The sequence below is a fragment of the Siniperca chuatsi genome, linkage group LG4 (genome assembly GCF_020085105.1).
Source record: "Siniperca chuatsi isolate FFG_IHB_CAS linkage group LG4, ASM2008510v1, whole genome shotgun sequence".
NCBI lineage: Eukaryota > Metazoa > Chordata > Actinopteri > Centrarchiformes > Sinipercidae > Siniperca > Siniperca chuatsi.
Window position 1 is genome coordinate 16,691,071 of NC_058045.1, and position 144,179 is coordinate 16,835,249.

Genomic DNA, 144,179 nt, shown 5'->3' on the forward strand with positions numbered 1-144,179 from the left:
AGAGCAAGATATCTAGCTACAGGAAAAACAAACAAACATAAAGTGCCTTAGTAAGGTGTTGGACCACCACAAGCTGCTAGAACAACTCCAGTGTTCCTTGGCAAACACTCGACCATGATTGGTGCCTCCATCAGGCCAAACTGTGTACCTTTACACATGAAATGCTGTGGATATTCACAGTCCCCAGAGGATGAATGTTTTGGTGACCTACTGCCCTTTCCACTGCCGCCACAACCAGGCCAAAGTTAGGCCTGAATATGTCAGTACCAATGGGCAATGAATATGACTGAGCACATTCGTGCTCCCTAAAAGATGATCCTCTTATTTTGAGCACTCGATGAGATTTTCACTTGCTCCGACCTTACGTCATACTGTCAGTTGTGCTCACAAAATATCTCATGATTTAGTAGGCAGAAATTTTGGGATCTTTGCTCAGCAGTTTTAAGCTCCCAAGGAGATAAACCCCTTTGATTCTAATGACCATGTGGTCTTTCCTCTATGGTCACCATCAGGACAAATTAACATTTTATCCCCACTCCCTTAAGGCTCTGAGAATAGCAAAATCATCAGTGTGGTGTTCATTCTGTCAAACTATTTGAAATTGTTGAGTGGTGGTAATGAACACTGCAGGCTTTAGGGGCTGCTATGGTGCTTTGGACATTCAGTCTTGTTAATGGATTTTTGAAAAACAATGGGAGCCTATATCTTCTGCAAGGTAAGGGAAACCTGCAGTAGAGCAGACTGTTCCAGTGACTGTGGCTAAGTGTGTTTAGCGCCTCATTGGCATTAAAAGGTGACAGAAAAAAACACACACAGTATTTTCACAATACATTCCAATTAAGTGGATTATTTTGTAGATGACAGTGTCTAACAGCTTAAGTCTGTTCACCTCCTGACACCACTGTACTGGTAATATAGATGACACATAATAACAGTTGAAAACAACAAAAAAAGAGCACATGACAGCACAGACACTCCAGTCATACTAGGAAACTGTTTAGGGATATGATGACATGTTACTGTCAAAGTACAGTATATCTTAATTTGATCTTAGCCCACAGACATACTGTACAATAGGACTAAAAACATAGCCTTTAGATACCTTTGAGAAACAGGGCCAAGGTTTGTCACAGCTGCTTAAGCTTGGATCATGTTAAACTTCTCACAGAAAAAAATACAGTGGTGTGAAAAAGTGTTTGCCCCCTTCCTGATTTCTTTTTTTTTTTGCATGTTTGTCACACTTAAATGTTTCAGATCAAACAAATTTAAATATTAGTCAAAGATAACACAAGTAACCCTGTGTGAAAAAGTGATTGCCCCCTAAACCTTAATAACTGGTTGGGCCACCCTTAGCAACAACAACTGCAATCAAGCGTTTGCAATAACTTGCAATAAGTCTTTTACAGCGCTGTGGAGGAATTTTGGCGCACTCATCTTTGCAGAGTTGTTGTAATTCAGCCACATTGGAGGGTTTTCGAGCATGAACTGCCTTTTTAAAGGTCATGCCACAGCATCTCAATAGGATTCAGCTCAGGACTTTGACTAGGCCACTCCAAAGTCTTCATTTTGTTCTTCTTCAGCCATTCAGAGGTGGACTTGCTGGTGTGTTTTGGATCATTGTCCTGCTGCAGAACCCAAGTTCGCTTCAGCTTGAGGTCACGAACAGATGGACATTCTCCTTCAGGAGTTTTTGGTAGACAGCAGAATTCATGGTTCCATTTATCACAGCAAGTCTTCCAGGTCCTGAAGCAGCAAAATAGCCCCAGACCATCGCACTACCACCACCATATTTTACTGTTGGTATGATGTTCTTTTTCTGAAATGCGGTGTTACTTTTACGCCAGATGTAATGGGACACACACCTTCCAAAATGTTCAACTTTTGTCTTGTCAGTCCACAGAGTATTTTCCCAAAAGTCTTGGGGATCATCAAGATGTTTTCTGGCAAAAATGAGACGAGCCTTAATGTTCTTTTTGCTCAGCAGGGGTTTTCGTCTCGGGACTCTGCCATCCGGCCATTTTTTCCCCCAGTCTCTTTCTTATGGTGAAGTCATGAACCTTAACTGAGGCAAGTGAGGCCTGCAGTTCTTTGGATGTTGTTGCGGGGTCTTTCATGACCTCTTGGATGAGTCGTCGCTGCGCCCTTGGGGTAATTTTGGTCGGCCGGCCACTCCTGGGAAGGTTCACCACTGTTCCGTGTTTTCGCCATTTGTGGATAGTGGCTCTCACTGTGGTTCGCTGGAATCCCAAAGCTTTAGAAAAGGGTTTATAACCTTTTCCAGTCTGATAGATCTCATTTACTTTCTTTCTCATTTGTTCCTGAATTTCTTCAATTTCAATTTAGCTTTTGAAGATCTTTTGGTCTACTTCACTTTGTCAGGCAGGTCCTATTTAAGTGATTTCTTGATTGAGAACAGGTGTGGCAGTAATCAGGCCTGGGTGTGGCTAGAGAAATTTAACTCAGGTGTGATAAATCACAGTTATGTTTTAATAGGAGGGGCAATCACTTTTTCATACAGGGTCATGTAGGTTTGGATTTTATTTTCCCTTAATAATAACAACAACCTTCCTTTAAAAACTGCATTTTGTGTTTACTTGTGTTATCTTTGACTAGTATTTAAATTTGTTTGATGATCTGAAACATTTAAGTGTGACAAACATGCAAAAAAATAAGAAATCAAGAAGGGGGTAAACACTTTTTCACACCACTGTATCTTGCAGTACTGACTTTCCACAGTGAATATGGGACCTGTCAAATAACTGGCCATTTCTCGAGGACTTGGAAAATAAAACCTACTAATTCTAATTGAAAGAATGCCTATTGGCAGTGGGAAATTTCTAATGTAACAAGGTCACTGGTTTGCAGGTAAGCTGTTGTTTATTGCCTTAAGTTCTCCCTAAAATCCAGTGTCCAAAACAGGGAAACATTTCAAAACTTTTTACCCAGAAAGAGGATGACCTCACCCTTCATTCACCCAAACAATGATCCCCTGCTTCTGGGGAGTTACACATATCCAAACCATTCGAAGAGGAGAACCTCACTGAATACATCTGTGGCTTCACAGATACATTTAGGAGTGGGTGTGATTTGAGCGCAGCAGGAGACGTGGTGGAAACATGACCAGGGGCTGTCACTCTTCCTGTGGAGCAATTCTTCTGAGCTCATTAGATGCTATGCCAGAGTCACAAAAACAGGAGCAGGGGGTCTGCTGTCACTGAGAGGGCTGAGAAAGGGAGGAATAGATGGAGAGAGAAAAAGAGAGGGGGTTATACCTCCCTCATACAGCATTGCGGAAAATAACGAGCACATAATAACACAACGCCCAAAACACCTTCTCTCAAAACACAGCCTGGAGAGGAGTTAACAAGAGGCTGCTTACTCTTACTATATACATCAAAGGCCTAAAACTGAGATGAAACTTCAACCTTCAAACCATGGGAGAAGTTAAGACTTTAGAATCTAAACTACAATGAAAATAGAAAATCAGTTGCATAACCTCTTTCAAGATTAGCACCACACTCGAGCAAGTGAGCCAGTGGAAATGCAAGTGTACCTGTACCTGTGGTATGCTAAAATAACACAACAGCCTTTAATTATTAATTCAGTACCTGCTGTTTCAAGCTATTGACAGACCTCCAAATATAGTTCAGTATTTCATGGTGATAAGGATGGTGAGAAATCTTGATCAAAGATTCCTGTTTTTCAAGAACCACTTTCTCACTTATGGAACACAACAGCAGCAGCGACAACAGGTTGTCCCTATCAAAACACTTTGCTTGGACGTTCTGTATAGAAAATTCATAAGGAGCAATCCTCTCCTCAGCCTCAGGAGCGACAGCTGAGGTGCCCTTGAGGCGCACACTTCACCCCAAACACTAGCTTTTAAGATCTGTTATAACTGATTACGCAAAGAAGATCTAGCAAGATCTGGAGGGGAATTCTGATACAAATTAATATCAATATGGTAATATTAATAATGTATCAGTATGTTGTCTTTTGCTGATCTTACAAGCTGTGTTATAGCTTTCCGATACAATAATCAATAATGTCACCACATTATCAATAGCATGGTACTGAGACAAACACATTATAATATTTTATAAGTATAGCCCAGCTCTAGCTCTACCTCTTATAAAGTACTGGTAGTAAAGAGTTGGAGTTGAGAGAACTGGGCTTGAGACCAGGAAGTTACCAATTAGATTTTCCAACCCATCTGGAAAATGTGTATGACCTGTAAAACACTTGACCCACAGCTGTACCAGCAACAGCAGCAGAAGCCTACAGTTACATGAATGTGTCCAATGGTGCAAATGTGATGTTTCTGACAAACAGCATATGCATTTAGTTAACTTTAGTATCACTCTGGAGAGATGTAATAAACATAATGTGACAGAATAACAAATCTAGTCTTGATGGGGATGAACAGGCAATTTCCAGTGGTAATGACAAGCACACAAAGCTGTGACAGACCATATGAAGCACTCCAGCTCTATTTCAGGCTGACCAGCAGCCAAATCGACACCCACCATGTGCTCTGGGCTGCCCTTGCATTAAAAAACAAGGCACAGGAGAGAACTGCACCATTTGTGAAGTACCACTGACAGCCAAGCATCCTCTCCTGAGAGGGAAAATTGCTCCAAGTTAGAGTTGGATTGGAAAACCAGAGACTTTGCACAGGCATGTTGTGCTCTGTCAGGACAGGGGTACACAGCTGGAAGTGAGCTGTGTGGCGATCATCTGAGACACACTGTGAAGTGAACGAGAATGCCGTGACTGAGTACCACTAAAGCCTGATCCATCTTAACTCCCACTGTCTACGAGCTACAGAGATGGAAAAGCCTGATAAAACGTTGTCTAGGGCAGCAGTAATGTGTCCTGGAGAAAGAATCAATTCTACAAGTAATGTCCCACAGAGAGATCCAACCCAATTTTTAAGAGCCATCTGAATCTTGGCATTGTTCCCTGTGTCAAACTTCCTCTCATCCACAACACTCTCTGCCCTAGTTTATAGATGACTTATATTGTTGACAAGTTTGTCTCCCTGCATCTTTCTCCTCCACTGCATTCCTGTTTTATGCCTCTTATAAAATGTGTGAACTGTCAACTAAAGAATTACCAGTATTGTTAAACACAGCACTGGTGACTAAGCGACAGAGCTGGAAAGGTGGTGTCTAGGGCAAAGTGTTTATGTGAGCCACTCAGTCCCACTTCCTCTGGCAACATAAACATAAGGCATGACCAACCCTTTTAATAGCTTTGATCTCTTAACTGGCCTGGGCAAAAGATTAGTTTCATAGGGTAATCTTTAATGTGGTGAGATAGTGTAATCCGATTGAGGATTACCTCAATAGCTGGTGACCTTGACTTTCTCCCTTGCTGAGATCCCAGTGGGAGTTGCGCTAGAAGTATAAAATAACAACAGTAACCAGAGGACAAGACAGGATGAGTTGGATCACTTAATGTTTAGTTTTTCAGCTTGTTGGTTCAAACTGAGCACACTTTGCTTTTCGTAAAATAGGCACATATATCTGATGCCAGTGTGAAGAGGAATAGTGCGTAGCTAGGTCTAAACAATTACTGCCTTGCTTGAGAAGCTGAACTAACGGAAATGTATTACAGCAATTCCCACCTTACACAGATAAAAGTGCTTGATGAGTGGTTTAGCCTATTAGGGCTTCAGGGTGAATAAGTAAGAGAAAAAGAAAATGTAAGAGTGTGGGCGCAAGAGAGACAGAGGGGAGGGAGGAAAGCAGAGCATAAAACTGATTTAAATGAGACATGCTGTAGAAAACAACACTGTAAATACAACAGTTACAACAAACATGCTGTTATCTTACCAAAAATAAACCTCAGAGAGGAAGCGACCCAAAGCTGGTGAATTATCGGGCTATGTCATGTCTCCATAAAAAAAGGTCCACCTATATTGGATTTAAAAAGCCTGTTATCGTTACTGGGGAAGGATTCACCTGACTGGAAAGACTGGTGAGTGCTGTCGGCAGCGCTTGCAGAGACTTTATGCTAAAATAGCCGTCATGCTTTCCGCAAATATTCCTGTTGTTCCCACCCAATCTACCACAGTTCACCTCACTGCTTTAAACACATCTAACTTAACTCGTGCGTGGCTTTTACAAAAACTAAGATGCCAACAAGAACCGATACGTCATGCCTCCTCATCCTCTTCTTCTCCCTCCCGGTGGAGACTCCCCTTTCTCCTGCGGGTTGACTTTCAACTTTACATCTAACCTGACGATGTAGTCTACGTCCTCTACTTGATCCAAGAGCTGAATAATAATACTATCCGCACACACCCATCCTCCTCCAAAAGCGCTAAATTCAGCTATCCCGTCTTGCTTGTCATCCGCCACCAACTTGCCACAACCACCATGGTTATATTTTGCCAGTTAACTTCAACCGTCGCACCCAGGTTTCTTCTGACGGTTTCAGTTATTTCCCATGGCTTGCTAGCTGGCTAGAGTATGCTGGCGTTAATTCACAAACGCAAAGTAAATACACGGAAAGAAAAATAGGGAGAAAAAGGGGCTACGTGCCAATACAATATATCTTAACGGTTCACTACTGGATAAAGATGACAACAAACTGCCACAAACCCTTTTCTCCAGGAAATACGTCACGTTTAGAGTCGACTGGACTACAGCGTATGCTTGATTCTGATCACCGTGGTCGTTGAAAGGGGCGGGTTAGTGTTTTTATATAGCCAGAAGCAGGAATTAATTAACCTAACGTCACGTTTATCCACTTTTTACTCGAAGTTAACAGTTCACCTTCTTGAGCAGGTTAAATAAATTTATGTGTGGCATAATAGAAAATTATAAATTAATTATGTATAACAGCAAAAAGTATACATTTAAAAAAGGAAATTATCTTTAATGACAAAACCTCGATTTATGCGCTTCTAATGGTAAGACAAACCGATATTTTTGTTTATTTTTGATGGCTGTTTGCGTTGTTTTCAACCGCTGTCATGGTTATTTTACCGTTACAAAGGATTTCCGGGCCACGCCTGTATTCAAAACAGGCATCATAATTTTCCTGATGGCTGATTTGTACAGCTGTGTGTGACCGCCATCTTCTGGATATCTATTGACCTTACACACGTATAAAACAGCACATCGTACGGTAGAGGGGGCCGTAACACAAAGCTCTTAGTCTGACTCTGACTTGCATGGTTGTGTCTAGTATAAGTGAAATCCAGCCCGCTTTCAGCAGCGCCAGCTCCCCCGTTAACACGGACCAAAGTTATCCCGGAATAAGGACAGCACGCATGTGCCGTCAACCCGGATGTAGATATGTTTGTGCGTCCCATTTCACCAAGTTATGACAAATTTGCTGTTAAGAATGAATTAAATATCTTAGCACCGGGTGGACAAAGCGTTGCCATTCCAAACCAGTCCAAACCGGGTTAACCAGTTGTGACATGATTTACGTGGACGGCACATCTGAATGACAGCTCCACAGCAATCTGTCTCCGAAGAGCTGCACTTTTGATTTACGGTGAGCGAACACAAGTGGGTAAAATAACGTACATATATTTACCGTTGACATAAACTATGGACAAAACAAAATAGGCTACATGTGCCCACTTTAAGCCCCGTCGTTTATTTGTGATTCTTAAGTTGTGGTCACAGGTAGGCTGCTATTTTTTTCTTCATACAATCCCCTCCTGTGCTGCAGAATACATCCTGCAACTTAAAGGATGGACTTCCGCGGCAGGAGGCATGAGCGAGGCAGCAACTGGACCGACCCGGAGATAGTGGAGCTGCTCCAGCTGTGGTCCGACGAGTCGGTCCAGATTGAATTGGAGAGTTCATTGCGCAACCAGCGTGTATTTGACCGCATAGCCCACATCTTGCGTGAAAAGGGCATCTACCGCACAGGTGACCAGTGCAGGGAGAAGATCAAAAAGATGAAGTTGGAGTACCGCCGCATTAAGGACAACCACAAGATGAGGTCTTGGAAGTTCTATGATGTGATGGACAGGGTGCTGGCTAACCGACCCGCTATTACCTACTCCTCCCTGGGCGGAGCTGTCATAGCTCAACAAGTGTTTCAGAGCCCGGGTGGGCCTGACGCGTACTTGCAAGGACTTCCAGCAGGCTCCTTTGGTCCTACTTCCTCAGGTGGGTTTCTGTTTGGTCAGCCTCCAAAAACTGGAGATCCACTGGATATTAAATGTGAAGATGTTGAGGAAAGCATGCTGAACTCAGGTGTTGCACCCCCCGAGATGTACTATGGATCTGGAGATGACCAGGAAACTGATGGGCAGTCCCTACTGGGGCCAGAGGACACTCTGGGTCGAGGAGAGAGCTCAACAAATGCAAGAATCTCACCTTCAGGTTGTCAGTCCAAATGCTATTATTACTATTACTGGGTCAAAGACGAGACGTATCAAATTCAATTTACAAAAAGTGATTTTATATACACAGAACATATTAAATAAAACGGCAGTATCTGCTTTAATGTTTCAAATAACTTTTTGGAAAATAAAATTTCTAAATGTGGGTGAAATAACGTCCCAAACAAGCGGTAACTTCCGGGTCTGAAAAGTGAAGCCAATAAACCTTAAACCTGCATTCTTTCTAAAGGCCAGCAGGGGGCGACACTGGTTGCCAAAAGAAGTCTGATTGGAAGTCTGAGAATATGACCCAACTTCTCACTTGATTTGTTACCTCAGTAAACACTTTCCTAAAAAGTTTATGGTCTCGTGTTAATTTTGTACGGTCACATTAAGAGTAGAACAGACAATAACATTAGGGTATGCTTTAGAGCGTGGCTACCTTGTCGCTACCACGGCGACCTGTCAAACAGGATAGTGTTCATTTAATTAGCCGTGAACTTGTTTTTGGTTGCTGTCTGTTTTTGTCGAAGAACTTTGACCATTTTCATAGTGTGTTTTCAGTTCATGAAATGTAATTGTAACATTTGGTCGCCTAAAAATGTCTCGTTCAGCGTTCGGTTGTACTAAAAGACACTTTAAGGAGTCGGAGATACATTTTATTTTAAGCCCGTTTTAGGTTAGCCAAATTTAGCATCCCAATTAATATCACAGTTAACGTGAATTACGGATGCACCTTCGTGGTCACAACTGGCTCCAAAAAACCAAGATGGCGACGGTCAACATGCCAAACTCGAGGCTTCGAAACGCTAGTCCGCAAACCAATGGGTGACGTCACGGTGGCTACGTCCACTTCAAACTGCAAAATCGTCATTCAGTGTAATGGTCCGCACTTCGATTTTACCATTACATCTTTAAATAAACATATACAATCCCAAGTAAAAGTATATATTCGTTTACTTGGCATGTTCAAATGAGTGTTAAAAGGACAATGTCTTGTCGTTTTTCTTAAGTACTGAAATAACCAGGGGACTTTTGTCCCAAATACGCAATTCATTCGAGGCCATTCAGTGTAACAAGATTAAGAAACCATTTTGAAATCATATCAAAAACTGAGAGTCATGTGACAGTCTGTGACATCATCAAAAGGAGCCCTGAAGACCCTCTGTAGCAAGGTGAGTTTCTCTCAAATATTTGATGATTATTAATAAGAATTTTCAATAAGTTTTTTTCAGATAATTTCACCTTTTCATGTTTTGGTAACCTAAGTTATAAACCCGCATGTCATTCAGTGAAATGCCAAAAAACACTTCTATTGTTAGATTTTTAGAAAAATAAGTATATGTTGTGAATAATTGTAATGAACTTTATTGGTCAAGGTCATTGTTTGATACAGGTGGCCAGTTGATTGCCTGCAGTAAATGTGAAGTTTCGTCATTCAGTGTAATGTTTTTGTCATTTGGTGTAATGCAACTTCTCTGCTACGCCAGTGTGATCCATTACACCAAATGACAGTATCACTGTATAGATAACAATTTTAGCATCTTATTTATATTTCAGATAAATTAGGGACGTTTAGTATTAACAAATATGTTTTAAGCTTAATATTAATTAATTAATTAAGTAAGTATAAATTAATTATTTGTGCATCTAGAAAAATCAATAACACAGAGTTTATATCCATATCAATAATTTTATGTTCATGTCAGTAATTACATCAAATCTGCATTTCAGCTATCAGAGAAGAAGGCAAGCTGCCTTGGGTGCAAATCCTGATCACCCAAGCAATCAGGAATTTATCAGAAGCTACAGCTGAAAAGAAGTGAAAGCCATTGCAGGAAAATCATTGAAAACACAGGGCAGAAGCAAAATGTATTAGGGCAGTTCCACTGCCTCAGTCTCCACCAGCAGAACCCACTCCACTGCCGCAGAATAAAATGCTTATTCTTTTTCAACATGTGCTTCTGCTGTCATTTACTTAGGAATCTTATTAAAACCAATTTAATGATTCAGACTAATATTAAAAACATTGCAGTAAGGGCAACAGTTCCAATACACACTATCCCTTTTTGACAAAATGTCATTCAAGTAGTAGAGTAACAAACCCATGGTCATTTGGTGTTGCAGATATATTTATTTAAAAATGAAACAATATACTTATACTGACCTGTTCTTATTACAAAATATAAAAATAATATGCGATCAAACTAAATTTAATTATATTTTAAATGAATTTCATTCCTTACAAAAACTTCTTGCTGACAAACGGGGAAAAAGCTAGTGGTTGGAAGGATATTGATAAAGTATAAAGATTTAAAATGATGATTAATTAGTATTTGGGGCCTGCGTTGTGATCCTTAAATAGAGTCTTTTATATATGTCATCTAATTAGTGTTGCTCGTAATATGCCTCACAAGATTTTTTTTTTTTTTGTATATAAACTGTTGTTCCACTGAATGACATTTTAGTGGGTGTCTTCTGTAAAGCGTGGTAAAAACATATGATAGCCATTATATTTTGCTCAGAAAATATAAAAATTAAACCGGATCCATTCTAATGTACAGAAAAAAGACAAAATTGTTAGTTGTATTACACTTGTATTTTTTTAATGCCTGAAAACCCCTTTTTGTCTTTGACCCTACTATCATTAACACAAAGTTATAAAGTGATATGTAGTTGAAAAGTTGTTTCTCTTTTACATATCCCAAGGTTTTAGTGACCTGAACATTGCTAGCTCTGCCACAGCTGCCACCCAGGCTGCTGGTGGTCCTGTGCCACGGGACACATCTGAGCAGCCCAGTAAGGAGGGTTCTCACCCCCCAACCTCTTTGAGACAGAGGAAGCGTCGCCGTGGTGGCAAAACATCATGGGAGCATGGGGGTGCTAGATGTGGTAGTCAGGGGCGCCTGGATAAAGCCCTGGCCAGCTTCCTGAGCTGGCAGCAGTCAGCAGAGGATCGCCTCCTCTCCCTTGAGGAGGCTCAGCTGGAGAGAGAGCTGCAGGCCGAGGAGCGCAGGGAACGGCGGGAAGACAGGAGGGCGGAACAGGAGCGCCAGCATGAGCTTCACCTGTTCAGCATGCTCACGGGGGCATTGGTTGCTGTCAGACAGGGTGCTTCGACCGCTGCGACAACATCGACTGACCCGTCCTTCTCACCCCTAGCTCATCTGTCAGCTTCACTGATGACCACAGCCGCCTCCTCTGTCTCGTCATCTTTATCTCAGCCACCTTCAGAAGCTCCCACAGCACAGGCCGTTTCCACTCAGGACACAATAAAGTCAACACCGCCTACATCTGTCAAGGCCTGCAAAATGTCTCAGAATGTTTTTGCAACACTGAGAGCTGCAGAAACTCCCGGCACTAGCGTGTACCTGTCCAACCGGGGTAACAGCATCCGACAGCATCAAGGCATTCTCCAGGAGGGCTATGCCCAATATGAAATGGACAAACACCACGACACACATAACCCTGATGTGAGTCTGTGTCATATAGTTAATACCCGTTACAGCTGTGAGACGGCTCAGATGTGTCAAAAATGACACCATAACGATTATTTATAAGGTCCTCCTCTTTTTCTTACTCCCAGGGTATAATCAACATGGGTACCAGTGAGAACAAACTATGCTATGATCTTCTTCATAAACGGGTAAGATTAACAGTGCAGTCATATGCTGGTAATAATGATGTAATGCTGTAGAGTGTAATGCACTATAATAACTGTTTGCCACGTAACATTATTTTAAATTATTCTGCCTGCATTCACAAATTAATTTCATTTTCCTTTCTGCTACAGCTGACCAAGCCTGACATGCTACATATTGACCCATCCTTGTTGCAGTATTCAGACTTGAGGGGACACCCATTGTACGATATTAAAGTGGACCTTTGTTTTCATTTTAAATGAGAAGCACATTTGTCATGTGGCTCCTAGTAAAGTTACATTTTAACAAGACCGTTCAAAGTAAACATTAACCCTCTTACAACCTTTCCATGTTGCTCTCTTTCAGCCTGAGAGAGGAGGTTGCAAAGTTCCTGACTCACTACTGCTGTTCTCCAAACCCACTGAAAGCCGACAATGTGAGTGAAGATTAGAGAGGTTGTGGAAAGCATATAAATAGCAGAGGTGGAAAATGTAACAACATACAGTTACTCATACACTGTAGGTGCAGTAAGCACAGTTCTCAGGTTCTTGCACTTTCTCGTATTTACATTTTGTAAGACTACAATATTGACCTTTTCTCCACAGTATGACAGAGAGAAATATTTCACTTTTTACATTTTTATTTATATTATGACTGTGGATAGTGGGTGCTTTGTGCGCACACACACACACACAACATACTGTACAAAAGGTTAAAAATATAACTACTCTAGTGCCACCTGAACCACCTATAGCAGTACAAGTTTACTTATACATTAATTCATTAATGATTTAAATATTCTAAAAGGAATCATTCTTCAGACTGACTAGTTGCACTTTTGACTAAATTACATGTTACTTCTAATAATTATTTGCTTTTAAGTAAAAATTAATCGCAATCAATCTGTGGCTGTCGCAGGCCTGTAAAAAGCTCATCCAATCATTTCATTTGGCCTGAATTTCATTCTGGCCTACCTGCCTACCTGCCATACTCTGCCCGTGCACTCATTATGCATGAAAATGCGTTTTGGGGGAGTGGCTTTGGAGGGAGACCTGAAGGGAAGGGGTAACATTTTTTCGGTTGGATACTTTCAAAATCTAGCTGTCTTATGCTAGTTTCTCCGTTACCTATCCTAGCTTTAAGGAAACTATTTAAACACATTTTCTACCACAATACATTCCTTTTTCTATGTTGTGTTATTGTGTAACTAGTCGATCTGGATTGCTGTGATTTTTGTAAAGAAGGTTCCCTTCTCATGACTGATACATATGTCCAGCAAATTATGTAATTACTGACAAATATGCCTTTTTTTAAATGTGTCATACTGCTGCTGCAGAAGACACTGTGGATTATAGCCATTCATTCTCAAAAATGAAGGCAGTGGATTCAATTAATTTCTTTGATTAACTCCGTAATGATGATAAAGATGCCAAATGCTACAATTGAACTAACATAGCTTTTTTAGGGCTAACAACTTAATTTGCAGATGTAATGAATGGCTGTTTTAGTAGGTGGATGAATTTGTAGCGTATTTATCAGACCTCCTTCTCTGCCTTAATTGGGTCTTTCATAACACAGTGGATGTGTGTGTTTGTTCAGGTTGTGGTGATGAATGGCTGTGGTTCCTTTTTCTCATGTATTGCTGCAGTAATTTGTGACCCTAAAGGTAGGTTCAGAATACAATGACATGCACACACAATACATCCATATCAATACTGTATGAATACAAATATGGGTACAATAGCAACAGGAAAGTTTCTTTTTTGGCCTGTTTTTTAAAATGATCATCGTGTAAAGTATAGCAGAGAATGGGGAAGCTGTAGCATAACCATTTAAACATAACACTTCGACCTTCAAAATTATGTAGGCAGCTACACAATCATAAGCCTGAAAAGCAGCCCTTGTTCATCTATTTACTACTAACTTGGATCACTTTGATAGTTAGCAATTCATTTGTGCACATATGCCAATCAAATTTCACTCATTGGCAAATTTGTGTCCAAATTAGCAATAAAAATGACCTCTAATGACCTAAATAGTCGCTAATATGTGTCATTAAAGATTGGTCATTAATACATCTATTAAATATGCATGGTAGGTTTGTATGCGTTTATGCACATTCATAGTGATAATTAAAAAGGACATGATGTATGTCTTTGGATTTTTTCATGTTTTGTTTTTCACGTTGTAGATGCCATGCTCATCCCTACTCCTTTCTACGGTGTTATCACTGAGGATCTACTTTTGTATAGTGACGTAAAACTCTTTCATGTTCCTCTTGACTGTGAGGTAGGAATACAGAGCCTGATTTACTTGCACTGCTTACTATGTGTTTCTGTTTAAAATGTTTGTTCGATATGTACTTATTGTGCCTTACTGATTGTATACATTGAATATAACATGTTTTTTACATTAAAGTGACCTTTAAGTGCATCATGTGATCACATGCACTAAAGTGTCAGTTGTCCAATTTGGATGTGGATGTATTTTTCCTTTTCCACTTGTTATTTTTTATTTATAGGCCGATGGCAAAGACAGCCGACCCTTCCACCTCACTGTAGGCAAACTAGAAGAAGGACTGAAAAAGGCTAAACAAGAGGTGATTTTTGAATGGATTTCTTTCTTAAGCACTTGCCCTTAATGAATATTTAAAGAAAGGCCGAACCCCTCCAGAAATGCTCGGGCAAAGGTCTTGTTTTAGATAAACGCCTCGGATGCTCTGTTTTTCTAAGTGATTTGTTTTGCAGCTTTATCTTTAAAGACTGAAGATTCAGTACATCAGTTTATAATTACTTAGAAATTGCCCGTTTCTTTTAGGGGTTGATCATCCGAGCTGTTATACTGATGAACCCCCACAACCCTTTGGCTGAGATCTACACCCCGAAGGAGATGATTGCCTTCTTGGAGTTTGCCAAAAGGTAAGTTTGACCCACTGTTATCTCACGCTGTGGCCTAACACTGTTGTCCTCCCACCTCCTGGCTCCTTTAAGCACATTATCAAGGCACTGCATACAGTTCTTAGTGTGAACTCTTTTATTTTACAGCCGAGAGCTCTGTCCCATGTGTGGAATATCAAGCATTCTTGATGGAGTTTTATCACCTCTCTTAACCATCAGCACGTCAAGTGCAGCCATGTGCCAAGGAGTCTCCTGCACCATCTATTGTTTTCTAAATGATCTTGCCAGAGTAATTCCCTCCACAGACCCTTGCAGGCACTGAGCGGTTGTAACCATAAACCACAGTGCTTTTACACTTACATAGGACATTGAAGGAACCCTTTTACATTTACGTTGCATTTTCTTTGTTATAAACACTCATTAACAATATAAAGCCAAGGTTTATCAATGGTGCACTATATATAATTATATTATCTTTCTCTCCCCCATTTCCTGCTTTAGAAATGAGCTCCATGCCATCGTAGATGAAGTGTACATGCTGACGGTCTTCGATGAAGCTGTCACCTTTCACAGTGTCCTCAGCATAGACAGGTACTGCATGAACCTAACCTCTGCGTGATTACTCTATTAGACCCTTAATCATAACAACTGTGGCTGAAGACAGCCTCTTAACTGCTAATGATGTGCCCTTATTTCAGTTTGCCTGACCCACAGAGGACGCATGTAATATGGGGGATGAGCAAGGTACGTATTGTGCTGAGCTCTGAGAGTGTGAGACTGTTATATCCCTGCCGACAGTACAGTGAAATCTGTTTTTTTTAGTGGCCGTTTGCTTTCACAGTTCCTTTTTATTTACTTCATCTTGTCGTTTCTAGGACTTTGCAATGGCAGGAATCAGAATAGGCACTCTGTATACTGAGAACAGAGACCTCGTGGAGGCTTTGGCCCAGCTGGGCTCATTCCACAGTATCTCTGGAACCACCCAGCACCAGGTAGCACAGCTGCTTCAGGACAGAGGTATGGATCCATGCTTCATGTGTGCTTTTGCAAACACAAGGTATTGGAAAAATAATCCTCACATTAACCTTCTTTTGGTAAAGACCAGTCAAAAGCCACACTAATACAATCAGCTCCCCTTGTACAAAACAAGCAGTTTGCTTGGTTGAGTTTAAATTCATAAATGCAAATTATTTTGGATGTGAGCTTTTCAATAATTCAAATCATCCCCATTGTCGGCTTCCTCTGAAATGGCAAGAGAACAGCATGGGGTTCTGCTGCACATCATGCAGCACAAAGACTTGAAAAAATAAATTTACACACATCTAACGTCACTTCACACTCATGTTCTAGAGTGGATCAGCGAGGACTTTTTGCCTGAGAACAGGTGCAGACTGAAAGCTGCTCACAGTTACCTAACAGGAGAGCTACAGAGTATTGGTATCCCCTACCTGGACAGGCCTGCTGCACTGTATGTCTGGGCTGACCTCAGAAAGGTACCAAGATTAGTCACGTTAAGATGTGGGGGCTGATATTTTGGTTCTTACTTGTACACAGCTAATTGCAATGCAAATAATTCCACATGGTTATTTCTTGAAATCATCGTGTGTACACTTCCCCATAGACTTGATGTGTCACCTCTGTCTCTCCTTTTTCTTAGTACCTCAGAGAGTCGTCATTTGAGGAAGAGTTGTCTCTGTGGAAGTGTTTCCTCAGACACAAGGTGGTGTTGAGCTGTGGTCAGGCCTTCTTCTGCTCCACACCCGGCTGGTTCCGCATTGTCTTCGCAGACCAACAGCACCACATTAAGCTTGGTCAGTTTGTAGTGTAATATACACACACTACATACTGTTTCCTTCATTTTTTAAAAACTTTTTATGCACACTCACTTGTTCAGGTACTCTCTGTCCTTATGTGTTGAAAAGTTGATATCTTTTTTTCAAGTTTTCAAATAGTGTCATGTTATTCCCTCCAATTCCTGCATTGTGTCTTAAACTAGGTATTGATTGAATAATAGCTCCTGACTTCTTCTGTTACTGTTTTGTGTTATGTCAGGCCTGAAGCGAATTAAGGAGGCTTTGAAAGGACTTGAAGAAAAAAGCAGAAGCCCTGATTCACACTCTATCAAAGAAGCCAGTAAGCAGAGCAAAAAATCAGTGAAAGAGGACAGTGCAGATTCAGACAATGCTGCGATTGTCAAGTCAACATCATCACCCCAGAGCAAGTCATCCGACCAGCTGAAGGAGAAGGGTCGCCCTGTTCCTGACACAGGCTCGCTGGCCACTGAGGAGTTTGTGTTGGTAGGCTGCCAAGCATCGAAGACCACAGAGGGGCTGGACTCTCTGATTGGTACTCTCAGGCACCAGATCCGCTCCTCTGATTGGCTGGAAAAAAACACTCCAGAGCTGTCTGCCGGGGAGGACCCAGAGATTCTCGATGTATTCAAGGCCCTGCTGCAAAGAGCCAGAAAGTAAGCTTAGGATAAACAGGCACAAATATAGCTGCCAAATTTCAAGAGGCAGTACTTCAGCATCCTTCTTACTCCCTGCATTTATGGTGAAAAGCTTGACGCAAACGCCTGACACAAGGTCAAATCTGAAGCATATTTCTGAGTGAAGAGGAAACATTAGCTGAGAGCAGGCTAAAGACGTGAGAAGAAGAAACATAATGCAGTCCAGGCCAGGATGGAAGAACAGGACAGAATACTTATCTATCTGCATCTTGAGGCCTTATTTTTAAGCTGCTAAGAGAGACGGCCTTGATTTTTTATAATCCAGACTAAGAAGATTTATGTTTATTTACTACAAAATTCTAAATGAATGCCAAATGTAAATCAACCAAAATCAGTCACTTTCTATTCTTAAACATTTAAAGTCTTTTTATCTGAAGTGTACATCTTCATTATTTGGTCATATGCACTTTATTTTATCAGAATGTGTTGTACTTTCTGTAAAGTTAAGGATCTGTGAATAAAGGAATTATTATGTCTTTATTTGACTATAATCTTTCATTTAGAGTAAATCTTAATTGGCTGGTGATAGATATCTTGACTTTTCTTCTACATAAATAGTCATTTTACACGTTCATATGTTTTCAAGATATCTGCTACCTTGTATTGTACGAAGCATGCTCTGAAGGCATTTCAGTATGACTTTTTTTTTTTAAAGCTTGCTTTTGGGTGGGCTGTGGGCACCGTTCCGTTGCAACACAGGAAAGTGAAGGGGGAGGTAATGTGACGAAGAGGAGAGACAACTGAGGTTGAAGACGCCATCAACCACAACACATATTGCCCCACTGTGATAAAGTGAGAGTGGGATTTCCTTAAATGTGTTGTAATGTGTAATGGCCTTTTGACGCCCTCTCATACAGTTTCTGCATTTAAATGTCTGAGTGATATATTGCTGTTAGACAGTATCTCTCGAGTATCAAGGGATTTTAGACTTTTTAACTTACTTTTAATGTCAAGTTATTCCTTGTTGCTTAATGTTAGCCACACAAATTGGTCCCTCAAATATTGAGTGGCCATTGTTGGTGCTTTCACTTTCTCTACAGTGTGAGTTGGTGGGTCACAGTGGAGAATTCAGGGGGAAATTTATCCGCTGGCTGGGGGAGTTTCCATTTCAGCAGAGGTGGAGTAACACTCAAGGGTTTGAGCTGCGAGTGAGGGCTTGCGGTCATGAACAGTACAAGTAATAATCTGTCAGGGTGTTCAAAGTGTTTTGTACAGTAGTATTTGTACAGCAGTAGACATACGTCCCTGTAGTCTAAACTTTGTTCTACTTGTACACAGAACTTCACAATTTTGTTCCTGACACTTTTCTGTTCTCAACAACAACAAAGGTAAGACAGTACTTTTATTACAATTCTACATTCTTAAAGCTGTTTTATATGATATATGTTTTATAAATGATAAGGTTAGTTGTTGAGACAGATTTTCCTTATGTTACTTAACTTCAATATACTCTAATCTCTTCTGTTTTCCCTGTCTCTCTCAGTCGTGTAGAAATATGAAGTTCCTGGAGCTGGGGGACTCCATCAGTCGCTTCAGGTTTTCTCAGTCCTGTGTGGGGTTGGCAGGTTGCCTGTGTGTGTGCTACGCAATCTGGACACCGTTCTGGCTGAAGGAGAGGGGACTCTGGACAGAGTGGAATAACACTAAAAGTGACCAGACAAATCGTAAAGATGGCACTGTCTTCAGTGGTGAGCAACAAGCCACATTCACCTCTTTGACATTTTTCTGCAGTCAATAAATCAAATTTGTCATCTGTCAGCTGTCACTCAGGGTTAGGTTAAAGGTTTGACTGACATACTGTATAATATGTTGAATAAAATGTATGAGGCAGGGCAGCATATTTAATGGGGCATGAGCATGTCTTTGCTGTGCTGTGTTAAGGCACTGGTTCTGCTAGCAATCACCCTTAGGGAGACTTTTTTTTTACACCTCTGAATCTCTAGTGGGGAGCAACATCAGGAGGAACATTTGGAAATACACTGGATTGCAGAGGTTCTCAGCAGCAGTAAGCAAGTTTGAGCTTGCTCCTGTAGCAGAGAAGTGCATTCTTTGTATCTGCTGAAGCTCTCACACATGGCTGAAGGCAAATGTTGATGCTGCAGTGTTGGTCTGCTGAAACCAAGTCTTTGTCAGCTACATCTTGTTTGCTGTCATAATTAACTATTAGTTTGACAGTTGTTGTATTCCACTGACATTTTTACATGCAAACACACTTTCAGAATGAATCTAATGTAGTGTTAAGTTAAGTTTTTTTTTTGGAAGCTATTGTGAAACTAAAAACAGTATTTGACAACAAATTCAATGATAGTGATTATAAATTAGAAAAATAAAATACCATAAAAACAAGTTACACCAAAGGTATTGTGAAATGAATTGGTACAGTAACAAGTAATTAAACTGGAATCAGAAAGTATAGACTATGCTAGCTGTCAAATTAGTTAACCTACATTGTCCCTCATGCCAGGAAGACCAGTGAAAAATCAACATTAAGTCCTCATAGGACGTACAACACAGTGCTTAACCTAGTATGTAAACAAACACATAGTCTACAAAAGTAAAAGTAAAATGAGTAAAATATAATAAAGTTAGCCCAACAGTAATTAGTTCAACCGTTAGCTTGTTGTATGTTACTTTAGCAACCCATTAGCCTCAGACAGTTTGCTTAATGGCCAGCTTGGCATATCTATGCTCCCAGGGTCCCATGTTCGCCAGATCAATATCCTCTTAATATGACACATTAAAGAGACCTTTCAAAGGATTTTATGTTTTCAGCAATGTTTTTCCCTAGATCAAAAGTTCATTGTATGTTTCCCTGGGTCAATATGTTCAAATCACCCACCTACAGCTTATAGCCTACTGATGTTATACTCCCTCAAATTTGCAGGCAGGGCAGTTTTTTTATTTTACTTTAGACGATGATATCTCCACAGTGGCTGAACAGATTTTTACCATTCAAACTGCATTTGAAATGTCCATCTCACCTTTGTTCTTTTGCAATTTACTGCACTTTAACTGCACTATACTTATAGGCCTTTGACACAGGACCCTGGGAACATAGCGGTGAGCCTGCAGTAAACACAGAAAAACTAAATTAACAAATCACAAATTAACAGTCACAAAACAGCTGTAATAGTATGTGTACCTACAGATAATGCTTCAGCAAGGGCATTTGGGATTGTAGATAAAATATTCTTGTCAATATTTGCTTGGTCACAGATAACTGACAAAATGGTGGGTTTAACAATGTCAGTTAAAACTGCTATGGAACTGTGCCAGTAGGAGTTGCAGCTAACAACAGAACGCCCAACTGAAACCAACTGCTGGTAATTGTTAACAAAAATTATTTGTCCCCTGTCTGTTTGTTGTATCCAATGCATTTCACTTTCAGAATGAATCTAATAGTGTGAGATTAGCTCCATGTGCATGAAAACTACCTAAAAGTACATGAACTCTTGATTTTACTCTTCTGGTTTCAGTTTTAGGCAGGGACGTGTTTGTGAGGGCATCCATAGGAGTGTGTAATCACGTCAACATGTTTCACTTCATCATGCTGACTATTTATAGTAGAAACGTAATGTTGCTGTGGCAATCTCAACTGAATACCAATCAGTGTAGTTTACCTTTCTCATTTTGGCCTGTGTATGTTGCTTTGTGTCTTCCAGCCCTGGAGGCAGAGAGAGTATTAGGAGTTATTTCCTTCTTAATGGCTGTGTGCACTGGTGCTCTGTGTCTGGTGTTTGCCCTCTGCTGGACATCTGAGACGGTGCGCTCCTACTCCAACACTCGCTCTCTCCTCATGGCAGGACAGGCCCTCTACCCCACCACACTGCTGCTACTTACCATGGCCTCTACAGGTAGACTCCACTGCACTGCTCAAAATATGTGAAACGCTTGTTTGCCTGAGCCACGCACCATGTTTTTGTGTTTCACTTTATTAATAATTACACTGTTATTGTTTTGGAAGTTTTAAAATAATATATACATTCAAAATCAGCACCATTTCCAATTAACCTCCAAATAGCCTTTTGGTTTGTAGTTCATGTCAAACGCACACCTCCAGAAATTCTTTTATGTACTACTCATTTACATACCCTACAGGGCAACAGTTTTTAAAGAGACTTTTTACTTTCCTTGGAATTGCAGTTCATTATCATACAAAGCTCCAGGCATGTGATAATTGACCTTAATGACTTTTTTTCTTTTCCTCAAAATGATACTTGATTTGATTCGTTTTTCTCTTCTGTCTACAGGTTTCTTCTTCCTCTTCAGCTGGTCTCTTTTCACCTATGAGCACTGGGAAGAAATCCGTCAACACTTCTCCACCCTCGGCTCCTCCTATTGGCTCGGGGCATTAGGATGGGTCCTGCTATTGGTCGTGGAGATGATAGTCTTTCTAGCTGAACAAGCTCTTGTGCCAGACATTCTACCAGACTTAGAGAAGGCTGTGGAGTCATGGCGATTTCCTCTCAACTTAAGGCCGCTAAATGCTCTTTCAGGGATGGTTATCACACTGGTTACAGCAAAAGCATGATAGCTCCAAAGAGGTATATGTCAACACCTTGAGTGGAGAGCAGAAATAAGGACATGACAGACAAAATAAATGTGAATGTGTAAGTTACACATTAACGCACACAGACTCAATGAGAAACCAGCAATTCCTTGCTGCTTTATAGATCTGTACAACCAGACTGAATATTGATTAACTGTGTTTGGAGTTAAGTGTTGGCTAGAGGAATTAAGATCCTGAATCCTGAAAGTCAGTAGGACTGAAGGCTCCAGTATGGACTGAAATAAAATAAAAACACACTAATGACCAGCAATACTGGTCTAAATACTTTAGAAACTGGGCACCAAATGTAAGATGAGGACTGTGTAGACATGTGTTTGCAAAATTTTAAAGTTCATAAAGTTTTGTCCAGGTTTGGTCCTGGGCTAGGGACAGATCCAGTTGTGGAGGGTTGTCAGTTTCCAGTAGAATTTATGTAAACAAAACACTGACACAAAACATTCAACTACTACCTTTAACTGAAAGTTTCACTCGGTGCTGCAATGTAGTTGTTGGATGTTAAAATATTGCCATCTTGCGACTCAACAAAAGAAAAATAAGTTATTTTTAAATGTTTTATTTGTTGAAAGGTGAGCTACAGGCTTTACTATATGATGAATAGGGACATCACAATTATTGTCAAATACTAATGGCAAATACAGATTGTGTTCCTTTGTTGTTTTCATATAAAAGAAGAAAGATGTCCTGTTTGCTGCTAATAAATAACACAAAAATCTGTGGTCATACCCTTTTTCATTTATCCCTTATTTTATTACCAATTAGCAGTCATATGGATACCAAAATGTACTGCATGTACAGTATGTTCAACTAAGCGTAGTTTGACTATGTTGATCATGTGCTGTCTAGTCCCTATCAAGGCTAAATAAAAGTTTTAAAAGGAATGAGAGGAGAGCTCATATTTTGTGGCTGAGCATGATGGTTCACTGTTTGGACAGTTGTCCTACATCAGATCACCAGGAGTTGCATGTGTAGTGAAGCAGAGTTTTTGCCATCCAGTCCCACATCTGTCTACTTTTTGAAATACTTACTATTACTCCCCTCGAGTTGAAGCAAAGGCTCAGGTCGTTCTTGATTTTTAACAGACATTTATTCGGACACGAGTCTTCAACATGTCTTGTACATGTTAGTCTTACAGCCCTTTTATGTCCCAACAATGCCGTCAGAACTATGAAAGGAAATAAGTAAAACTTAAATTAACCCTCTAAATGTGGTGTTTTACACATAATAATAAACGAAAAATACATACAAAATGAATAAATAAAATGCACATTCAACACATAAGAAAATACACTTAATTGACTAATTATACATTAACACACGGTCACATACGGCAAAGCAATTAACACAATAAAATACATACCTCATTGACCTCTCTAACTCAAGAGGAATAAACTTGGAGGGTTACAGTTTCTTCTTCTTTAAACAAAAAGACAATATAACTTCTTAGCACTTCTTATAGGCATAACTCTTGCAGACATGTCATGCGTACAGTACCTCGTGTGCTCTTCTACATGTAGTGCACCGGAACAAAATATCCTGATAGCAGCAATTAAATAATTCCCTAGCGGAACAAAAGGAAATAGGTTCCCCCTTTTTCTATAGTTTTAGCTGAATAATATGAAATGAATTGACATGTATTAACAAAAAATATATTACTTACTTATTCTTATGATTATTTTGAAGATTTTAACTATTTATTGTCCTTTTAACTATAAAGTGCATATTATGAACTACAACATATGAGTGTTGCCTCTGACGGCAGCTACACTTACCTTGTGCATTTCCAGCGTACAGTTCTCAGCTCTGCAGAGCATTTGGACCATCAGACAACAGACTGCCTCCAAAGCCGTTATTTACTTTTCTCTCACACATTCCCAGGAGGAGAGGAAGCACTCAGATGCTGGACTGCTTATGTTTATGTTCTCAACCTGCCAAAGTGGGGGAGAATTAAGTGGCTCTGGCTCTGTTAATTGGGTGTTAATCAGGTGTTGCTCTAATTAAAAGGCAGTTCCGCCCTGTTGGGCCCTGGTAATGAGTTTGTTATTAAATCCACAGAGGATTTTTGTCTCTTTTTCAATTTACCAACAGGGTAGTGCTTAATTGCTGTGTAAATGAGGGGAATGTCCTTGAAGGTCGTCTTGCATCAGCATGCGATCCATGAACAGAATTGTTCTAAAGAGCTTCTCCATCCAAACTTCAAATCCACTCAATTCACCGTGTGTTGACCTCTTGTGTGCCTCTCAGCAGTGACTGATATTTTAGTTCAATTCTCATTTTCAAAAGAAACCCCTTCAAGCCTCATTTGCTAAATCGAGAGAGCAGGTGACCCATGTTCTTTTGTAAATAAAAGTACTTTTAAAATTGATTTCCTTTTCATCTCAAGTTGCTTTTATTTCGCCATCTGGGCCATTGAAAGCAGTCTTTTATGGCTGCCAGTGTCTCATGAACAAACCCTCCACTTTTCACCTTCCACCACCACAAAAATGCCGCTCTTTCACCTCCCTGAGAGAAACAGACCAAAGGTTGAGAATGCCTTCAGAGAAAGACAGGCCAAATCAATGTGGAGATAGAAAGAAAGAGATAGGGAGATGTTTAGGGCACAAAGGAAGAAATGACAGATGAATGGTAGAAGATGTTATACACAGATAGACTGGTGACCTGATAGACACAGAGAGATTGTGAGTCCTGATTGTTGAAGGGCATTTGCTGCAGAGACATCAATCAGAAGATCGCACCAAGATTGAGCCGGCCGCCAGCGTTTCCTGCCTGCAGCCGGCAGCATGTGTAGAACACAACCTGGGCTAAACCACTGCTCTTCATATCAATTAGAGATCAATTATACAGCCATGTCCTACTAATTATGCTGCACTGCCACTATCCATTCCCCCAGTATAAAGTGTGTGTTTCTCCTCTCTCCTGTGAGTCTGTGGTTGTGTTCATTGAGATAAATAAATAAACTTGCTGTCTGCCAAGGCAAAGCATATGTAATCTGATTTTCAGCACTGTGAGTTTTTTTTAGAGGGGAAGAAAAAGAGAGAAAGAAGAGCAAAATATTGTTGTTTTCTGCTTAACCTTTTGGTGGTGCTGGTGTAACATCTATTGCTTTGCCTCTTGCAATGAAATCTGTTGAAATGTGGGAGACAGTGCTCTAGAGTAATGAAATCACAAATAAAATCTGTGCATGTATGCATATATGTTTGTGTGTGTGTGTTTGATTTTTATTTGTGAGGGAGACAAAGTGTGATTAATATTATCAAGCATATTTCAGAGGATTTTGAGCCAGGATGTGCCGGACAAGTCAAGTTTTATTTGGCACGATCTGGGAGCATGATGAATTATGAAATAAAGCTAGAACTCCATGCTTTTTGCAGTTTTATTTCTCTGTGGTTTACATAATTCACTCAGAACATTTGTAACTTTCCTGACAGGTTAATGCTGTTGGGTTCAAAGAGAAGACACTGAGGAAATGCGCAGAAAGACAAGACAGCAGGGGAGAAACAGACAAAAGATGAGAGGAGGAGAGAACAAAGAACAAAGGGGGAGAAAGGATTTGAGATGTCACAAAATATTTTCACACTGTCCCTGAATTCTGTACAGTGATGTGTGGTGTCAGATTTTGATGAACTTTGTGCCTTTCTCTTTCTCCCCATCGCTCACTGCCAGCTCTCTATAGCCCTGAATGTTCTGATTTAGTCAAAATCAAAGTTTGACCACTGTAGTTTTGTGGCCTCCACTGCATTGTCATCAGTGTAAGTGGAAACTCTTTGAAAAAGGAAAAGTCAGGAAATGTGATGTCTGCAGTCCTACAATCTCAGAAAGAGCAGACAGAGGGAAGGAAACAGAGAGAGGATGTGGGGAGAGTACACCGTATGTCCTTCAGTCGTCTTTCTTGCAGGGACCCAGTTCATCTCGCCTGTAGAATCTGCAATGAGCCATTGCTCTTTGTGACTGACATTCCACCCAGACCACCCTTCTGATTACTTTTGTTCAGCAGAAGTGAATGTGAAGGAGACAGACAGAAAGGAGAGAGACAGAGCTTGCATCAGAGTTTCTTGATTATACTGCACTTACATTCCATTCGATTTGAAAGTGCAGGTGTTTTTTGCATAGCAAAACTCTCTCTGCTGTCTCTGGTACTAACATTGTTTTTGTGTCTTTGAGTTTAGACTTGTGAAACCCTGCGTATGTACCATATCTGCCCACTGGTACCCTTGTTCGTAAGTGTTGTCGTCTTGGACATCTCAGTCCTGACAATAGAGCTATAGTCCCATTCTCGTCACTCAATTCATCCCTGGCCAACTGTAGCCGCTCCCTTCTCTTATCTCTGTGTGACCAAGGAAATTAAATTACAAATATAATCACTTGGCGCCAGTGTGCCTCTGCTTTGCATATAGAGTGTGCTTGCTTTGGAGACACGTTGTGTGAAGTTACTTATTGGCCTATTTACGATAATGGGCTCTGCTCTACTAGTGGAGTCACACACACCTTTTCACAATGACAGTGAATGGCACGAGGAAGTGAACTGAGAGGATGCTGAGGAAAGAAGAGTATAAAAGAGAGACATGGAGACACGGTTGTAACCATCTTGGGAAAATAATTTTGCATGGGTGAATAATCTGGTGAATAATCTAAAAAGCGATGAGGAGATCTATGAATGTGAGTAGACAAAAAGGCAAACGCTCACTCACACTGTGTCTGAAATCACTCTTTCTTGGCTACCCACTGAACTATATTTACTTTAATTTTAATTCTAAGTTCAAAATGTATGTACTATATAGAGTCCTCACATTGAGCAAAAAAAAAAAAAAAATGTTTTTATGGCATGTACACTACTTTTTAACTACACTAATGGTGTGACTCTGGCAATGTTGGTCTGTCAGTTGGTCGGTCCACCACTTTGGTCCAGACAGAAATATCTCAACAACTATTGAATGGATTGGCATGGAATTTTGTACAGATCTTCATGGTCCACAGACCATCCTAATGACTTTAGTGATCCTCTGACTTTTTATATAGTGCCATCAGGTCAAAGTTCAGTCCTGTAAAATATCTCAACATCTACTTGTTAGATTGATACCAAATTTTGAACAACTTTGACCAGACAACCATGGTTCCATCCCACTGTTGGATGAATTGCTGTGAATTTGGTAGTTTCAACTGTTTCGCCTTGTCTGTAGATGTTTAACAGATCATTAATAGAGTATATGTAACAATTCATGAACATAACCAAGATGTTTTTTGTGCCTAAACCTAACCAAACCTTAACCAATTCAATTTTATTCATATAGCACTAACCCTAATTCATAGCAGAAGTTATCTCATTGCACTTTTCCTATAGAGCAGGTCTAGACCGTACTCTTTATCATATTATTTACAGATACCCAACAATTCCTACCATGAGCAAGCATTTGGCGACAGTGGCAAGGAAAAACTTTCTTTTAAGAGGCAGAAACCTCAAGCAGAACCAGACTCAATGGTGGGCGGAGAGAGCAGGAGGTAAGAGAGAATACAGTAGCAAATTCCACATAGAATTTTTAAATGATAATAATTTAATGGTAGTGGTAATATTAATATAAATATAATAATGGTAGTGGTAACATTAATATTAGTAATAATGATAATAATAGTAATAAGACTAATAATAATAATTGAAGTAGCAGTTGTCGAGCAGGAACATGGGGTAGTAGGAGGCCTGCAATCACAGATCCAGTGCTCTGCAGCTCCGGAGGCAGAAATAGCTGCTGAAAGTGACAGAAGGAGAGAGGAGAGAAACGAGAAAGCACAAAACTACGGGAGAGAGAAGATGTTGAGTTAGTAACATGCATTAATGGGATAAGAATGCATTCAGATTGAGAAGGAGAGGAGGAGAGAGGTGCATCATGGGAAGTCTCCTGGCAGTCTAGGCCTATAGCAGCATAACTAAGGGATGGTTCAGGACTCACCTGAGCCAGCCCTAACTATAAGCTTTTTCAAAGAGGAAAACCACAGTGGTGTAATATCAGAAAACAGTTAATTTTGTGAAACAGTTGAATTGTTAAATCTCAACTAATAAACTGTTGAAATGTTACAAATACTCTATGAACTATCTGTGGGCAGACTATCCAAATAAAATTTAACCAAAAAAGGATATCATCATCATCAGTATGTTAGCATTGTCATTATAAGCATGTTAGCATACTGACGTTAGCATTTAGCTCAAAGCACCACTGTCCGTAAATACAGCCTCACAGAGCCACTAGCATGGCAGACTCTTATTCTTGTTGCTATGTTTTACCTTAACAGATGTGTTGTTGCCATTATGCAACACTACAACTGTCAGTGATGATGATGTGTCCAAAATCTCAATTTACTGCTGCTCTACTGAGTAAAGTGAATAAGTGAACGAGGGAGTGATTTCGGACACAGCATCATTCACTCACTCACTGATGCCGACTGCCATTCTGTAGACAGCTTCCTCTTCAGCTCAGATCTATTCCACACATGTTAGACCATCTGACTGAATAAACAGTCCCCATCTCTCTCCCTCTGCCTGTCTCTGTCTCTCATGCAGGTCTCGCAAAAAGGGAAGGGATGAAAACCTGTGTATATTAGAATGATGTGCCTCCCAGGGGAGCCAAAATGGAAAGTTGGTAAAGAAAGAGTGAGGGGAGTATGAATAGAAGAATAGCATTTTTATCATTGTTATTATGAGAAGGCCATCACGGGCCTACCTTGCCTCTTTCCCTTATTCCCTATTCATTTAGGAATTCATTTGCTTATGCAGAGACTGTTATACTTGTTTGTACAGGCAGACTGGGCAAATGCAAAACTGTATCAATGCCTTCGGATCTACCCAGCCCCAAAGCACTTGCCGAGCAGGTGGATGGTGTATTTATTTGTGATCTTTATGTATTCAGTGATAGTTACTCTCCCCTCCAACTACAGGGACCACATGTTTGTCGGCCCCTTCCTGAGGCATATCTGTGTTCTGCTGCAGTGAACAAACACCATATGCCCTTGAGTTAGGCTCAACTGCTCGATTCTTTTTCAGTATGATCCAATTCACAGACTACATATGACTCTTGAAAGTCCCATCTCTTTTCCGAATTCATAAACTATTGTTCTCAAACAATTACTGTATATGTCTGCTCCTGTGCTCATAAAGTCCATAGCTATCATCATCTTCACCACCACCAGGTTGCCGTGAGAGACCGGGGTGGTAAAATAATGGCTCCCTGCTGGATTGTGTGAATCATTGTGATGAAAAATGCTCCACCACCTAGGCTCTGGCTCCAGTTGTAATTTCTCTCTCCAACTGGACTGGCTGCCAAATGACAACAACTTCCCTCACCAAGCCCCCACCTATCCACAGCACCCCCAACAGCCCCTCCCTCACCTCCTATAATTACTGTACACTATAAGTCGGGTTTAAGACCAGTCACTCTAAATCAGCCTTGAATCGGCGTGTGTTACTGTGTCCATTGTTCCCTTGTCTGAACTCTGGCAGAGCTAGTGCAGAAAAGGGCACGGCTGTCCTGGCATTTCCTATAATGGACTTTGTAGTTAAAAGACAGGGAAATAATAAGCAGATGTACGTGTGGGAAAAGAGCTCTTTGTGTTTGGTGGGAAGTTAAGACCAGGGACAGTTGGGGGTTAGAGTTGACAGACAACAACGCTGCTCTTTTCACACCCCTTGACACATAATGGGACCAATTTTTCTCTCTACATCTCTCCCTAGTGGCCATGATTTGCTCATTACATGGATGGAAGGGGACTGAGGGAGGGAGTGAGGAAGGGAAACAGGGAGAATGACCAGTCAAGAGACAAATAGTGTGAAATTTAGTGCTTGGAATTCACTATTACTCTCATTTCATTTGAGAACTGTACGGATGTAACCCATTTATTAATGTGTTTAACAACTTGCCAAGAAATCCTCCCTTCAAGGATGCTGAACATTTGAAATCTTGAGGAGTTGTTTGCAAGCTACTATCCCTCAGCTGACAGACCTTCTGTGTAAACCAGCACCAGACAGTTTGGGAAAAGACGACTAATACATGGTTAAACACAAGACAAATCCAGTGAGTGGATGTTTATGTGACTGGAGGTCCCCTGGCATCAAGGGGACTGCTCCTCAATCAGGAAAATCTACATTTAATTAACACAGAATTAAAGAGCATTGTTATTTTGATTAAAGACACTGGTCTTGATTCCCCACTCTACTCTAGTGCTCCTGAATCCGGCTTAGGATATAATTTCATTTGGTTTACTGCGAGTGGATCAACATCCATCTGGATTGTCTGCTCAGATGCAGGTCTCGCTTTTCGGAGGGCTATACTTTAAACTCCAGCACAATCATACTATGTATTCCCTGCAATCTCTGCATGTTATTGACCTCTATGTGGCCTATCATACTATGGTAATAGGATTGGTTTAAAAGGTTCTTAAAATGGACACTCGCTGTAGCTGTAGCTTAAGTTGTTCTTCATATTGTCTAACTCACCAGAACAGAAGAGATGAATGGAACCGGTCCAAAACCAAAATAACTCTGCAGTGCCTCAGGGAGAGTTATAATGCAAGACTTGGAACGAATTAATGCGGTCCCAGGACTAGACTATCCAATAAAATGAATATTTGGATAGCTGGACATGGAAGATATTGTGGTGTCAGGCTGTCAGTAGCTTGTGGGGGATGTTATTTGTAGAAGCTGTGATGTTGTGGTGTGTCTCTGCTCTCTGTTAAAGCTCCATCAGTCAGGATGAGCCGACAACAAACGCAGCCGAGTCATACAGGGTCACACGAGGCCCCAAGACGGCATCACTCAACTCAGCTTTCCCCTGGCTGTCTCTGTGTGATTATAAGCACGCTAACCTGTGGTACAGAGGGAGGGAGAGCCAGTAATTAATCAACCCTAACCCTCATTGGAATAATCACATAATTGATTATTAACAAAACCTGAGGTGAGGGTGAGAGGAGAGGGGCGCGATGAGGGAAACGAGACTTTGAGAGGGAGAGACAGGGGGAGATGAATTGGGGGGGCTGAGTAGTGAGGTAAGGGGTTTGTTCAGGCAGGTAGCTTTGACAAATAGCTCTGCATTGAAGTCTACCTCTTTGAGTATTAATCTACCAAATTATGTCTCCAGATGAGGGATGGAAGAGGTGGACAGTGGGAACGTGATTCACTGAGAATTGGCTGGGCGAGGCTAAAGAAGTTGTTGAACATGCTATGAAAATGCAATTAAAAATTAGCATACCGAATGCTCAATATATTGCATAACACTCAGTGGAAATATGAGAATGAAATGGCCTCTTTACCCTGAGTACAATCATAAAGATGCCTACATTCTTCATGACATTTAGAAATATCATGCAGCAATTTTGGTCGGTCTATTCAAATGTGGATGATGCTGACATTTTATTCCCTGTGAGCAAGATACCGACGCTGCTGTGAAATTCATTCATTGCCCATTTCTGCTATTGACACTTTCCCTTAAGCTGCTATGTGACTTAAGCTGTCAGAGGGGCTTTTTTGGACCTTTGGCTTACATAGTTCTGCCTGGAAGGCTTGATCTCTTCTCCCCTTTCCTTGTCACATCCTGCAATCAGCCTTAAGCCCTTTTGTGTTCTCCACTCTGAGCTAAGCCTGTTATCCTGTGCAACTCCTTTACACAAGATCACTACTACATCCCCCTTCTCTGTCTTTCACCTTTTACACCTTCCCTTTCGTTCCCTTTCTGTCTGTCTGTCTCTTTGTTTTACACTCAGAGACCCAAAAGTAATGATTATGAAGTTTCTCAAGGATGGATTAGTAGGACTACTTCCTATTTATTTAGCCTTGTTCCTGGGCGTCACCTTCACACCAGCACGTACTCAGAAACACAGACACACAGCCCCTCCCAACCCCCTTTTTCTCTCCAACCCCCCTTTCCCCAAACACATATACTGCCCCTGCCATATTCCCACTCATCCCTCCCACTGCACACACATGCACCACGCTCATATACACACACATTGCTCACTGATGTTGTTTGGATTTGTCATATTAGAAAAAACACCCCCTCCTTGTGCAAGTTGTCAGCTCACTGGTGCATTGCAAACTCCTGTATGTCCTCCTAAACTTCAGCCTCTAGTCCCCCAGGGTCTGCTCCTCACATTCATAACACTCTGCTCCATGCCAGGTGGCTGTCTCCACAAGTCGTCTTTCCCATAAATCAGACTGTCTTTGAGTTGATCAATAACAAGTCAATTAGCAAGCGCTGAGAGATGAGGGTCTCAGGGGGTCACCGCTTGTTTGTCAGGCAGACATCTGCAACTCCGTCCCTGTCTGCCATGGTGCTAGGTGTGCCGTTTGCCTTGGAAACCTGTGGCTATCATAAATCTAAATATCAACTATAAATAGTCTTGGAACATCTTGCTAGAATCCATCATTTGCTTGTTCTTGGATAAGTAATGTATCAAGTATTGTGTACTTCAAATCTCCCAGCTGTGTCTGATGGATTTGAATAGGCCTAGAAAACAACTCTTCATCAGCAACTTTTCTGTGTATTTGCTCTTGAGCATTTCTTGTAAATAAGAATGCTTGTAACAAAGAAACAAAAAAACCCTACTATTGCTGTCTAAGGTCACACTTTACCATATCCACCAAATATAAGCTACAAAGCCTGCCAGTATTCATCCTGCTCCCCTGTTAAGCTGACAAGAGTGGGAGAGACCCAACGGTTGTTTGGTGCCCACTGTGTATCTAATGACTTGGCTGGCAAATCCAACGCAACAGCAACAGGCTCCTGTGGCGAATACACCAGATTAATCCCCTGGATAATTACAAACAAGAAGGATCTTGGGCAAATACTCCCCATACCTACTGAGACATTACATCAAATGATGCTATCTAATTAAAACTCATTTTGAATGGTGACAGAGAGAGAGAGAAGAACTGCAGATAAAAACCGCAAGGGACAAGATGACAGTCACACAGTACATACAACACAATGCAGTTGCCTTGGAATAAAAAAAGAATGGTTTGGTAAACCTAACATATATTTTGTAGTTTGTTTGACCCATACATCAACAATTGCACCTCTGTAAGTTGCCTTATGTTGCCTTGAAGACTCAAAATGGTGATTGCCAGATGAACACTGAGATTCTAACAGCTAACATACACTGCTAATTGGTATTCACCCTAATATGACTGACCTGTGTTGCTGCCTTTTTCATTTTGATTCACATCAGTCATTACCTGAATTGCTGGTGCATCAGTCACAAACAATGAAAGATGATGTGAAGTGGCAAGGGGAAAAGCCTCAATAATACAGTCATAAAAATTACAATAATAACAATAACAGTCATTATTATTACTACTATTACTATTATTTTCTATAGAAAAAGGGGAAGCCTCTGGGCTTACTTCAGGCACACTCGCACCGAGCCATGGATGTAGTTAAAATGCCTTTATTAGTTAGGGCATATCAAAGTAAAAAAGTGAGTACTATTAGTTTTTGTTCATTGATTTCTGCCCATTTTAAATCATTATTCAGTTTCCTTCTGTCTTTCTCGTATATCATGTATTGCCCTCATCACAACCTTACACATACTAACACACGTCTCTTTATCCCTGCTGCCTCCATGTACACACTTACTAACACACACAAAACATATAATTAGTTCTCCTGTCAACAACTCAATTTATCTGATCAATTCATAACCTTCTCTCTCTTTGAATCACTGTAATTGTTTTGTTTTGATGTCTGCATCACCTGTAGACATCATGTCTGTTTAAGGCATTAACATGATGTCACCTTTCATGTTTTGGCAGATCACACTAATGTAAGAAATAAAAAAAAGACTAAAGACACTTACAGTAACAGGATATTTGCTTAACACTGCTCCTAAATATGGCTTCATTAGTGATCTTTGGGTTGAAAACATCAACACTCCTGACAGTCACACATACAAACAAATAAACAAAGATTGTCATCAGCTTTAACAAGTTGCTGTTGCACTGACTTGTAATCAGCTCCTGTATTCATCAATGTTTTTTTTTAAATTATGTCTGTGTTTAAAAGTTTGGTCTTAGGCAAATTCTAAATTTGTAATGTCACTATTGTAAAAATCTTTATAATACAATGTAAGGCAGACTTTTTATTTGTCTGTAGGACAGAAAAAAATTGTTCTATGAGCTGTTGTGTCTCTGCACTAGTAGCCTTTTCATACGTTCAACAGTATCTCTCTTTCTGTCAGAGAGAGGCCACCTGGATGAGGTGAGCCTGCAGATGGATATGAGAAATGGGAGATAAAAGTGACACAGAAGTGTTTCCAGCTGAGGATCAGTGTGGTGTGGTAGAAAGTTGCTTGTTTGGGGTATGGTGTTGGATTCTGTACATACACATTTGCAACTGTGCTTTGGGTTTGACCTTGTTTTTTTTTTCAAATCAGCTGCATGTATCAGGTGTCAGAAGTTGACTGTTGGGATCCCGTCAAAGGAAAGGTATAAATACAAGACACAAGGAGTCAGATGGGAACAATCCCACTGTATGGAGCAACAACTCCTGGTAACAGATGTGACAGACTCAAATATATAGTATATGTAGTGTGTAGGGCCTGGCTCCAGGGCTTCCCTTGTGCTCCCATGCGGAGAGAACCCCCAGGGGAGCTGACAACAGCTGAGACTGAAAAACAAGGTAAGAGCCCAGCTGACACACATGTACACAGGCTCAGCTGTTTGTCTCAAAGGAGAGTTCAGCATATGAAGCACACTGAGAGCCTGGAAATGAAGGAGACTGTCGGATTCAAGCCACCCAGGGAGAAAATGTAGTGAGAATACTGAAAGATGGATAGACGGAAGATTCTAGAGAGTGTGCACTATTATAGGCTTGCAATGGTAAGATTGTTTGACTGCTTTATTGTCTGATGTGGTAATGGAGCCTAGATAGTATGGGAGGAGATGAAATAAGGTCTGTCGGTGCAGCAGTATCATTGATCTTACCTGTGCCATATCATAAGAGCTCTTGGCTGTTGAAATATGACTCCTAAATTGAACAATGTTGTGTTTGGAATAATTCTCTATGATCTTTATTCAATATGATGGTTTCTTGTTTTCTTTTCCCTCCTGTTTGGTCAATATCTATGTATGATGAAATAAGTTTCCTGCGTCTACGATTTTTTCCCTTGCATTTAAAATGCCAGTCAGAAGCTCCCGGGACTCCAATTCTCTGTCCAGCCAAGAAAATGAGTAATATAAATGATTGACAGCCTTGCAGTGATAAGGTTGCCCATTTAGAAAACTCGCTGTGTCAAAGGAAAAAAGTCACAATGGCTCCCTGAGCGATGGGATTGGAGATGAGAGAAATGAAGATTTTGGTGCTGTATCGATCCCCCAATGCTTGTCTCATGCATTTTACACAAGATCTAAATGCCACTTATGGCACTCTAGGTCAGGGCTCACTACTCTCTGTTCAGTGGGATTTCAGGGTACTTGGTGTATAAATTCAGCAGGAATCAAGTAAAGCTGTTAGATTGTGTCATGGTCTTAATGCTGAGAAGGCTCATGGGATCTCTGAGCATTTGAACCTTCAAATCTTTTCTCTGTATCCATTAATGGGCTTCTCATGAACAGCTAAAATTATTTTCATACTTTTGTGATACATCAAACTAAGTTCTCCTCTCCTCTAATCTTCTCTCCAGGGTATAAGGTTTAAGTTGCATCATGGTGCAGGAGAGCCAGGAGACAGATGGTCCCAGATCCTACATGCCGGCTGAGCTCCACCATCCCCACTCAAAGTACTCTCAGTGGAAGTTTAAACTGTTCAGGGTGAGGTCCATGGAGAAGGCCCCTCTGCCCAGTGAGACACAGCCTGAGAAAGGAGCCCCGTTAGGGATCTCACCTCCTGCAGCTCCAAATATAGAATTAGATAATGGTGTGGCTCCAGGGAGTGTTATGAAATTGTGCCTAGGGGGAAAAAGCAAGGAAAATGTGGAGGGCCCGGGCCAGAGGATAGATATGAAGCTACAGGAAATGGACACCCACATGAAGCACCTCAGGTGATCAAATGTCACTATACTATATAAACAACACCATATTATATGCCTTTCATTCTAAGAATTTGACAACATTGTTTTTCCTCTATGAAGGTGCTTGTGCCGTCTCTGTGGAATGGTCCTGAGAAAAGTAAAAGGACCAGTGCACGATGTTCATGGGGATCTGGATGAGGCAAGCAAAGGCGCTCTGCGTAAAATGGGCTGCAAGTTTACAAGCTGGCCAGAGGTCATCCTCAAAGTCTTCAAAGTGGACGTGACAGAGGACACAGAATCTGCCCAGCCTCTTTCCTTCTGCCATCGCTGCTGGATGGCTGCCATACGAGGAGGGGGTGTCTGCAGCTTCTCCAGAACACGAGTCCCTGACTGGAAACCCCACTCTTCCCTTTGCCATCTTTGCTCCCCCAGGAAACCTTCATTCCAGCGGACTGGGAGGAAGAGGCGGAAAGCCATTCCCAGAGCCCAGAGCCTGGCAAAAAGGACCAGGTGGGACCACAGTGATAGCATTGCCGTTGGTGAGAGGAGGGCTCTGAGACCATTCGGAGACCGTCATCATACTCCGGTGCTCAGGGCCTGGAGGAAACCCAGCACCCAGAGAGAGCAATGGGTGAGGAATATCACCCACTGCCAGAAAGACCACCTGAGTACCAAGTTGATCTCTGAGAAGCTACCTGTAGACTTCCTCTCTTCTTTCACCTGCCTTGTGTGTGACCACCTGCTCTCTGATCCAGTCCAGTCCCCCTGTGGGCACCTCTTCTGCCGCAGCTGTATTATAAAATATACCCACGTTCTGGGACCTCACTGCCCGGCCTGCAACTTGCCCTGTGCCCCTGATGATCTCACCCCGCCTGCCAACGCCTTCTTATCAGCCCTATTTTCCCTGCCCCTGCTCTGCCCCAGAAGCGGCTGTGGCAAGCAGGTAAGGCTAGACTCATTTAAAGCTCATTGTCTGGGCCATGAGCTGGATGAACAGGATGCAAACCAGCAGTCATCAGAACTTGACATTTACCTGCTAACCAATAAAGGGGGAAGACCCCGTCAGCACTTGCTATCACTAACCCGCCGTGCCCAGAAGCATCGGCTGAGGGATCTGAAGAACCAGGTGAAGGTGTTTGCAGACAAAGAGGAAGGTGGCGACCTGAAGTCTGTGTGTCTGACTCTATTTCTACTTGCATTGAGATCTGGGAATGAACACCGGCAGGCAGATGAGCTAGAGGCCTTGATGCAAGGTAAGAGGCTATTATAAGGCTTTTGTTCAATCAACAAGAAAGAAGGACACAAACAAATGAAAATGATGATAGTGTTTGCTCATTAATATTTCCGCATATCTCTGAGGAAAACAGTCATCTCATAAATAACAATGAATCGAAAAGTTCACTGTTGAGGAGAGAGAGGAAAGTTTTCTGTGATTTTGATTGAAAAGCATTTCATTATTGTCCATCTCTGTTTACTGAACCACTGCTGTTACGCGCTGAACCCCTCTTTGATTCTCTCCCACTCTCACTCTCTTCTTGTCTGTCAGTCTCTGAGTCTCACACTCCCTTTAATGCACAATAACAACTCTTGTGAAGGGGCTGTTAGAATCAAAACAACATCAGCAGCTCTTGTATCTGCAAATTACACAGACAGCACCATCCCCCTCTCTGGGGAATAGAAGCCAGCTGGTGTCTGTTTTCATCTGCAGCCAATACATCACTTTTGCCAGCTTCACTGATTCACCCTCTGTCCCCTTATAACATTTGGAAATTAGGAAATATTGGATTTTGTAATCATGGGCTTGTGGGCTTTTGACAATGATACATTCACATTTGGGTGTTAAATTCGCGATTCTCTCTGTCTCATAGTATAAATGACTCTAAATGCGGGATATCAAATGAGGAAATGTTAGATACTGCAGTTCTTTTCAAAGCACTAGAAATGGGCTCCCACAGTTTGGTGTTGAATAATTCTCTTCATGCCTCAATTCTTTCTTCTCACTTTACTTTTTAAAATGTTGCCTCTTTCTGTCAATTAAATCCAATTAATTTCAATTCAATGGCTTTATTGGCAATAAAGTTTTGAAAATAATTTTGCCAAAGCATCCAAGTAAAACTGAATCAAATATTTGGACAATACACAAAAACAGTAATATTAAAAAAACATCAACAAATACACAAAAACGGTAATGTTAAAAAACAATAACACAACATAAATAAAATACAGTATATAACATCAAAACCGTATATACGACCAAAATGTGTGTATATGTAACTTTGTGTGTGTGTGTGTATGTGTGTGTGCATGCTGATGAAGGGCTGATGTTTAGGGGAGGATGATAGGGTATGGTACAGTCTTTTTTTGGCACAAAACCAACCTCTCAATTTAATTTCAACATCACCCATTATGTTTGAGTAGGTGAGTGTGAGTGTGTGTGTGTGTGTGTGTGTGTGTGTGTGCGAGCACTTGTGTGTGATAGGCTATGTCAAGATAATTATTTGTCCTATTCAGTGATGTTGTGTTAATTATGTGTCCCTCAGTTATTTGACATGAAATCACATACTGTGCAGCTAAGTATGCTGCATGTCCTTCTCCTAATAGAATCTGTTGATTTTCACTGTCATCTAGTTCTGCGAAGTTTGGGATTAACAAATGTTAATCTCTGAAACTTTCTCACTTTTCATTTTCTCTCTCTCTGCAGGCAGAGGCTTTGGGTTGCATCCTGCTGTTTGCTTGGCCATACGGGTCAACACTTTCTTGAGCTGCAGCCAGTATCACAAGATGTACCGGACTGTCAAAGCCACCAGTGGCCGCCAGATCTTTCAGCCCCTGCACACCCTGCGAGCTGCAGAGAAGGAGCTTCTCCCTGGCTTTCACCAGTTTGAATGGCAGCCAGCTCTCAAGAATGTGTCTACATCTTGCAATGTTGGCATTATTAATGGGCTCTCTGGATGGGCTTCCTCGGTGGATGACGCTCCAGGTGACACCATCACTCGGCGGTTTCGCTATGATGTGGCACTGGTGTCAGCATTAAAGGATCTGGAGGAGGACATCATGGAGGGGCTGAGAGAAAGTGGGATGGAAGACAGTGCTTGTACCTCAGGCTTCAATGTTATGATCAAGGAATCTTGTGATGGCATGGGTGATGTCAGCGAGAAGCATGGTGGAGGCCCAGTTGTTCCTGAGAAGGCTGTACGTTTCTCTTTCACTGTTATGTCTGTCTCTGTCCTGACAGACAATGAGGAGGAAGAGGTTACCATCTTCACTGAGCCAAAGCCAAACTCAGAACTGTCCTGTAAGCCCCTTTGCCTGATGTTTGTGGATGAGTCAGACCATGAGACACTCACAGCTGTCCTGAGCCCTATAGTTGCAGAACGCAAAGCAATGAAAGAGAGCAGGCTCATCCTATCCATGGGTGGACTACCTCGCTCCTTCCGCTTCCACTTCAGAGGCACGGGATACGATGAGAAGATGGTGCGTGAGATGGAGGGCCTCGAGGCCTCAGGGTCCACCTATATCTGCACTCTTTGTGACTCCAGTCGGGCAGAGGCCTCTCAAAACATGGTGCTACACTCTATCACACGCAGTCATGAAGAGAACCTTGAACGTTACGAAATATGGAGAACCAACCCCTTTTCTGAGTCTGTAGATGAGCTGCGAGACAGAGTCAAAGGTGTCTCTGCCAAGCCCTTCATGGAAACCCATCCCACACTGGATGCATTACACTGTGACATTGGAAATGCCACTGAGTTCTACAAAATCTTCCAGGACGAGATCGGGGAGGTGTACCAAAAGGTCAACCCCAGCCGGGAGGAACGGCGCAGCTGGAGGGCAGCCCTAGATAAACAGCTGAGGAAGAAGATGAAGCTTAAACCAGTGATGAGGATGAATGGGAACTATGCCCGCAGGCTAATGACCCAGGAGACTGTGGAGGTGGTGTGTGAGCTGGTGCCCTCAGAGGGGAGGAGGGAGGCCCTGAGGGAGCTTATGAGGCTCTACCTCCAGATGAAGCCTGTGTGGCGCGCCACTTGCCCAGCCAAGGAGTGCCCAGACCAACTGTGCCGCTACAGCTTTAACTCCCAGAGCTTTGCCGACCTCCTTTCCTCTACCTTCAAATATAGGTACAATGGAAAGATAACCAATTACCTACACAAGACCCTGGCCCATGTGCCTGAAATCATAGAGAGAGATGGATCCATAGGAGCCTGGGCTAGCGAGGGAAATGAGTCAGCAAACAAACTGTTCAGGCGTTTCCGGAAGATGAATGCACGTCAGTCAAAGGCCTTTGAGCTAGAGGACGTGTTGAAACATCACTGGCTCTACACCTCCAAGTACTTGCAGAAGTTTATGGAAGCTCACAAAGACTCTGCCAAAGCTCTGCAAGCTACTATTGACCCAATAGAGAACCAGGATGATGAGGACATGTCTCTGGAAGTTAATGATTTTTGATTTTTCTATTAATGTGAACCTTAAGTATTAACAATTGATTGATTCCAATATTGTTGTATACTATTTTAATTGCCTCTATCAGTAATATTAACTTGTTTACAAATTCTTAATTTACTTTCTATACCTATTGATTGATATTTAGAATAACGGGGGAATGGAACCAATGTCATATATACGTAACATAAGATTTTTCATATTTTGTTGTGATTAAAATATCTTTGCAAATTTAAACCAACGTCATCAGTTATTGTTGGAGTTTTACAAAATACCTTTTCATTAAATAACCAATTTCTTGGTCTTGAACATAATAATTTCCAAAATGTAATTGAAAATAATGTTATTCTCACACCACATTTTTAAAATTGTGTTTTACTTATTTTGAATGTTTACTTGCCTTGCTTTGTTAGCTGTTTGTTAATAATGCAAAGATGGGACAGCAGAGGAATATAGACATAACACACAGGTTTCTTTTCTCTTATTCTTAGCAGGAAAGTTCTTTTTTTATCTTCACCATCTGTGAAATATGGTGCAGTTTATTTTATTGCAAGGATATGACACATTTATGAATTTATACAGAGAGGATATTTATGGAAACAGATGAAAGCGCTGTAAGTCATGGAGGGAAATTGTGTTAAAAAGACCACATTTGTGGCCACTGTATTAATATATCATTTGAGCTGGAGCAAAATGCAATCACAGAGACCCAAATGTTCTTTGTTTCATGAGTGCCCTCTGAAAAAGATTACTTTAGTCCTTTATCTTGGGATCCCTGAGGGGCAGAATAGATGCCAGGTCACTTTGAACCAATTTTTTATCTCTTTTAGTTTTTGCACAGTGGAGGATAGATGATACTTATTCGAATTCTTCACATAAAATACAGCATATACTGACCTTTTTGTTGATATTATAAAAATACAGTACGGTCCATTACGGAGCCTAATACCCCATGGACTCTCCAGCAGGCAGGGATTTTTCTTAAGTGCTGTATGTAACCTGACTCTTTTTCTCTGCTGAAATTTCTTCACGGTTGACAGAGGAGAGGGATGTGCGGTAGCTAGAAAGACCTGATGTAAACTGATTTGTTGGCAACTTTATTTTTTAGATTGATTAATATATATGTTCTTTTTCTGCCCTCACAATTTTGAATTGTGACAGGCAATTTGGTTTTCTTATTTGATTGAATGTTTGATTTTATTTTACTGTCACAAGTTTAACCCCATGACAGCTGTGAATTATTCACATTTCATTCGAGAGTTGTCACAGCCCTACAATAACATCATGTTTTTAGAATGCATTATATTGAAACTTGTCTCATATTTGTTTTTTGCCATAATGAATTGCATTTCCAAAGTAATGGATGATGGATGATTCACAGACTCCTACTTGTTCACTTTACACCATGTATTTCCTCATTTTGTGTTTCCATATTACACTAAATATCAGGTAAACTGTTTACTGGGGTTGCAGAAGACTTTGAGTGGTGATTTATATTGCATACTAGTACAGTATTACACTGCAGTTCCACTACTTTTAAACGTTTTTTTAATTTGTTTTTAAATACAGTATTCAGATATTTCTGCTAGCAGACATCATGGAGGAGGAAGTTTGTACTTTTTTGTCCTTGTTTCCTCCAAAGAATAAATAAAGTCAAAATCTGACCTGATCCTTTGTTGGTTTGTTTTATTTAACAATTTATATTTGATTTTGTGTTCACGCACATTTGGTCCTGCAAGACAGCACTCATAACTTAATATTTTCACTGTGGTCCTGGAATACAAAATAACAATAAACTGTTATACAGCTAATGGAAAAGCAAACTAGGAACACTGCAGAGAGATATGCTAAAACATAATTTTTTTTGTCACATTTAAAGATTGTGAAAGCCCTTCAAAAAGATACAACTATAAAGACATTTAGGTTCAGGTTGTTCATTCAGCTTGATTGATTGCATTTTTATTATTTGATTTAATTACATATTTAACTGACTACAGATTTCTATATCAGGTGTTATTTATCAATTATCATCTATTTAATTGTAAAAGCAATTTAGGTACATTTGGCCCTGGAAGCCAGGAAGTGTTTATTTAACCCCTTATTTTCACGGTGGAATTCAAAATAACTGCAAACTGATATACAATTGATATAAAATGCAAACTAGAAACACTGACAGACTGGCTAAAATGTGACAATTTTTTGTCAAATAAAAAGTTTATGAAAACACATTAGAAATAAACAGGTATGATGGCACTGCATTTGAGGCTGTTTATTGTTGATTTCATTGAGTACAGATAAGCATATCAGGTATTTTTCAATAATCATCATTTTAATTGGAGAAAGAATTGTAAAAAGAATTCCGCTCCATATGACCATGGAATAAAATGTTAGGAAATAAAACCTGTGGTACTTAATGGAATACAAAATTACAATTAGCTGTTATACAGCTGATAAAAACACAATCTAGAAACACTGTAGACAGACTTGCTAAAATATTGACTTATTAATATAAAACTTATTTTTTTGTCAAACAATGTGAAATTCTAATGGAAATATACAGCTGTTAGACATGAAATGTCAGGCTGCAGTTTTATTGTTTATTGTCTTCACAGTATGTTCCACACTGAGTACAGATCAGCATGTTATGTATCTTTCATCAATCATATATTCATGGAATATAAACAAGACATATCCTCCATATACATTGCATTTAACAGTGACCATCTCCACGTGTCATAATTAAAACTGGATTCAGTCAAAAAGCCTTCTGAAAAAGCTTTTTTTGGCAGGGGACATCTTGATTGTCGGAGGAGTTTTCCTGTCCTTTACTTTCATGGGGGTACGCTTCAGAGGCATGACCTGTCGAGGTGGGGTCATCTCCTGGTAGGGCAGGCCTCCGTGATCCAGGCAGAAGTACTTTTTTCTGCCCTGAGAGAGCCTGAGCAGCAAGGTCTCAGACAGCTCCATGCACTGGGCATGGACCCAGTGCCCCCCCTCCCCTCTGGAGCAGAAGATCATGGCTGGCCGGTGGAGCTCAGTGGAGTAGTATGGCTCCCACGTATTGGGGTCCACAAGACAGCCCAGGCTACATTTGATCCAATAGCCTGTTTGTGATTCGTCCTCCTCATCCTCCTCATTGTAAGTATCCCCTTCTCCATCACTACTGTCCTCTAGCTCATGTGGCTCACGACCGAAGTAGAGCTCCTCAGAGTCTTCAAGAGGAGTGGAGTCATCGTAATCTGTTGACTCCTGGCTGCAGCCCTGGGTTCCTTCTTCCTCTTGGCCATCTCCCTCTGTCTGGAAGCTCACCTGATAAAAGTAATGCATATCTGGTTGGGATGTCCTTCCCTCAGTAGGTACACCAAGTAGGACGCTTCCCTCCCCGCCACTGCCGCCAAACCAAGTGCGACTATGGATGATATCTGGGGTCCACTTAGGTGGTTCCAAGGGCTCAAAGTAGATCCCTTTCTCATCCAGAATCACAGTACTGCACTCCATCCTCTTCTGAGAGTCTGCCTGATACCCACCTAAGATGACATATCTGTGAGTGGGACCTGTACGGGTGATTATGGCACTAGAGATGGATATCCCAGTGTCTAGAGTCTCACAGGAAAGCAAGGGGCTGCCCTGCAGAAGCTCAACACGCAGGCGAAGGAGTCGAGGGGGTCGGGAGTCAGAGGTGAGCAAGTGACCCCCGAGGAAGTAGACACAGTCTTCTCTGGCAATGGCCAAATGGAAAGACTGTCCATCGCTGAGCTCAGGTAAAGTGTGAGCAGAGGAGCAACCAAACTCCAAGTCAAACAAGAACACCTGAGGAGGACAGTCGACAACACTGTTCCAGCTCTCTGTGGTCCGCTCTCCTGCAGGCATGTAGGATCTACCCCCAAACAATACACAAGCTGTCTTCCCACGGCTTTGAACCACGCTCATTGTGTGGCCGTATCTGGCCCCCGGCACTTCTCCCACCAGTTCTTTCTCTTTGCAGCACAAGGTCAGTTTACGATTGCAGCCACGGCTATCCATGGTCAGCAGGTACAGGCTCGATGAGATCTCATTATTTGGAGTGCGGCCACCATGGATGAGATAACTCTCTGGAAGGCCATCATAGGGGTCGAGGCGGCAAACTGCTGGACAACGTAATGGAGGAAGGTAGCATGAATCATTGGAGAAGGAGATGGGCCTCAACTTCATCTCACCACGTTTAAACCGAACCCCAAACACCCCTGTTGGACACGAGCGCCTGGGCCAACCTTTCTGGCCAAACAGGAGAACTTCACCATCCAGATGCAACAGAGAGCAGCCGGGCTGTAGAAGGCCTGCACAGTTCACTGGAGTTAATGGTTGCAGGGTCATTTTGAAGCAGGTGCCTGTGTCAAAACAGCACACAAACACAATATGTCAGTCAGCTGTTGATTGTTTTCAGTCAGGGATTTTAAATTTTTACTTCCTGTTTATTACAGTAACACCTGGAGGACCATGATCCACATAATCAGAATATGCTATATAGACCCCAGAAATTTAAAGGGCATACAGTCATTCAGCCTTTCTGCAAGACAATATCTCTTTTTAAATTTATGAAAGATGGCACATTGGCACAATGGCTACAAACAATTAGACAGTAATGATATAGATGTATGGTATAATAAAGGAATAATAAAAATGGTAATAATAAAGGAATGACATGAAATTAATGCCATTGACAAACCTTAATAAAAATACTACTTCTACTACTGCTGTTGTTTGGCAACACAAAGTAGCATTTTGTGATTCAGCAACAATATATAATTACACACACAAATATGTACAGAAAAAATACCTCTTCCTGGGGGTAACCTTATTATTTTCAACCACAAACAAAACCTCATATTTAAACTTTCTATCAATGAATCAGAACCTTAAACAGTGTACTTTAAGCCGGCATGAGACACGAACAAACACTTCCAGGAGCTGCTTCACTGAGTCAGTAACAGCAGCACAGCATGTACATTGTGCAGAAGGAAATATGGATTCTACCTTTTAGAGTTTATTCTGAATCAGTCTGTCTGAGTCTGTCGTGCCATCATGACTTCAACTGACTTGTATAACAATATAATGTAATTTCATTAGCTTTGACAGAAGTATTAACATTGCTGTGGACAGTTTGAGTCACTTCAATACAGACTATACTTTACATTCAGAAGGATGGTGACATAGACTCTACAAATCAGCTTAGAGTAACAGCTGCACAATATTGATTTAAAAAGCCTGGGAACTGTTAATTCTTACTTTAATTTAGAATCATAATTTTTTGTTTGCTTACCTTAGGGCCAGTGCCAGGATGCAGTGCTTGAGCTCACTTTAGTGTGAATCTTACAATCACTAAGATGAACCTAAATTGCTCTTTATGTGCACCGAACTTTGACAAAGGCAGACGGTGACAGAGTTTGTGAAGCTTCGTTGACTCATAAACACTTCCAGATCTTGAGGTTAACAGTCTGTGACTGCTGCTCACTGGCAGGTGTGCTGCCTGAATGCATTTAGTGAGTCACTTCAATGATATCACTGGATATCAGTTATACCAAAGAAGGTACAACAGGCTATTGTGAGACTCTTGTCTTCTCTGTCAAACAGTCCTAACCTGTATCATACCTTAAGAAATTCAAAACCAAGTAGATGCAGTATATGTTTTTTTTCTCCAGTAGTTGAACAAGTTTAAATGTCAGACCCAAAAAAAGAAAAAAGGGACACACAGCTTTGCTCTGCTTTACCACATTGCTTTCTTTTAAGAGATTGCATTTTTACATTTAATTAATAAATTGTGTTATACGCATTTACAACTGGCTTCAATTAAGTGATACAGTAAATAATTTAAACTGATGTTCAGAACAGTCCAGATAACAACCAACATGACCTACATTGTGGAGGAAATGCATGATGACAAAATCTTTTGAATGACACACCTCTGATGTGAGTTGTTTGTCAGGAGGTTAGAAAGTAGACACAAATACATAGAAAGCCACTGTGTGTGTGCTCCCCATGCTATAAAGTCTCCCAGACAAACTTAATTGTTATAGTTTGATAGTTTTGTTATAGTTATTTCTGGAAAAAAATATGCATACATTCATCAAAGACAAAACTATTTTGAGACAAAAGAAAAATAGCAATGTCTGGAAAAATCCCCCTATTCAACCATCTTATCTTAATTGTTATATTAACTGATGCAGATGCAAACAGCCATTTAATTGCATTTAGTTAAACTTAAGATTTATTAATATGCTTTCAGCGTTCATTTGGAAATTGAACATCTGAAATTCCTTAAAATCTCTTAATTAATGAACTGTGGTTTCTAAAATAATTTCTTCCTCATGCCAAACCATTTTCTAATTGAAATTCTGAGATAATTAACTTGTAGAGGACTAACATTATTTTTCTAGTTCATTCACCATGGCTACAATCTTTCCAAAGCTGATTACAGGATAAAAATCAGACCTTTTATTTAATTATGACACAGTATGTACTGATCTACATTGGTATTCAGGAAAATACGTTGAGGGCAACCACTTCAAATGTGAAAACAGAACATTTATTCAAGCATTGCTCCATGAGAAAGAGTATGTCAAGCGTAGTGTCATGAGTATGCTTGTTTTGTATAGGTGTACAGTATTTACTTTTCCGCAGCATAGATTCACATTTTCAGCTTTGCTACTATAGCATTAATTAAAAGCTTTATTTTTGTATCTGATGTGTCTCCCTTCCCCTTATTTTTCTTGTGTCTCGCATTATATTAAGCCTTTTCCTTCTCCTTTTCCATCATGGTTTGACTTATTTTTGGCATCAAAAATAATCTGATCCTTTAAACGCTGTCAGATTGCTCTTACAGTTTACTGTAAAATACCCATACACATTTGAACAAATATGGCTATTAGTTGTGAACCGGGAGTATGAGTCCTTAATTCACACAGTACACTGAACCTAATGCATTATCATACTATGTTTCATGAGGGGAGGGTAAATGAAAGGAGAAACAAAACATCATTCTTCAACAATGATGAATACATTCTTCCAGTCTGAAATTCCTTTGTGTATGCCTCCGTTTTAAAGATTTGACCTACTGTAGGTAAAAGCAGATCCCCTATATGAGTGACACACACATGCCTAAACACCTAGAGAAAAACTGAGCTGAAAGCAGATGTCTGCCAACTCATTAGCATAATGTTTTTGTGCACTGAGCGACTGAGAGAAAACTTGAGGAGTGTGCAAAACAAAGGCAGAAACCACAAGTGCCTGGAAGACCGTTACAGCTTGAAAACACAAAACAGCAGAGCACCTGTGTGTCTAAACTGATGCTTACATGGAGTGGAAGAGAAAAGAATTTACTCCTGTTACTAGAGAGGATATAACGCATGAATTCAGATGTCAGTAGGATATGCAGAATGGGTTTTTCTCTTTATTTTTTGAGAACTGTTCCATCCGTATGAATTCAGCCTTGGAAAAATAAACCTTTTTAGTCACCTCAAGGCATCCTCACAAAGCACTGTTGAAAAGTACTGCCTGCTATGCAGCCACAGCTGGGATGGTGCAGAGTGAATAGGAGGCACAGCAGCGTGTGGCAGACCCTAGGCCATGCAAGGATTTGTACATAATTGATAGAACAAAGTAATTAGAATCTATGGGAGCACCTGTTTCTGTCCCTTGTAATGTATCACTACCTGACTGTTGCTACCCTGAAGCGTGGTTTTGACGGATGACAAGGTGACAGCTCTGATGTTCTGACGATCACTGTGCAGTTGTGTTTATCGCTATTTAATGTTACGCTAATTGCTCCCCTTGTGGTGATTGGTACTGAGTGCCGGTGGGGCAGTTCCACATCACTCTGGTTAATGTTGCTGTGGTACGGTGGTTATCATCTGGTGATAGGTGACCTGTAATACAACAGTTCAGATTTTACAATCACAATCATTGTTTTCACACTGCACCACTTCTTGAATCCCAATCCTGTATAAAATTAATTTTGTAGGAAACCTAATGCCCCTAAGTTTATGCTATTAATTAACATTATGAGGAAATAGTTTTATTGAATGTATGTACATATAGGACTGTTTACTGTCAACTGAATGTACAGTGTGGCAAAACATTCACAGATTTGTTTTTTCCTATAATATTTGCTCCTGGCAACTTGCAACTAGCATTAATGTTAATGTGGTTATGTTTAAGTAACTCAAAGCACTTGGTCTTGGTTAAAGCAGGCACTAATCAATATATATTAATATAATATATTTTTGTATTAACAACTGAAAAAATGACTACATGTAATGTGAAAGGAGTCACTTGTAGTGATAAAGCCACAGATGATTATCACCCGATCTCCCCTCAGGTCTACTGAGCGTTTTAGCATCTTTCAACTTTTTGTTTTGGTTTCACGGCCTGCAACTTTTATGTTTACTCTCATCAACCTTGTTTAAAGTAACAGCAGGCAGCTGTTTTCAGTGAAAAAAGCTAAATAATAAAACAAATGTATGCTTCTTGCCCAGCACCAAACAACAGATGGACAAGGTTAGCAACTAGCTGGTGACAAAAGTGGAGCATTTAGCAGTTGAAAAAAAACTGTTGTTTCCCTCAGGAGTTAGTGGAGACCAAAACAGAGCTAAAAGAAGAGTGAATATTGGACTTGCATTCATTAGATGGCCAGAAATATGACTCCAATTAAATGCTAATGTTCTCCATGTTTGCTGGATGTGTGTGTTAATAGGCAGCTGTTTGCTTACATGTTAGTCATATCAGCTTCATAAGTGTTCACAGTTGTGTTGTGCTGCCCCCAAATCCAAGAAATCTATTAAGGCAGGTTTAAATTTAGAGTCAAAGTCAAAGCTGACTTGAAGCACGAGATGGGATGCGTTGACTTTTTCAATATATAAGCCTAACCTTAAGTGTTTTAGTAGTCTAAGCCTAATGTGTGGGACACAGTACACTGTGTGTCCAAGTCCTGTGCCTATAAGCCCACAAACAACCCTCATCCTCTGTCTGACTTCATGGATTGGAAAAAGTGCTGCCAATTAACACAATCCAGGTAGAATACATTTCTTCAAAAACATATTTGGCACAGCAAATCACTAGGATATAAGAGCATTTTGTAAGAAATAAGGTTGTTGAATTCACAGTGCCCCTTCCACGCTCAATGTTCCTTTGCTTCAAATCCCTCTTTTTCTTTCATCTTGTTTCTTCCTATTGTTCTTGGATTTTCGGCCATACTAAATATGTTTTTCCTCTGTTGTCCTCTCTGTGTAGGTGAGCAGCAAGGTTTGGTTCCCTTGGTATGTGGCAGGATGCCAGGAGTGCAGAATGCCTCAGATCCTGGCACCAGACCAGATGCTGGTGGAAACCCTGGAGTCTTTCTGCGGCTCCTCTGAGCTCTTCTAGGTCTGCTTCATTTAGCTGTCTTCAGGACAGTGTTACAGTTCATGGGTTGTGTCTGTTATATGTTGAACAGGCAACCTAAAGCCATGTTTTAAGCTGATAAACTCAGATCTGCCCTCACCCTGCCTCTACCTTCTCCCAACTGGGAATGCTGTGAGTAGACTCACGACTGTGGCCCTGCAACTTAACTCACTCCCGACGGAGATGGAGGGATCAAGAGACAGAGGAGGAACAGAGCGGTCAGAGCACAGAGGGAGCGGGATGTGACAACAGCAGGACAGCTTGGTGGCTGGATCTCGCCTGTGGATCAGGTTGAGGTCAGTGGTTGATCCTCCGCTGCACCCTGGAAGCTTGATGGATTGAAGCTTTGAGTAAGAAAACCTGCAGAACAGTTTTCAATCACACTGAATTCCCTTGTTGAATAACCCTCTCTAAATTCTCTCCTTCACCTGTCTCAGTGCTTTCCTCCTTGATCTCTGTCTCCTCCAGTTTATTTCCGCAGTCCTCGCTATTGCAGTGAGTCTAAGCAAATGGCCAGACTGTTTCAGCGCAGAGGAGTTTATTTCAGATGCGTACACTGAAGCATGAACAGGACCTCAGGCAATGCCAGCTATTGATTTTACCATGATTCTGATTAGAGGTCTCCCTGTTGTAATCGATACCATACATCAGTGAACTGCACAGTGAAACTGATGGTCCCAGATAGGGTCCCATATTTGGTTTCCAATTAATCACGCTGTTGATTAATTTTAAGATTAAAAGGCAGTTGAGTGAGCACAAGATCCCTAGCACAAAAAACAGTTCAGCATGAGAGGCTCTCGACTGTCCAAACACATCGGACACTGGATGCAACAACTAGTCAGTAACACCACTTGATCACATCAATACATTTTATGGGCTGCTAGACACTGTACACTGTATGATAAGAGTATGATGAAAGATATTCCTCTCATACAGATCTCTTTCACTTAGTGTCTTATTGTAATGAATGATGCTGCTGCTGGTTTGACAGGTAGCAGCTGTGGGAATGAGCTGCAGTGCTGGAGGCCAGGCTGGAGGTCCTGATTTTGCACCAGGTATTATTTACAAGGTACAATATAGCTGCTATGTATTAAGCAAATAATTTCAATTTAATTCAGATATATTCTGCATTTATGTATATATATGTACAAATCAATATTTTTCTTTTAACAATGGATCAAATGATCCACATGACTATGTGTAATGTGAAAGGTGTCCCACAGAGAATTATCACCCAACTTCGCTGTTCAACCCCGGCTCTATGGAGCATTTTAGCATCTTTCAGCTCATTGTTTAAGTTTCATGGCACACAACTTTAATGTTTTGGTTCAGTCTCACTGCTCTCATCAACCTTGTTTTGTTGGGTGTTTTCAGTGAAAAAGCTCAGATAAACCCACTGTTCACCTCTTACCCAACACCAAATGCAGATGGACAATGTAAGCAATTAGCTGGTGAACATAGTGGAGCATGGTGTGGCTAGAGAGCTCCATATTCCCCTAAATAGTTGGTGGAGACCAAAACAGAGCTAAAAGGAAAGTGAATGTTGGACCTGCATTCACCAGAGACACAACTACAAATGGATGGATTGCCATGAAATTTTATTACAGACAATCATGGTCCCCACAAGATAAATTGTAATAACTTTGGTGATCTTGTAACGTTTCATCTGACGCTACCATTAGGTCAAAATGTTAATGAAACTGTGGTTTAACACCAAATGCAAAACTAATGACAGTCCTATCAGCCTCAGCTGTACTTTGTAGTGCTAATGCTAGCATGCTAACATGCTAAACATAGCTGGCAACAATTAGATGGTGACAATCAGTTTAGTGTTCTTGGGCAGGTTGGTAAACCTCCATGGCAGCGAAAAAATAGCAGTCCTCTGAAACTTCATATCAGTTGTAGATATTATACCTGCTTAACATCAGCGTGTTAGCATTGTCATAGCAAACATGTTAGAATGCTGACTTGTTAGCTCAAAGCACAGCTGTGCTTACGTGCAGCCTAATAGAGCTGCTAGTGTGGCTGTTGACTCTTAGTGTCTCTTAGTCTTGGTATGGTTTAGTCAGTTAAAGAGTTTCACTTCAGGCACCAACAGTTATTGAGTTTTTAACTGTAGCTCACCTTTGAGGAATCTTCTGTTTCCACTCAAAAAACTTTTCCCTCTGTCTTGTTAGAATTCAGATTAGCATATTAAGGCAGGTGTTCTTTGAGAAGAGCATGGTAATGACATTCTTATTTGAAAATAAGGTTGTTTAATTGTGCGTATGGATCTTCATTAATATCAGTTTATCCTATTTTTTTCTGATTATGCTGGAATTAGAGAGGTAGAATTTTGCCATGATATATATTGATATGAGGCTTTGAGGCGGCCACAATGCTATTTCACGTAGAATGTTTTTTTTAATCGAGGCTCTGACAGTAAACACAGAGTTTTAACAATTTGTACCAATAAAATGGAAAACTCAATAAAAGTCAAATATTTCTTAATCCATGAATGTATACGCAACAGTTCCTCAGTAAGCCTTTGAAAGGCACTTTCAACCTTTAATTTAGTAGGATATAGATAATATTTAATGCATATTATGTGTGTGATTAAGGAGGTCATTTCCTTTTAAATAGTCTGTATTACCATATGCATTATCAACATGCAGATTGCGTAGCTGTCCTACTGTTAGTGTTGAAGGTACAGCTCTACTCACTTTTTATTCTCAGTACACCTTCCATAACAAAGCTCTAACCTTAATCACAGACTTAAAAGCCTGGCAATATTCGTTTATTGTGAATGTGTTTAGCTCATACATGTTCTGTACAATGTAGACCTGCTCAATCAACCGCATGTGTGTGATTTGATGTTGAGGGAAGGATTGTGAAGGGGTGGGGGTCTCTGTAAAATCTCTGCCAAATGGTACAGAAGTGATTTGGCTGTTTACTCTCTGTTGCCACTCAGAGATGCTGACATAATGGAATCGCTTACTGTGAACTCCCACCTTGATTAGCATGTGTAATTATAAATATGCTGCCGTAAGTGTAAAATCACAGTGAAAGGAGGCATTCTGGAAAGTGGCTGTGTCTCTTTGACACTGAGCGGCCTGTAATTGCCTTTACCACGCGATCAATGACTGCTCAGCATTTGGCATCTGTATGAATCAGCCTGTCTGGATTATTTGGGGAGATTTGGGCCAAGTTGTAGGAGTTATGTTTTATTTCAATAACTTATAACAAGCACGTGTACCCGTACAATTCCTCAAGCACTGCACACTTTTTCCTTTTTTTTTTCAATTAATATTTTTTGGGCTTTTTTCCCCCTTTTTTTATTTGATAGTGCAGCCGAAGATAGACAGGAAAGGGGGGGAGAGGGGATGCCATGCAGCAGTAAGAACTCAGCCTTGGTACATGGGGCGCACACTCTTTACTTAAGCAACTTTTTGACATTGAAACAACAACAAATACCAAATAAATGGGCAAAATTAATATATAGTGAAATACGATTCTGTGTGTGGGTGTCTAAGTATCTATCTAGACTATATCATCCCAATAATGGCTCATGGTGACAGACATGGATGTGTGGTTACATAGGTGGTGTGTTGAGAATGAAAATACGCTTTAAGAACAATCATTTTCCATTTAGTGTGACATGGTGGATGGCAGCCAGTGCTGAGTGAGGGACGCCCCATGATACTCCGACACATGTCAGAGTGTGCTCAGTATGACACTTGTCCTTCCTTCCTGACACTGTATGTGTAAGTTCCTTGTAGCTACCTGACTAAAACATGTCAAGAGCTGATTATCTGGTCTGGTTCATGAAAATCTTAAATTATTAAAATAACAGTACAGTCTAGAGGGGGCTCACATAGCGTGCATGCCAGAAATGGTCTTGTCTGTGATGTTTAGGACATGTTTGGGGTGTTTTGCTGTGGGTGTGATGAGCACTGAGCTTAGTTGTAGTTATTAAGTGCTGATAAGTCACATAAATGATGGAAAGCTGTAAAATTTTAAAGAACAGAAAAACAAAATAAACATCAGCATTAGTTATTGTGTTGTCTGTGTCTGTGCTCATCTCTGCTTCTTGCTCTGTGGATGCAGCAGCCCGGAAGCCATTTTAAAGGTAGACAGCTCATCAAGAGGAGTGACAAGGGAGACTAACAATACACTTCATACTTCAAGGTGAAAAGGTGCACATACACTGAGCTTATCATGACACAATCCACCCATGCATCTATCCATCCATCAATTTAAGCACAGCAGCCCAAATGTCCTTTTCCCCACTAAATTCCTCTGGTGCTTTCTGGGGATCTCCAGGTGTTCTAGCAGGGAGATGTACTTATGTGTTTCCTGGGTCTCCTCCCAGTAAGCAGTTGCTGGTCCACCTCCTCATTGAGCTCCTCAGTCTGTCACAAATCACTAAGGCAGGCCACCTTGCAAAGCAACCATATTTCAGCTTTGTGTATCTCATTCACAGGTTAGCAATGCTGATGGAAAACTGTGCTTTGTGCTCTTTCTCCTGACCTTTGTGGTGCATTACTGCATTACTGCTAAAACCTAACTGGCGGCCAATCGATTGATCCCCTCTACCATAACTTGTCAAAAAAACTCACAGAAAGAAGGCCAAAGCTGGTGAAGTGTTTTAGAAACAGTCTCTTCAAATTCCCAGGCAATATCACCTTCAAGAGTAAATAAACACTACACATAAGAACATATTTAAAACTATAAAAGTATTTATTCCAAGTTATTGCCACACTGCTCTCTAAAAGTTAAAAATGTCCAAAAGATGGTGCAGTCCTGCTCACACTGCCCACTGATTACAATTACTGTCAAAGGTGTTTTACACCTGTCATCAAACATATGTAGTCGATACTGTGCTGTATTTTCTAAACTTGCTAATGAGCTTATTTAATGACTTAATTAGTAAAACTGGTTATGTTTAATATGCCATGCTGATTATGAAGAGACGTTCTGCAGCTCAAGTACCTCTTAAAATGGGGACCACCACCCCTGACTGAAAGGAAATGTTCTTACACAATAAGACAAGAAGGGCCCTTTTTGTCCTGTAGGCGCCCTTTTCAGATTGAAACAACAGGCGTTTTTAAACAGGGCATTAATTAAGCTACTGGTGACGTCTTTCAGCAGTAGAATTTAACTTGTGGATAGGAAAATCTTGGCAGCCTAATTAATGGCACAAACGAGTCAAAAAAGAAAGAGGGGCTGGCTGTTTAATTATGATCAACATCATGTCTGTGATTGCCAAACCGAGGAGTAGGAAGGGTTAGCAGGAAAGCAGGAGGAGGAGAGTGTCAACATTTAATAGTGTTGGCTCCTTCAAATTGATTGAAATTCCCTTTTATGAACACAGGGGAGTACATAATCGTATACCCTAGCCTGTCTTTGACAGTTGCCTTCTGCCTAACAGTCTGCTCTGTCTTGGCCTTCGTGATGTTTTTGTCTGCCTGCTATTATCAGTATTTTTTGTGTTTTTTTGCTTTTTGGTGTGTTGCACTGTTTTTGACCCTCCTTGCTCTCTTCTATCTCTTGTGTGTTATCTGCCTTTGGATTCCATTAGCACAGTGACAGAGAGGTGATTACACCCAGTCCAGGTCTTTTAATACAGATTAGACGTCATCTGTGATGCCTTTCAAATGCCTGCCATCACACCATCCGTCAAATTATTGTCTGGGGCCCTTTCCCTTGAGCTGTTGATATGGCCTGCTGTATGCTCCTGTAATGCTATCTGTATTCTGTGCACTTTGCCATGGTGAATATCAGTATTTGACACAACTAATAAGGCCTTTCATTCTGATGGAATTCTCTCTCCATGCAGCCAGACTGGCTGAAGCCTGTGTTTCCTCTTAGCGAGACAGTGCTGTTTGCTTGGGCTGTGGGTGGAGCTGAGAGACAGATTGCTTCAAACAAAAGTGTTGTGTTTGGCAGACCCTGCCAGCACTCTGCCACTTTCCATTCTTAAAGCTTATAAAACGTACTGCTTGCAACATCCACTAGATGAGAATTTGAGAAGGTAAAATAATTACTTTGCAAAATTATCATTTCCATGCATGATTTCCTGGTGATACAATTCAATTACATTGACAAGCAACCCTTTCTGAAACAACTGGAGCCTGATTTTAATTGAACAGCGAGTCAGCTCTTATTTCAACTAATTTGATTGTCACACTCCTGAATTGCATTTGATGATTGCACAAAACAAAGCCAATGAGATAATCATTTGCAGTGTGATGCTGTACTTATTTTAATCTTAAGGAATACAACAGATTTGCTGTGCAGGTAAGGGAAGCTGTCATTCCAAATCAGGCCGAGCCAGTGGAGCATCTAACATGAGGATGGGAAAGGCTGGAAAAGGACTTAATGGTTTTGTCTTTCCACATCTCACCATGTGCCTGTCTGAATGTAATTAAGTGTCCTCTGGTGCTGACATTCATTACTATGTCTACATATCTGGAGTGACTTGAGGTGAAAGCATTTACATTTCTGTGCTCACATTATGTACCCATAATGCTTTCATGTGTCCTGTCAAGTAAGAGAAAAGGGAAAAAAACTGTTACTTGTCCTTTGTTTGTCATTCTATTATGTTCTAGTTGGTGGTGTCCTACCAGGAAGGTGAGGATGATGTTGCACCGAATCACCTGCTTCTGTCACCTGACACAGCTGTAACTGACCCTCACTGCCAGGGGCCTGAGGACAGAGACAAAATGTCACAGCACAACTGAAAGCAATAATGAAACCTGTCAGCCACAAAAGCTTATGATGAAATGATGATGATAATGATGATAAAGTAGCTGTAAAATACAACATTTGTCTGTTTACTGCTTTAACTAAGTTTGATGTCTACATAATGTTGTTGAGGAAGAGTTTCGGCAAAAATCTTGCATAATGTTGATGCTGACTTCACATGAATGCACCACAATAAAGAAACATAGCATTTTAAATTTCAAGTTTACATGTGTTTATTATACATAATGTGATTCCAGCCTTGGCTTTACTATGCTTCCCGGTCACTTTTCTGTCCACGCATTCCCATTGAAAATAAATGACAACCAACTGACCTAATGGTCACTGCAGTTATGTTCTCACTCACCATCTGTCTGTCAAATCTCAGTCACACCATATTGCATAACTATGTCAACTTTTGAGAATAACGTTTGGAAAAGATATAAGGCCTGGTCACACCAGTATATAAAACGGCGAGATTTCATACCAAAATTAATTCCAATGGAACTGCTGCGATTAGTGGATTTGTTCACAGGGGCAAAGTAAATTTGTGCTGTTTTTTTCGGTTGAGTTCAAGTTTGGTGAATTTTGACACCAGGAATTTGCAGGGTTGACCATTAGCAAACCAGTGCTGACCTTTGAGGGAATGGAGAGCCGGAGAGTCCAAATGGAGGAAGCTATCGTAGCTTATTAGCTGTGTTGCACTATCCACTTTTATTTAATCTTCCCATAGAGTATAAACTGCTCCACAAAAGAGGAATGGTTTGCAGACGGTTAGGAGACAGGAGTCAATTGTACAAATATGTCTTTTGAATAAACAGTGTGAACCTATTGTCCCGTTAGTGGCTGAGCTAACAAGCTTACTAACTGACATTTAGTAAGCAGCTAGCAAGGTCGTTAGCTTGGAGAACTTTTTTCCTCTTCCATACAAACCATAACCAAATATTTTGTAAAGGCGTGTGATTTAATTTTGCTGTGCCACTGTGACCAGGCCTTTACTGAGGAAAACAAGGCAAGAAAAAATAGCAAGTAAGTACTTATACATTGATGTGAAACAGAAATTAAGAAAGGAAACAAGAAAAAAGTAAAGATCATTTTCAAATTGTCCTTCAATCATTCCTTCAGGATCAAGACAGACACGTCTAGATGGATGACTGTTTTGAATAAAAAATGCCACTACCCCTCCATGAGAGATATGCAGACATGTGAACAACCTTTTCTTGAATTTTGGGGATATTTGGTAAATGAATCAGTTTTAGGTCAGTGAATCTAAATGCAGATTAAATACATTAGAAATTTGGGTAAAACAGTCCTTTAATAAAGTGTGTGCAGGAGGGAACGGGAGTGTGTGTGTGTGTGGTTAAGGGGGAAGGTGTTAGCTTTTCAGTGTTTGTAGCCCACTGGGTGAACATGCAGTACTGTAATTAAGTTCATGTCTCTACAGTCTGTCTCTGTGTTTTTCTATAGAAAGAAATGCCTTACAAAGGCTGTAAACCTGGGAGGTAATGGAAAATAGTATGTGTTAGCTAATTTAATGTAGGTTAGATATGTGTGTTAGTGCCTCCTTAATGATATGACTTTGCAGTGACATTTTTAGCACTATTGTTATTTTGAATGCTTCAGTTTTGTTCTCCTAGCTGGCTATAGGTTGCAAAGGCTCTCTGTACTGTGTCATCAGTTTTATGTATCACTCTCTTATGCTCTACTCTTATGTACCTGGAAGTGTGTTTGCCTGTACAGTATGTATATGTGTTGTTGAGCGGAGAAGAAGGGAAAATAAATGCAATGTTTGTGCTAGAAAGAGAAACTACGCATGCTTGACATGATTTAGCTAGAGTTCATACTGCAGAAAATCGGAACACATTTTTCCAGCACGCATGTTGGTTTACTTTACTTCAAAACATTAAGAAGAATGTGTTCACATTTGCATACTCAGTCTGAAGCAATGCATATTTGATGTCTGTTCCTGTCACCTCACATTTAATTGGTGGATGGCACAGTGGAGAGAGACCAAAAGGACAAGACCTTTTCAGGGTTATGTTAAACTTTCGGAGCAGCAGAAAAAAAATCTCAGACATTTCTTTGGCAAAATTATGTATTATGATTGAGTATATTATCCATGTGTGACTCACATTTGAATTAGACAAAGACACTTGCTGAAGATCATCTACATATCTGCTGCTATGAATTCATACTCCCAATGAACTGTCTTTTTTTAATTAAAAGCAGCACATTTTATTGAGGAAGATGCAATTTAAGACCCGACACAGCAGGCAAAAACATTGTTCTTTCATGCACTGGCCAATTTTGAGATTTTGGGCTATTTTACTTCCATGTCTTCTTTCAGACTAGTGGAAAGAAAACATCCAGAGTACAAATTTAGGTGTTTATTTTACTACACTTTGTCTATTTGCGTCTGTAGATTTCTCCTAAGGGTATAGGAGGTAGGCATATATAAGAGATATATTACATATATAGTATACTTATATGCAGTATATACTGATTGATTGATTAGACATTGTGTCTGTAAATAGTGGTTTCCAACCAAAAAATGTATGGAATTTTACATTACATATCTTTAAAGGCCGTTTTCTCATTCTCTGAGCCAGAAATCTCCACATAGCACGTAGTACTTACATACAACAGAAGTTGTCCAATCTATATTTTGAAGGGTTTTACAGATGGGTTTGTTGATATATCATTCATTGCCTGATTTATGTAACATTTTATTCCTAAAAAAATGTATTTTTTATGGCTATTGACAGTTATTTTTTCTGATTTATGGAGTGATGAAAAGATATCAAACATTCCCTCTTTAAAAACCTTTGACTCTAATATGTCAACAAATTGAAACAAGAATTTTGAACCTGGCTTTATCCACTGTTCAGATTTCTGTTCTGGAAATGTATGCAAATTAGTGCATATTTAAGTAGAAAATGTCTCATTTGCATATTTAAACATAACATGTCAGAAAACTTGTAATTCAAAAAATAACTGTGTAAATGTTAGAATTCAACTGGGGAAGTTTCATGGTGATATCTATTAGTTAAATGTTTTACTCTATTCACCTGGGGTGTCTCGCCTTAATTTACAAGATATTCTGATTTGTGCATTAGAATGCCCCTGTTTTTGTTTGAATGGGTGAGAAAGTGACTCTACACAGATGAATGTGCTTTAGTGCTACAGGGGTCCTGCAGCACTAAAGCACAGGCTCCCACCCCCCAGGTGGTGCCGCTGCCTGTGGTGGCAAAGAAGTAAGGGCCATGACCACAGCCTTTCAGTTGGTGCTCCCCCAACAGGAGAGATGAGTATTGAGATAAAAGGGTACCCCCAGCCCCTGCCTGCCCCCACTGCTGTTTGCAGGTGCACTGTTAGTGGGGCACCAACAGTAACACCCAGGTGATAAGGCTGAGAGAGAGCAAATCAAACAGAACACAGACATAGGGCCTCCATCTGGAGCAGCTGTTCACAGTTTAGTACTCTTTGTACCGTTACTGTTCAGAATCTGATTCACTCAATATAAAATTGACCCATACCCACACAAGCATTTTTAAACACAAGAAAATGATAATATAAAGTTGCACTAGAACAGCACAACTATGTAAGACAATAGCAAAACAGATGCACCATACACATGAAAAATAATCAACATTCTTTACACTACAATTTTCTGGCAATCTAGCAGGGTTTGGCTATAATTAGCACCATTTCTATGATGAGCTGAAACTGCTGGAATGTTTTTCTAAAAAGCACAGCAGCTAACACTGAGACACACTGGGCATTGGCTTGTTGCAATACTATATTTACCACCCTGATTCAACAAACAACACGGCCATTTAGCCAGTTAAGCTCAATGTAGTGCCAAGCAGACAGCAGCTGGAGAGCACGCTGAAATTGTACAGGCAACATTTGGCATTCACAGGACATTCACAACAAAATAACTTTTAGCTTAGCCAGATGGGTAATTGATGAGGATCATGGTATAGGTAAGAAAGTGATGTGTTTGATGACATACAGAACCTAAATGTGTACTCTGAGGACAGAAGAGGTGACTGTTCGTTACCTGACTGGTGTTATTTCAGGCCTGGATGGAGGGTAATTTGTCCATTTCATGGGCAGATAGAAACCAGAGTGACAGATCATTCATTTTACTTCATCTTCTCTTTGCTGTTATGTGCTTAATCCTATCCCAGATCCTTTGTTGATGTGAGAGTATTCAGCTCATTTAATAGCATAAATAGCAATACCTTGTTCAAAAATACTCCATTATAAGTAAAAGTCTTGCACTGAAAATTTTACTTAATTTTACTTAATTTAATTTAATTTTAAGTACAAGTAACAAGTATTGTCATCAAAATGTACACAAAATATCAAACGTGCTCATTATGCAGCAGACTGCACACTTAGTGGTACATTATTATATTGTTACTGATGTATTAATGTGCAAAAGGCATTTAAACATTGTAGCCATTTGAGGTGAAACTAGTTTCAAATATTTAACATACTAGTTTACTCTTAATCAATGCATCATTTTTATATTGTTAATATAGCTTTTAATATGCAAGGTAAGTAGCTGTCAAATAAATGTAATAGAGTAAAAAGTACATTATTTCCCACTGAAATATAGTGAAGTACAAGTATAAACTAGCATAAAATAGAAATACTTGTATTGTACAAGTACCTCACAGTTGTATCTAAAGTATACTATTTGAGTATATGTACTTTGTTTGTTCAATTAAAGTTTACATGTCTATAATTTCTGGCTCCAGAACTGATCTACTGTCTTCTTTGCTTAGAACCTCTATTCCTGTGTGCACTGACGTGATAGTGAGCAGCTGTAACAAAAGAGTTTCCCTTCAGGGATCAATAAAGTATTTCTGATTCTTTAGAGAATAAAGTGACATCAGTACGAAAACATCAGTAACATCTTAACCTTGGTCAAAAGACAAATCATAAAGATATTGTATCATATGTGTTTTGATTAAAGGAAGTTGATGTCTCAGTTAATCAGGTCTGATGTGTACATTAAAATAATCAAAAGGCTCATATATCTGCTGAGTACAGAGCACATAGAAGCAAAAGTTTTTTCTTCTTTGGACCAATCACAGAGTCTCCTGCTTTTCAGGATTATGCCTTACCATGTTTACAGCCTTGAGCTCCAGCTTACGTTAGTAAACACACTTCTCATATACTGCAGTTCTACTTGTCCCCAGAAAGCCAAAAATATTTTATTGCTGATGATCTTTTTTATAGTTCCCAAGATAATGTGTCAGATGTAAAATGATCACAGAGATCACCAGAATCATCCTGTGAGATTTTTCTCTTCGAGAGAGACCCCGATGCCAAATGAAAGAAGAGATTTGCTTTGTGCAGAGAGAGACAGACTACAGTAAGGGACAAACAGTACTGTGGAGCACACAGCCAGTGGTCAAAGCATATCATGTCATTTGTAATACTCTTGCTGAGAAAGTTTTCTCCTGGCCTATTTAAGATAGGGATAAAAAAAAATTGGTGCCATTAATATTTTATAATTTTACCTTTGCCCAATATGCCTCCATGAGCTGCTTGCACCCAGGGTATAATCAATGAAGGTAGTGGGAATTAGTTTCCGTCTGACAGGAAGGTAGGTATATTTCTCCTCCTGTGGGTGTCACTGTTACCACATCTGAGGCACTCAGCTGCATCCAATGGTCCCACTGCACTAATGAGCTATGGTGGCGGCTGCACACAGACCACCAAATGTCTGCAACACTGAACACACAAACAAATACAGACACATGGCCTGGACACACATACACACTCCCTATACATGTGTTAGCATTCGGCAGTAAGGACTGAGGAAGAGAGCAGGAAGCTCTACGCTCGATGTGTGAGAGTCTGTTAAGGCGAAACTTCGGCTTTGCTTTCACTTCTTAGACAAACAGAGGAAGACAACCAAGCATTTGGTCTAAAATAGCTGCAATAGTAAGTACATTTCATAGCTTTGAAGATAGAGGAGAAGCCCTACTGGCACAAGTGAGCTTTGCATTAATGTCACAATGGACATTACTGGCCTGTCATGTTACTCAAAGCTTTAGATAAATGGACTGTGGTGGCTGTGATTCACGGATACGTCCTTTTTCTCTTGTTGATATGTATGTGAACATACATATATCTTTTAGAGCAGGCAGCTCTGATTCATATTGGAACGTAATGATGCGGTTATATAAACATGTAAGGCATCAAGTCAGTGTATTAATACACAGAGAGAGGAAGAGAAATACAGAGGGAGGAATGTTGTTCAGTATGCAGGCTTTGGATCTCCAGAGCAATATTTTCAGGAGTTACCCCCACTGTCCCTTTGTGGCAGACAGTCACCTTGCCAACACTCAGGACAGCACCACCTGTCAGGGCTTGCCTTGGGCCCCAGACAGAGCCCTCTGTGGTTGAGACTGGATTTTGTGGTGGATCAGTGGGATTTATGGGGACAAACAGACTGCCACTGTATACTTCTATGTATGCTGCAGAAAACTCAATTTGATTGTACTGCTCCTCATCTCTACGTTACCTGCTTGAATCCTGACAAGGACAGGGACAGTAGGGAGACAGCAGAAAAGCAACAGAGGGAGGGTATTTCAAGTTCAAGTCACTGTCTGTAGTGATTTTATTCAGCACTTTCTAGGTGGTAAAAAAAAGCTATTTCTCGCTCTTGCCAGATGATTTATATTTTAATGAGCTATGAACTTGAGTTTTTATTGCAGCTTGTATTATGTCTAATGAACTTGACCTTTACATATAAAGCATAAGGTTTGGTCATTAATGTGGATCAAAGGAGATTAGACAGCAGTCGTTGCAGTGACATATGACACAACCTTTTCTTAACCTTGTGCAGCCATGCATGACTGTAGACTCAGAATCAGTACACTTGATATCAGACCAGCATTGCCATCCTCAGAGACACGCCACTAGCATGGCTAAAAAGCACACAAATTATCATACAAAACAGTCTGTGATTTTTTTTAGATTTACAAATATCAGTCCACCAGTGGATTGAAAAGTCAGTGGAATATAAATGCATCAGATGGCTCACTGGAAAGCGGCACTGCAGAACAGGATTCAAAGAAGTCCTGAGATGAAACCTGACTTTTACTTTTAAATTTAGGTTTTAAAAGCATCACACTGTATGTAACACATGTAATGACAGTTTTGTTAAAGTTATTACAATAACCAACATTGATCAAGCAATGTCTTATCTGCCCTTGACACTGATTTGTTTAACTCTTTCCATCTTGAAGAGCTTAGTGACAGAAGGAAAGACAGTGACACTGGAGGTGTGTGCGGCTGCTTACGTATGTGTGTGTGCATGAAGCCATCGTAATCCAGGTCTGACCAAAAGCTCTAACACACACACACACACACACACACACACACACACACACACACACACACACACAAAACCTACTCACTCTTAATGTAATAGAGACACTTTAGGGAGGGTTAGAGACAGAAAATTCTGCAACGGAACTTAAGGTTTTCTGCTTGCAATCAACTGAAAACATTGTCAAAGGTCCACACAGTGGAACAAACAAACAAACAAGAAAAAAAGAATATTGCTGCTTTAATTTGGGTGCTCTCATCTGTTTGGAGTACATATTGTTGTTACATCCCCACAGAATCCAGTAACTATCCCTGTTGCTATTGTGCCACAGTGAGATAACACCTATATAGAAACCCAGATTGAATGTTAGAGGAAAAGGGTGAGAGCAGGTAATATACTGAGGTAATAAAGTAGACAGCTCCCATCAGAGAATTGAATTAGGTTCACAACACCAACTTCTGGCTCGCTGTAATCGCCTCCCTCACACCCACTTTAAACCATAAACTGGAGTATAGTCACATAGACAGACTTTGTGTTAATTCACATTAACCAGAAACTATTGGAATGGAGGCATCAGCTGGCGATCATTAGAGACTCTTCAATACAGCTTTATGTAACAGCACATTCAGTGTCTTTTGTGGACAAAATAATGTATGTGCTTCTCTGCAGTTTCTTGGAAATATGTTTTAAATACAGCACATTTCTCACATTCTCCTATTGATAACATTTTTTCCCCATGACTCTCAATCATTTAATACTGTCATTCAGGGGAAATTAAATGACTGTGACAACTGTGACATGGGTGTGTTCCTGCACAATAAAAAGAGACATCCAGCAACCTGCTGCAATACAGAACAGCATGGCTGCCTTAAAATTCAACAATTCAGCATTGTCTCTTTCCACACCAGGGAGTCGATCTAATGGGACATTGTTGTATGTTGTAACATGTTTTCTCTCACAACTGGGCGCTGACTTGTCAGCCTTAGCTCTGGCCTTTCTCCCGGGTGACTCTCTGCAGGCTCAGGACAATCACTTGTTTCTGTCGGAGCAAAATGAGCAGCGAGGGATCTTTGACATGATGCTGAGACTCCTCTAGGTCCACTCATCCTTTTCTTACCTGAGAGGCCTCATGCAGGCATAGTGTAAGGCACAAAGGGCGTTTTTGGAGGTCAACCATTCCTTTCATTTTTAATAACCGTCTGGCGTCTGGGTATCTTGAATTTAAAATATTTATGAAGCATGTATCTGTTGCAGACAGGATATAAAATGCAATAAATGCTACTATATTTCCTCTGGACTAATTAGGCCTGGAGTCATGGCTATCAGTGTGACCCTGGTGAATGAGACTTCCAGGCCTGGCCTGCGTGCTGAGGACAAAAGGAAATTGTGAAAGGCATGGCTCCTTGCATAATGGCCCCTTCACAAGCCCTCCTCAGCACACTCATGGTGGCCTTCAGAGAAAGTGAAAAAAAGCAATTTTGTGTTTGGTTTACGGTTGGAGTCTAAGGGCTGAGCGATATGTATCACCAGTGGAACATTTTGTGCTTTGAAACCTCATAGCGGCTGTAGCAGACAGGAAATGAGACAGGGTTTTTCATTTCCCTGTTGCTATCTTCACTCACAAACTAAATAAGGACCCCTTTGCCACTGGGCCCGATTACATCTACCTACTATTCACATTGCGAAAGGAAGACGGCAGTTCTGTAATCAGGCATGTAATCTACATCAAGAATTTCATATTCATGGTAAATGCTAAATAGCAACAGGGTCAAGAGCTCAGGGGGAAAAAAGGACTGATAATTGATTTCACTTTTTCACTTTCTGGACAGTCTTGGTACTGGTGGGATGTGAGAAGGATGGCGTGATTGACACATCAGTAAGCTGTGAACATGCATGCTGAATGATGGATAGATGTCATTGCTGAAGTAACAAGCAAAGCTGTCTGATTTTATCACCTTATTATGTTGTTGCGGCTGGCAGAGGGGCAAATTGCACATCTCTCATCCTCAAGTAATTTCCCGCTTTCTCTGCTTGCACCTTCTCTGTTTTCTATTTCATTTTTAAAAAAATCAATGCTTGCATTTATTTTCTCCATGCATCACTCTTCATTTTCTTTTTAGCATACAAGCAGAAGAAGCAGCTTTTTATGTGAGGGGGTTGTCCTTTACATTAAAACCTGCACCTGTCATGTGCTGTGCAGTCATTTCATATTTACTCCTGCTTTTTGTCCCTTATTTTTTGTCAGCTTTTCCTTCCGCTCACTCTTAATAACTGGAGAATTTCTCTCCCACATGTCTGCTCCCATTTGTCTGCCTGATTAATATAAAACCTGCTCCCACTTGCCCCACTATTTCATTGAAAAACCAAAACAATTGGTTGCTATTTGATTGGCCTTGGCCTTCACGGATGCTGGGGGAATTGAGGAGAAAAAGCAAAAGCATTTGATCTATTCATCCATCCGCATGGAAATCAATGGGCTCTGTCTCACAGACACACCCCCACTGTCCACGCTCACTTTTTTACTACAAGAATTATGCCCACCATCTGAGTCAGCTGCACAAGTGTAAAGTGGACACCGGCAGGGGCGTTGAGTCTCACTGTTACAATAAACACTGTCATCTGTATAAATTCAAATGATAAGATAACACATTTAAAGATAAAAGACTATTATTCCTTAGAAAATCCCCAGTCTCAGAAATCCTGCTGTGAAACAAGATTAGAACAATTTGTGTTTGAAGAGGAGGGACTGAGAGATAGATTGGCAGCTGTGTGAAGTTTTACAGAGCTTTTAGGTATGCAGTATAGCCGTTGTGTAGTGACAACACACCGCATGCTTTTGTTCCTCTCAAAATGAGACTAGTGGCTTTGCTCCCGGCTTTATTGGCTGCTTGTTAACCTTTTAGATGGCAATGAAAAGGTTTCTCTGCTCATTGTTTTTCCTTCCTCTGATTTATAAGTTTACTCTCCTGTATGTTTATTTGTAGAGGCAAAGCAGGTGCGCTTACTGTAAATGCAATCTGCTTGTGCTATAAGCTATCAAAAGCAGGTGACTCTCACCTCGTCATAGCAAAACATACTGTAATGCTTAGCAGTATATTTTGCGAATGATATTGTGAAAGATATATTATGCAACAGCGTACTATAGAGTATTATGTTGATGTTCCTAAATAACTCTTGATCCAGCACCATACAGTAGGTTAATTGAAAGCAGACTTCAAGATACTTTGTTAATTAAACAATATGTAATGATTAGATTATAAATAAATATTAATAAATAGAGAAATATCTCTAAATCTGCATACTGACCACTTTCTTAAAGAGTAGTTGGTGTGTTCCTGATTAACTCTGAATACGCCACAGAGCAGCACAAAACTAATACTACCCATGAATTACTTATTACAGAGATATTAGTTATTATTTTGATGATGATGGTGATTATTTGCTTAACAACCAAACTAACAGGTAGGTACTGAGTTTCTACAGATATTTCCTCAAAGCTGCTATGAGAAAAATTTTTACATTAATAATCAAATGACTACATGTATGTTAAAGGGGGTGCTTGTATTGATAAACCCACAGACAATTATCATCTGACTCTGCAGTTCCCCTCAACTCTACGTTTCAGAGTGTTTGCGTCTTTTAGTTCATTGTTTTGGTTTTACGGCCTGCAACTTTAATGTTTTGGTTCACTTTCACTGCTCTCATCATATCTCGCGTCATATCCAGATGCAGCTGTTTTCACCAAACAAGCTCTGATAATCCCACTGTACGCTTCCAGCATGAAACTACTAACAGACAAAGTTAGCAACTAGCTAGTAAAAATAGCGAAATAGCTAGCTGCTAAAGAGCCATATATTTCCCTCAGGAGCTGGTGGAGACCAAAACAGAGCTAAAAGCATACACAAAGCATACACACACTAATGTAAACATGAGTATGGACCAGTGTAAAAATAGATTCACCTATGGAGCTTTTGGAAAGGCAATGACACCAAACCGACTGATTTGTTCCTTACTTGTTCCTTGGTAACTACTCAAAATGTTTTAAAGTGTTAGTGGTATATTATATGTGTACTGTATCTTGTGGTTTAAAAGGATTGTCTCTACTTTAGGCTGTGTTTAGACTTTAACTGTCCCACTCCAGAGTCATTTTACTTACTTGTGAATATAGTTATCACTAAATGCTCTGAAGACCACCCTGCTAGTGAGCTGCTGCAATGCAGTTTTCATGTCCCATTGTAGTATTTCCCAGGTGCACATATCCCATGTAATGTTTTTGTTTTTAAATTTGCTGTGATTACTTGTACAGAGGTAACATCAACAAGACTATATTTTTAATTTCTAACCTAATTTATGTTGCTGCTTCAGGACAACTGACAGTCAGCGTTTGGCCCTGGCTTGTAGCATATAGGATGTAAAAAAAAGCAGAACGTTGGCATCAGGGCACATTCTGAAAGAGGAGAGTGACGCAAAGTGAAATGCTGATTGAAAAGAGGAGAAAATCAATCCAGCGAGCCTGTCTGATTGACAGCTTGCCAAGGTGTTTTCTGTGGAGGTGTCAAGAACAGCACAATTGCTCTCCCCCATCCTCCCTCTCTTTTTCTGTTTCCCTCTCTCTCTGTCTCATCCATCACTTGCTTCTTCACCCATCATCACACTGTCGTCTTCTCCTAAATGTCTCACCAAACTCCCCCAATATCTCTCTCACTTTTCCCTCCATTGTTCTTCCTCTTCATCTATCCCTCACACACCCTCCCATTTTCTCTCTGAGTCGCTCCCTCATTTTCTTCACAGAGATGCATTCATTGCCAGCCATTTAAGGTTGCAGACTGACACTCCTTTAATCTTGTTCTGTAACCTTCAGAGGGAAAGAAAGAGCTGCTCCACTTGTGTTACCTTGTGTTACAACTACACCAGTCCATCCTTTATACCCATACTTTCTCATTACTCAATTCCAGTGAAGTAGCTGTTTTTTGTTATTTGTTTTCATTATACTCTCAGATACATTACAGTGGCAGGATGGACAAAAACACAGTGGAGGGAAAAGACATTAGGCCACCGCCGTAGAAGCGTGTGGAGTCCCAGCACAGCACCAAGAGGGCATGGAGTGCATGCAGGAAAGCTGAAATACACAGGGCGTGGCCACATTAATGGCAACACGACTACAAAATCATTCTGTCACTAATGGTGGCATTGAAAACAGTGTGCTGCTTTTTCTCGTATGATTTTGGCTCATTCGTCTCCTAAAGGGCAAAGTGTTCAGTTTCAATCACTTCTAACATTTCACTTCTAACTATTTGAGTGATTATCTGAACTCTCCATCTTTGTAAAGGTGACGAGGAAACAGGGCTTGGGCACCGTTTCAGAATTTCATCACTGAGGTGGAGCCATCATAGACGCACTTTTTAAACTGTGAAAGTTCTGTTTGTTGATGATAAAAGATGGATTCTGCTTCAGGTGTTACAAGATAATTATGTTATTTTATTTTTTCTATGTATTTTATTTGTATATGTACTCCCAGGGAGTACAATAGACAAAACATTCCATACAATGAGATTCAATAGGTGCTGTCCTACAGTTACAGTTTTCCACTATACTTGCTGAACTGCCAAGTTTTCTAAAATTGTTCATACACAATTTATTTGCAATAGCAAATATGTGTTGTGTGAAAGGTAATGCTGACTGAATTATTTTATTTTTGTCAATATAAGATGAAACAAGGAAACATTTATAGTGAACATATCAGCAAATGCAACAAGAAATGACTACAGAGCTGCATGGCTCTGTGAGGCTGTACTTAGAGGAAAAGTAGAGGAAAAGTCAGGAAATCAAAAAAGTCATTAGGAACCACGAATGTCTGTACAAAATTCCATGACAATCCATTCAATAGATTCTACACTTGACAAAAATGGTTGCCATCCTTAGAGCCACGCTGCTAGCATAGTTGAAAACACAGGATGCAAAACCAGCGTCCAGTGTCAGAGTCTGCTTATTTGTTAATAAAAAAAAAGCCTATTTTATTGTTTAATTGTGTTGACCTTTTCGACATTTAACCACTACCATGATCCCTAACTTTAACCAAATGTTTTAGAAGCCTAAATCTATTAACACGCAGGATGAAGCTACGAACACCGGTCTCCGGTATCAAAGTTCTTCTGCTTTGCAAGCTGAATCCCCCATCCCATCCCAAAATTCCTCCCTCTGTTCAGTATAAAAATGTCAAAACATTTGAGAGAGAGAGATAGGGTTACACGTTTACTGCTGCAAATCACAGACCTTTGATTTTGAAAAAAGGGTTTGTAAGCAATATAATTTGTTAGCTTTAAGGTTAAGAGTTATGTAATATTGTGCTCTAATTTAGTCTATGAAACATTGTATGAAACAAAGGAGAATGCAGAATATATTTTTTGCCTTTTGTCAAGCATCTATTGAAGCCTTCTGTGGGAAGTTGTTTGTTTTTGTTGAGTCATCACCTTTCTTCTATTTTGTACTGCACATTCTTAGCATTTTCATGCAATTTTACATTAGTTTGAATTGAATGGTGAGACATTTTCCACCTGTCAGAGCTCCACAAAGACTCTGATGGAATGATTTGTCCAAAATTGCCATCCATAATATTCCACATCAACCATTTTAGCTGTCTGTAACTACTGAAATGAAACTAATGAAAACTATGGTGACTGAAAAGGCTGCATGTTTTTCCCTTCGTTTTTCTTAGTCCTTGAAAATGTGTTGAAGGTAAGTTGAAGCAGCTGCTTTGTGTCAGTTACCTCCATAAGAGACTGCACTGTGAGAAGGGATGGGAATCTGGGAATCAAGCCCTGCTGAAATGACTTGTCAGTCAGTCTGCACTTCTGTATTAAAAGTGCAGAGAAGACATATTGACTCAACCATCCCCGAGTGCCCTTGCTGGCTGGCTTCTAGACAGAGGGAGCCTTGATGCTAATTATAATGGGAAGACAAAGTCTCCCCAGCGGGCAAGTAAAGAGAAAAATAGTAGGATCACCAAAATGATGAATCATGTCTTTTAGTTCCGCAGCTACAAAGAGTTCATTATTTTATCACTCACCGCACTCAGCGTGCAGTCATTTGGTACTAAAATGATGAATTGTGTGTGTTAAACAATACTAACTCGACCAAAGTTTTCTTTAGGGCAGAGGACAAAGTGTGTTTTGTCTGATGATGATACTGGACCTTGTGGCGCACTACAGCAGACACACTTGGACATACTGTATTTGTAATGCAAACATGCTGAATCACAGTCAAGACAGAGAATTTGAATTTGAATTGCCAACATGATTTTAAACCTATAGAAGTTGTATTTTTCTCAACTAAAACTGTGAAAACTGAATTTTCAATGATGAAATGTTCATTAAGGAAAAGAGAAAACAGTAAACTATGTCTCCTCCAGAAATGTTATTTGATTAATTTGTCATTTTCTTTCTTCCAATTGGATGATTTGGATTGGGTGAATCATCAAATGATTGGTAGTTTACTTCACACGACTTTGGTGTGGTCTAGTTTTATTTGCTATGGACTTTGATATTTGCCCTTATTGAAAAAATATTTCTCATAAAACAATAATAATAATAATAATAATAAAACTTTATTTATAGAGCACTTATCAAAACAAAGTACAAAGTGCTTCACAACAAGAGAAATGAAATACCACAGTGAATGACGAGATATAAAGAAATAAAATACACAAAAGCAATAAAATAAACAGCCAGTTCAGGTAAAATCAGGATATGCTTTCAAAAAAAATGTGTTTTGAGACGAGACTTAAATGAAGACACTGACTCAGACAACCTAATTTCTTTGAACAAGTTGTTCCAGAGCCTCAGTGCCCTGATAACAAAAGCTCTGTCCCCCTTAGTTTTCATCCTGGACTCAGGAACAGACAGGAGACCCCTGCCCGAAGATCAGACATTATGGTATAGTTTGACATTTTGGGAAATACGCTTATTTACTTTATTGTGAGTTTGATGAGCGAAGGTCAAACCCACACTCAGGTCTGTTTTAAGTATGGAGCTAGAGCCAGGAGGTGGTTAGTCTATCTTAAATGTAATAACGACAATTTGTGGTTTTACAGAGAGTGTTGTGTTGTAGCTATTTCTTGGCGAACAACAGACAGGCGCAGTGACTTTCCAAGTCTGGTTGTCACTGGAGGGCTGACAGGTTACCAGCAGAGAAGTGCTAGGCGGATGGATAAAATTTTTATCATTTGTACATTTCTGTGCACGGGTTAAACCAACAAGATACAACATGTTAATTAGTGAGCTTTAGAGGTGCTGGTTGGCATTTATTTGAACAGACAGAGCCAGACTAAGCTTATCTATCCGCCTCCTGGCTCTAGCTCCGTACTTACAGATGTAAGAGTGGTATTGATCTTCTCATCTAACTGTCGGCAAGACACATGACTTTTCTTTCAATAACATCAAATGTATGATGTGAGCGTTTTAATCTTTATACTACTCAGTCTTGATGACTTCATCAAAAACATGAAGTGTAAAGTTTATCCAAGGCGGACCTCACATTCCACCTAAGTAGCTTCTATTGATAATTGCGCCTTGAAATAGTGGTTACAGAAGCAAATGTCACAGGCATCTAGAGGTAGCTCTCATCATACCTAGGGATGCTTCAATAAACCAATTACTAGAATCTGCAGATATTTCCAATAAATATGACTGCTGATCGTTCTATCTGATTTTCTCACAGAAAATGTGAGCAAGATGTCTGATTTGTAAGCTGCCAAACAGTGCATTACCTTGCTATCCATCTGCTATTTGAAAAAATGCCACATTTACTATATCAGTGCAAAATCTTCCTCAACTCATCTAACAAGTGAAATCTTCAATACAAGTGTCTTGAAATTCCATATTTTATACTATGGAATCTTTACTATAAGGTAAATGTAATGATTATTTAAAGATGAATCATTTGTACAACTGTTGTGGCAATCACAAAACCTGTAATACACAAACATTTTAACACAACAATTTCCATAGCACAACTAAACTTGCTAAATACCTAAAAATGATGATGTAACTGTTACTAGTTAAATTCACAAACAGCTCATGTTATAAAATGTTAAATTAAGTAAATATAAGACAGAAAGTTGCAGCACAGATGAGGAATGAAGAGCAGAAAGAATCGGATCAGATAAAAAGTAACTGGAATGAAAGAAAGAAAAAAAGAATAATCAATGAAAAAGCAAGGGAAGAGAAGAGGAAGAGACTTGTGATGTGGAAGTAGGGAGAAAGAAATCAATAAGACCGGTTTTCTGATTAGAGACTCCCAACTTGAATGTGATAGTATAGTTCTCTTGTGGATTGTAGTGTTTTAGTGATAGCCTGTGTCTGTGACAGATCAGTTGAATCATCAGATCCTCGCCAGTCTGATCATCTTTAGAGTCCAATATGCCTCTGTTTAGAGAGACATTTCCTGGCCAAATCCTGACTGGGCCAAGTAAAGTAATTCTTTGGTGAGAGTGGTAGTCATTCAGTGCAGTACGACACAGTGGTGAGAGGGGAAAAAAAGGTGTGATTGTTGAGACAGAAGATTAGAAGAAAAGTGTTGAGGGTGTGTAGAGGTGAAGGAGCCAGGGGCAGAGATGAGAGCACAGGCAAAGCAAAAGAAGGGTGCAGTAAGAAGAAAGGAAGATGTAATAGAAATGAAAGGGCACTCCTGCTGTTGATAATTGGAGTAGTTATGTGCCAACACAGTCTGAGAGGATTTCCACCTGAGGGTACTATACCACAGGGGCCCAGACACTGAAACCACATTACAGCCCTCCTGTGTGCATGAGCCAGCTTCCTCCTCTGGCTGGAGCTCGAAAAGGAGGAGAGAGCAGAACGGAATACTTGCAAGAAAAATAGACCTTTCTTTTCTGCAAGACACCATCTACCTGTAGTCCATTGTGGAACAGTCTGGCCAAAGCCTATTGACATTTGAGATATCATCAGTGTTCCAGAAAGCACTTCCTGTATGTTTGCCATGCTCTCTTTGTATTTTTTTTTAAGCTTAATGTCTGTATGTTTGTAGCTTAATGTATCATTATTTTTCTTCCCTCCTTCTCCAAATGAGTGATAGTATGAGTAGTTTTACAATACAAATGGCTTGTTTACTTCCAAGCTCTTAATTCAGTTGATTTGGGCTTCAATGTGAACTTCTCCCTTCACAAGTTCAAAATCAGATGAAGAAATCTATTAATCACTAACAACAATGGATGCTGTACATGAAGACACTCCCAGCCCAAACAATGTTGCCTCAAAAGACATCTACTCTTAAATCTCAGAGACTGTCCTCTCCAAAAAAAATAAATAAGAGGGCATCAGTTGTTTCAGGAAATCTCCAAAAACGACATGTTTACATTCAAGTGACAAAGCACTCGATCAGCCGTGTGACTCATGTCCAAGGGTGTAGCTTTTGTGTCAGAAGTGTGGGGCACACAATGAAGTTAAATTAAAAAATAAATAAAATGTACATTTAAATCAATCCCGCAAATAACAAGTTGGCAAACTCCTCTTCAGCCCTGAGTAGTGTCTGCAGGTATTCCCGCCAGGCTACATACAGCCTGTTTGTTAGGGAATGACCATGGTCATGGTTGAATGAAACCAACATTAATAAAAAAATGTTTCATTCTGAAAAGTCAGCTTTTCAAAAACCATCATGGCTCAGTTCAAAATTTTGTTTCAAAACAAAACTCATCTCTATGCCTGAGAGGCCTGAGAGGCAAGACACAAGGGAAAACAAAATCTGAAAGCACTCGCTGCACCACTCGCTGCTGAGTGTTAAGCTTACTGCTCTGAGTGCATGGTGGTAGCTGAATGCGACTCAGATAAGTGTATCAGTATTTTTATCAACACATTTTTTTTTATCAATGTTGGTTTCTTTCAACCATGAACCAAAACCAAACCATAATCTTTCCCTGACCGTAACCAAGTTGTTTTTGGGCCCAAACCTAACCAAAACTTAACCATAGTGGTGAAAGATCATAAAACACATGTATTTTTCCAATAGTTATTTTAACAGTTTTGGAAGGCACAAACAAATGGTGTCATCCTGTCTATAGGGCCGTCAGATCAGAAAATGCTCATATATGTCAGTCTAGAGGGCACAGGTGACAATGTCTTTTGTTGTTTAATTTGGAGGACTTGTTGAAATCTTCCCCTCCCACACATACATACAAACTGTACAGTGTGAGTATCTGAAAAGCCACTAAACCGTGTGATAAAGCTGCTCATAGATTGATGTGTTGTGTGTTACACACAGCAGAGCCTGGTCAGACCTCCTTGTTCTGTTGCAAATGTGACCCAGTCTACTTATCACTGTTATTCCTCATTGTCAATTTTTGTCCATAATTTTCAGAACTTATTGTCAGCAGTTATCTTATATGTGATGACAGCAAACATTCAAAACATAGCATGTAAGTGGGAAGGAGTGACATCTGTATAATTAGCTTATTGTTGTACATCTGTGGGAGGCACAAATGGTGTCAATGTTGTGTAACTCTACAACATTCTATAGGAGTCACAAATTAATCTATTGTATGTACTATTCAGACACACTTTGACAGCTATATTTACAAAAAAATGTGATGTTGCGTAATCTAATCATCTGACATGTGCTGATTGTTTCTTCTCCCAATCCAGATAGTTGCATATTATTTTTTTAACAATAGTGCTGCATAGTGCACACTGAGCCAAAAGCCTACATTAAAAGACTTAGAAAAAACTTCAAATATTATGACAGGTTAATTGCTGTGCATTTAAGGAACTATCGGTTTGCCTAAAAAAATATTAGTCAGTATGACAAAACAGCCTGCTTGTTAACAACCTGCATGATTATCTGACTGCTCATGTTTGTTGCCCTGTTGGACCTATCGTAAGCTATGTCGCCATGTCGTCATGTTCCACAATCAGTTATTTATATAATTTTTTTAAAACCCAAACCAGCTTGCACAACTGGTGGCTTCTATTTACTTGTTCTTGCCGCTCGTGCCAATGCTGTTGTTGACTGTGTTTCATTGAGAGCTAGTGACATCTTAACTTCTGCTTCTATTCCTGGTGTGTATTTACTTCATAGAGTTGTTCACTACCTCCTAGTGATTTACAAGGTTTTTTTATTTCTCATTCAGTGTTCAAGAACTGAGGAAGGACCCAAGGCTACATGTCCCATTTTCTCTTGAAATTACCTTTTCCCCAAACAGCTGTTTTCATTGGTTTGTTCCCAATTGATACATTTTTGCTCTGAAAATCAGTGGCTGAAAGCTTTGGGGGCAATCGTAATCCCTTGAGGGTCTCAGTGAAACTCTTTTAGCTAATAGTTTCACATAGTTCTACAATATCTGACTTGCTTTTAAGGGTAGATGGGTTTTCTGAACTTCCAGTCCAGTAGAAAGAAATCATTCCCCAGTACAGGCAGGTAGGCAAGGTTTAAGTCTGGTTCAAACTTCTTTCTCTGGCTTTTATGCTTCTCATGCTTCTCATGAAGACCTTGGGTCTGAAACAATACATTAACTCTGGTCTTGTCTCACATATTACAATCTTAGGTCTCGACAAAGTACTGAGTCCATTTTCTTTTGGTGGCCTAGTTTTTCCTGCTTATCCCCATATCTTTTCCCTTGAAGGTAACAGCAACTAACAGAATGTAAATCAAACAAAAAAGTAGAGGATGCTAAACACATTATAGTTCCCCAGGGAGAACACAAAACTTTAGAATATCTCTGCTTGATTTTTGTGAGGATCAAACAGTAACATTACTGCTTTCTGGGCAGACCTTCAATAGCCAAAGGCCAGAAAGGAGCAGTGTTTTTGCTGTAATTACTGCATGAGTGCTAGACTTAACTAATGACAATATGGCTGCGTGGCTATACATGACTTTTTTTTTGGTGTATGACTTTGCTCTTCGGAGACCTCTATTAGACACAACTACAATTCTGAGGGACTTGCAGTTTACTTGAGTATTTCAATGTTGTGCTACATTTAACTTTTTACTCCACTATTTATTTGACAGCTTTAGTTACTAGTGAATTTTAAGATTTAAAATGATTAAGATTTTAAAAACCTATAAGCCTTTAAAACACAATGCACTGTTGTACAGTAAATAAAACTATCCCACAGAATATTATATCCACCTCAAACAGCTACATTAAAATACAGATTACATGTTACATGAAATACATGAAAGATTGTCCAGTATAACACATATTCTGCATAATGAGTGTTTTTTACTTATTTTGCTGATAATTCTTTTACACTAGTGAAAAAACCCAACAAAGCAGAGATAGCACTTCTCATAGCACTATTTATTACGTACTGTAAAAGCCGATAATTTGACCCCTCTGGTCATCATCAGAGCATTAATGAGTTTTTGTCGTTTTGATTCTGTTAGATGTCATATCTGAGAGACTCTTCACTGTGTGCTTTTACTAAGTATGTTAGCTTCCAAGCACTGACTAGTTTTGGTGTCCAGTAGCCTGGGCACTGTTTCATTTTTAGATGTTTTTTATGCTCTAGTCCAGTCTGTGAAATATCACATTAAGTGCAACTCAATTATATGAGTTGGTGTCATTTCCAGGGGTGTAGTCAACCTGAAAACAGGCATGTGCACCCTGCTAACTTTAATTTAGAGGATAACCAGACTGTTTGTTGAAATTTCAATTTATACTCTGCCCACTACCTCAAAAATGATCAAACCACTCATTATTTATCTTCTATCACACGTTAGCTGCAATGGATTACTCTGAGTGATTCTGGGTTATTTCATAGTTCACTCATTAATCAGACCAGGTGTGAAGAAAAAGAAAAAGACTTGACTTGGTCTTGGGAGTCATTTCAATGGTCTTGTTTTTATACAAAAAAGATGTCTGGGTTAATGGCATTTTGAAGAATGTTTTATAATGATAGGTATACCTACTGAATACAGCGTATAACACCCTATACATCCTGTACACTGTACATAGTTGTACTGTATGTGATGAAAGATTATGGTAATGTGACATGGCACTAGTTTATATTGGCAAACACAGATGTTTAAACACACAACAAAATTACATTGTAACCATACACACGTGGACAGATACACACACAAGCACCCTGACTCACACACTCTAATATTAATATTAAATGTCTGCATAAATGCTCAACCCCAAATTACCCCTAACACCCAGCTCTGACAGATGGGGCAGCAATCAGTGTCTTGATAAATGTCAGGCCAAATAATAAAGTCCATTAGCTGCTTCTGTTAGACTGCTTGCTAAAAATCAGTTGATACTTTTCCCACACAGGATTTCGGCATGGCAGAATATGGCTATATGGCTATACATGACTTTTTTTGGTGCATGACTTTGCTGTTGTGAGACCTCTATTAGCTTCCCACACTAAACAAAATAATATTATTTAGATATGAGAAGTACACCTGTAGAAGACCAAACCTCAATATATTTTCCCTGAAAGGTAGCGAGAGGACACAATAAGATTTCAAAAGACTGATGAAACTGCTGATGATTTCATCTTTTCATTCTATTCCAAAAAGGCTTTTCCCACCCTTTTGTGCCACTCATTCAAACCCTGTGCTTTACTGGGTAATTCACTGACGGTCATTTCTTTGCCTCTCTTTGTAATACCTTATTAATAGTCCCGTTTGGCACAAAATGAAGTCAGGATTGAAAAATAACTACTGAGTGACTCTTCTAGGTTCTTTGAAATGAGGATTTGAAGGATAAGCAGCCTAACCCTGTCTCTACTCTGTGTTATCGCAGAAAGAGAGACAAAGTGGTGAAACGGGGCACGCTAACAAGTCTGAGACTGTCCACAAGGCTGATCTACCCCAGAATCCCTGACATTAAGATCACACTGGGAGACATAATGTAATTTACCTGCCTCATCAGCTAATGCAGCACAAATCCATTTTCGCCCAAACAGGAAGGGCCACATACATTACCTTGATGACCATGCAGAGTAAAGGGGGAACGACTAATGAGACTAAATGTAATTACTCCACCTCCGATTTGAAAACAAAATAAACCCTCCTGCACTCCCATCTGGGGCTCCGAACACTGAGACGAGAATAAACCTTCTTCACGTCACCACTCAGCACTACAATTGGCTTTCCTGTCACTATTTAGATCAGTGTTCAGGCTCTTCATTGCGATTCCCATTAGCTGATGGCTCAGCCACCATAGTCTTCCTGACATCTATGAACTTATTAAAAGAATTACAGAGAATTACAGGAGGTGTTGAGTTATTGACATTCTAACAGTATCCCACAGAAACTTTCCTCTCAGTTTGCTGAACTGCTTAGTCAGAAGAGATCTGAACCAAATAAGATAAATGCTCCCCCAACCTGCTTCAACCCCCGTCAGCCTGTTTCACTGAAAAACAATGTATTTTGCTTTCTGAAGTTTCTGAAGTGCACTGAAAACAGAAAAAAGCACCTGTGTTGTCTCTATCTCTTTCTCTCACACACTCCCTCCGCCTGTCTCCCTTTTACATTCTCCTTGTACAAGGTGACTTCCACACTTCTCTAGGATTTCAATGTGCCATGGAGGTTAAAGTAGTGAGGTGTAAGATGAGTGTGCTATACTTTTCCCCTCCCCTTCTCCCCCTCTGTCTCTCGCTTTCTCTCATTGGTTCTAAACCTTTGGTGAAATTACGAATCCTAAAGTAAACCTTGTGTCAGGTGTGCAGTTTTGAGCTATGCAGCATTTTGCCTAATGCAATGTGTGCAAAGGGAGATGAAAAATGTAAAGATATGAAAGTTGTTAAGTAAGGAGTTTAACATCCTGAAGGAAATGACATGTGAAACCTTCTCTCAGTCTCAGACTCACAAGACAAGAGTCTAATTTCCATGGAGACAAGTTTACCCTCCAGAGTTTCATGAATGTTTATCCCAAGTATAATTTATTTATTATTTTTATTTATTTATGTTATCCCCCATTTAATGTATTGAGGAGGAGGAAGTGGAGTTGATGATGGTGTGGGGGTATGAATAATTAACAGAAAATAAACAAATAAAATAACAAAAACATGGTAAATAATCTTATCGTATCCAACAGCTGCGTTGATACCCAGACACCCCCACACCCTTGCCTGGTAAAGAAAAACCCCTGTCCATGCAGTTAAGCTGCTTATAAATATTTGTAATTAAAATCGGAGGGGGAAGGCAGGGAGAGTGGCATCTTTATCACTGGAGACACTGCTGCTGCAGGTGTCTTGAAAGGCGTTTTGATCTGACAGTGCAGCAGCGCAGAGACTCCAATCGGCTTGTCCCACTCAGCAGCTCCCTCCACACTCTCACCTCGACTCCCCTCCCTGTGCACCCTCACACGTTCAAGAGTTCATTACCCATTTGTTTTGCATTTTCATTTATTTTTTCCAGACCTTTGAAATCTCGGTAGCCCAAACATTTAAATTATTCATCAACACTTAAAAAAAAAGCACTCCTCTATTTTAGGACACAACAAAACTTAGATTTTGCAGATGTGTGCACAGTACTGTGTACAGCTTTATGTAATTGCACTCATTTTTAAATATAAGCCATCATTGAAATTTTAAAGCTGCACTAATCAATATTTTTTATATCAACAATGGATTAAAGGTGGGGTATGCGATTCTAATCCAATACACGTCTTTTTGTCAAATACTGGATTTCTCCAGAATCACATATCCCACCTTTAAATTACCATATGCAATGTTAAAGGGGTCGCTTGTATTGACAAACCCACAGAGACTTATCACCCGAATTATTACCCCTTCAGCTCTATAGAGCATTTTAGTGTCTTTCGTTGTTTTGGTTTGATGGCTCATAACTTTACTATTTTGGTTTACTCTCACCGCTCTCATAAGCATCGTTTCTGCACAAAGCAGGCAGCTGAACAGTAGACAGACAAAATTAGTGACTAGTTGGTGAACATGGTGGAGCACTGAGCAGCTAAAGAGCCAGATATTTCCCTCAGGAGTTGGTGGAACCCAAACCAGAGCTAAAAGTAAAGTGAATATTCCATTTACTTTCTTTGGATGGCCAGAAACACTCCAAATGAATGCTAATGTTGCTTATATGTTTGCTGGATGTGTAAATAAACAGCTGTTTACTGACATTTGCCATAACAACTTTTAAAAGTGATATGTCAGTGTTGCAAAAAAAAAAACCCAAAACAATTATAGTTGCTTAAACCATAATACTGTAATTTTGATGAAACAGGAAGATGGCCCATTAATTGAAAAGTGCTGCTAAAATGCAACATTTTGCACAACTGTGCAAATTGCACACCAGTTGCTGACTGAATCCTAAAAAAAATCTTCTCTGCAAAGAGTCTTTCATTCCTGATAATGGTTGTAGTGTTGCTCCACATAACATAGGGGTTGTTGAAGAACACAGTGACACAAGGGAAGATAAATGGAGAGGAGTGGAGGGGAGTGGTTGAGGTGATGGTTGGTGACCAAAAACTATACGTTTTTCTTTCTCTCAGATGAGTTTAGACCATTGTTCCATGTGTGTGACATTCTTTCTAGTGCCACTGTTGGCAGTTTTCTCCATTATGTAACATATCTGTTTGTGGATGTTTTGTTCCTGATATTGAACACAATAATATACTTGGCGACACTTACTCTTTGCTATCTCTTACCAAAGTTGCAATACTACACTATTCAATCCACTACATTCTATGGCTGCACTGTGATTGGTCACATCCAGTGTGGTCTTTGTGCTGCATTGATCATTACCAAAACTGTAACATAAAAACATGATATTCATCAGCAAATGTACATGTTTACATTTCTATAGAAGAGTATTTCTATTTGTTGGTTCAATATAAACATGTTTTACAGTTTAGATAAAAAGGCAAAATGACTCAGTAACAAGAAATAAAAGGCACATGCTTCTCCAAACATTGGTTTTAAAGTGAGGAATATTGATTAATAATTTCAAGACACTGAAATGCCAACCAAAGGCACAGCTGGGAAATCAACAAAGTGATGTTGTTACAGGTTTGTTTGTGTTAAGTTTTGCAACCAAAACAGGGAAAGAGGGAGGGAGAGAGAAAGAGGAGGCATAAATATCACCGCCCCAGAGGCTAGTCTCTGGCTCTGCTCCAGCTTTTCATCTGCTACAACCATTTTTTGAAATCAGCGAGTCAAGCCTCAGCCAGGCCAATCATTCCCATGTTTGGACATAATAGCAGAGTTGAGCTCCTGTTTATGTCCTTCGCTTGGCTGGATATATTTTCTCCTTGATACTGCAGAATAATCCCAATTTTTTCAGGGTTTGAAAGTATGCTCTGGTGAGGATTGTGAGCTACAAACATAGAGCAAAATGGCTTTTTTCTACTTCAGATGGCTATCTAGCAAATACCACATAAACTGATGTGCATTTGAATTTACTGTATGTTCATGAATGATAAGTGATCAAGAAAGCTCGCTGTGGATGAGATGACTGGATACATGTATTATTGCCAGCACAATACATTATGCCTGTAGGCACACTCCACATTTGAAACACAACAGGAGGCGTCAACAGGAAAGCCTTGCTGCTTGTCAACCATGATTAATGTGAAGTCCCTCAAAAACAGGGGAAATACATTAGAGAAACTTTCAAGAGAAAGGTTACCGAAAACACAACTGCAGCGAATGAGGACATTGCTGAATTTCCCCATCTGTCCCCAATCATCTTAGATGCTTTGTCTCACAAGAATTATGAGACCTTTCTCTCATGAGGAAATTGCTTTTACAGCAACCTCATCCCACTCCTGAAGAGCCACTCTTCAGGCTCCTTAGCAGCCATCTAGAGAGTGTGTGTGGGAGTGCTGACACAACTGAATACAGTGGCACTCCTCCTGGACCTAACACAAGGTGATAGCACGTCCTGTCACACATTCTTTCTCTTCTAATTTGTTTGTGTCATCCTTGCGCACCTGTTCACGTCATCTCATGTTGGAGATTGAAGTGTAAGAGGCAGCTGGTTTACTTTTCATCTTATCTGATGGGATTGTTATTAACATTGGTGCTGCCTGCATTGTTTGGTTGTGACACTGGCGTGATTGATATTGTGTCAAGGAGAGGGGAAAGTTTGCCAGTGCCAAATGAATGGCTGACTCCCAAAATAAAGGAAATGGAAGATGAAAATCGGGACCTATTATGATGGGGAACATTAACAGAACAGCACAGGGCTGCCATCTGTTTGTGAAGTGACCTTTCAGGAAAAATGTGGTTAGTGTCTATCTTTAACCCCCATCTCTCCTTCTCCGTCCCCCTCTCCCCATCCTGCCGTCTTATTCCTTCTTTTTTCCATTTTTTACTGAAGCGTAAATTTGGTGGTGCAGTGTTCTTCATGTGAAAAACTCAGGGGTATGACCCTAAGGGGAATGATTGAAAGACACTTGTCTGAAAGAGACATAAAATCAAATAAAGACCTGAGCTGACTACAAGCCCAGGGAATGAGCTAGGAGTTTTGGAGACCTATATGAACTGAAGAGCAGCAGTGCAATGAACACTGCTCAGTAGCAATGAGGGATGCAACAGTAAATATCTCTGCATGGCAGGAAAGAAAGGAAGCAGTTAAAGGTGTTAAAGTTACAATCCTTGAAAGAATACATTTACACATTCATTTAGCATTGCACTTCAGTGTAAAAGAAAATGATCAAAATAGATGCAGCAGAAGAAGATATATCGTCTTATTTGTTCCACACATTCTTCTTCCTTGTCAAAACCATTACCCACAATGCAACTCAACCGCCGACAGTTCAGTCTGAGATTCTGGTGTGTTATGCTGGAAGCGGCTAATGTAGCCTCAAGCAGAGATGAAGAGCGGGCTACAGAGGTAATCTCACTTCTTTCTAACTCCTCACCCTCAGATGCTTTTTATTTTCAAACTTGTAGTCTTCTGCCCCAACCAATGCTGACTCAAGTGACATCACAAGAGGCAATTTATCAAACTTTGCGCGGCTTCCTCTGGAGCCACAAATGGCTTTATACAACTTTTTGTAGATATGCAGTAGTACTCCCTAAGACCTGTAAACAGACTTTGATGTGTAGAATCAGCGCACTTTAAGATTGTCAGTATATCAAACCCGATTTTTAACTTCAGTATATATGGCAATAGCCATTCAATGTGTTTGCATTTTGTGTTTCAAATGGAACTCTGGGTCTTGTATCATTCAAACCACTTGCCGTTACCACCAGGTTTCGCCAAATCATCCAGGACTGAAATCTTAACTATGATCATTTTAAAGCTGCACTAATCAATACTTTTATATTAACAATGGAAAAAAACAAAACAATAACCAACCTAATGTGTAATGTGAAAGGCATCGTTTGATGGACCCACAGAGAATGATCACCCGTTCACCAGTTCCCTTCAGATCTACACAGCATTTTAACTTTTAAGAAAAACCTTAGCAACTGCTGATGAACATAGTGGAGTTCTTTAGCCGATACAGTTATTTCCTACTGGAGTTGGTGGAGACCAAACCACAGATAAAAGGAGAGTAAATATTTGACTTAATTTCATTGGGTGGCAGGAATGTGACTCCAAATTTGTGCTAATGTTGCTCCATATTAACTTTATAAGGTGATATTATTTTAATGTGTTTACAGATTGTTCTGCTGTCCCCAGCTGGCCAAACTATCCAAAAAACAGTCAAATGACTTGTCTCCTTCTTCTTCTCTTTTCTGTTGATAATCTTATACAGTTTGACAAAGGTTATACTATACTTTTGACTGTAACTCCCTCCTATAGGTTGTCATTGTTTGTGTAAGTGTAAGTGTGTGTGTACACATGGCCACCTGTGAGGGAACTCTGGGTTCTGCTGCAGTGAGAGAGAGAGAGCCAGAACACAAAGCAGACCACAGGCAGAGTTATCGATTGGTTTCGTCAAAGTTCAGGGATATAGATGAGTTACAAAACCACCATTAATTACAAATCACTTCTGCCATGAAAGTCGATTAGAGCGAAAAGCAGCAAAAAGTCTGTATCAAACAAAGAAAAGTGATAGGGCGTGCACATTTTTCATCCAAAGATGTCTTTGCCTTGGCAGGGCTGCTTACTTTGCCCTTGATCTCCTGAGTTTTTTCCGTTTAATTAAAGTTGTTAGCTCCTTTGTGATTATTTGTCACTGCGTTCATCAGTAATTAGATGTGTAGACAAATTAATGCAGATGCATGTGTTTATCCATATTCAATAAGCATGTTCTACTGCCTTATCACTGAGCACATAATCAATAGCCCAGAACACATGATGAATTGTGGTCCATAATGGTGCATATATTCAGCATGTGTTAAGCTGTATGCAATGTGCATATAAAGCGGTGGGGCACCGTGATACAGCCATGAGCAGGTGCAGGGTTTATGATGATCCACAGGCAGGTTCACAGACGGTCCCTGTCAGAGCCACTTGAGAGAGTCCCTGCTGTCTCAGACAGGTTGCAGTAGAGCCGTGCTTTGCATTAAAATTGCAAGCAAAGCTCTCTTCAAGCGTACACAATCTCTCCACTGCACTCTTTCTTTGTACAAGGAAAAATAAAGTGTTGCTTCTACGTTAAACTACATATAGCCTGTGCCTTATTTTCTCCATGTCTCACCCACTCTTTGTGTTCTTCTGTTCTCACTCCGTCCTGCCCTCTGTCTTTACATACAGCTCTGCACCTGTCTCTGATCCTCCACTGTTTTTTTTGTATTTTTGGAAAGAGGCCGCTGTCTGTGATTAATGTTTGGTGTGTAGCTGTGTATGTAAGCAATCACAATTCATCCGTGAAGTCTACTCTTCCTGGGTCTGACAGGCATGCCTGGGCACACAGTGCTCTGCAGTGTCTTCTACTCTATAAAGCTGATTTCAAATACAGCCATTTCAGAGGAGATGCACTGCAGTGGCATGAAGCAAGCAGGCTAAACAGATCAACAGTTCTCTCTCTCTGTCTGTCCCACTCTCTCTCTCAGCCTCGCACTCTCTGAGCCTCCGCTTGCATTCCCTCTGTTTTATTGTGACAAGACACAGCAAGTCATGGCTTGAATACCAACGCGATAATTTCTTGACAGTCTCCCTTTATTTGTCTGTTATCGCCCTGATAAGATGATTTTCACTCTCCGGGTTTGTTTTGTCTTGGCAGAAACGGCCTCAATGAGTAAGCTCATCCTTTCTAATTTTGTCTTTCCATCAGTTGTGGTTCTCCTATATTCCAGACCACTCTGCACACACATTGCCTTGTGTGTGAGAGAGAGTCGGAGAGCATAAGATGATTATGGGAAGATGCCATGCAGAGGAGAAATGTGTACAGCCAAGCTCATACAGAAGACAGTATTAGGAGATAATGGTGTGTGGATGCTTGGATACATTTGTGGTACTTCATCATATAATAAAGGAGAGCAAAAGTCACTCTGTACGTTATTCTGTATATTTTCCTTTGTTTTCTGTCCTATTAACAAACCCATGGGGTACATCTGGAGGCTGTTATTTTGTTGCTGTATAGTGTCATCACTTGTGTGTAATATGAAATAATAATTAATGTACCACAGACAATTGGCTGCCATCAGTATCTGCATGCAAAATTAACACGCTAGAGAGCATCTGGGTAGAAACCCAAAGATGACTCATAGGGAGATTAAACTGGGTCAGGAAATGATTCTGTATAAGCTTATATCAAAATTATGGCCATGTTATGTTCCCGAAAGCCCTCTCTGGTCTCTGCAATGGGTGGTGAGCTGAATAAAACACTATAACAGGTTAGTAGTAGCCTGAAAACGGGATAAATTTTGCTCGATAAGCCCACACAATAGTCCATTAAATTATTGTGGGTCACAAAACAAACGGGCTCCCAGAGAAGTTTGAAAGCCACTCTAGATAGGTGGATAGAAATCTGGAGCCCACTTGAAAACAGTGCCAGACACATTACACACAGGGCTGCAGAATAGTACTGAGATTGGATATTTTGGCACACAAACTAGCACTCAGAACAAAGCCTATCTGTCCACAGAACTCGCGTTCCCCTCATGTCTCCTCCCAGGGCTGGAGCAGTTGTTAATTGTTCTCATGATGGTGTCAGGTGGCAGAATTGATCAACTTTAAAGGATCATTCCCTGTGACATTACCTCTCGAGAAGCAAAGTCAAACTGTATGAAAAAAAGGTACTCTGTTTATGTGACATCTTACAAGGTAAAAGGACACCCTTCGATTGCTTTTGCTCTGTTGGAATCACAAAATCAATAGTGCAGCATTGCTCATATACACATCAACCTTCCTATCAAAGTATACAGACTAAACAGATCAACCACAGTCACTTCATGGCACACTTGACTCCCCCTTGGTTTTATTTAATGAGATTATAGTCTAAGAAGACTTCCAGTTCAAATGTTAATGTTTATTTGCAGTGCAGAAGGTTGTTTTGCAAGTCTGACATACAGTGTTGGAATCTAACAGTCTAAAAAGCTGGGGTCATCACAAAAGAATCAGCGGTGGCTACATAAGATCCAGCTACATAAGAAATAAGTGCTCTTAGATAATTCCAGGTGAAGCACTGGTCAGATATAATCAATAAGATAAAAAGGTTGTTATAGAAATAAAATCATAAATTAACTTAACAGCTTATTTATTATGTTTGTGTCTTGAAGGCAATTATTTCGGTGGTAAGAAATATTTTAAAAAAGCAGTCAGGTTGTAAAAAACCTTTCCTTTAAAAGTGCAGAGACACAACCTGCTGCCTGGTGAAGCTGTAACAATGACAACGAGATTAATACCGTGTTTATGTAGAGTATTAAAAGCAATGCATGAAGCCCACATATAATGAGATCCTCCAATGGTATGCAATCTGAGGCAAAGTTTACAGATGTTACCATCTGCCATGATTCACCCTGTTGTCTAGAGAGTGCGAGAACTGGAGAGAAAAAAGCTGCATTAAGTATTAAATTTAGACACGTTGCTAGAAAACAAACCTCACACTGTGTGGACCTGTTTTGATATGAACACTGTGTATTTCTCAGAACAGGGGGCAAGAATAATTCAGTGATTTAAAGCAATTATGTGTGTGATGTACTATACATGTGAGTTGCAGGTAAAGAAAACTGAATGTGTATCATTTGAAATGTTTTGTAACCACTCATCAACCCACGATTTAAATTCCTGTTCCTCTCACTGCATTTATGGTCCATAAAAAATGTATGAAAAGAAACACTGAGATGCAAGAATGCAGACTACCCTTTTCAGTTATGTGATGAAAATTGCATTCCTTGGTCCATTTTCTCGACATAAATCCAAATAGAGACTGGAGCAACAAATCTGCAAAAACCTCCATGTAAATACTGTCTTGACCTGTGTAAAAAGAGCACAGCCTCACTTAATGGCTAAAGGCATATCGACTACAAAACCCTGATCCTCTCCCAAAACACAATGGAATGAACAATACTGCAGAGCGAAACCTGGCATTGCAGAAAGAATGCCTGGCATTCCTCGTTCATCATGTTGATTGGAGAGATCAATTCACATTTGTGCTTTCCTTGGCTTTCCCCTCAGGCATATTTCAAGGCTGTGCTGTGTGGCAAACCTTCAAGTTTAGCATTTTGCAACATGCCCATATGGAGGCAGTGAAATCTGCTGGTCAGTGGTGCTAACACAATGAGGCTTTTATTGTATCTAAATTTTTAGAATACACAAAAAGGGCCATTATCAGAGCGTGAGTGTATCCAGACCTGTGCTGCAGTACCTCTCAGACCTTTCAGAGGGCAGTGTAGCTCTATGAAAAAACCCAGTGGAGAAAAAAAGATTGGTTTCTCTGAATTCTATCCCTCATTGGGTTCCATGCAGTGCCTGAACTACTTGCTGCATCTATCCATTAAAGTCCCTCTTTCAGTATACTGCTCACATTAAACACAGGTACGGTGCCTCGCTGGATGAATGCAGGGTGAAATCTGACCTCATTCCCAGTTCCATTTTGCCGTGGCTCATTGCTGTGGAGGTATTCATCGTTTGTTTTTGTGTGATTGAAATGTTATATTCATATAGTCGCAAAAGTTCTAGTAGAAAAAGACTGACAGACTGGACAGTACACTTTTGTATGTTTTCACCAACTCTATTTGTGTTCACATCACATCGATGGGACTGTTGGCACATTCAGCAAATCAGGGCGATGCATTCGGAATCCAAACCTCCAGATATTCACTTGCTTATGTTATGACAGCTTGTTAACTTATTCATTCTGCAGCAGGCTATAGAAGTTGACAGAGTGAGCTGAAGTTCATATATCCAGGCTCTACCCTTGTCCACTTAGCTCCCTGCTCTGTCAAGGAGACTTAATTCATCATGATGAGCAATCATCTGTGGGGTTAAAGTGCAACAAGTGCACTGACCTTTTTGTTGGCCTTTGCCACTGAGCTGTCTTTAACCTATGACCTTGAACTCAACCCCTATATGATGGTTCCACTTTGTCAGATGAGCAATTCCTCTGTTGACGTGGAATGATCAGTTCTTCCATATTTGAAATTAATTTCTATTTTGTAAACAAATACAAGTCTAATCTTAAAGTCTTTGTCTTGTGGATAAAAGACAAACCATTTCTTCACACACAAAAAACAAACAGAAGAAAGACTGAAGAAGCAGTAAATAAGACAGGAACCAAGATAAATTAAGCAGGTATCCATCTTTGGTATCACAAGCATCTCTATGCATTTGGACCTCTTCTGTCTCTTTTCATCGAGTGATTTGGATCAACAGCTGGGCTCCACCATAAAGTAAACTCCAGCTGATGTATTGAGATTTTAATTGTGGTGAGTTTTTTAGCTGGCAGTCCTCCTTCAGGAGAGGGAACAAAAGGCCTGCCTGCCATCCCTCTTCGCCTCCCTTGCAGCTGATAATCAATGGAGGGACAGAGCTGCCAGCTATTGACTGAGGAGAGATGAATGGCACTGCTCCCAAAAGGTCCATTTGAATTTTGACAGGCAGGATTCAGAAGTCGTAGGTCCCTTTGATGGTGCCAGGAAGAAGGCTTTTCACTGACACACTGAAGGTAATACCAAGTGCTGATACGGCGCTATGAGAGGACTGAAATACATTAAGCTGCAGACTGTTAGAGATCATGTGTAGGCAGTTTAAATTACTGCATACTACATTCACTGAATACTGTAATACTTTTGCAGCTGTATTGTATTCATTCTTCAAGAGAGCTGAATCGATGGTGAATTAAACTTGCAGCACACATGTAACAAATGTCAACACAGGGAAAAAGGACTCCACAGAACTGCCATTCTCTTTTCTTTTCCATGCACATCTGCTCCAACCTACCCTTTCTGTTGTGACAATGCGAGTCATCTTCAAATGTCTGCTGCCTTCAACACACACAGACAAGCATTTTTCCCTTTTTTAATGGAGTTTGACCTTTGTAAAAATCCAGATGAAAGCTTTCAAAACATGTTTTTACACATGTCGTGCATCATTTGTCTTAGCAATGACATGGCCAGAATTATGTGGATGCATATTGGCTTCAATCAGCAGCCCTCAACCCTCTTGTGTCTGATGTGTGTTTGGCTCCCAAGTGATGATCTTGTTAATGCTGTGGCAAGCTGGAGACTGGCAGATACACCTGCTTGTCATGGATGATCATCACCCTATTCTGGGCAAACAAACTAACTCCGGTCATTTCTCCTGCGAGCAGTAGTCTGACTGTTCAGACCAGAAACGCCGGCCAACAAGCGATTCTGCTCCTCTGCTCTTTTCGAATCACAATAAAGAGCTGATCTTTATAATAACCTCATGAATTTATAACTTAAAGCTTTGTGTTTCATTGGGGCGCCGCTTCTGATCTGCGGGGAGGGGCACACACACACACACACACACACACACACACACACACATACACAGATGAGTCTGCTCATCTCTGTTTAGAGACAAATTGACAAATATGTGGAATAAGTACGTAATTTAAAATACACAATCAGAAACAGCAGTGATACTATTTCTAATAAATATAGTGGATTTATATTTTATCGTGGGGGAGACTCAAAAGGGTTAACAAGCATGGGATATAATTTATCAGAATCAGATCATTTATATCATTTATATCATGTATCATGTAATATCAATTTATATAGTTTATAATAGATTAGCAGTGTGTTTTCTTGCCAGACTTGCTTGTGGTGCATCGCGGCACTTCTGCCTCCTGTGTGTCCCCCGCGTAAGGCTCCTGTAGACCAAGTGAATCAAGCAATATTACATAGACTCTACAGCATGCTTGTTGGGATTAAAATGATTTTTGCTCTACTGCATATTCCCTTGCTAAATACTTAGCAAGCAGAATGGATGTCAAGTTCATATCACAGATGTGATACAGGAAAATCACTGGAACATGGCAGCATTCTCTGTTCAGCATACTGTATATTAATGAGCATTTGCAGCTGCATTTGTGCTGGCAGTCACATATAATTCTTATTAATATAGCTGTATAGTTTTCTTTTTAATTCAGATTACTGGTTAAAATACTTTGTTTGGAAAACAGTCAAAAAGGCAACAAAAGCTTAAATTTTCATACTTTTGCTACTTTAGGTTCCACTCTTCCTACTGCACACAAGGCTACAGTATCTTCTTTATGCTGTGTAAGTTCTTCTACCTTATTGCCTACAATAATGTTGATGTTGAACAATTCTGCCAAATTACAGATCATGTTCACTGCTGTTTTTTTTATGTCCAGTGCCAATGTTTTTACAATTCTCAGCTTCTACAGTATAGTTAAACTTGCATTAACAGATTTTTTTGGCCACTTGGAAACAGTAGAAAAAAAGCAGTAAACACAACATTGGCACATGATACACTTTTAAACTTGTTAGCATCACGCTAGCAGTGCTTAGTTACACATCCAGCCGACATGGAGCCACATTAGCATTCATTTGGAGTCGTGGTTCTGTTCACCCTACCAAAGTCTAATGTTTACTCTCCTTTTAGCTCCCTTTTGATCTCCACCAACTCCAGAGGGCAATATCTTGCTTTCTAGCCACTATGATCACCTGCTATTCGCTAACTTTCTAGTTTGACAGTGGGTTTTGAGAGTTTTTTTCTCTGAAAAGATAAGATAGAACTTTATTTATCCCAAGGGGGATTGGTGTGCAGCAATTGCAGTACAAAGAAGTACTAGTAGAAAAGAGTGCAGTAGAAGTAGGAAAAAGTGCAAATATATAATATCAATAAAGATGCAAGTATAAAAATATCAGTAAACAGATATCCAAAATCTACAAAATCCAAAATACACACGATGCCAAAAATATATACAAGGTTAACAGTAAGGATGCTTCTGAGTTACATATCTATGCATGAGAGGTGGCATATAGCCATGTATGTACAATATCAAATCTCAAGTACAGATAAGTGTATATGGTTCATTCATACGTTTAATGATTATGTCCATGATATTGCATGTAATGTCCATTATTGTACATTATGTCCCATAAATCAGAGAGTTATAATGAACATAATCCACGGAGAGACAGTAATCTGGACAGAAAGAGAGAGATTAAATGAACAGAGCAGGACAGAGCTGAAATGAAGGCTGGAGCCACCTCAGCACACCATGCCTCTGCTGTAGGGAATTATGGTTTAAATGGCATCAATATGTATATTAAATAATAGAATAATAATTAGAATTATTACTATTATTAATAATTAATAATAGAATTTATGAATAGAAAACTAAATTCACCTCGGGACACCACTCTTAAAGAAGAGAAAATTGATAGCCAATCCATTACTTTAGTGTTGGTTCTGCTGCGTCTCTGCTTCTGCTGAAGACAGCTGCTGCTGTCAGGGTCATCACGGGTCATAGGTCACATTGACCAATGGTAGCTGAAAACTGAGTCCATACCTGGATGATTGTGGGAGACTGAGTTCAATGGCTCAGTATCATAACAACAGTTCGGTTTAAGTCAGACAAATGAACAAATTCATCTGTGGAGTCCCAGTGGTCCCAACACTTCATGATGTAGATGAGTTGTAAAGTTTGATTGGCACAGGAAGAAAGGATTTCCTGTGGCGTTCTGTGTTGCATTGTGGTGGTGACAGTCTACAGCTGAAGGTGCTGCTGTGCGTGACCAGGACTTCGTGGAGAGGGTGAGAGTCATTGTCCATGATGCTCCGCAGTTTGCGAGGCATCCTACCCCCTCTCACACCATCACCAAAGAATCAAGCTCCACCCCCAGGCCAGAGCCAGCACTCCTGATGAGCTAGTTCATTCTTTTGTGGTTGATTGCCCTCACCCTGCTGCCCCAGCACACAAAGAAAATAGTCCTGGCCACCACAGACTGGTAGAACATCCTCAGCATGATACTGCAGACACTGAATGACTGGAGAATCCACAGAAAGTACAGCTGGCTCTGACCCTTTTTGTACACAGCCTTGGTGTTCTTAGCCCAGTCCAACTTGTTGTCCAGGTCTACTCCCAAGTACTTGTAGTCCTGAACAGTATCTAGACCACTCCCTGGATGGAAATAGGTGTAGGGGGTGTTTTCCGCCTACTGAAGTCTGCTGCCTGCTGTGTCTAGAAACTGAGCTAATAAGAGTGGAGTAACTGAACTGAAACAGTGAAGTTGCGGGCCATACAACCAAAACAGTTGAGTTGAGAAAGGGTTAAAAGACAATAAAAAGCCCCGTAGAACCTAGAGGAGAACCACAGAGTTGAGTCATAATTATCTATGGATTCATCAATAAGAGTGCACAGTACACAGTTCAGTCATTTGATCCATTGTTGATATAAAAATATGCTTTGCTGCATGTCATCCTCTCACTCTCTCCCACATTTCCTGTCTCTCTTCAGCTGTTCCTATCAAAATAAAGACAGAAAGCCCAGAAAATATGAAAATAAAACCAAAACATGAAAATATGGTGTAAAAAGTTTAAACTTCAGGCATGTACAAGTTTTGCCAAGCATCTAAAGTTAATTTATCTTAATCTTAATTCTGTCTATATTGTGAATGTAACCATAGAAAAGTGGGAATGGGTAAAAAGGTAAGGTAGAAGACTGGGTTTCCTTTAAGATCTGTCAAGTTGAAAGCAACACATCCTTCCATTGGAGGTCCGGCTGATCCTAATTGGATGTCTTCGCCCAAGAGATGATCCACAGTTAAAAGAAAATACACTAGAGTTTAATTACAGAGGGAGTCGATGAACAAATTTAATTAAGATTGAACAACAAGCAGCCACATTGTTGTGGTCCCTCCTTGCTCCAAAACTGATATGGACTTGGCGAAAGAAACACTTACTATTTGCAGGGTTATCTTGAATCACTCACTATTTGCCAGATGGTTGCAGCCATCTAAGAGAAGTAATTCATTTAAATACTCCTCTTAGTTAAAATGGATTCCTGTAGTTTCAGTATGGCTCCCTACCTGTTTTCAAGCTGCCTTAGTAACATCTTGAGTTTATGTGCACTACTAAGGAAATCCTATTCTGCACTGAATTTACATCTTTCAGTAACGGCTAACAGTTTCACTTGAATGCTTCATGCTGGGTTTGTGTGTGTTTGCTTGTTATTATGTGTGAAGAGACAAAGAAATCAAAATATATGCCAATACATGCATAAAACTTTTGTGAGCCAATTAAACAGTTGGCGCTGTATAATTATCTTGTACATCTATGTGGCCTATATCAAATACATTTTCTATGGTAAAAGACATACTATATGAGTTTGAACTGGTGTTTGATGCAGGTGCAGGGAGAAATGTTTTCATAAACAGGAGGTGATTACATTCAGCTATGGCGTGACACACCTATGTGCCTTGTTGAATATTAATTACAGATAGAACATTTATATTCAGCTTTTCAACCTTGCAATGGGAATCATGTTTTAAGTCCTTAAAGATGATTCTGCACACACACAAACACACACAGAACCTTGCCTGGGTAATATTGCTTATCAAGCATATGTAATAGCAAGCCTAAAACAAATTTCTCTTGATGACCCTAATTGGTTTTGTCACTTGTGAGTGATAGCTGACTAATGTTCTTCCATCAGTACTGACAGTGTCACTCTAACCTACTCCAAGACACGTTGCTGTGCTTAGCATTGCAAAAACAACACTCAGAAGGCAAGATACCAAAGCTAAAGGTCTCCCATGTATTTTCAAAGGAGACAATATCTTAGTATGCATATTTTTCCCTCAAGCAATGTGTGTCCTCTGCTTGTTGTTTTTGTGACAGTTTGTGAAAATGTGAGAGGCGTAATCATGCTGCAGTGTGCTATTTTTTCAAGGTTGGGTGAGTAAGAATTCAGAGCTGCTGCCAGACACTTAGTTCCAAATCCCCAAAACTCAGCAAAACAAAACCTTTTACAGCAAATGCACTGTCCTCTCTTTCATCTCTAATGCTAGAGGTAAATAGCCATTAATCATAGTTCACAGTGTCTTCCTGCATTGCATTACACTGAATGGGCTTTGGAGAGCATGCATGCATGAAATAGCTTTTACTCTCGAAGTATGTTAGGTTACTAAGGCGAACACATGTTTCGAGGATGGCAGATTTAGACACAAGCAGACAGACTGTCTGAAGACAAAAACATTATGTACTATATCTAAGGAAAAAACAAAAACAAAAAAACAAGAACTAGAAATACGAGGGTATGTAGAGCACACGAATGTTCACAGAAGTACATTATTGCACACATCCCAAGATGCTTATTTTTGTCATGTTCCATTTCAAGGGACGTGAAGTTGGCTGTTGCCTCATTATACATAAAGTGCATAACATTAATTGGGTTAGAGGAACAGAGAGCTATACCTATAAACAAAGATGGCATAAAACTTGGGGCATATTTGATCCAAAGCAACTGGGATTACTGGTAGAAAAAATTTAAGATTATAATAAAAAAATAAAGATTTGTTGTGAGTGCTCATGAGCTATGCATTGAAGCTATTTGGCCTCTATATATCTGTATAATAATTTGTCTGAAATGATGTCTGTGTGGCTCAGTGGTTAGATGTACAGTAACTCTACATAATAATTTTTATCTTAATTTATGGGTATTGGTGGCTCCTGTGGTGAGCACTTTCATGGTCATGTTCCCCAGAGGATGAAGCCTACTGACTTCGGTGATCCCTGGCTTTTCCTGTGGCACCACCATGAGGTTGGCATTTTTGCTTTTAAGTGAAATGTCTCGACAGCTATAAGATGGATTACTATGACATTTGGTACAAATTGCCATGGGTTAGGATTTTCACTTATCCAGTCAAATATCTCAAAATCTACAAGATGGATTGGCACAAAATTTTCTACAGAAATTCACAATTGCCAGATGGTTTATCATAAAGACTTGAGTCATTAGCACCACCATGAGGTTCACTTTTGTGGTTTTGAGCCAAATGTCTCCAAAACTATTGGATGGATGCTTGATCTGATGATCTTTGATTACCCTGACTTTTCCTCTAGTGCCATCATCAGGTCAAAATTTCAGATTGCCCAATTGTTTTGTTTATGACCAAAGACCTGCTAAGCTAATGACATTCCCATCAGCTGTACTTTGTGTTTAGTGCTAAATGGCAAAACTAATGAGCTAATTACTAAACTAAGATAATGAACATGGTAAACATTAAACCGGTATGTTAACATCGTCATTGTGAGCATGTTAGCATGATGACAGCCTCACAGTGCCGCTACTGTAACTGTAGACTCAGAATTGGGACACTTTACCTCTTGATACGTTTTGATACATACTTAACCTTTAGAAACAGTGTTTATACTGTTGAAAAACTGCAAATTTTAATTCCCAGGGCTGAAGCACACTATGTGCTGATCTTCACTTCCCGACTCTTATAATTCACTCGATTCTTTCAAACGTATTTACTTCAAGGCTTGGACTTTCTCCATCCCTTCATACTCACTCCCATTTATCCTTTTCAGCCTCTGATCAAAACTGCTCCTTTTTTTGGCTCTAATATCACCCTCTAACCCCTCCATGAAAAATGAATACCATTATGCAACTTTGGAATATCATGGGTAATTGCTTTTTGAAAGCTCCCCTCATTTTCTTTCTGTTGTTGATAAACATGTAATGGGCTTATTTTTTAAAAACCATGTGTCCTTCAGCTGTAGCTTTGCATAGCTGACTACAGAGGGCAGAGAGATCCCTGTGGACCCCCTTAAGGTCTCAAGAGTGCCAGCTGCACACTGGCAAAGAGTTATCCGAATCAGGCCTTCCAGGAAACTGAGCTGTGCTGATAGAGCAGACGTATCGTTTGTGGTAGTGTTTGCTCTGTGTGTGTGTGTGTTTGAGTTGGGGTCCATGCATGCATGTACCAAGAGATGGTAGTTAGGTTAGAAGGAGCAGCGAGCGTTGCTGGGTTGCTAATATTATTCCCATCCCAATTTGCTGCTTTTGCATGTTCATTACCACTGCAATTATACTGTTGGTGTGTATAGGAAGCATGGGTAAATGAATTAGGCAGGAGCATGTTTTCGAGTGGGAGTGGATACAGGAAAGTGGAGCAGTCTCTAAATCTTTTAATGAGAGAGAAATTTTGCTGAAGACAGGGCTCTGTTAATGGAATTTGAACTTGATTATAGGATAGCAGACACACATTCAGTAGAGTCCATGTCCTCTGAATCCTGGTCTATTTACAGTATTTATCATCAGGCATTGGCAGCAGTGAATACCATCTGTACAAGCTTGAATTTCATTATCTGACATACCTAATGATACTAATCCTTTAAAGTATGTTACAGTCAATTTGTTTGGCAGAGGACACAATGTAACGAATATTCAGGACAGCTTGCTCCACCTGTTGATAGTAAGTAAAATTATTTGCTGGCAGTTGTACTTACAATTTCAGAATGTTTGATGGGAACTTCTAAAATAAAGAGCAGAGTTGAAAAGCGAAAGAGAGAGGGGGAAAGGAGAGATAAAGAGGGATAGAGAGAGAGAAAGGCTTTTTGACTGAAATGATTCCAACTGGGAGAGGCTCTCATGTGAAATTAAAACAGCCACATGGGTGGGAGGAAAAGCAATTAATGACCTTTTTTGTTTTTGAAGTTAAAAGTTAAAGTGAGGTTAAAATGTAGTGTGTTATCTCAGTTAATCACTGTGTCCATGGACAGACTTTGAACTTTTATTATTGCATAAGCTTTAATGTCATTCACCCTATTGTTTCAACCAAGCAGTCTCATTAGTCAAAGATGCATTTCAATCATGTGCATAATTTCAAATAAAGCCTTGGTTTGCTTCATTGAGCACATACAGTTTGTGCTGATAACAGCTGTTAAAAAACCACTATATGCATTAACTACAGTAAAGTGACCCATCCCAAACATTTAAAGAATAGTTTCAGAGTTTTTTTTCAATTCTATCTAAATACAGTCCTCCCAGGTCATATATAGAGTTTTTGGTCACTTTAGTAATTTCTCTACTATTACTGGCTGTGAAGTGATCCCTTCCTAACATGACTGTAAAAAAAGTCATTTTGAAGCTCCATCAATCTGACTTAGCCAAAACGAGAGGATATCTTACCTATTGTAAGTTACACTCTTTTTAGTATGAAATTCCTCTTTCAGTTTCCACAGACACTCCAAACTCATATGTTTCTGGGAGAGGGACACAACACTAGACAAGGCATGTTGTTGGATGTGGGGTTTGTTGTCTTCCATAAAACAATAGAATTAAAGAAGTGAACAAGTATAAAAATAATGATACTGCAGCTTTTCTAGCGGCTCTGTGAGGCTGTACTTGAGCACAGTGGCGCTTTGAGCTAAATGCTAACGTCAATACTCTAATGTTACGCACACTGAATGATGACAATGTCCATCCAGGTGCCAGATTACATTATTGTACTGCAAATAAAAGATAAAGACAGTCTTGGATAAGTATAGGCTTCCTTTGCTGCTATCCTGACTGTTCAATGTTACAACTGGGCTCACTTCCTTGTAAGAAAAGATTACAGCCAGTCACTAACATACCAAAGCTGCAACTACCATCTACTGGCAAAAACAAATATCACTCTACAGCTTCTTAATGTGAAGCAGGTGAGTTTTCCACTGTTTAAAAGTTACACAAAGCATTTTAAATTATACTAAACTGAAAAATAATGGTAGGGCCAAGGTAATAACAACAACTAATACTCTAATAATTCTGGGCATAATCTTGGCCACTAAAATGTCCAGGGTGCTACACTAAAATGCTCACAATGACAATGCTAACATGCTGATGTTTAGCAGGTATAATGTTTACCATGTTCACCATCTTAGTTTAGTGTGGTAGCATGCTAACTTTTGCAAATCAGCGCTAAACCCAAAGTACACCTGAGGCTGATGGGAATGTCATTAGTTTTGCAGGTATTTGGCCATAAACTAAAGTATTAGACAAATAACCATTTTTAACTGATGAGGATGCTAGAGAAAAAAGTCAGAGGATCACTGTAATGCAACTACATTAATGCAAAGGCTTACACAACAAATGGCCTTGAGATGATGCTAGAACAGAGTGAGTGCTGTTTTAACATGGTTTGAATTATTTAATGAAAAGATATGTGACAGTAGCAGACTGATGAAAATCAACTTTGTAGAGTCAAGTTTTTTGGAAGAAGTCGAATGAGTATAAAGGTTCACATCACATGCAAGAAAAAAATCGTGAATGTGAAAGTGGTTAAAGTAAATGAATATCAGGTATTGACTAACTAGACAGGTAGTTAAATATTGTAGGCAAAAAGGAAGATTTAATAGATTCACAAAGTTACTAATGCACAGTGACACAGGGCCATAAAGCTACTGGGAGTAAAATAAATAAACATCATGGTTCTGGTTTTTGCCTGGAATAAGACAGGTCATTGCAAATGTCCAAGTACAGATAAGTCTGCAGGTTTCTTCTTTTATTAATTTAACTAGATAAAAAACCTTAGATTCAGGAATTCTGTTGAACATGTTTAAACAGCTGCTTCATCCTGTTTAGGATGTCAAATTAATGACATTTTTGCTTTTATGAATTATCTGAAAGCCTGTGGCTGCAGATGGAGAAAGAGACCAAATGATACTCTTGACTATTTAATATTATCGCAATTGTGTGTTTGTACAATTTGTAAGTGTTCATTTATCAAAGGTTATCTTTTCCTGTGACCAGTGTAACACAATAAATTTAGAAGGGGAAGCAAAATCCTATTACAAGAATTAATTGTGAGTTTTCTGGAGGAGGACATCTGAGTGCTTGACACAAAACTCTGTCTGTCTGTGTGTGTGTGTGTGTGAGAGAGAGAGAGTGAGTGAGAGAGAAAGAGATAGGGGTGATGGTGTGAATGCTGACTGTCATTGTATCTTAAGTGTCAATTTCCACGTTTTCTCTCAGTTGGTTCCCTCCCAGCAGATTTATAGTGTCTCTGTCAGGATGAAATGGACTGTCACAAGCTGTTCAGTGATACCGCACAGGTTAATATGGGTCCAGGACAATGTCTCGGGCCATCATACATATGGATGCACACATTCATAAGGATGCACACATTATAGGGGGTTGCATATTTGTCCTTGCTGTCATCTTACACCAGTGCACTGCATGCCACTCAGTTCTCATTTCCACATGAAGAGGTGGGTGAACAAACCAATTTTTTAATGCCTACAAAACATCGTACAGTACATACATATACAATAAAATGTACAGGTGTACTGTATATCACTGAATGTGCTGGGAGTCATTGCGCAAGCATAGTTTTCATTGGTGTATTGATTTATTTCCATAATATCTACATTAATTTTCTTACGCTGTCGATGAACAGGAACATTTGCTTTAGCATGCACTGAAACAGCCTCAGGGATGTTGTGATTAATGTACCCCACTTAGCTCAGGCGCATCTACACTCTCTAGACATATTTTTGAGAGATGCAATCATATCATTCAAATTCATGTCTTCATTTACTAATATATCATAGGAATGTGCTCCATTATAGGTGCTTTGGGACTACAGCCATCCATCTGAGCCAGGGTTAAAAGATTTGATAATAAAAACAGACCTGTGAAAGTTGGCAGTCTAACAAACTGGGTGTGGTGGTGGTGGTGCAGACAATGGGGGTGGAATGAAGCACTATTCCTATGAGTTTGATGGCATGTATCATTGAAGATGACAAAATGTAAAAACTGTTTAGAGGACCTTATTAAATATGTATGAAACTGGGTTTTCAAGGAGGGCATAGACAGGGAAATCCATCATTGCATTGTAAAATGCAGAAATACTATTAAAGCATGAATATTTAGTATCGTTTTTCTTGCTGCTGTGCAGAGTGCTACAGACAAGAGAACACTGAAAACACGATTTTAATATTACATGTGACTTCCAAGCAAAGTTATTTTTCCTTCTATTGGTTTGAATACATTAATTATAAACACCATTCCCTGATCTTAAGTATTTCACTGGAAGCAGTGTCTCATGGTGCCAAATAGCTTCTAGATAAATAGATTGTGATAATATCTTCACTCGTGGTGCCAACACTTGAAGATACTGTGCGAGAACTCGTCAACAAACATGAGCAAATTGACATTGGAACAGAGTGGGAACAATTGTGTTTACAACTACTCAATTAGAGAGATTAGTCAACCTCTCCAAGGTCACCAAAACAAAGGCACGTTCATGTAGTATAATCCCTCTAAGTCAACTATTAATTACTTCATGAATGTCTGAGGACTAAAGGGCATTGTCATGGGCCATGGCTCATGGAAATGTCATTAGAGTTGTAGCAAAAATTTACCAAACCTTTCTCTCAAATCCTTACCAGATCAAGACTCTGAAACCATATCCTCATCCTGTTCACTTGTTTACTTTGCTTCCTAGTTAAGACGATTTTTATTCATTCTAATGATGGTTTCTATGTTAATAAAACTGTAGAAATACACATGTTCTTTACCAATCAAGGCTGTTCTACAGTCACCAACATCAGGCCTTGCAGTCACAGCTTTACAGCAACAAATACACATCACCTGGCACAATGATACTGTGGTGAAGCACAGCTATACTACCTCTCTGTTGTGAGCCTGCCAACACGCTGTGTTGTTGTGAGTGGGGAGCCCACACTGCTGCGCAGCCTGGCTGTCTTTCGGTTATGTGAGCAGGTATGGGGGCGTATTTGCAGAGAAGAGAGAGAAAATGAGAGATAGGAGCCACAGCCAGAGAGCTGTCCCTGAGTGATGCTGCTCTGCTCCCAGCAGCACCCTGTCAACTCCAAATGAGAAATTTCAGACATCCAGTGAGGTAGCTCTTGAAAGTGGAAATGTTTTCCCACCACTGCTGTGTCCTTTTTTGGACAATAACTTTAAAAGTTAGTTGGCTGACCTTCAAAGTGGAGGAAAGATAATGGATTCCGTTCATCTCAAGGCATGTGTTAAGTTGATTGGTAGATGAAACTGTGTGAAAATGCATGCTGTTTCAAGATGAAATAGGCTATGTTGGCAACGTTTGACTTATATGCTTTTACTTTGAACGGTGGCCTTTATCTCGTTTAAGGATTAATATCTAGCACTTGTTAATGTGGGAAGATACATGTGGTCATGGTTCAGGAATGTCTGAATTAATGATATGATCACAGCAAAACACCAAAGCCTCTTTGTCTATGATGGCTTCTTGTCAAAGTAGACCTCAAAGTTTTTGTGTGAGTAAAGTACTGTATATCTGTGTGTGTGTGTGTGTGTGTGTGTGCGTATATGTGTGTGATATCCCTTAATCATAGTGCGTTATCAAAGGGCTCCACAACATACATATTACAAAATATAAAATGAAAATAATAAAATGATTAAATAAACAGAATAGTTGTCATCATCACAGTCATTGGCACTGTCTTGGTCACCAGAGACAATGTCTTTCACCTGAGGCAAGCAGACAAGTTTACAGCCACAAGCTTAAATTAAAAGAAACCAAACAAACAAAAAACTCCCACTCAGTCAAGCAGACAGGCACCATCACAAGTGAACAGGTGCACGCGGAGAAGGAAAACAGAACACCAAAGCTAAATTCCCATCAGCAAGAACATGAACTATTGAAAAATAATTAGTCCAGTCTTGCTCCATGATGTCACTCCTGGTAATACCACAAAACCTAAGTAAAGGTGATTAAAATAAATATAGCAAAGCCTGGATTTGACAGTTTTTGTCTCTTCAAGAGCATTCCAAAGAAAAAAGAAAGTAAGAAATTTGTCTTCTGTCTGAAGCTTTCTTTTTTACTTCTGGGGAAAATAAAAGGGCAGCTTCTTATGTTTGGAGCCCACATGACACCTATATTAATAGTTTACATGTTAGCAAATATTAACATATAGAGTAACATCTGATGTGAACTGGGAGCCACAGTAGGAAGGAAAGGATAGGCATTATGTGGCCAATTTTATTTGTCAGTATTGGCCAATTTGACCAAATTCCAACAAAATTCATATTACTGTCATACATTGTTGTAGAAGACAATTGTTTTGGACAGATGATATTATTTTAAAGCAAAATTTTATCCTTGACCCTTCTCTGTCACCGTATACTGCCAACTGAAGTTTGTTAGTCCTTTACTCCAATATGTTTTAATAATTTAAAAAATATTTTAACATTTTTTTTTTCAGAGACCAAGTGACTTCATAATTAATTTGGGCACCTGCTATTATAGGCTAAGAGTAAAACTAAAGCAGCTTCACAATATTATTCCTAAATTCAGCTACCTGGACAGGTATGATTTATAGGGTGGACCACATTCACCTGCCATGGTACAGCTGTACCATTCCTAGTATCTCTGTCTGTTTGTCTGCATGTGTAGTGATTGTGTGTGTGCTGCGGGGCGCGGCCTCCGGTGAACTTCCAGTCAGAAACTAACACAACTGCTGCTTACCTGCTCTCCATCCACCAATCAAACCTTGCAGTATATCTACCCGGCTCTTCTCACCAGTCTTCCCCAGATCGTCCGTTTACCCAAGCGATATTACGCCTCGGCCTCTGACTTACCTCTCTGAAAGAATTGCTTTCATGTTATCTGAAACCCTGACTAACTCTCTGAGTTAAGGTTCATTCCACTCACCTGCCTCCAAGTTACTCACCGGCTTTCCAGAAAGACCTCACCCCAGATCTTCCGCTGCTCCACCTCAGCCCGCTGTCCTCGCTCCGCCTGCCTGCTCTCACCAGTCTCTTGCCTTGTCTTCACCCAGTCCACCGGCTCACAGCGATTACCTCCACACTCCTGGTTACTCATTGTGTTTTTACAATAAACTGAAACTAACTACTTCAACTCCCTCTGTGCTAGTCGTGCTTTTGAATCAAGCCCCTGTGTACCATAAAATCACCGTGGCTATGTAAGAAACTGGACTCACTGACTCTCCTCACTCACTGCCTACTGTAGATGCTTTTGGCCTCTGTGATTCAAAGCAAGTTATCATAGAACCACATACCCAACTTGGTAAAAAAATAAAAATTAAGTAAAATGATCTTCTTAGTCCTCTATCTCCTACTTTATCTTGGCTGCATTTCCCTATCTGTAAATTAGTCTGATTGGTTAGTCAGACTACCACCAGCACCTAGCTTATTTTTGAAGTCTTTGGTGTGAACGTATAATGTCTGCTGAGCAGACCATTCTCACCGAAGGGGTTAGCTGTTCCAACAATCTGTGACCATTAAAACAAAGCAGTTTCTGAACTACTGAGTTGGCTGTTTCAAGTCAGATGGTCTTTCATGCCACTGGCTTACTGTTGAGACAGGTGTTCTGTATGGAAATGATTTAGCCAGGTGCTGTATTGTGGGTGCTTTGAACTTCAGCATGTAGGCAGTGTAGTGTCCAGAAGGTCAGATCAGTCCTGAGAGCAGGTATATACTCTATCTAACAGAGCTTTGCAGTCTGAGTCTGCAGCTGTCAGCCATCACCCACTATACTAATACTCCACCATTCACTATGTAGGCTCTCAGCTATGTGTAACTGCACACAGATTGTGTGTATTGAAAATAATTTCTGATTAAGTTACCCACTTTTACCCTCATCCTTTTTTGTGCAAACTAATAACTAATATTTAAAAGGGTAAATGTGACACAATGATGACACAAGAGAGTGACTGATTACTCCAATGAGGAGTATACTGTAATTTTCCCAAAGTATGTGGGTAATCGATCTCAGGCTTATTTTGTCGTGTGGGCTGTGTAGTAGTATGTGGACCCAAATGCAGAGTACCAGGAAGCGGTATGAGGTGAAGTAGCCGGATGGCTACAGTGTTTATTGGGGTGATATGGTTTACAGGCAGACCGGTAGGCAGACAGGTAACGAACAGGCAAAAGGCAAATAGGTTACCGGCTGGCAGTGGTGGAAGCAGAGAAGTAAATCCAAGGTGGCAAAAGAGTTCAATTGGGAGGAGGCAAATTACAAAATCCAGCCATGGTCCAAGGGAGACAAAGAATCCAGAACAGAACTCACAGTAAAAATGCCAGGGAACTGGGCACAACAAAAAGTGCACCAAATGGCAACACACACAAAGGTCAGGAACACTCACAAAACAGGAACAAAAGCCAAGGCAGCAAACACATCAAGCAATAATAACACCAGACATTATCAACAATGACCCAACACTGAACAAAGACAGAGACCCGGGTTAAATACCCTTGGGGAGGTGAGACAACGAGACACAGGTGTAAACAATTAAGGAAGGGCCAACAATCAAAACTGGAGGGAAAACAAAGCCAGGAAGTAAAACCACAAGGCACACAAGGGAAGGAGAATACTACAAAATAAAACAGGAAATGAAAAACCTTAAACTACCACATATTTATCATAATTAATTAATACATTTTATGGTTTTTGTCAACCCTTATGAATTATTACTCAGATATGTATTTTTTAACCTCGTTAGAGATTTTAACATCATTATAAAGATCATGAATTTACTATTCTTTTTATGAACTTGTTCCAAACTGAGTGTATTATCTTTTAACTTGTCCGACACACATTTTAAACTAAGAAATGAGATTTTCCCTTAATTATCCTTCAGTATGTTCACTCATTGTTTGGCAAAGATATCACATTGCAATCACTTCTAAAACTGCATTTGCTGGGCTTGTTATGCAGACACTGAAAATTAACATCCTGTCTTCCAATTAGAGTGAGAAATTTGATAAAAGGACTTCTTCTGGCAATGAGTTAATTAGTTGATCTTACTCGGGAGACACTGTACCCCAGGGTGAAATTACCATGTGCCATCAATTTACATTATGATTGAGATTAAATACATATTTTATAGAATCACAATACAGTGGATGTGCTTTCAAAAACCAATATTCTAACATACATTACTAACAGTATTCATTTTTCAGGAGGAATGAGCAAACATAGACCTGCTTCTGTGTGTTTACTGTCGCTTTGTGTAATGCCTGCATTCATCTGGTATAGTGTGTGCAAACAATGAAAAGACTGGGAAGGATTTCATATGCTATTGAAAAGGTACCTGAGAGGCATTCTTTTGTAGGACTTTAGTAACTCTAGCTGGGCTTTTCTCCACCTCTGTGTGCTCTAAAATTAAATCAATAGCATTTAAACCCTGACTGCTGGGATTGGAGGACTCTGGGAGTGAAATGTCATGCATCTATAGTCTCCTTTATTAAATTCTGTATTAATGGAGAGTGTTCGATCAGGATTTTCACATGGGTATTTTCTAAAAGATCTAAAATCACAACACATATATGCACACACACAAAAAAACATATTCAACATCAGAAAAAATATAAAATAATAAAATAACCCAAACAAATATTACATCAAACATTACAACAATCACCATGACAATGCCTCATTGCTATGAAAAGAATGAAAAGGCAATTAAAAATAGAGTCTTTTCTTTGAGGGTGTAGATCAATGTCAGAGCACATAAAAGGGCTGCAAAAAACGAAATGAATTAACCTACTGCTCTACAGTTTTGTAACAACACTGTACAAAAGTGCGACTGGCGTCATACATGCCCAATTTTTGCCTAGTACAGAAATGTTAAATAATTTTCACCCTACAGACAAAATGCTGAAAAAATATGTGGACAGTAAACCAACTGTAAAGTTTGATTTCCAAGAACTAGTTTGGATAAAAGCTTGATTTGCCAGAACTTTGTTTATATTTGCTAATTTAGTTATGTGAGATAGATATAGTACGTGGGTCTGGGTGGCTCAGACCCTTTGGCTCAAGTATTTTCATCAATCCACAGTTGAAGAGGATGCCTTATAAAACCCGCAATGTTTAGAGCAGAAATTCAGATCCATCACTTCAAGGGCAAGTAGCAGTTCTGCTGTGTATCCTCTGTTTGTTCCATATTTCTGCCTGACTGTTAAATAATGCTTGTCTTTAGACATTTTGTAGCCATTTTCAGCAAGGCTGCAAAAGGCATGAGATTTCTGCTCATCACTTCAACAGTTTTTTTGTCAAGAAAGGCAGACTGTTGCAGCAAATCAATTTTTGACAAGGCACAGCACCTCTGAAACATATTTGAAAACTATCACATGGACTGGATTACCTGATACAAAGTACAACCTTTCATAAAAATTACGAGCCTAGGGGTTTATGTGGGATTTCCAGCCTGTGAATGCTCACGTCCTGGCTTCAATAAAAACATAAAAAATACAATTCTTAGTGTGATATTTTAATATTTCAGTGGTGTTTATCCATGTTTATCCATTATCACCATTTACATCCAATGCCTATGCTTAGTGCCGCTGCAGGAAGTAGTGTGCCCAATGTGGTTATGGACAAGTGTCTAGGGAGTCCAACTTTCATGCAGGAGATGGGAGTTTGTGTTTCATCCCAGAGCTGATATTAATGTTTGCCTTTTTTTCCAACCATAACCACAGCCTTTCTCTGAAAGTGTTTTTTAAATTCCTAACCCTGACCATACATTAACCCAAGAAGTCCTCTAAATCAAACAACAAAATACGTTGTTTGTCCATGCCTTCTAGAACGACACATAAAGTCGGGGGAGCTTTGTCGTAATGGTTACAATAATAATGATGATGATCGTGGTCATGCTTAAAAAAACGTTGACTGTCGTTTAGAAACAGGAAACAAACAGCAGCCTCCTGTGTTAAAGACAGATGTTTTGTTGATCCAACCATCCACCCCACCCTCCTCCCTACACAGACTTTGTTGCTCTACAATAGAGAGCCAAAGTGAAACCAGAACTTCCAGGATCCCACTGACATTTGTAACTGCGCTAACAACTAAAAATCCAGCCTTGGAATAGAGCCTTGCTCAACAGTATGTTGTGTGGCTCACTTCATGTGTTTAGATAGGAATGCTAGTTTTTTGAAAAACAATCGCATATTGTTATATATTCAGCATTTCTGTTTTTTTAGCAGCCTTTAATGAACACCATTTCCCATAAGCCCTAGAAGTTCATGGAAGAGGCGAGTCCATGAGCGAGTCGAGGGGTTGCGGTAATGTCAGAGGACTGAATGTTGTATATGTTTTCAGACAGCAGTGATTACAATTAAAAGTTGAAAAGATGACTTTTTTTCTGGGCTCACAAAGTAGTCGTTGTTTAACTTTGTTAAAATCCCAAAGGTTTCAATTTCTCATAGCAACTGCTGTAGTGGATGCTGATTTGTCTTAGAATATGGAAAGAAAGCCTCAGGAACATGCTTCATTTTGTTCAAAAAGACGAAGACGAAGATGAAAGAAATGCTGAATGAGAGATCGCATTGAGTTACAGAAACTAGTGGAGCAGAGGCTAGCCCGGACATGTCTCTCTATAACATCACGTTACTTCCTCCTTGCTCATTATTCCTACAGCTGCTAGAGGGCTTTGTCACTTGAAGATAAACATATGTCGTTTTGGGGCACTTGGTGAAATGACCATAGCCTATTAGCCCTAACCACAATCTTTCCCTAACCATGTGCAGACATTGTAAGGCAAGAATTTAAAAAAAGTTGGCATTCAAATGAAGAACCTCAACCCCATCAAATTTATTCTGGTATTGGTAGCCTAGGAACTCTCAATAGCTTGAAGGAGGAAGACTGCGCACGGACTTGTTCATTTTATAGACTTCTTTATTCAGACAGCATTTTTTTATAGTCCAAAGTGGACACTGATATTAAAAAAACGTTGTCAGTGAGCATAATCTGAGGTTTTGCAGAATAGTTCACTACTGATGTTCTTGAATAAAAGGTTTTGAAAACTTTATCTCATAACTGTAAGACCACAGTTACACAGACAACGCCTTTAAATAGAAGATGTGTTGTTTGGCCTTGGAAACCTTTGGAAGGGAGCAATGCAAAAACTGAAGGAAGGAGTCCATTCAAAAAAGGTCAAATTTTATTAACAGGATTTCTCATGGATCAGAAACAAAAACCAAACCTTGGGAAAGTTCAAAAGTTAAAGATGAATTAAATCTAAAAATGAAACACAGCCTCAAAGTAACCAATCAACAGTGCCCAGTGGCTGCTTTGAGGAGACAATGATGCATCCAGTAATCACCACAGTCATCTTGACCTTTTAAGAGATCACCCCCTGTAGAGCACAAATAAAACACACGGGAACAAGCTTGCCTTCTGTTATTTGTTAAACTGACTGATAAATTGACTGATTAATATGCAAAACACTGGGCTGAACTTAATGACTTAACCCTTAAGAAAACCTGATAATGTTGGGGTTCAGGGCCTAGTGAAAAGGCTATGAAATAGTCATTTGCCAATCACACGAAGAAGCAAAAAGCTGATTATTGGATGATTAACACTTTTCTTTTGGGTCAGGAGTTTGTAATGCTAGGCTTCAAAATCTGCTGGCATGCATTGATATTCTACAAATCTCATAATTAAATGAAAAACATATGCTAAAAGGACAACCATTTAGCTGTTTGTCTTTCATCATATAAATGATATATAACTAAATTAATTGTTTTTCTTGACATGAATTTTCCATGCCACTTTAGAGTCAAATCACAACATGGAAAACCCAATAAGGAGGTGTAAGCCTCGCCCACTGTCATGCCCCAAAGCTGTGATTGGACAGTTGATTATTTTTCATTTTGGCATTAACAATGAATCTCCATTTAAAAAAAGAAAAATCTCCCCTGCACCTCCTCATGCAAACTAATGAGAGAAAAACAGATTGAATGGGCAATTCCGTCCTGTAGCGAGATGATGCAAATGACTTGTCAACTGTGAGAAAAGAACAAACTTTAAACAAACAGACTCTTACTACTTTTTTTCCTCCAACTTCACTTCTACCTTTTTGAACATGGCTGAAGTGGGTGATTAACAGTAAAGTATTTTCCGTTCATGCTACCCAAAATACTTGAATTAAATACCATACCTGACTATTTAAGCAGCCAAAAAGGTAATACTTTGTGCCATTTTTATGAACTCCCTGTGTTCATGCTATGAAGGTCTAGTAGCTGGACACATACCATTATTCATCATTAACCTTAAGCTTCTCACGTTATACATTTATCCCTCATGCACACACACAAATGTACACACCTCTGGTAAATTTTTGGGATAGTAAAAAGGGATTGAGAGCAAAGAGCAAAAGAGAGAGGGAGTAAAAGAAGACTGAGTAGGCTATTATAGAGGAAAGAGTGTATCCCCTGGAGGAGGCGCGGGCTGAGATGGCGTAAATGAGGGAAGCGTGGCACCAATTCCTGTAGCCTCATTACAGTAATGGAGACCCATCCGTTCTGTCAAGGCCTCCAGAAAATCTTCTGTGACACGACTGCCTTCCTTTTCGTGCTATTCCACATCAACAGTCCAAGGAACGACAGAAGAGTGGGAGAAAGATAAAGCAGAGGTGCTTGCTGCTGGGTTTCATGTTGTATGAGAAGATTTGTGTGTTTGGGAGTGTATCAAGGTCTTGATTAGGGTCTTGTATTCCCTGTCAGAGTCTGTAATGTTCTGTGGTGTTTGACTTTGTGGCCTTGGTGGGAGAAATTGTGATATACTTCTGATAAAGACTGGGCCAGAAACTGACCATCTCGTTTGCAGTGGGAGCTGTAAAGACTGAGAAGGAGAAGGGCTCTTTTGCATCTTTTCACATTAGTGTACAACACCACCCAAAGGGAGCTGTCAGCCCTTTATACACAATAACCTCTCACAATACTACAAAAATAAGCGAGGTAACTGCTAATGGTCAGTGAAAATAAAACAAGAGGTTTTGACAGTTACCAGTGGGGAAATACAAGTCAGAACTGCGTTGGGCCATATTGCATGATATTTCTTTAAAAACTGGAATTGTAATGGAAGATGTGTCTATGTAAAATAAAAAACAGAGAAAACTATTGTCAAAAATCGGCCATAACAGCTCATTAGGCTCATTAAATTATATTGGTTTGACGTGTCTATGAAATCACTATTGATAAAAATCTGAAAAGGTCTTTTGGTCATTTTGCATGCACTTTGTTTACATTTTGGCAAATTTGCATCATGGAAAGTCATGCTGCTTTGGTTACAAGCAGTTTCTGTTCACATTGTACAATCAACAGTCACCTGATTACTTTTTATGCTGAAGAAAAAGTCTGAATCTCCTAATCAATGTGTTTTGATTTGACTGACTTCTGAGTCTATGAAGAAGTGATGTGACTTTTGTCAATGTTTGTTGATTTAAGACAAACTGTGAATGCACAAAAGCTGATATATCCACACACACTTTGCTCATTATATATATAACATGGTCCTGTTTTATGAATCTCACTCATTGATAGATGTAGACATGGCCTTAATCAGCTCTTTGTATATAAATACCTCTGTCTGCTCCACCAGACTCTCAATGAAAAAACAACAAAGAAGAACCACAATGTCACTGAATTTGTGAGGTCCTCCAACAACGCCAGTGCTGCGATCCTTTATGCACAGCCATTACACACGGCTGTGGTTATTTATAGCACCCATGATGTCATTTATTCATTAATTAATTAAACATGCACCTGCAAATTGTCAACAGCAATTATACTGTATCTCAATCATTATCATCACACTTTGGAAAGGTAATCAGTAATGATATCGAGTTAAACCCAACTGAATTTACAAAGTAATTCACAATAAAGGATAAAATGAAAATGCAGGAAACACAGGAAAAAGATGAAACAAGGAAAACACCAAAAGCTGCAGCTATAAAAATAAGCATACATGCACACTTAGTGAAAATTATTTTGAATAATGTTGCATATTCCTTCCTACTTTACCATATCACATCATTGTAGAAACGGTTTCAGTCGTAGTCATCTGGACACTGTTTTCAGAATCAAGACGTTTCGGCTCCCATCTGGAATTTTTGAGAATGACTTCCGGATGACTTCTATATCACATCATTGCTCTAGAAAATAGTGTGTACATATTGTCTGATTCTGCAGTGTGTGTGAAGGGCACAGTCTCTCAACACGTTTTTTATAAATACCTGTTCACATGTGGGAAATTGCATGTATGTATATTTTTGTACATATGCATTGTTTATACATTTGACCACATCTGAGTTCTCAGATTAACTTTAATCAAAAAGAAGGGACCAAATCGTGAACTGACCTGGTGTAGTGTTGGACTGAACTCCTGCACTACATGGTGGTTCTTAAATGCTTCGGATGGATGACATCTGTTGTTAGGCAGCATCACTTGTCTTTCTCAAGGCTTGTAAACAGATGTTTACTGTGCTGTCTAGGTAACCTTTCATGATTCCTTACAACCAAGGACAAGTTGTATTGGCCTTGGGAGAGTGAATACCACCAGTACAAATAAGACCCATAGGCTACCTGCAAAAGTTGTTTCTGGCAGCAGTGAGAGAGAAAAAAATGAGTATGATCTTCAGAAGACCATGGATACCATTTTTTCAGTGTCTTTGATAATAAATGCATCTCTCTCCACTCAGCAGCTCCAGTTCCATTGTATATTTCTTACAAAATCCACCATAAATATCAGACCAAAATATAAATGGATGTGAAATGTGTGTATGCACAATTGCATTGTCTTTTTTAATTACCTTTATTACTCCACAGTTTCATTCTGCTGTATAAATTAAGCATCATATTTGCCTTTTAATTTTTCTGCCATTCAATAAATGAATTTTTTCCCCCCACAGAACACTAAAGTTGACCTCCGGGGATGTTCTATTTCATTTCTGGACAAGGCAAGGACACCAATTCTCTGTCTCCCGGTGAAGTTCTTTCCTGTTTTCTTTGGTCTGTTTAACAAGACTGAAGCTTATAATTTCACATGTATGGTATGTACCTATTTATTTATATATTTATAAGTAACACATTATATCTCATTGGAGAAAATTTATATTCAGGCTGTAGGATGATTGCATCCCCTCCCAGCCTATCTGTATGACATCAAACCTCCTCTCTCCAGTCCTCCAGGCTTGCCGTACCATTTCCATACTGTGTTCACATTCCTTACAGTGTGGCATTATCATCAATAGTCATTTAAGAGAGGGCTGCTTTCCACACCACCGGATGCAATGAAGATTCATAGCCACCATCTCAAAAGGGTTTGGGGAGATGTACAGGATAAGAGAGAAATGGAAATTCTGAGCATACACCACTGGCTATTGGGTTAGTACTGTTTGGCCTTGCATGTCCAGTGAGGTGGATGAGATGAGGCAATGGATGACAAATGCTCAGAACTCTAAATGAGTAGTAGTCTTTGGAAGACAGGGAGGAGGGAATGAATATCAATGCAATGCTGTGCATGTCCTATGAACAGTGATGTAAGCCTTACTGTGTACAATAGAGATCCGACAGAGGCAGAAAACAATCAAAGGTTTTGTGATTCAAACCATCAGGGTGGCAAAGGCAGCATGTGTTTAGATATGCTTGTGTTTGTCATGTACATATGCTGATACAGTGCAGTTTGAAAAAGCTACGAACACGCAGATTATTGTATCCATATAGCTTAATATTTAAATCGATCTAGAGAAAAAACATTTTGATATCACTATGCCCCACTGACCTTGGTTAGTGTTGCTATGCCTGACAAGCTGTCCAATATAATATATATATAAAATCCATATAGCACTATATATTTACAGTTTACAATAATTATGGTGGAAAATTTACCACTTTCAAATTCATAGCAATTTTTTTACAAAAGTAGACACAGTGAGCAGGCTTCTCAATTTTAGTCAGCAACAGTTGACTGATGTAGTTTATTAGCTGTAGCTTTTATTAGTTAATTAAAATTAACTCTGTGAGTTGGCTAAAAACTCCATCCTCGCCTGACTTTTTAATGTTTCCCGCTGACTCTTATTAAGATGAGACACTTGCAAAAGGATCTTAATGTCATAGTTTGGGGTTTTGTCCTGTTTCCTGTGTATTTTGTAGTGTTCTCCGCTCCTGTGGTTTTACTTCCTGTCTTTGTTTGCTTTCCCTCCAGTTTAGATTGTTGGCCCCGTCTTGATTGATTGCACCTGTGTCTTGTTGTCTCCCCTACCTAAGTGTATTTAGTTCGTTTTTTTTTTTACTTTGTTCATTGTCGGTTCGTTGTCCTTGTCATGTGCATTTTCGGTTGTACTTTGTCCCCGTTTCAAGAATCCAGGTATTTCTTATCTATGAGTTCTGTTGACTTGATTCTTTGTTCCCTTGGACATTGCCTGGATTATGGACTTTTGAACTTTGCCTGCTCCCTGTTGGATTTGTTTGCCTAGTTGGATTGATTCCCTGGTTTTGACCATTCCCTGCCGGTGATTGCAGCCACCGTGTCCTCTTTGAACTCTGCAAAGCTGCCTTCATGTACTGCCTACCATGCTACACGAGCCAGCTGCCTTGCCTGTTCTGCCTGCCACGCTACATGAACCAGCTGCCTTGTCTGTTCTGCCTGTCATGCTACACGAGCCAAACCCAGAACCTACACTCACCGTCTCCGTCCTCTGAGCCCAGTTGGTTCTTCACAGACTGTGTCTACTACGTCATCACTGGCTACAGCAGACCACACCGTCCTGCTCTGGAAGAGCATTTATCTACCTGTGATTGCTTGCCGTATTACAATTAAAACTGTTGCTACTACAATCCAGTTTACCACTTCCTTGTGTTCTGCATTTGGTTCCTTACATCGTGCAATATGACAGAACGAACCGACCTTAACATGGACCCAGCGGAAATCGACTCTCTTGTGGGAGAGTTGAAGGAGGCGTTCTTAGTACTGGATAGATTACATCTATCCATGAAAAACTCCATGGACATTAGACGAAGACTTTTTATGTATTCCGTAATGGAGAGAACAATTTTATCCGCATGGCTCCTGCTGATGTGGTTCTTCACCGCTGCCCAGCTGCTCGTCTTCACTGCTGCCCAGCGCCCCAGGACTCTGTGTTGGATCGCAGCAGCAGCCATCTCCTTCCACCGCTGGATCACAGCCGCCTCCTTCCCCGGTTGGATCGCAGCAGCCATCTCCTGCCGCCACTGGATCGCAGCCGCCTTCTTCCCTGGTTGGATTGCAGCAGCAGCCATCTTCTGCTCCGGTTGGACCGCCGCTGCCATCTACAATCCCTGAGCTGCAGCAGCAGCACCCATCTACACCCCCCTCTTGTCACTGCTGGATCGCAGCAGCTGCACCCTCCTGTTCCGGTTCCCTGGAATCACTGGTTCTGTCAGCTCCTCTACCAGTCTCCCCATCTCTGGCTTCCTGTCCTGCTGCCCTGTCGCTGGGCCCTGATCTGGTTCTCTGGCCACTCCGCCGGGCCTCCAGAAGGGTTCCGCCTTTGCCGCCGGCCTGCAGTGATCTTCAGCCTGTGCTGCTGGCATTCTGCCAGGCTTCCAGATGGTTTTGGTCTTCAACGCGGACCTGATGGGTTGCTCTGCTCACATGTCCAGCCCCCGGGCCATCCGCCTGAGGTCCCCAGTTCCGCACATGTTCAGCCCCCGGGCTGTCCGCCTGAGATCTACCACTTGGGGTTTTGTCCCGTTTCCTGTTTAATTTTGTAGTGTTCTCCTCTCCTTGTGTGTCTTGTGGTTTTACTTCCTGTCTGTGTTTGCTCTCCCTTTTAGATTGTTGGCCCCATCTTGATTAATTGCACCTGTGTCTTGTTGTCTCCCCTACCTAAGTGTATTTAGTCCGTGTTTTTTCCTTTGTTCATTGTCGGTTTGTTGACCTTGTCATGTGCATTTTTGGTTGTACTTTGTTCTGCCTGCCACGTCACACGAGCCAGCTGCCTTGCCTGTTCTACCTTGCCTGTTCTGCCTGTCACGCTACATGAGCCAAACCCAGAACCTACACTCACCGTCTCCGTCCTCTGAGCCCAATCGGTTCTTCACAGACTGTGTCTACTACGTCATCACTGGCTACAGTGGACCACACCGGACTCGCCCACTCTGGAAGAGCATTTATCTACCTGTGATTGCTTGCCGTATTATAATAAAAACTGTTGCTACTACAATCCAGTTTACCACTTCCTTGTGTTCTGCATTTGGGTCCTTAGATCATGCAATATGAGACTTAAATATGGATTTCATGACTACAAACATGATATGAGGCAAATTTAGTGCCATGTAATGATGCAAAAATGACTGAAGCTAAAGCTGACAGGTCCCAGGCAAAAATTCAGCATCCTCACAAATAAATGAACATATAGTACATGGAAATGAAGGAGCAGTATTGTTTTTGTATTGCAGGGTAGGTAGTTAGCCCTATTTATTATGGTACAGTATGAAGGAAAAATGTACTATCAGACTGTTATTTCTAACATATGCCATGCAGATGTTTACTAGAAAAATATATAATAAGTTAACCTAGACAAAGAACACAACGGTTAGAGTTAGAGTATGCTCAATTGTAAGTATTTTCAAATGTTACGTTTTGGATGAAGAGAGACTGATGAGTTTGGCAAATTAATTGTGGGTAAACTTCCCCAAATCCAATACAGAGCAGGATGGAACTGCTAATGTTAGCCTAAACTCTGATGTGATGGTTAGCATCTGGGTCCACACTCTTTGCAAATGTCATATATTGTAAGTTCATGGTACACAGATATGTGTTAGGGTGCGTGTGTGGGAAAGAGCGATGGACAGACCAGCTGACAGACAAATCTATACACAGATAAATGAAGAGTGTGTGAGTTTTATTAGCGTATGTGCATGAGTGTATGGAGAATGAATTATGCCCAGCTTTCAACACAAGTTTTATGGCGTGTGCTGGGTAAGTGCACTGGACTGTCAGAGTGCTTTATCATTCAGTATTTTCCGTAAATGCAAATATGCAGCCTGAAACTTTACAATTTTGTCTCTGTGGAAGATGTAGACCTCTCAAAGAACAAAAAAACAAGTGAAAACTTGTGGAAATTAATTTTGATTATGATTATATTGTGTAAATCTGCAGTGTACTGCAGCATACTACTGGTAAGTAAAGAATATATGCTGGTTTGAAGTATAAGTGATTACGTGGTTTCCATACTGTAGGTGGACATGCAGAAGGATATGTAAATTTCAGGCTGCCTGATACTTCCTGTCTCCAGAGCACAAAAAAGAGAAAAGAAGAAAAAAGCGAATAATCAAATGCTAAAGAGGTAATTTACTTGGGTAATGACTTTTCTATGCTGCTGATGATTAAGGAAGAGGCATGGAGATGGGCCCTGATAAGGGAAATGTGAGCCTGATTCTATGACTATGCATATAGAAGGTGAAGGATGCCATTTTTACCACCACCAGGGTTTGAGAACAGAGGACTATTGCTAGATATCTCTTTTGCATTCTCACCCCACAGCACTAATTTATGGTCCTTTTTTCGAGGCTGGCATAGCATGCAGATGCAGAGATCACTCCCGCCGTGCTTTTCCTCAGACCTTCTGTAACAAGCTGGCTCCAGCCCTGTAATAAATCTTCAATTGGTGCTTTGGCTCTATGAGGTGTTGCATATCAAAGTGTTAGCTGCTGAAATAGACCGACAGCTGACTTCCAACCGCAAGGAGGTGGATCTGTGGAAATTGAAGGCCTGTACGATGTCATCTTCTCACTACAGAAAATTAAGATGAGAAGCCATACAATCATGTCTTTCATCTGCCTGATAAAAATGGTGAGCTTTTATGGGCAGCAGTGTTAATAGACACTGAACATTACAATTACATATTCCTAATAGAATTTAAAGAGTAAAGGCAGTTAGAGGACCTAATCAAGTCTAAACTGATTAATTAGGGTGACCTTTTGAGATGCATGTATGTTATAACAGAGCATAGAGGAACATGAGTTTTTCAGTTTGGAAGAGGGGGACGTGGTGTTGCAACATTTTCATCTGGAGCTGCACAGTATTCTGGTCACCTGTGCAGTGTTGAGACTGACAGGCTTCACCTTTGACCGACCTGATTTGATTTTGTCAAAAGTGTTCCCTCGCCTTGCTGAGACCAGGCCAGCTGCTCATCTCTCCCCTGCTCCTGTTCATCATGTTTGAGTCAGTGAATAAGAGAAGAAGAATGCGGGAAACCAGCATGAGAATAAAGGGAGGAGGGGGTGGGTAGGTGAGCAGACCAAAGTCTATCACAGTGGCCTGTCTGAGAGAGATGGTTTTATCATCCCTGGCATATCAGCATGCAACGGAAAATCTGGTGTAACTTTCTCAGTCTCTGCCCTCCCACTCATTCTCTATCACTTTGTTTTCTCCATCTCTTTCCTCTGCTGGTGCCTGTTCTGCCAAATCCCTGGGCAGTTTGGCTGGAATATCAATGAATCAGTCTCTATTAAGCTCTCATATATATGAAGCTGTAAGTGAAGCGAAACCACAGTGCTTGATGAGACTGATATGGGTGAGCAGCAATGCCTCTGGTAAGGCACTAGCCTCTCTGGTGGAGATCAGCATGAGCTGGAGCTCAGACTTCATTTATTACTACGCAATAATTAAAAACAGCAAATTCTCAGCATGGTTCAGAGTTTTATTCACAGGGTGGATAGCCAAAGGAAAATGGATGTTATAAAGAGGAAATGGTGGTTCTCTCCAGGTGGGGACAAAGAAAGGAAGTGAGAGAAGGAGAGAAAGAAAGACAGAGGGAAAGGAGGTGGTTGGGAGGAGGGCAGGAGTCAGTGAAGTCCAGCATCACAGCCTGTGGGACTGGAACACCTCTGTGAAGCATCACATCCCATTTCACACTGAATTCTTCTCACCAAGTCATTTAAACCTCTAGACGCTGCCATATACAAAGCACAATGCACAGTTTAACATGAAGACACTCAAGACTATGAGAATTCAGGCTGCTGGGATAAAAGGATTTCAAGAATAAAGTTTTAATATTTTGAGAAAAATTTAAAAATAAAATAATTAAAACAAAGGTGTAATTTTATTAAAGACATCATATTATGGGTTATTTAAGACAATAATAATATTAAAATGTAAAAGTTTGAAAAAAATTCTGAGAATTGTGGATATATATAACAGGTAAGAGCAGCCTGTTAGCTGATATGGATATGCACATGGGAAATTTGAAGTTATACTTTGGTAAACTTTGGTTTCACCTTAGGACATCCTTATTATAGGTTAGGACATTGAAATGACTGGTATTGATCACCCCAATATTTTGCATCCACCACTGATGAATTTATATAAATTATATCAGGTGATGATGGGTAACTTGATATCTGTTTTGAACCGGCATGAGGACATTTGTCCTACTGTCCGTCATAACAAATTTAACCAATTACGTGATTTCTGAGCTGTGCCAGAAAGTGCAAGAGATCAAGTTAATGGCATCAGAAAAGGATTCAAGCCCAATGCTTAGAAATGATAAAATGATGCTTTTTTGTCATAATATACAACGTTTTGGTTGTTATATTCCAGAAATATAACAATCTTTTACTCAAAATATTATTACTTTATTTAATCTCATAATATTATGCCTTACAATTTTATTCTTATTACATTTTTTTAAGTATAGGAATATGTCGTTATTGACAAAAACATGTGGCTATTAAGTGTTATTTTTTTCAATATACAATATGTATTTGCACAGGCAGACAACTCCATTTGCCCTGCTACACTCACACCTGACACACTCTTACTTCCTGCAACAGTTATCAAACGCACCCTTTGCCAGACAGCGGTCTATTTAAGCTGTCAGTGCCCTGCCAATTTTGTGCTTGTTGTGCCGCTCTTTTTATAACTGTGCTGCACGTGTGACAGTGCTGTAAGAAACTTGCTGCTTGTAAACAGTCCGGAAGTATCGCCTCGAGACGGGTCTGTGGAGGAATAATAGTGTTTCATTCCTGTTTTATTGGCTGTTTTTGATGACACCTGTCGGCCAAAGGTGCACTTCTATTACTTTCTTTTACTTAAGGTTTTAAAAGAAGTATTTTTACTTGTAGCGAGTATTTTCACTGCGTGATATTGCTACTTTTACTTAAGTAAAGGATCTGAATACTTCTTCCAACACCGCTGCTTACAGGCTATGCTTCAGCTGTCTTCCTATTAGCAGTATTTGCATTGCTATTAATTGTGAATTCATTTCGTATAGTGGCTGAGCTTATTTTATTTATACTAATTATGTACAAATTAGTATCCATGGTCCGAGGAACATGTTGCTATTTTCATTTAGGCCAATATTGTACTCCCATAATAGTGTGATAGAGGAGCACATACTTCTAACTTTTTCCCTCTGGGGAATGTATCCAGTCCATTTGCATGCCAGTGGGATGCACATGCACACCCAAGGCTCTAGAGGTGACTCTTATTAACATAATCTACCACACTCACAGTATCCTTTGCATAATGGGCACGTTTACTTATTGTTTGTCTTTAGGATTTCTTACAACAAAGACTGAGAATGCCATGCTGCTCGGAAGTCTTCGGTGTCTGAGCTTTCCACTCTACAGTAGCATCCATGAAACGTATCATACCACAACGACAGTTGACACACACAGACAGAGCAACCTGCCTTGCTTTTTTAAAGTTAACTTCAGTTTTTGAACAAATATAACATTATACTATGTGTATTATAATTTTACTGCATGAAGTACATATAGGCTCCACACAAGAAAAAGCACTCACTGGCTGTCAGGCTGCAGAATTAATACCTAAGGCATTATTAGACAAATTTAGAGCACATTTAGGGAACATTTTTATTAATCTGCATAAGACTTACTATATGGGGATTCAAGGCTGCTCATATGGCCTCTAAATCTCTTGGCACGATGAGGGTAGGTGGCTGGAGGATCACAGATTTATCGATTTGCTGCTGTAGAGATGCACCTTCCCATATCCATATAAGCTGTAATATTATTGAGAGCCATTAATCATCCTGACAGAAACAAATTGCAGCCAGGCATCCTTTACTTACAACTGAAAGAAAAAAATTGAACTGGTGCTGGTCTGAGCAGACTATTTCATACGCTAACATCCAAATAGTAATGTGCAGCGAGGGCAGCGCAGCACACCATGGCTTTACTTTCCTGTATCTGAAGTGACTCAGCATTTATCAACTCTCTTTAAAACTAATTCTAATCTTGTGTTTATTTTGTGAAAACATCCTGAAAACATTACTTTGCAAAATGTATTTAGCTAAAACTTGTGGGCATATTTATTCATGGGATTGTGCAGTAAAATCTTTGAGGTGTTGTCAGTATTGCTAAGCTGAAAAAATCTTTTCTTTCCTCTCTGTAGAACACATAACTGATGATTTGTGTTGTTTTGCCAGCAGCACACTGCTCTAGATTTGTGTTGCTTGCACAGTCATAGAAACTACAGCATATTACACTGATTGTTTTGTACATTATATTGAATTTTTTCACTTGTTCAATTGAGTCTTTTGACGTTTAACATTTGTTTTGATCTCACGGCAGACTCACGCTCTTGTTTATACTGCAGCTTGGCGATTTCTCAAAGATATGGATCATGGAATCTGTCTCTGTCAGCATGTGAAAGCCATCTCTGCCTCATTCTTCAAGCCATTTTACTCCTCACATTTTGCAAATGTTACTTATTGAAGGCCCTATTTGTCATTCCTGTATTTCAGCTCCCGTTTTCAACTGAGCTCTGGAGATACTGTCCAGTATGTGTTAATTTTATGCAGGGTAAACACAGAGATAGGGCTATATATGTGAGGAAATTGGTGTGAAATCAACTTATCTGCAAACATGACTACCCCTGGAGCCTTTCTGTGATCAATTATTTATGTACTGAAGAGAGCCAAGAAACTATATTTAAAGATCGTCTTTGCATTTTCAGTGTTTTTTTAATCTTTGAAGGAAATGTGTGTATTGAGTATTTATGTTGATGCTTGTGATGAATGTCAAATGAGAGAAGCAACGTGGTTCAGGAAAGAGGAAGGAGAGATCAAAAGTAAAAGGAGAAAAGCCTCAGAGAATTGGGATGTGTGGTTAACGTGGTACCATGCTGACAGAGCATGTTGAGTGTGTGTGTGTGCTCCCTTTCCCAAACTCATCTTCTGCCTCCTGTCATTCAGCCGCTGCTGTTGGACCACAGTTATCTAAAGGGATCCTGCCGTGGCACTGGAAGCCAATCAAGGGTCATTGTAACTTGATTTAGAGCAACCTTGCAACCAATAGTAATAAATTAAAGAAAGTGCAGATGCAGCACTTCACCATATGTATACTGTATATGAAACAGATAACACCCTGCAGCAGAAGACATAGAGCCTTTTAAGTTTTTTTTGCTTTCTGTGGGAATTTTGTAGGCCTCCTTTTAAGGTTAACTGCTTTCATGATATAAAAGTGTTGATACATTGGCACTGACACTGCTTAAACACTCAAAAAATTTTGAAAAAATATGTGAAATATAAATTAACAATAGTGCAAAGGATTCCGTCATTGTTTTTTTTCTTCTTTAGAATACACAATATTTTAATAATACATAAAACCCTGCATCCACTGAACCACCTGCTCTGTGTTGTTAGCTTAGTCCATGGGATCTATCTCTTATTTCTCCCATTTGTCTAATATTTTAAAACTAATCATGGGCAACTCCTGTGCCATGTTTTTAATTCATTTGTTTTGCTTGTGGTTGTTGGCAAAATAAGCACATCGTTTCCACAGCCTTCTGAAATTTCTCCCTTTGCTGTTACATAAGCCTGCAGTGTGTGTGTGTGTTTTTAAAGGACAGCATGAGGGAAAATATAGGCTAACTGAAAATACAGAGAGGGGTGTGTGTGTGTGTGTGTTATAGGCGTGCAATACAGAGGATAAAAAATAATGTGCAGATTCATGAAGAAAAATGCTTCAAGGATATTACTCTTCTCTTTGGAGAAACCATTTGTACTCTTACATGACATGTAGTGTACCAATAACACTGAAACATATAATGTAATATGAAAAAGTAGAGCCTCACAAATCAGCGTATGGTGATCCCTTAACTTTTCATCTAGTCCCATCATGAGGTCAAAAATTTAATTTGTCCAATACGTTTTTGACCAAATATCTGCAAAACTAATTGCATTCTCATTAGCCTTAGCTGTACTTAGTGCTAATAAGCAAACGTTAGCTTCATATGATGATCTTATAGAATATGATGCATTGCTGTCATATAAAGTATATAAAGCAGTTAAAATTAGCTCAACCTAAAATATCTACAACAGTAAAATGCAACATACACATTAATGCAGCAGTAATATTGACCCAGAAAGATAATATATAATAGTAAAACACTGACAGGGACCATTTTATTGCACAATGAGTAGGCTAAGTACATTTTGCTATAATACTTACATAATTTTACCTTTTTTAGTAAGGTTTTGAATGCAGATCTTTTACTTGTAGTGGAGTATTTTTACAGTGGGGTTGATATTAGTACTTTTTCTTAAGTAATTGACCTGAATACTTCTTCCACCTCTGGTTAGCACACCCACAGCCTAACTGTACCTGTGTTACAGGCCATGCCTTCTCCTTTAAGGAAGGTGGCTGTGTGGGTAACCAGAGATGTTGTTGTTAAAGTGAGCCTTTCCCTTACGTTACTTTAGTCAGCCATAAAGTGTGTAGATGAGCTCAGGTTACTGGACGGCTGTGTGTTGTGTTTGCTGCCACAGAAAATAGATAAAGTCCCTGTGTTGTAACGGTACTATGCCGTCTTCTTTTACTCTTCACAGCAGAGTTGGTCCAGATTGTGAACAGCTGACTAAAGAAACGTAACTACCCCTCAGCCGCGACCACCAGAAACATTGAAAACTCGACTATGACGATATGGTCATCTACTATATCGCACATTAATTAATATATCTAATCTATATTCAAGATATCGCCCAGCCCTAATATTAACCTATTTACAGGTTTCAAATGTTCAAATATTCATGTTTCTTCCAGATACATTATTAAATGCCTGTCAGTGTCTTATATTTTTCATAGATATGTAAAAAAATATTTTACATGAATTCCATACATTTAATATGCTGGCATTTATTATTATTATTATTATTAGATATATATGTAATGGAAATGTATTTTTATTGCAAGGGGGCATTTATTAACACAATTAGACACATTTGTCCTTGATTATGGGCCAGCTGACTCCCCAGAATTCTTGTGGCCTTAAAAAATGGCATGTGTCCACAAGGACATTGACATCCATTACAGAAAATTATGAGCCAGTAGGGAGTCTGCTTGTTAGAGGACACTAGCTCCTGGCTCCTTGTTTCCTCCACATAAGACCCCACATTTGCATTTCTATCCCATTTGAATAATTGTATTTCCTTACACTCACAGTGAAGTTTGTTTTTATTTGATAGCTTTAGATTGGCCTCATTCGAAAGATAATTATTCCCTTTGGTTAGGTATCTCATTTGGGCTCTCTGCTGTGATAAGATTTGTTTAAGGACCTTTTTCTGTGACCCTAATGTAATGCTCTTTCATCCTGCGTTTTCCTCTCTTTCTCTGACTCTGGGCTTTACCTGTACTGTGGTACCTACCCATCTCAGGCAGAAAGAGACGAGACTGAGAATGACAAAGAAAGTATATTAAAAAAAAAGATAGGCAGAGGTGGTGTCAGCAGAGAGACAGCAATGACACTCTAAGGAAAATGTGAATAATTGAAACAGCCTCCAAAGAAAAGTCTCTAGTTTTGATGGTTCGGCTGTCAGTATACAGTGAAGTGGGGACATGATGCCAAGCAACTTTACAAGCTGTTGAGGAGTCCCTCTTCAATGAGATGGTAATAACCAGTTTTCCTAAGCCCTGCTTGTAGGCGCTACGTGAGAAAGATAGTTTAGAGGAGAAGGTCTTTGTTCCTGGGCTTTATTATTTATATACAAGGCTCTGTCACCATGATGTCCCTGTGATTAAAGGATGTGCAACACCAGCACCTCAGCTTCTCACATTTTCCTACAGCTGAAATGGGAGAGGTCTAGCTCAGTACAGTATGTGTGTATATTCACAGTAGTGTTTGAAATAACAGTTCTGAGTAATGAGTCAAAAAGCAGCGCACTGGTAAACAGCATCTACTGGCTTCAGGATGTTGGCAGCCACACACTTTTGGGCAAGCTGTTCCATGTGAGTTTTAAAAGAGTATGTGCTATTTACAAATTCCTATACTACTTTAATATTGTAGATGTGCAGTTTGATCAGAATAAATAGCATACCATGGCAGCAGGAGGATGTGCAGTATTTGCCTTTATTTGATAGGAACAGCTGAAGAGAGACAGGAAATGTGGGAGAGAGAGAGAGGGGACGACCTGCAGCAAAGGGCCACGGTCTAGATTCGAACTCGGGCGCTGTGGTAAGGACTCAGTCTTGTACATGTGCATGTGCTCTACCAGGTAAGCTACCAGGGTGCCCCAGAGGCATAAGTTTATTATTTTTAGACATCAAGATGATGTGTGAAGATCATCAAAGGGAGAAGGGAACAGTCTGAGATGCAGCCGAATGCATACAAGAGTGTATGGATACTGAACTGCTTAGTTGTGCTGGAAACATTACAGTATAAGTTAACCAGTATTGACCTATTATGATCATTGAGAAAGATTTACAGATAAAAAAAAAAGTTTAACACCATCTGCAACAATGTTCCTCCACTGAAATATGAGGTAAACATATTTTAAGCATTATACAAAGTGTTTGATTCACAGCATGTATTACAATTCTGTGAGTAGAGTTAGATGGGATAATTGGTATAAGGTTATCTAAAGTAACACTTTCAAACAGATGCAGGTTATCAGATATTTGGGCAGAGCAGGTATAGAGTGTAAGACAGGACCAAGGAGGAACACTATGATTAAAGTGGGACTGACTCACCCAACGTCACTTTGAAACTGGCTTGATGGATAAAGCTGTACACTGTGTCTTATTAGAGAAAAGCTTTGTTCTGTCTATTTTGAGATGAAGGCTATTGTTGCCAAATTCCGTGCCAAACTGGTCTCTTTGTGCCAACACTGATGTTTCTCCATATTGCTTTACTTGATCATGATCAAAATCGCTCGAAGATACACAAATCCCCGATACACATCACCATCAGGGCAACATCTGGAGCAACTTTTTGGCTAATAGATTTTCAACCCTTATACATAACTGTGTGTGTGGAGTAGTAGTAGTAGTTTAAGCAGAGTCTAACAAGCAACATGGCAACCTTAGTCAATAAAATGCATATGCAAAATACCATTTTGAGAATTAGGATCACAGACTTTAAAGATAAACTGCAGGGGATACATTATCTACAACAACCAAGTGACTAAGTTGACAACCAAAATGAAAACAAGAAGTAATGTACATCTCTTCACTTTTATTTATTTTTCTGGCATGTCTCATCAATGCTTGATGCAGTCATGACAACGCTCAGTTGGTAGAAAAATCCCTGTCGTCCTGTTGTACTCATTGCACATATACGCATTATTAGAGGAGGAAGAACATGGAGCCCAATGGGAAAAGACCTAAAATAAAGTGAAAATGTTGCATCTAACAATAATAAATATAACTACACCTACCCAAGGCTGGCTTCTCTTATTCAAAATATTCTAGACAACACCCTGCTTAGAATTGCTGCAGTTATTTCTATTGGCGTGTATTTGTCTCAAGTCACCTCACGTTGTGGTTTGTTGTTGGTGGTTGGAGTAGATGAGGTACCGCTACCACCAGGTAGCCATAATAATATGTGTGTGACTTGAAGCTCTTTGGAGCTCAGGAATTCAGGAGTCCGGAGTCTGCTGAAGGGAAGGAATAAGTTCTCTCAGCATGGAACCACATTAACCTCACATCCTTCAAACATTAACATCTACCTCTAATAATCTTTCTTCAAGACCCTTTAAGCTATTTAGCCTTTAATCATCTACATTGCTGTACAAAATGATGAATCCCCACGGGCAGATCAAGCTGAGCAACAAGAAAACGTATTCCTCAGCAGTTTGAAAACAAAGGACGGAGTGTGTAACTCCATCTATTATTAGTACTAATTTAGGTCATTGTAACACATTACTGTTGTCCAGAGGTTACACCTTTGCATTCAGATTAGTACATCATAATATCACACACTAGCTGACAGTAATTAGCTGAAAGTTTACACAAGCCAGACCTTCATTTTGGCCCACGTTTTTGCCTTTTAGTGAACATTGATTTTTATAATTACTTGTTACTGTCAGAAAAACAGAAAACATAATGTTTCACTTGTTCTCCTTCCTTTAATGAAGACCACACACTTCTTTAATTATGTATATTAAGTACTATAGGAATGGAGATGTACACAATAACATGGACACTACAATACAAACTGTATAATGCCACACAATACAAGAGCAATCGACTAAATACTACATTTGTGAAGTTTACACTAAGTTGCCAGTTTATCAGGTCCATCTGGCTAAAACTAATGTAGTCTAATGCAACTGTCCTGCAATAAATCCTCCCTTCATGAAGATTATAATGTTCAGTTTTTGTTGAAACTCTTGAGGTGTGAGAGGTGTTGATTCAACTGTATGGTCATTTTGGAGGCCGCAGTTTGTGGTGCTGTTGAAGTGCATTGGGTTTTTAATGAGAGGTATTTCTAATATTTACTCATTGATATAAACACAGTGGACACATTATAAGAAACACTTCAGTATACTTCAGTATAATGCAATACAAATAAACAGCACCACAAACCACAGCCTCCAAAATGACCACAGAATTGAATCAACACCTCTCTAAAACAGTTTCAACAAAAAGGAGGACATAAATGTTTATGTCTCATGGCTATCCACCCAATAGTTTGTATTTCACACCATAAGTGACCTGCTGATGGCACCAGAGGAAAAGTCTGAAGATCACCAAAGTCTATAGGCTACTACGAAGCTACGAAAATGTGTGTACAAAATTTCATGGCAATCCACCCAATAGTTGATTATTGATATTTCAGTCTGGAACTGTTGGACCGACCGACAGACTGCTGTATGGCTAAAAATATTCTATAAAGTATATTATATTTTCACTATGGTTAGGTACCATTCACATTTGAACCGATAGGGTACCAGTACCTGGAATTCTGTACCCAACGGTACCTTTTTTTCCTGGTACTTTACTCTCTCTGTAATAACAAAAATGTAATTTCAGTTGTAAAAAATAAGACCAAACTTCTCTCACTACCGCAGTTCTTGCATACTGTAATATTTCCCTGTAAAACATTTCAGAGCAACAGAGAGTCCCCGTAACCATTAGGGCTGCCCCTAACGACTTTTGTTTTATTGATTAGTCTATTGACTAATTTATCGATTAATTTTCCTCCAAAAAATCAAATTACCATTTAATTTGAGTTAATTTTATTTTGACAAATTGTATGCCATTGTATAATGCAGCACAAAACAAAATGTAAACAATGGTTTGCATATTAAAGTGCAAAACAGTAGGTTTAAACTGGAAATGTAAAATAAGCCCAGATTCTAACCTAAACATTTTCTTAAACACTTATTCAATGGAATTTTTAAGGTAGCAGGCAGACGACTTTATGGCTTTATATTAAACAGCTACAAGGACAAAAGATATATTAAAAAGCTCTCCTTACTAATGAATAGACAGTGGCCAATCCGGCGATCAGACCGGTCAAACGGCTCCACAGTCAGCAAACCAGTTCATGGACCAAACTTTGATACTCTCCCAGTTGTGTCCTCGCTTGGTTTATTTCGTGTACCCAGCTTAGACGCCTGTGTCTGGCTTGCAGTCTATGCTGAAAAATAGCAATACCACGAAGCGTCCTTTGGTTTGTGTTCATTTGTTTGAGAGAGAGAGACAAGAGAGACAGCTGTGGTCGAGCAACATAGAGAATGAATAAGGAGAGGGAGTGCCAGTAGGATAAAGCCGGTGAATTGGAGAATGAAAACATTTTTTTCTGATTGTTTCACAGCAGCACAAAGACACACGCCTGCACCGCCGCGCTGTCATCATGAGGCAGCAATTACTAAGTGATATTGAAAAATCTTATTTTCCTTTCGGCTGTTCCCTTTCAGGGGTTGCCAAAGCGAATCATGTGCCTCCATCTAACCCTGTCCTCTGCATCCTCTTCACTCACACCAATTAACTTCATGTCCTCTCTCACTACATCCATAAATCCTCTTTCGTCTTCCTCTAGACCTCCTGCCTGGCAGCTCCAACCTCAGCATCCTTCTACCAATATATTCACGTGAACATGTCCAAACCACCTTAATCTGGCCTCTCTGACTTTATCTCCGAAACATCTAACATGAGCTGTCCCTCTGATGTACTCATTCCTGATCCTGTCCATCCTCGTCACTCCCAAAGAGAACCTCAACATCTTAATCTCTGCTACCTCCAGCTCTGCCTCTTGTCTTTTCCTCAGTGCCACTGTCTCTGTACAAGCTGTACAACATCGCTGGTCTCACCACCTTTCCTTTCTTTCTTGCTGATACTCTTTTATCACACAACACACCTGACACTTTTCTCCACCCGTTCTAACCTGCTTGCACTCGCCTCTTCACCTCTTTTCCGCAGTCTCCATTGCTCTGAACCGTTGACCCTGAGTACTTAAAGTCCTGCACCTTCTTCACCTCTGCTCCCTGTAATCTCACCGCTCCACCTGGGTCCCTCTCATTGACACACATGTATTCTGTCTTACTGCGGCTAAGCTTCATTCCTCTGTTTTCCAGAGCAGACCTCCATCTCTCTAGATTTTCCTCCACCTGCTCCCTGCTCTCACTACAAATCACAATGTCATCCGCAAACATCATAGTCCATGGAGATTTCTGTCTCACCTCATCTGTCAGCCTGTCCATCACCAGAGCAAACAAGAAGGGGCTCAGAGCCGATCCCTGATGCAAACCCACCTCCACCTTGAACTCCTCTGTCACACCTACAGCACACCTCACCATGGTCTTACAGCTCTCATACATGTCCTGCACCACTCTAACATACTTCTCTGCCACTCCAGACTTCCTCATACAATACCACAGCTCCTCTCTCGACACCCTGTCATACGCTTTCTCTAAATCTACGAAGACACAATGCAACTCCCTATGACCTTCTCTTTACTTCTCCATCAGCATCCTCAAAGCAAATACTGCATCTGTTGTACTCTTTCTAGGCATGAAACCATATTGCTGCTCACAAATGCTCACCTCTGCCCTTAGCCTAGCTTCCACTACTCTTTCCTACAACTTCATTGTATGGCTCATCAGCTTTATTCCTCTGTAGTTGCCACAGCTCTGCACATCTCCCTTGTTCTTAAAAATTGACACCAGTACACTCCATTCTTCGGACATCCTCTCACTCTCCAAGATCTTGTTAAACAAACTAGTCAGAAACTCTACTGCCACCTCTCCTAGACACTTCCATACCTCCACAGGTATGTCATCAGGACCAACTGCCTTTCCACTCTTCATCCTCTTCAACGTCCTCCTCACTTCACTCTTGCTAACCTTTGCTACTTCCTGCTCCACACCAGTCACCTCTTCTACTCTTCGTTCCCTTTCATTTTCCTCATTCATCAACTCTTCAAAGTACTCCTTCCATCTCCCCATCACACTCCTGGCACCTGTCAATACATTTCCAGCCTTATCTTTAATCACCCTAACCTGCTGCACACCCTTCCCATCTCTATCTCTTTGTCTGGCCAACCTGTACAAATCCACCTCTCCCTCTTTAGTGTCCAACCTAGCATACAAGTCCTCATATGCTCTTTGTTTGGCCTTTGCCACCTCTACCTTCACCTTACGCTGCATCTCCCTGTACTCCTGTCTACTCTCTTCAGTCCTCTCAGTGTCCCACTTCTTCTTAGCTAACCTCTTTCTCTGTATACACTCCTGAACTTCCTCGTTCCACCACCAAGTCTCCTTGTCCACTTTCCTCTTTCCAGATGACACACCGAGTACCCTCCTACCTGTCTCCCTGATCACATTAGCTGTAGTGGTCCAGTCATCTGGGAGCACTTCCTGACCACCCAGAGTCTGTCTCAGCTCATCCCTGAAAACTACACAACATTCTTCCTTTTTCAACTTCCACCACTTCTTCCTCTGCTCTACCTTTGTCCTCTTCATCGTCCTCCATCTACCACCAGAGTCATTTTACACACTACCATCCTGTGTTGTCTGGCTAAACTCTCCCCTACCACTACTTTACAGTCACTGGTCTCTTTCAGATTACAACGTCTACAAAAGATGTAGTCCACCTGAGTGCTTCTACCGCCGCTCTTATATGTCACCCTATGTTCCTGCCTCTTCTGGAAGAAAGTTCACTACAGCCATTTCCATCCTCTTTGCAAAGTCTACCACCATCTGTCCTTCTGCGTTCCTGTCCTGAAGACTAAACCTGCCCATCACATTCTCATCACCTCTGTTCCCTTCACCTACATGCCCATTGAAATCTGCACCAATCACCACTCTCTCACCTCTGGGGATGCTCTGCATCACTTCATCTAACTCACATCCTACCTGTGGGGCATAACCAATCACAACATTGAACATCACCCCTTCAATTTCCAGCTTCAGACTTATCAACCTGTCTGATACTCTTTTCACCTCTAGAACATTCCTCACAAACTCCTCTTTCAGGATAACTCCTACTCCGTTTCTCTTCCTATCTGACCCATGGTAGAACAACTTGAACCCTGCTCCTAAACTTCTAGCCTTGCTACCTTTCCACCTGGTCTCCTGGACACACAGTATGTCCACCTTCCTTCTCTGTATCATGTCAATTAACTCTCTTCCCTTCCCTGACATAGTCCCAACATTCAAAGTCCCTACTGTCAGTCCTACATTCTTAGCTTTCCTCTTCTCTCTCTGCCTACGAACACACCTTCCTCCTCTCCTTCTTCGTCTTCAACCAACAGTAGTCCAATTTCCACCACTAACCTGTAGGTCAACAGCACCGGTGGTAATTACCTGATGAAGTTGTCGATGCCTCACTTTAAGTTTCGTTGTCCATGGAGGGTTCAACTTCTTCGGTGCTGGCTGCAGGCATGCTAACGCAGCTGCTGCGGGGGACTTGGCTTTCAAACATGGTACACTCTTCAGTTTTTACATATATTTTGTGTTTGACCAGGTGTTTCCTCAGGTTAGACGTGTTGCTCTGGCAAGCTTTGCATGCCGCATTACAGTGAGTGATGTCTGCGTCGAGTTTTGAAAAGTGTAAACCACACTTAGGCTCGCCATTTCCCTGACTCACTGACTTGAACAAGCTGCAGGGGTGATGTAGTCTTGCTGTGCTCTCTCAGGTACCAACATTTGGCACTGATTGATTAAATGTGAATTGCTACTCTGTAGTACCGACGTAATTTGGTCAGTACCCTTAGAAAAAACGAGTTGGGTAACCAACCCAAATATTCACAATGGTTTCTTTTAATTGAATTTTGGTTCAATTGGATTAAATCATATTTTATACACATTGAAGTTGATTGTATCCCCTCCTTGTGTCTGCTATGGCTCCACAGTATGTTTTAGATGGCGCATTACATCGCTTGTCAAGATGAAGCCCTCAAGTCCTCAAGTGGATTCTGCCCTTCCCTCTCTGTAAGTAGCAGATCACAGAGGTTGCATCTACTACTCTGGTGTGCTCAAGCGCTTGTGCGAGTCTGCTCAGGTAATTACAGCATCTGTTAAGAGCTTTGCTGATTGTTTTTCATCTCCACATGGTCACCACTCCAGAAAACCAATTACCCAGGGGAATACTAAATCACCAAGACCGATTTGTTATTCTATTGCAAAAAGCAGAAAAACCTGGAAGACCTAAGAACCTAAGAGTGGCAATGTGTTCCTATTTGTTCACATGCAGGTAAAACACATTAACAGAGAATAATACAAGGATGAGCTTAATCTAATAAATGGTATAGTGGAAAAAGGAACATTTTAAAAACAAGAATATATATAAAAACAATTAAGGCAAAGAAGAAACGGTTTGCAGGAACAGCTGATAAATAGGACTTACACCATCAGGTTGTTGGCAGTGGAGCAACAACAACCTGCTAAATCATATGTACATTGTGTGTGTATTCTGTTTTTTCTTCTTGAAATGAAATGCTTTTTTTCAATATACGTACATTGTTACCACCAGGTTTGAAATCTTTTCCTATGAAATAACACACATTTTGGGCAATCAGTTGAGCTTTAGTCTTAGAGTTATTTTCCCGGTTGCATTGCCTTATTTAATAGTACTAAGTAGGCCATACTAGTAGACCTAGTTTCTGTTTTCACAGTACATGCTACTGCTATTTCAAGGATCAGGACTTGCATGTGCGTGGTTGATTCAGATGCAGAAAAGTACACTATGCGTCACTTAGAGCCCTGCTGTTACTCATGTTTAGCAGATGCCTCTGTGCTGGCTGCTACAGGCTGTTGTCCTTCTCTAAAGTATTTCAAATGTCAGAGTTGCACAGATTCATTACTTCAGTAAGGTGACTTGGTGAAGCCATATTTTTTAGATGGATAAATGGTGTGATTCACATTAACTGTTGATTAATTGTTCTCATTTATTGTGCTGACAGAATAGTTTTCCTCCTCCCCTGACCTCAGTCTACAATGTCCTTTGTAACCACTGTGATGACTTTGAGTTCTATTTTCTCTGGCTCCTCTTTTGCTTCTACTGCAGTGCTTTTGCGAAAAACCTATAAGCCGATTTAAGTTTTCGTAAAAAAAAACACACAAAAAAAAACACATTCACAATGAGAAAAGTGAAAAGCTTTATTCTCCTGGAACTGTGCCGGATTGCCTTTATAGCAGTGCCTGAACTCTTTATTTCGGCAGTCCTTTAAACTACCGTGTCTAATTGCGATGGCATTTTTAATTAAAAGTCAAGGATATGTGGTTGTTTGTGAAGGGAGACTAATCTGTTCTTGCCTCCACCTCTCAGAGTGCTAGCTATCTTCCATCTATCTGCCTAATGAGAAAATAGAGAAGCCAGTGCAGGACTTGTTGATATTTGCCTTTCTCTAAGTAGATTTCTGTGAATTTACGATTAGCAACCAAGCCTTAGACCATGCTATGCTGTAGCTCAGAGACCTTATGGATTACTAAAGATAACAATGAGCAATTTTCTTCAGGCTTCCTATGTATAAATTCACTGGATCTGTGTGGCTGCATACTGAACTCAATACTGAATGTGTTAATTTTATAAAAAAATAAAATAAAAAATAAAGTGCAGGACTTTAATTTATTTGTTCCGTATTCTATATTATTATTTTAATATTTTATTGATATTTTGTACTTTGTATTCTACAAACAAGATGAGGATTTATAGTGCAAATATATCAGAACCACAAGGTATGGTATGAACCATTTTTTATTAACTTTCAATCATCAGCTGCGTGGTGAGTACTTTTTTTGCAGCAGGAGGGTGGCATTGTGAATAGGGAGACAATTATTCAAACAGAGGACAAAGGTTCAAGCCCTTCTATTGGCAAGCATCTGTCTTACTGAAGTGCAAAAATGCAGAATCCCTGCCAGTTTGTACCTGACTCTCAGCTCTGACCTCCCTGTGAGAGGACAAACAGAGTACGCAGTGATCAATGAAAGATCCAATTATTATTTGATTTCTGCTATTGAAGTCAGATCTACAGTGGCCCTGAGGGTCAAAACACAACCACGTTTCACAAAACACAACCAACAACATTTCAGAAAACAAAACATTTCACAAAACAACAATGACGACGACATTTCAAAAAACACAGCAACATTTCAGATTATGGAACAGGAGGGGTAACACTTCATGTTTGTGATTGGATAGAACCTAAGTCCCTGGCGACAGTTCAGTGTCATTTCCTGTATGAGAAGAACGCTTGAAAAAATTAGGACTGAGGAGACGGGGTGGATAGCCTACTTTTTAACATCAGGCTATCAGAATGCGGACAAATGTTTGGATACAGAACTGGCTGACTTTAAAGCAGAAACATGGCCTCTGTGTTAAAAGGGAGACGGTAATGCGAATGCTTTGTAAACTGAACCCACGCGGAATCAATCTAATCAATCAATGTAAAGCCAGGGAAAGGCCTGTCACGATAATTACTTTATGGACCTATCGAAGTCAGCATGTCCATTTATTGCCCGTTGTGTTTACATACATGTTTATTTGGATAAGAATGTCACCAACATTTTTGCCAACATGAAGCCAGAATAAACAGCAGGGTTTTCCCTACATTAGACTTGGGTGCAACGCGTGTTAAAGAAGTGTTACCCCTCCTTTTCCATAATCTGAAATGTCGTTGTGTTTTGTGAAATGTCATTGTGTTTTGACCCTCAGGGCTACCATACAGATGTCAAGCTTTGTCACCTTAAATTTATGTTTGTTACTTAAATTTTTTAAATCCTTGTGGGTTTTTAGTAATGTTATCGGAACAAACTTTTCTTTATCTCTCTCTTTATCTCTCTCTATAGGTTACACAGTTTAAAGTAGAAACAGATTCTAACTAAATGCCTGACTCTGTGCCATAGGACTGAAAAAATATGAATGCCTTTTGAAAAAACTGAATTTGTGACAGACTGAAGGCTATTACAAGGCTATTAACTAAAAAAGTCCTCGAATTGTTGGTTTAGTCTTGTGCAAACCATGTCTATGAAGTTCTACAGACAATCAACCATTTACAATAAACTTGGATTTATTAAAGCAAGAGCAAACTTAATTTTTGAAAGATGTGTAATTGTGGCTGTGTTTGTATCCATGGCTGTGGTGATAGCAGAGGTCCATGCCCCCCCACACACACACACACACATTAAAGGGTCCAGTGGGGATGCAGGGCCACAGCTGGGACTCAGAGAGGAGAGATTAACATTGTGCTCCACCATTCTGCTTCATGGAGAGGGCCCAGTGCCCAACCTTACAGCTGAGGAGGTCATGCCTGTGGGCAAGCTAACCCCAGAGATGGCCCACAGCTGCAGCAAAAATCAAATTGATTTCAGCTCGCACAACCAGCCAGCATCAGCCAGATACAGACTCCATTGGGCTTTACAATGGCAGCCTTCTTCACACCTAAGGGAAAAAGTCACCTGAAGTTCTATGGAGCACAGAGGAGACAGCAGGTTCAGAAAACCCCTAAGAAAAGTAATGTTATTTTTGTTGTTAGTTTATATTATCTCAAAAACTACTAGCGTGTTTATACCATGTGATAGACAATTCATAGCATTAGCATTTCTGAACTAATATGTCAAGGTTTTGATCAAATCAAAGACAGAGCATGCCTGCCTCTTCCAACACAGGCTGCACACACACAGCCTCACTGATCATTTATAGCATTGTATGGAACAGAACACACCATCTCTGACACAAAAATGCCAGAACCAAGGGAGAACTGTAAACTGGAATTATGTGTAGTGAAGAGGAGGTAGGTTGGCAGATAGTGACTGCTGTGGCTATTCATCAGCTACAGTAGCAGCAGTTCCAGGGCTGTAGAGCCGTGGTTGCCAGCTGTTGAGTTATAAATGGCAGCAGGCATCATAGACAGAAATTCTCTGTTCAACCACCATACTACCAAGATTTCTTTGTTTACAATAGACATATGAGTTTTGCATAATACAAGGTATACAAGTGTGTAAGTATATAATTACATGTCATTTGTGTGCTTATCTTGCATACTGTAGCTAAGAATCCTACAGCATATCTGTAACAATGAGTCATATGCTCTGCAGTTGACCAGCCAACGGGCATTATGCAGTGGAACTTAGAACTAGTTTGTTGGGTGAGTTTCTCTGGTAACTATTGTGTATACAGGAGATATATAGGTTAGAAGCTTTTATACAACACACAAAAAATAAACAAGTATAATATAATAAGTATAATCTGAATCTAGAGAAAAACTACAGATCAAATCAGGGATGAGATAACCTAAATTAAAGTTTTTAATTTTACTGTTGGTAGTGGGGTTTTTTGGTAATTAAAAAAATACCAAAACAAGTCCATTTTATATGTCTGCATCATCACCATTCAATCCATTACATTTTATGCAGAGTATCAATCTTTAAATTAATCTCTAAAGTTGTGGGCGTCACTGTGGTCTAGTGGTATCTGCAACGTCCCTGCACCAAATGTGGCTGCAGTCCGTTATTGCATGACCCCCCTCTCTCCCTCCACATTTCATGTCTGCCTCTTGTATACTATTGAAAAATAAAAGCACAAGTTTTGCAACATCATCACTGTTAGCCTGTGCATTATCATAAACAACATTATCATAAACATCATAAAACAGCTCAACTGTAGCTCTCTGCAGGCATGACCTGCTGTGAAACATTTAGTCAATTACTAATTTGGTCGATGGGCAGAAAATTTATTGTCAACAATTTTTAATAATCAAAGCATTTACGCAAAAATGCAAGATATTTGATGGTTCTAGCTTCTAAAATGTGACAATTTGCGGTTTTCTTTTATTGCACTGGAAATTAAATATCTTTGGCTTTTGAACTGTTGTCACCTTGGACTCTGGGGACTGATGATGGATATTTTCACTATTTTGTAACAATATATAGAATGAAAGATTACTTGAAAAGATAACCTACAGATTAATTTATTTTTAAAATTTATTTCAAAACACAGATGTACTATATGTTCCTTTTTAAAGGCTTTGTAATTTATTGGCGCACCTTACTGTAATTTTGGAGATGCAACATGGTGTTGGGCATTTGCAGATGGGTAGTTAGTCATAAGCAGACTGAAGACAGGGAGGTTTCTGGTGCATTTGCCTAAATAAATGTCTTGGCAAAAAATCTCCTGAGTTTTAGTGGCCATGTAGTTAGGGCAATGTCTCTGGCTGCTTCCCCCCTGCAACATCAAAGATGGGGGTGAAAGTAAGGCCTTGTGACAGGCTAACAACTTGTTTGATTGTTGTACAGTAGATCAAGCTGCCTAGTGTTAGAAAATGTAAGGCTGGCTCCATGGAAACAGTGTGGCTAGAAAATGGCTTAGTTTTATTTCACACATGGCAGAAACATAAATGAAAACAGAATTACAGAATACATAATTTGATGAGTTAAACACACAGCCTATGGTTAGGATCAAGACTTGTGTGTTTGGTATTATTTGGTTCATCAAGGCAGAAAATGGTTGAAAATTTTCAGCCAGGAGCCCTCAAGTGGCAAAAAACTAGTCCATATCCAAAACTGATTATGTTCTCTCTTTGACCTTCATAATGTTAATTTAGCACCATTAGATACACCATGCTATCACAGCAGTATAGTGTGTTCTGTCTGGCACTTGCTCCAACATGCATAAATCAGCTGGAATGTGTACAGTGTGTGTCTTTATGCATGTGTGTATGAGTGTGTGTCTTTGCCTGTATGGGTAGGATTCAGGGGGGCAACTTAGAGCAGCAGAGTCTGTCCTTGCCTGGACTTCCAATAGCCTTTGTATGGTTGTGTGTTAAGCAGGAGGTGGGTGGTGTAAATTCTCCCAGCTCTTCCAGGCATCTGAGCCCACTCGCTAGGCCTCTTTGGCAAGGAGAGAGGGACCAGGTGTCGACTCTTGTACAAAGGGCTTTGATGCCAGAGTGCTGTGAGATGTCTGATTTGGAAAGAACCCCGTCTGCATGATAGTGTGTGTGTGTGTGTGTCTGTGTGTGAGCGGTAAAGAGGTTAGAGACCGAGATCGCTAACTTCAAGTAGCTACTACAGTTTGAGTAAAACTTAAGTCATTTGGTAATGCCTTGTCAAGCCTATCCTAAAGATCTAATTAATACTTAAGACTAGTAGGCTATACTACTACTAATGAGTATTATCTGATACATGTCAAAAAGGCCACTTTAATACACTTAAATCTGATCATATTCATGATCAGATTCATTGAAAGAAAAAAAATCCTTGAGACGATGACTTTGAAGTCTATTTTGTGTCCTTTTTTGTGTTAATCTGTGACTTTCCTCACTCTAAGGTTAAAAAAACAGCCATAGGCTCACTGTAGTATAGAGATAAAGTGTCAGCAGCTACACTACATACTGTATGCCATCTTAACTAATATAAAGATTTATTACTCAAAATAAAACCCAACATCATCATTTTTTTTAGAAAAAAAAAGTTACCACTTACAAAAAATAAACTAGGGGTGCAACTAAATTATTATTTAGGCCTGTTAGGCGATAAAACGATAATGAGCAATATTTTGTTGAGGACTACTTTTGCATTCCCTTGCAATATGTTTTGCGTTACCTCACTATACTTTTCTTCCATTCCTTCAGAGCCATATGTCTATTTGTAATGGAAGGCGGTGGGGAGATTCTCAAGTTAATGCATTTGGCATTGTTTATGGACACCTCACCTTATATGATGTCCATTGCAAAGAAGTTATCAGATAGAACATTATCAAACCTCTGGTTAGGAGCTGTATGTATAAGGAACACCAATTATTGCTCCACACTTATAGCAACAGGCCTTTTACCAAAACCTCTTTCAGCATTGAAGGTTACTTTTATTTGTTTTGTGCAACGAAAAGAGGACCCTGTGCAAAAAGCTTTCCAACTTGCCTTGGTCTGCATTCCTGATGTGTCTCTGCAAGTGGTTCAGTGTTGTCTGCTCTTTCTGTGACAGAACCACAGACTCTGTTTGCAGCATTTCAGTCACCTTCTTATTTTTTTTTTACTCATACAAATACAGCACATTCGCTTTATGAGGTAGATTTAACTGCACATCTGTAATTCCGCCTCTGGAGACGTCTCCTTTTACGATGAGTTAACAAAGCAATTAAGCTGGTCTTAGTTCGGTAAAAGAGAGAAACTTGAATTCAGAAGGTGTATGGATAAACATTTTGTCGTGATAGATTTTTCAGCTATATCGCCCAGACCTAGTCACAATAGCCTTCAGCCAAAAACAGTAAGAAACAAAGAAATAAAGTTTGGAATCAATGAGTGCTTGGAATTGCTGCTTGAAAAAAATACTTAAATGATTATTTGATCATCAAACACTTAAAAAAATGCATTTACTTGACTTCACTTTTGCACTTTGCATTATAATCTGTACTTCATGGTTTTTCTTAACGTTGTTCTGTATTCTGAAGCAATGCATCCACTGTGGTATCTAAACTATAGGTGAACTACAGGCCAAAAAAGGTTGATTTTTATTATATTGTTATAAAATGACTCCTGAATTTGTAGGTCTAATGAGATGGAAATTGTATAATGCCTGCCTAAGCAACATAAATTCATACAGTTAACTGACAAGTGGAAGGCCAAGTGGCTATGACAGCATTTGACAGGCTTTACGCCATATTTATCTTCACTGCTGTCAAATTTGTCAAACCATCTATAATGGTCCATTCATCACTGTGCATTTGAATGTCTTCAAGGTGATCTTTAACAGTTCACTTAATGCATTTGAAAAGGTTGTGGTTTCTGCTTATTCTATGTGGTGAAATATCTTTTTTATCTTTTGCTCAGTGAAGGCAATAACATTTGTTTTTTCTTAACATACAAAAGCAAAGGGCCATTAGGAATGCGTGCACTTAGTAATACATCAAAGCTCAGATAGCAATGTTTGACGGGCACTCCCTCATTGCCCTAACATGGTCGACAGAGACTCACTCCCTAGAAGGTGAGAGAACGCTTAGCATCTCAATGAGGCAAGTTCTGTCACAGATCAACACTATGCTGCTGAGTTCATAATGAGGAGGAAAGGTGCATCCCTTATTTGGAGATTTTGGTTTGTGCTGTCGGCACCTATGCCACGTTGCCCTTGAAAAAGGCATTCTCATTATGAACAGTCAGGATGTTGGAGAATCACATTGAAAATTAAATATGCTTGTTAAAGGTGATAGATAAATGGATTATGTTTTAATTGGTCCGTTATTATGAGTGGTTGATTGGATTGTCCTTCGAAGGCTATTGATGTTGGGGCTGAGGCTGATTAAGAAGTGGACTGAGCAGAGGATGAGTGGGTTGGAGAATATATATTATATATTCAGGGAAAAGATGCCCTAAAGATCCAATGTGGAAAAGTATTTAAATTCTTCTTCTTGTAGAGTAAATATAATGGTACTTCAGTGTCAAAAACAATAGTACTCTTTCAGAAAATGGCCTCTTCCAGAGTTGTAGGTATTTTTGTATTAATATACAGTATTTTAATGTTGTAAGTGGGTAGTTTGAAATACAACATCATAAGAGCTTATTGTATATTTTGAATAGAAAACCACAATCTGCAAAGTAACTACTGACAACAACCATCAGATAAATGTAGAAAATAATAAAAAAAATTCCATCTGAAATGTGTGTAAGTTGTCTCTTACAAAATGGAAACATGCACTTGAATAAATGAACTTTGTTACTTTCTATCTCTGCCCTTTAGTAGTTAATAACTGTGATTTTAAAAAAACCCCTGAACAAATGGATTAAATCTGATGTGGCTTTAGGAAATGTAAAATGTTTCACAAACAATACAATCCAGTCTTTCATCTGTCTAGTAAATAGAGAATATACACTGTTACATTGTGCAAGAGTTGGTCCATGTGGCTCTGAAGGCAAAGGTGACATCTCACTATGACTTGGGGGTAAAGGTGTTTATATACACACTGCCAGCATGACTCACATTTCCTGCCTTCCTGAGCACAGTCTGTTGAGGTCACACACCCGGAGAAAACCCCTTATTGAAGCTAACCCAACAACAATGACCTGTGTGATGCTGAAACCCACTGAAATAGCTGCAGCAGAGGGCTTTTCCTCCATTTTGTGTTCTGTGAGTCTACATCATATTTCCAAACAAAACAGACCTTTTACCTTGTTGTGTGAGGGTGTTCTGACCTCTGCATTATACTGAAACACAGAGCTTGCTCTGTATTAATCTCTTTGTTGTTATATAATTACACTTTCACATTGAAAGCTTGATAAATGCACAAACAAAACAAAAATGTGTATCCTTTAACTACATTGTTTAGCTGCTGTACAAAATCTATACAACAGAATATCTATAGGTCAGAGTATAATATAATAATAACAGTATAGACTGCTAAATTAAATTATGTATTGGGAATTTGAATTTTTGCTTTAATGTAGTAGTTTCATTTCCACTATTTTATGAAGCAAAAAAATCATTCTATGCATTGTGCTTAACAATGCCTTTTAGCTATTCTGAAATCACCCTCAAACAGACACGATCACTGTGTTGCTGCCAAAAGGCAGGCTACAGGATACATGTAGCTTAACCTAAAAGCAGAAATATCCATTTTAAAATCCCAACAAAGATCTAGTCTCTTTAACAGAGTCCTGAGCTTCAGTAGAGCTCTTGCCACCCTAAATGGCATTTTACACTGTCTCAGTTGAGACGAGGGCACAGAGTCTGTTTTACTCAATGATGCAGTGGGTTATTAGAACTGAGTTTTAAGTAGAGATGTCCGAGCCGATCCTAAGGATCGGTATCGGGGCTGATCCGGGTATATTTTAATGGATCCTTTACCACAGCCGGGCTATACAGTGCAAACATTTCACTGCATATCCAAGTAAAAATTAGAACGTGAAAAATGTGACAATGAGTTCTGACACTGAAGTTTGCAAAATACACTGAGTCACTAAGCGCTGATGCTAACTAATCTATTATATCTCTTCTCGCTTTTCCGGTAGCAAAGTGAAGTGAACAAAACATTCAGGTAACAGCTTCACATTTTTTTCGCATTCACTGGTTAATGACAAACGTTGCCGTGGCAGGTCATATCAGCCGTCGTTAATTAACTATAGATTAATTGCGTTGAGTTACTTGACGACTGGCCAACATTAAACTTGTTTGTTGTCAGGTCTGTGTGCTCCCTGCAAGCCCGTGTCTGTACTCGTCAAAGATTATTTGTGAAAGAAGAACCTCCACTCTGTAACTCCAACAGAGTAATACGTTTTCTCTCTAGCGGCTAGCGTCACATCAATTTCAGGAGTCACAATTTCCCATTTAAATTTTCATTGATATCATATCTATAATCTAAGCTAAAAACAATAGTTTAAACAATAATTTTGAACTAGGACCATTCAGTAAGCACGTCAAAAATTAGGTGTGTCAGATTTAGTAGGCCACATCTCTAATGTGTCATATAATCAACATTTAGGAAAATTTACGTATCTGATTGGACTAGATATCGGCAGATACCAAAATTCTGACTCGGTTGGCGATCGGCCAAGTATAAAGGTAAAGATTAAAGATTACAGATTACCAACAACTGAACCCTGTGGAACTCCAAATAAAGTCTTGTACTTTGTAGACCATAGACTGTAGATAAAGATGGACTATGGGTCTCCACTCCCTCCCACTGTACAAAAATGAAGTCAAAATATCCTGTGACGTCATTTGGAGCCAGAGTCTGCACAATAGTGATCAGGGGGTGGAGCCCAGTAATCAGACTACATTAAGAAGATTTGGCAGGCCAGATTACTTTTCTTTGACTGTTTCTCATCAAAACAGTTTCTATACCTCACCTCACATCTTAATTGCCGTACATCTTAAAATCCTTCTGGCCAGTACAGTCAGTGATGTAGATCTTATGGCTGTACTATGGTACTGGCTTTTTAATTCAAGTTCAAGCACAGTAGAATGAATCTTTCGAAAGAGTAAGTTAATTCAGATTTTTACCTTATTATTTTCTAAAATAAAAAATAATTAGTAACTGCTAGCTACCGATCACCTACTTTTTTCCACATAACTTACTCTAGACTGCTGTTGTCTTAGCTAGCTAGCTAGCAATAACAATAACTTACTTATCAGCTTACAAAACACAAATTTAACTTACCGAAAAAAACTGCAAAGATCCCTCCAGTCAGTTAGTACAGTTTACTGCAGAACAACTCATTTTGTTGGTTTGTAGCAGAAAATCACGGTTATGGAAAGTTAGTTACATCTCCTCTCGATGTTCCTACTCGACGTACAGTTCCCGAAAAGAAGTCTGCAGGTGCCTCGACAATAACTTCACTCAGAGGAGCTGTCAATCACAGCTATCAATCAGGCCTGCCACCAGGGGGTGATTGAGATGTTTTGGCTTCACTTTTGAGGAGCTGTCATGTCGTCCATTTTTATATACAGTCTATGATGTAGACATTAGGTTCCCAAAAGATATACAAAGTTATTGTCCTATAATTTAACCATTTTCGAATTGGTCCCTACAGTCCAGCCCAATTTTCCAGTCAATCCAACAGTATTTTGTAACCCACTGTTTTAAAT

The 144,179-nt window shown here is 39.9% G+C and overlaps 5 protein-coding genes across 13 annotated transcripts in view; 3 read left to right on the forward strand and 2 right to left on the reverse strand.

The window, feature by feature from the left end:
* furinb (furin (paired basic amino acid cleaving enzyme) b) overlaps nt 1-6,687 on the reverse strand; it is a 76,356-nt gene extending 69,669 nt beyond the window's left edge. For 3 of the 6 annotated variants that reach the window (XM_044194929.1, XM_044194928.1, XM_044194924.1), the window contains exon 1: nt 5,838-6,602. The gene's annotated coding sequence lies outside the window, so the exon portion shown is untranslated. The other 3 variants (XM_044194926.1, XM_044194925.1, XM_044194927.1) reach the window with 3 other exon arrangements.
* A 371-nt stretch (nt 6,688-7,058) lies between these two features.
* On the forward strand, nt 7,059-17,880 carry accs (1-aminocyclopropane-1-carboxylate synthase homolog (Arabidopsis)(non-functional)). 2 transcript variants are annotated; one of them, XM_044194921.1, is made up of 16 exons: nt 7,059-7,512; nt 7,693-8,354; nt 11,063-11,826; nt 11,940-11,999; nt 12,147-12,217; nt 12,361-12,430; nt 13,594-13,660; nt 14,186-14,283; nt 14,516-14,593; nt 14,812-14,912; nt 15,393-15,482; nt 15,590-15,635; nt 15,767-15,908; nt 16,242-16,384; nt 16,549-16,702; nt 16,944-17,880. In XM_044194921.1, exons 2-16 carry the CDS (start codon nt 7,715-7,717, stop codon nt 17,360-17,362), a joined length of 2,943 nt encoding a protein of 980 aa, XP_044050856.1. In that variant the 5' UTR covers nt 7,059-7,512; nt 7,693-7,714; the 3' UTR covers nt 17,363-17,880. The 2 variants fall into 2 exon arrangements, with proteins under 2 accessions (XP_044050856.1, XP_044050857.1); XM_044194922.1 differs by lacking the exon at nt 7,059-7,512 and having other exon boundaries at nt 7,522-8,354.
* A 138-nt stretch (nt 17,881-18,018) lies between these two features.
* si:ch211-256a21.4 lies at nt 18,019-22,682 on the forward strand. The gene is made up of 5 exons (XM_044194932.1): nt 18,019-18,577; nt 18,679-18,728; nt 18,884-19,088; nt 21,063-21,254; nt 21,651-22,682. The coding sequence occupies exons 1-5, from the start codon at nt 18,565-18,567 to the stop codon at nt 21,929-21,931; spliced, it is 741 nt and encodes a 246-aa protein (XP_044050867.1). The 5' UTR covers nt 18,019-18,564; the 3' UTR covers nt 21,932-22,682.
* Nucleotides 22,683-34,274: 11,592 nt separating this feature from the next.
* On the forward strand, nt 34,275-42,062 carry rag1 (recombination activating 1). 2 transcript variants are annotated; one of them, XM_044194335.1, is made up of 4 exons: nt 34,275-34,620; nt 35,624-35,980; nt 36,071-37,203; nt 38,652-42,062. In XM_044194335.1, the coding sequence occupies exons 2-4, from the start codon at nt 35,646-35,648 to the stop codon at nt 40,397-40,399; spliced, it is 3,216 nt and encodes a 1,071-aa protein (XP_044050270.1). In that variant the 5' UTR covers nt 34,275-34,620; nt 35,624-35,645; the 3' UTR covers nt 40,400-42,062. The 2 variants fall into 2 exon arrangements, with proteins under 2 accessions (XP_044050270.1, XP_044050269.1); XM_044194334.1 differs by lacking the exon at nt 34,275-34,620 and adding an exon at nt 34,653-34,820.
* A 583-nt stretch (nt 42,063-42,645) lies between these two features.
* On the reverse strand, nt 42,646-104,380 carry rag2 (recombination activating gene 2). 2 transcript variants are annotated; one of them, XM_044194311.1, is made up of 2 exons: nt 45,693-45,820; nt 42,646-44,760 (listed from the first exon to the last, which is right to left on the reverse strand). In XM_044194311.1, the coding sequence occupies exon 2, from the start codon at nt 44,744-44,746 to the stop codon at nt 43,145-43,147; it is 1,602 nt and encodes a 533-aa protein (XP_044050246.1). In that variant the 5' UTR covers nt 44,747-44,760; nt 45,693-45,820; the 3' UTR covers nt 42,646-43,144. The 2 variants fall into 2 exon arrangements, with proteins under 2 accessions (XP_044050246.1, XP_044050247.1); XM_044194312.1 differs by lacking the exon at nt 45,693-45,820 and adding an exon at nt 103,869-104,380 and having other exon boundaries at nt 42,653-44,760.
* Nucleotides 104,381-144,179: the final 39,799 nt, after the last annotated feature.

Bases quoted from the DNA above. Each gene is read 5' to 3' on its own strand.
- accs (XM_044194921.1), top strand. From the start codon at position 7,715: ATGGACTTCCGCGGCAGGAGGCATGAGCGAGGCAGCAACTGGACCGAC. The intron at 14,594-14,811 runs GTGATTTTTGAA...CGTTTCTTTTAG, and splicing joins TGAAAAAGGCTAAACAAGAG to GGGTTGATCATCCGAGCTGT. The intron at 16,703-16,943 runs GTCAGTTTGTAG...GTGTTATGTCAG, and splicing joins ACAGCACCACATTAAGCTTG to GCCTGAAGCGAATTAAGGAG.
- rag2 (XM_044194311.1), bottom strand. From the start codon at position 44,746: ATGACCCTGCAACCATTAACTCCAGTGAACTGTGCAGGCCTTCTACAG.
- rag1 (XM_044194335.1), top strand. From the start codon at position 35,646: ATGGTGCAGGAGAGCCAGGAGACAGATGGTCCCAGATCCTACATGCCG. The intron at 35,981-36,070 runs GTGATCAAATGT...TCCTCTATGAAG, and splicing joins ACCCACATGAAGCACCTCAG to GTGCTTGTGCCGTCTCTGTG. The intron at 37,204-38,651 runs GTAAGAGGCTAT...CTCTCTCTGCAG, and splicing joins GCTAGAGGCCTTGATGCAAG to GCAGAGGCTTTGGGTTGCAT.
- si:ch211-256a21.4 (XM_044194932.1), top strand. The intron at 19,089-21,062 runs GTGAGCAACAAG...TGTGTCTTCCAG, and splicing joins AGATGGCACTGTCTTCAGTG to CCCTGGAGGCAGAGAGAGTA. The intron at 21,255-21,650 runs GTAGACTCCACT...TTCTGTCTACAG, and splicing joins ACTTACCATGGCCTCTACAG to GTTTCTTCTTCCTCTTCAGC.